Here is a 111,488-nt window from a genome sequence, read left to right as displayed (position 1 = left end):
ATACTGGTGTCGTATGGCCAAGACCGCCTGTCTTATAGAATCAAATGGGTCAGTGAACACAAAACCCCTTGGAAATACGGAAAGAGCAATTCACATGTAAGTCATTATTATTGCTGTCCTCACTACGTCTCCTATTATTTGCAAAGGCAGAGGAGGGAATCGACGCATAGATGACTTCTATTATCTTCAGAGTCATATAGCTGTCTGTGAAAGATAAGCTTTCTCTTACCCTTACCTAGATTTAGGGCTGCACAGTGGCACAGGGCATCAGCTATGGTTATGCAGCTCACTTATAGTCAGATGGCCTTTGGGGGCAATTTGAAGACTTCCTGGATGAGCACATATCTCTTCACTGATTGGTTTTACCACCTGTTTCCATGGCAACTTTAGATCCATTTCACACTCACCCACTTTTGTTCCCATTCACTGTAACATCTCTTTAACAGCAAGAGACAGAAAGTTTAATAAAGTAGAAGCATTTTAATAAATGGAGGTGTAATTTACATAGAAGCTCTTGGCATTTTGGGAGTCTCTAGAGTTCTCTGTATGTTACAGTAGACTCAGAGTTCTTTTGTCTAAGCAGAATGGAAGAAAGCAGATACTTTTTATAAAATTCCTTATAAGAATGTTGAGACAACATAGACTTACAAATCCTCTGCCATATTTTATAAACAGAGATCACTAGCCAGCATTTAGTTCTCCTTATTCTCCCAAAAAAACAAAATGCATGTTCTGAGCGCTGATTTGTCACATGCACATCTTCATGACTATCTCACGCTCTCCCTCCTTCCCAGCTTAGCATCACCTAATACCTGGTCATGAGGGGTGGGAGTCCACAGGTGGGACAGGGTAACAGCCACACCAAGACTGGTCTGTCAGGGTTCTGAGCAAGCTCACAACAATTCTACAAGGTAGTAGTTTTTTTTCCCAGTTTTTCATTTGAGGTTACTGAGGCTCAAAATATCTGATTGACAGTGTTATGAAGTATATAGTGACAGAGCCAGAATCCAAATACACACACACAAGTGTGACTTGAGCACATGGACTTGATCATACTTTGGTTCTATACTCTCCCTATAGCATAATCATCACAATTTTGAACACTGATAAATGACTCTGTTTCTTTGTTTGGGTTCCTTCCAGAAATCAGAACCTGAGACAAAGACTTGGCTGTACATAGTTTATTTAGGAACTGATCCCAGGAAACAGGAGCAAATAAGTGGAGAGAGTGAGACAGGAGATAGAAAAATTATTGTAAGTTGTCTTTTCGAGGTCACAGATGGATTCCTCAAGGACGGATTCTTGTCTCTACCAGGACCTTGGAGAAGCATATAAAATGCCTTGTGGAATTATCCAGCTGTCAATAGGAGGCTGGAGCATTTACGCACTAATCTCCCACCTCCACCCCCATTGTCTAAGAGTTGTCCCTAAGCACATGAACTCTCCTGCAATATCTGGATGCTCTTGTGCACAACATAAGAAGCCCCTAGAGTCAGAGAAGACCCTAGGATAAAGCACAGAAAGACCCATAACTGGGCTCCAGGTGGTGGTTGGCTGGATTGAGGTGAGACTAAGCTACAGCAGACCTGCCCACCACAACTACCACTGAAATGAGAGCTGGGCCCAGAGGCTGTGGTCCAGGCACCAGGGTGTCAGCTATACCAGAAGTCCAGGATATTTCACAACTTGCTGGAATAACTATTGATTTAGCCTTGTGACTTACACACTCATATCTAACACGAACATGACCTTGGTTACAGTTATAGAGCAGCGCTATCACAATACACACAATGGATTCAGCAGTAGCTTCTCTGGAGCAGTGATCCTAGTCCAAGTGTGGATCCTCTGTGTCCCTTACTCTTCTTCTGGTTTCCTCACTAGAAAGTCTGCATGCACAAGTCCCTTAAACTCCGTGTGTTTCAGCTTCCTCACCTATAAAATGGATATAATAAAATTCACCTCATAGTCTGAGGTGGGGTTAAATGAAATAATACATGTTAAGTACTTAGAAGGGTGCCTGGATATAGTAAGTCCTCAAAGGGGTGGATAGAATTTTATCAAATAATTTGCAATTATGAACATAGCCATTTCCTTCTCTCATAGCAGGAGGTGAGTGCTTAAAAGCACTCCACGTCTTCCCACTCATGATTATAATATGCTAACCAAAAGCTTAAAACAAAATAACTACAAGTCCAGAAACCAAACACCATGATGACAGGAAATTTCACCACCCCAAACCCAACATTTTCTTGGCACTTTGTCTCAAAATAATGAAAAGTGATCTGTGGCGTTCCTCTCTCGCTCAAGCTACAGCTAAAGGAAAAGGATTCAAAGGCTCGTATTTCCACTTGGTAAAAACCTTTTACTCTGGTGAAATAACGGCTGGTTGGAAAGGGGGGGTGGGTGGTGAAACAACCCACACAGGAGCTGAGTAGCTTCTGGTCTCCATGGTAACAGTGTGTCATACTCTGACCCCTTTCACCACCTGATTCCCTTAGGACAAAGAAAGAGCAAGGAGACAAAACCCTAGGACCAAAAAAATGCAGTCATTTGTGGAGTAGATCATAAGTCAGCAAACACGGCTAGGAGGTGATTCTAACCACCTACAGTTATGTGAAACATACAGTTATGTTTCCTCAGAATTATTTTTTCAGTAAAGGTGATAGGTTACTATTGATCAAGCAGAGCTTAGTTGAAATTACTGCTTTCCCCTTGTACGCCACAGCACATATGTAAGATGGCACCCTGGGGATTGGGGACAGTTTGCAGACAAGCCACCATTCATAGCAAGATAATTGGTCTCCACAGGTATGAAATTTATGATACTTTTCTTCTTACCATGAACCTTTGCTTGATTTCTAGGAAAGACACTAGACATCTTTTGAATGACCAAAGCTGCATATCTCAAAGGCAAGTCCAGGAGCTCCTACATCAGAATCCCTGGGGGCATTGTGCAGATTCCCAGGGCCGGTTGTCAGAAATTCTAGAAGAGCAAGTCTGGAGTGGAGCCAGGGAAGTCGTATTGAACAACCAGCCCCAGGGGGTTCCTATGCACCCTACAGTTTGAAACCACTCAGACCTGGAGAATTACTCAAAAACCTAACTTTAGCTAACTTTCCTCTACTCTGCTATCTGTGTTGGCATTCAAAAGATCATTTATAAATGTGACAAATTCCACTTTTCTACAGATGACCTACAGAGATAATCCATTTTTGAGCCAAAAAATATAGGGAAGCATTCAAAACCACTGAAGTGACAGGGAACAAAAATCTATTTTGGAAAAAGAGTTATAAATGAACAATGAAAAGTGTAACCTTTGGCTTGACTAATTTTATTTAATTCCCTATATTGGCTAACCAGTTATAATAATGTCTATCTAATCAATGTGAAGAATACCTTTTACTTTTATAAGATAGAATTCCTGTGTTAAAAAACAGAAACCTAATGCTCTACAACACTAACTTAGTTCATACCTGCTGGAAAGTTGTACAGGTCACATTTAGATGACCATCCAGTTTTATTCATACATTCATATATTCAAATATTTACTAAGCACCTATTAAGTGCCAGGCACTGCTCTATGTGCTGGGTTCAAAGAAGTCAAAACCCCTACCATGACAGAGCTTACATTTTAGAAGAGAGACAGGCAACAAACAATTAAGTAAAATAGCTACCAGGTCAGGAGGTTAAAAGTGCCATGGAAAAATATAAAGCAAGGCATAAGATGGTTGCAGTTTTTTTGTTTTTGGGTTGTTTTGTTTTGTTTTGTTTTGTTTTGTTTTGTTTTTAGAGACAGAAAGAACACGAGCACGGGAGAAGGGCAGAGGGAGAGAGAGAGAATCTTAAACAGGCTCCACCTTCAGTGCTGAGCTCAACGCTAGGCTCAATCCCATGACCCTGGGATCATGACCTGAGCCGAAATCAAGAGTTGGGCACTTAACCAACTGAGCCACCCAGGTGCCCCGAGGTGGCAGAAGTTTTAATAACTGATATGAGAAGGCCTTTAAAAATGACATTTAAATAAAAATCTGAACATGATGAGGGAGCAAGCCTTACAAATATTGGGGAAAAGAATGTTCAAAGCAGGGGAAACACCAACTGCAAAAGCCGGAGGCAGAAACATACTTGGCCTGTCAGAGGAACATCTGAGTCTACTGTGCCAGAAGGAAGTGAATGAGGGAGAAAATAGATGAGGTGACACATAATAATTCCAGCATGGGAGGCACATAACATGACCTTTGACTTTTATTCCAAATGAGATGGGAAGAAACTATAAGAAAATCTTGCACAGAGAATTACATGAACTGACTTACATCTAAAAGGACCATTCTGGGCGTGCCTGGATGGCTCAGTCAGTTGAGCCTGCGACTTCAGCTTAGGTCATGATATTGCAGTTCATGAGTTTGAGCCCCGCATCACACTCTCAGCTGTCAGCACGGAGCCCACTTCAAATCCTCTGTCCCCCTGTTTCTCTCTGCCTCTACCCTGCTTGCACACGCTCTCATTTTCTCTCTCAAAAATGAATGGACATTTAATAAAAATTTTTTTGAATAAATAAAAAGATCATTCCAGCATCTGAATTGAGACTACCAGAGACACAAGAACAGAAAAAGGGATACCAGGTAGAAGGTATTCCAGTATTTCATTGTGCAACAATGTTGGATAAGACTAGACTGGCAGTTGTGATGGTCGTGAGAAATGGTAAGATTCTAGAAACAAATTTAAAGGCCGAGCCAAAAGAATTTGTGGAAGAATCAGATGTGGGATCAAGAAAGAGTCATGACTTTTTATCCAAGAAATTGGAAAGATGGATGTGGAAGAGTAGGAGAAGCAGGTTTGGGGACATTAATGTTAAATCATCCGTTAGATACCCAGGTAGCATTGTCCAGTAGAGGCAGTTGGGTCTATGAGTCTGAAATTCAGGAGAGATATCTGGTCTGGAGACAAAAAACTGTGAATCAGCAGTCTCTGTGCTGACAGCTCAGAGCCTGGAGCCTGCTTCAGATTCTGTGTCTCCCTCTTTCTCTGCCCCTCCTCCTCTCACACACTATTTCCCTCTGTCTCTCAAAAATGAATAAATGCTAAAAAAAATTTTTTTAAAGAAAAGAGAAGCTCAATGTCTAAATACTGGAGTACCTCAATATTTAAAGATCAGGGTCTGAGTAGGAATCTTCAAAGAGACTGAGGAGTGGCCAGGGAGGTAATCGGAAAAGACAGATAAGTGGAGTGTCCTTAAAGCCAAGTGATGAGCACATTTCAAAGAGTGGGAATGAACAAGATGACAAATGCTTCGAAGTCAGCAGCATGAGAGTTGGAAATTGACAATTTTATTTAGCAATGTGGAGGTGAATGATGGTCTTCACAAGGGCAGCTACATGTACTGGTGGGATCAAAATCCCGATTTTATTGAATTCCAGACAGAATAGAAAAAGAATTGGAGAGAACCAATATCAAAATTTCATTTCAAAACCTTAGCTCTAAATAGGAGGTGAGAAATGGTATGAAAATGGAAGGAAATGAGAGGTCATCAGAAGTGACTTCATTTTCCTTCCTTTCTTTTTTTTTTTTTCCTTTTTTTTTTTTTTAATATATATGACACTTTAAAGCAAATTTACAGTCGGGGCACCTGGGTGGCTCAGTTGGTTCACTGGTCCACTCTTGGTTTTGGCTCGGGTCATGATCTTGAGGTTTGTGTGTTCAAACCCCACATTGGACTCTGCACTGACAGACTGGGGCCTGTTTGAGATTCTCTCTCTCGCTATCTGTTTCTCTCTCTCTCTCTCTGCCCCTCCCCTGCTTCTGGCCTCTCTCTTTCTCTCAAAATAAATAAACTTTTTTTTAAAGTATATTTACAGTCTTAGAATATTCAGGTAGAAAGGACCAATTTGATTACAAAGAACAGGAGGGAAGAATTGTTGAGCAGTCTGAATAGACAAGGGGAGGCATTAGAATTTTTTTCCTTTGGTAACATCTGTAACATCAGAAGAGAAAGAAGATGCATACAGCTGTGTAGAAGTGGTTCTGGCACCTTAATGGAAGTTCTCTGTTGTTTTTCTCAGGAAAACAGGAAACAAGCTCATCTAGAAAAAGAGAAAGGGTTTTGGAGGTTTCCGGAGAGGCACAGGCTGAGAACTGTGTGTGGTCTAGGAGCCAGGGAGGGAATGGACTTGAGCATGGTGATGTGGCTGCCAGCAGCCCCAGGGGGCATCTTGATGTTGTAAGGTGAGACTAGTCAGCCTTTGTGGCCTAAATACCCAGGGGAAGCAGGAGTTTAAGAGTCAAATCAAGAAGTCTGAATTAGCCATCATGAAAAGCTTTCCAACTCAGTTAAGAAATTTCTCCAGTTAATCTTGACAAAAGTCAGTTTGAGTATTTCTCATTCTTTCTTAGAAGTGCTGAGTCATGATTATTACCCCTGCCTGCTAGATGTGAATTTTGGAGAGTTAATTGCTGAATATATTGGTGTTTCCCTTTATAAGATAGTGAGGTATATATATATTTTTTAAATACCTCACTGTTTCCAACCCCCTCCTTTATTCTACGGTATAAAAGTCTCTATGGTATGATTTAAGCTGACATACTTTCTAAGTTTATTCCTACCATTACTATGCTAAATGCAACTCAAAGGAAAACATTCTCAATCTCGAACTTTTGAGATTGTATGGGCCAAGGGCAGGATGCTCCAAGATGGTCCACTTTGGCATGCTGATTTATTTTATTTTGTTTTATTTTATTTTTGAGAGAGAGAGAGAAAATGAGACAGTGGGGACAGAGGAAGAGGGAACAGGAGAATGTTAAGCAGGCTCCGTGCCCAGGGCAGAACCCAACACAGTGTTCTATCTCACAACCTTGAGATCATGACCTGAGCCAAAATCAAGAGTTAGATGCTTAACTGACTGAGCCCCCCAGGAACCCCCATATTGATTATTTTAAATAAAAGTTACTTAAAAGACAGCCTGTGCAGAAGGACACTCAGATCCTTCTCTGTCCTCTGGAAAGCAGGAAATAAACCCATGTGATAGGTACACTCCCTGTACCAGGAGGAAAAGAGATGTCCCAATCACCAGAGATGGAAAATTTAGAGCCAAGAAGGATATAAGGATATATAAGGATATATAACAAACAACTCTTGTTACTTTTTACTAGTGTAATACCCCAGCCCAAATTTTGTTTATAATTCCTTACTAATTGAAGCTTCCAACGTTAAGTTTCTTTTGCGCTGTCAATTCCTTACAGATTTATTATCGTTGTCTTTGTCTCCTTTGTCTAAAAAGTATTAAAAACTGCCTGCCTTGATCAATTTATTATTCAATTTCATTATTGGGCCTCTGTATGCACTTAATAAAACTCTGAGTTTTTCCTGTTAATCTTTCTTATGTCAATTTAATTCTTAGTCCAGCTGGAAGACCTTGAAGGATAGAGGAAGAATTTTTCACTCAAGGTCTCAGATATTTATACCAAAGAATGATACAAAATTCTTGAAGCTGAATTAATTTTAGTTCCAGACCATATGGCATATTATATATAATTTACTAATGGCAAGAGAAATAAAACTCAAATTAACCAAGAAAGGATTTTATAGCTCAGAAAGTCAGGATGTTTTATATGAATCACAGGAATTCCTACAGTCAGTTCTGCTTCTGATTTCTTCACAAATCATGAGTTTTCATTCATTGCTACTAATTAACACTCTGCTTCACATCTTGCTGCATTTCCCATTCATCCATTGGTTCTGGGCAGTGACTCAAGTAAGCTGTGAGAGAGAGGTATAGCTGGCATTCAGGGAAAAAACCTAGACTTATAGCTGCATTGTAATTTCATAGACACTACGTGTTTTCACCAGGAACGACTGATTCTTCTGCATCTTTTCCATAGTATCCATTATATGCCTGGTACCATCTTTTTGAAATTTAGGGGTGCCTGGGAGGCTCAGTCAGTTAAGCATCCAACTTCAGCTCATGTCATGATCTCACAGTTCATGAGTTTGAGCCCCACAGTGGGCTCTGTAAACATTAAAAGAAATTTAAAAAAAAGAAAGAAAGAAATTTAAAGTTATTAAGAAGGGGAGGAACGACATATCAAAGCCCACTTCATGAGACTTAGACATATATTATTTTTATTTTAAGATATCTTATAAGCATCTGAGCCCCTTGTCCCTAGTTCTTTGGCTCTATACCTAAAAGTTGAATGCTGGATCTTATGGTGAATCTATATGTAACTTGTTGAAGAACAGCAAACTGTTTTCCACAAAGGCTGCAGCATTTTACAATCCCACCAGCAATGTGTGAGTTCCAATTTCTCCACAAGATCACCAAACTTATTTTCCATTTTTAGAGATTATATTCATTCTTGTGAGTGTGAAATGGTATCATGGTGGTTTTGATTTGCATTGCCTTGATGACTAATGGTGTTGACTACCTCTTCATGTCCTATAGTCCATTTGTATGTCTTCATTGGGTTGAATAACATTCAAGTCCTTTGTCCATTTTTTAATTGTTTTTTTTTAATTTTTTTAACATTTATTTATTTTCAAGAGACAGAGAGAGACAGAGTGCAAGTGGGGGAGGGGCAGATAGAGAGGGAGACACAGAATCCAAAGCAAACTCCAGGCTCTGAACTGTCAGCACAGAGCCCCACGCGGGGCTCGAACCCACTAACTGTGAGATCATGACCTGAGCCAAAGTCAGACGCTTAACCAACTGAGCCACCCAGGCCCCCCTAATTGATTTTTTTGTTGTTGTTGAGTTGTAGGTGTTCTTTATATAGTTGCAATATTAATCCATTATCAAATATTTTGTGAATATTTTCTCCCATTCTGTGGGCTCTCTTTTCACTTTTTTTTCCAATTTTTATTTATTTATTTTGTGAGAGAGAAAGAAAGAGTGGGGGAGGGGCAGAGAGAGAGGGAGAGAGAGAATCCCAAGCAGGTTCCATGCTGTCAGCACAGAGCCTGACACAGAGCTTAATCTCATGACCATGAGATCATCCTGAACCGAAATCAAGAGTAGGATGCTTAACTGACTGACCCATCCAGGCACCCCTTTTCGCTTTCTTGATAGTGTAGTTTGCATAAAAGTTTTTAATTCTGATGATGTCCAATTTATGCATTTTTTCTTTTAATGTCTATGTCTTGGGTATTATAATCAATAAACCACAGACAAATCCAAAAAAAGAGGGGGGAGTTAGTTTCAATATATAAAATTGGGGTGAATACAGTTCAGCCCATAACATTATCCTTCATCTCAGATAATCCAACTACCAAACAAACAAACAAACAATGTAAAGTTGTAGGGGTTTAAATGCTCCCATTAGCACAGCCCAAAGAAATAGATAAGTTTGTGTGTGTACAATAACTTTCTATTCCTGCAATAAACTATAATTTTTTTCCCTTCCCCTACTTTATTTCTTAGATCTTGAAATTTTAGGTAGTGATTCTAAAAATACACCTTAATAAAATCCATGTTAAAAAATATCATTACAATAAAACATTATATATTGAGTCATATGTTTTTAAAATATTTGATTTGTTGTCTATAAATAATGAGCTTGATAAGAAAATTAATAATGTGAAAAAGAATTAGAATACTGTGAGTTGAGAAGAATTTTTAGAAGATATAAGAGTCAAAAAAATTTTTTTACCAGAATTGGTAATATTAACTGGCCAAAAACAACTTTGACAAAAACCAGCAACCATTCTACCCAGCAACCATTCACTCTCCTTTGTGCCAATAGGAGCCAAACTGTGTCCATCCTTCTTCAAGAAGCCTTTGGTCAACAAGGGAAGTTGAACTCTCTAGACCTTGGGGGTGAATCATGATTGGCCTAAAAGCCAAACACAGTAATTCCACTCCCCTTTATAGTGATTGGCCTCAGTGTAGGTCAATGAACCTGAAGGGAAGTGTCAAAGAGCTCTGGAGAAAGGAATACAAGAAAGGGCCACATTCCTTCAAATACTGTGATATGAGGTCATGATTCTTAGAGCTTCTGCAGCCATCTTGCCCTCCAGAATTAATTTCCTTTTCCCCCTCTGAGACTGTGCACAACATAAGAGAGCAAAGTCCCCAAAATCAGACTAATTGTTCCCCAAACAGAAATTATTTTTTAAAGAAATTTATTTTAAAGAGCTACTAATTGTTAAATGAATGGGAAGTAAAAAGACATCAGAGCTATATTTATATACTAGCTCCCTGTATCCTCTACCCCACCTTCAATTACTATACTTACTATTTATTATTCTTTACTGTACAACTTGATTTTTGCCTACTCTAAAATGATTCAGAGTGAATAATGACTACTATAAGTTCAATTCAATATCTAGACTTATACTTATAATCACTTTTAATTTACCGGTGTTTCAAAATTCTTCATGTATCTCCTGCAATAGCTTTACATGGCCCTACCTGTCTATCTGTGATCTGGCATCATTTCACAATAGGCCATTTCCCCTGCATCTTGCATTCAGTAAATAAAGCTATGGTTCTTCATAACTCCTAAGAAGGATAAATTTACCCATCATCCTATTTTCAAGGAGCTGGGAACAAAAGATGTGACAAAACAGGTCAGGAGAAAAAAATTGATCATGTTGACTGTGCTCTGTAACCCAGTAATCACACAAACCAAAGTGGCAAGATGATCACAGACCTTTGGTGACAGGACTCATTATCTTAAAGAGCAATTTAGCAGGAAAGAACAGTTCATCTTGTTCAGTGAATGGAAAATGTCGGAGTTTAATAGTTATCATTTTTATAACACTGGTGGCCTAGCATACAGAAAAAAAAAATCATGAAGTTTGAATCCAGGTGATAATTTATGCCTGATAGACACATTATTAAGTAAGCACTTAAGATGTTAATTTGAATAAGTTAACACTCCCCTCCTGGACTAATGCTGTTCCTATTTGCTTTTGAGGGAATGTGGTGAGGAGGCAGGGAATAGTGAGGAAGTGAGAGGAAGTTTCTTGGTCACCAGGCGACAACTACTCCCACTTCTTGCACTGATTCTAAAAAGCTCTTAGAGTCAGATGGTCTCTTGGAGCAAAGGAATTTACCTTTAGAGTATGGAAGATTATTCTTCATCTTGGAAAAAACAAATTTTTCTTGGCTTGGTTGTAGACTTAGAAGCAGCTGGAGCACCCATTGTTTACGGTAGCTAGAGTAATGACTTCTGTCCTCCAAATCTTCATGGAAGCCCTGAGCCAATGGAACAGACAGGTAGATGGAAATGCCCAGAATCAGCAGTAAAGGAACAAGAAACAGTTAAATGTTCCACATGGCAGTTCGGTGGTTTTAGTGTAATTGCACCCAATGTTCTCATCCTCAGTTTTTGTAAAAACAGCACTGATACTTTAGAGCAAGATTAGAAATAGAAATTAGCATGAAGAAAATAAGAGAGTCAGTATGGCATGCGAGACAGTAGTACAAATTCCAGGATCAGACGCCTCTGAGAACAAAACCCAGACCGGTCATTTCCAACTGTGTCAATTGGGGAAGCTACTTAACTTCTCCAAGCCTCAGCATCCCCATGATATTAGAGGATATAAGCATTCCTGTTTCATACCATTGATTTAAAGATTACAAGAGATTATGCATGTGAGGCATTTCTCAGAGTGGCTGCGGTTGCTAAGCACCCAAGAAATAGTACTGATTATTGTGCTACTACTAATAATGATCTATATTCTTATCTCACAAATAAGTGCTATTAATGTTTTGGCATGGAGTGTTTCATTTTGTTTTGCATGTATGCTTCACATATTTTCCATTCAATAATGGGATCATACTATGCATAATGTCCATAGCTTACTTTTTGAAAACAATCTTTCCATGTCAATAAAGTTCCACAATGTAATTTCTAGTGGTTGCCTAATAATCTCTTTTATAGCTGTACAATAATTTATTTCACTGATCCTCTTATTGCTGAGCATTTAAGACGCACCCAAATTTTCGCTATGATAAGCAGTACCATGATGAATAACCTTGCCCATAAATTCTTCAATATAATCCTCATTGGATTAAATCCCTAGAAGTTAAATCACCAGATCAAACAAAGTGAATGTGCACTTTTTTAGGTTTTTTGACACATTTTGACAAATTTTATCCTAGATAAGACTCCCACTGAGGAAATGTGAAATTCTCTTTTTCTGACGATCCACAACACGGGATATTGTAATTTCACCTTCAAAGAGAAAAAGCATTGCCAATATGATAGCGGTGAGAAAGTGTTTCATTGCTGTCACTGTAAAATAAAAGCACTTTAATGGCTAACTGAAATCTCCTGATTGCTATTTTCCAGTCGAAGTTTATTCTCAAGAAGGAATCGACAACCTCGTTGCCTATTTTTGTACATCCACAAGCTAAAAAATGTTTTTACAGATGAACACTTGCAATTGATTTGCTAACTTGATCTCCAATTAAGCAAAATGTTATTTTCAAAAATTCAATTCTTCCCATTAGCCAACCTATATTATAAAAACTTGTGCCCAATAACCATTATTATTATATTTTAAATTTTTCCAAAATATTTTGTGGAAACCCATTTGCTTTCATGTTATATAATTATCTACACAATATTTTTAATGTTACACCCTGGCCCACTAAGCATAAAATCCTTACTATCTGGCTGTTTATCGAAAAAAAATTGCCAACTCCCATTCTAGAGTCCCAATTACAATTATGAAAGTTTAAACGTATTTTTAAGTCTCCCACTTAATATATTAAACTGACAAATTTATCAAGGATATGATGTCAAACCTGGAGCTGTCAGCTTTCCCAGAGATAATCTTGGGAGAAAAAAAATGAGGGCAAGAAGGCAACAAGTCCCCACACTTCAATCAGTCTTATTGTCCCTTCTTTCATATCTCGCTTCCAAATTAGATTTCATGTAAATAATTAGTCCTACTGTAAAAAAAAAAAAAAGTGTCTGAAAACTGCTTCCTAACATGGAATGGGGCTTCCCTTATGCCAGAGGCTTCTTTGTGTATCTTCTTCCAGTGACTACTCACAGTAGGCACTTCCCAAGAGACCCCAGCCAACCTGCTTTCACATCTAACCACTCCACTTTTTAAAAGCTTGTATTTCCGGTTGATGAAAATAGCTAATGACCATTACAAATAAATCCAAACTGGTACTGGTAATTTTTTCTCCTTTCAGGAGGAAACAAACTTGACTCACAAAAGTATTTCACACTTAAAACTCTTCAGCAACTATTCCCACAGTAAGAGAAGCAAAATAAAATTCAAAAGGAAAAATAAGCAATGAACAGAAGATGTAGGCCTAAATTCCTTTCATTTTTCTGGACCATTTATTTAGGTTGTGAGAGTAAACTACACTAAAGCTATTCCTTCACTCTGTGGCAAATGTCATGAAATGGTTAAGAAGGAAAAAATAAACACAGGAATAGGGACCAGGTTGTTTTTACATTAAGTGTGACTTTCTTGATGATTGTGCATTTCCAGAAGGTTTAACATAATTGTCTCTTCTCCCTTCTTGAAGCTGGTTTAGATGCATCCTGACACATTCACACACACATAGTTTTTCTATCCCTGGGTCCAGTTTGGCAGGAAAATTCTTTCAAACAAGCAAGAAGAAAAATTGTTCTTTACTGGGTATAAGAGCTCTCCAAAAAGGGTGGGGGGAGGTGGGAAGGGGGGGAAGGCTATGAAGTTTGATAACATGGGGAGAAGCAGGGTCAAAGAGTTACACTGGTTTCTTTACTGAAAGACTGCCAGGGCCTTTGATAAACTCAAGTGAATCTCCATGAGACGACTGTAATAGGCAGCATTTCCTAAGCCTTTCTGAGTGAAACATTCCTTTTTCTTAGGAAAAGATGTTAACATTTTGTAGATTACCCATTTTCCGTAGAACACAGGATGAATGAATTAACCAGCCTTTATCCTTCCTCTGTGGTGAAAGCTAACAGAGCGCATTATTGGGGGAAGGTTTTGTGCTGTGGGTCTCAGGTACTCACATCCCCGCACACTTACATGTAACGCAGTATCATAAATCAGCAAAACCAGGCTGCCTTAGCAGGTTCCATGCAATGTGAGCCATAAGTGGACTATTAAAACCAGAGGTTTATGAACTACCTGAATCGGGGAGGGGAGATGAAGTACAGACAATCTGTGCGCGTATGTTTATTTCCACTGTCATGTGGAGAGAGACATCTCATGTTCATCAGAAACTCAAATAACTCCAGCATCCAAAAAAGCTTAAGAACCAACTCTATCTTATGCAGGAAAAATAATCTTAAAAAGGTGATATTAACACTGGATTCTAGATTCTGCTTATAATTTCAGACAAATCACTATTTCTTTGGGGTTTAGTTTCCTCATCTGAATATTCTTGGTCTTGTGTACTGTATAGAGTTAATATGATAATGAAATAATATAATAAAGAAAAACTTTGAAGAGCATCAGGTACTATAATATTATTGTAACATAGAATCATATTTCCTCCCTTCAGAGGCTATATAGGAAAGGAAAAAATCTGTAACACTTTGAGTAACATGTGTCTGAAAACCACCACAACCTACAAAGTAATGGAAATCATCAAAGAACCAAAGCAAAGTTCCCTGTCAGGTAAGGTCAAGATGCCAATTAAGTCATTTGCTGAATCCATCTGAATCAAGGCAGGAATTCTATTGATCTTAAGAACCTATTGCAAAACTCCAACATTTTAAGTGAAAATGGCATTTAAGGATTGCTCTTTAAAGTTCCTGCTACCCATATAATACTTTCAAGGAAAGCAAATCTAACATGATGGTAGAACCCTAAAAATACCTTCAATTACAATTTTTTAAATAAATGATAACAGCTCTGTGGCCTTGTTACTGTGAAATAGAAACAATTCACTATACCTAAGTGTTAGAGAATAAAGCAGCTTATAAAATAATGAGTCAAGTGTCCACCACTCACCAGATATATTTCACGGATGGTCCATTCAACCCTGTGAAATAGAAATTATTATCCCTGTTTTACAGATAAGGAAACTGAGGTTCAGAGATGTATGACCAAGTTCACATAACAAATGCATAACAGAGTTAGGACTAAAAGTCTGGCTTCTTTGGTTCCAAAATCCTTTCCCCTTCAGTAAGTCTGCTATTTCTATGTTATTTTTTAAAGAAAGAAAATCATTTTAAAAATTAATAAACCGAAAACAGACGTTTTTGGTGATAGAAGGAAAAAAAATCTAGTGTACAAAAGCAGCTGAAAATAAGTTCATAGTAAATTTTTAATACAAAAAATATTTCTATAGTTATCCCCAAACCTCATTTTTATAATTATATACATAAGAGAAATTTCAAAGGGAAAATTACTTTTAACAGAAGTACTACTTAGTAAGTGGTGTGTGTAAATGATATATGAGAGAAATAGTGTAGCTTGTAATTTAAAATAGCAGAAGCAGTTAATGGCTAATATTTATTGATTGATTGACAATAGATCAGCGCTAAAAAAAAAAATATAAGTGTTGTATTTAATAAAATGTTCTCTGCTCAATATTATCTATTTTTATACTGATCTTGAAATAGCAATAGCAAGTTCTGTATTTTAAAACCAGGTTGAAGGATGATCTAGTTTCTTTGCACCCTCTGAGTCTTTTTTAAGAAAGTTTTTATCTTCACAAGTTCCGTGTGGATACCTCACAAATCACTCATTTCAGCTCCGATAAACAAAGTATTCAGGAAAGACACTTCCCACTGTTTACTTTTCTGCAGGAAAATACCCACCTTCAAAAATACATTTCTCTGCATATCAATCTACCACCATGTTTTCAATGAAGGAGTAAATAAGATGAAAGTCCATACCAACATCCCAGGGTAAAAAATCCAAAGTTTTGTCAGGCTTGCAGGTTAAGATATCATAGTGAGATGTAGGGGGCCACGTCAACTGGTCAGTGCTGGCACTGAGATGCCCCTGGCTCTGCCTGCCCTGGCTCTGTTTGCATGTTACCTGCGCAGGGTGTGGGCATACGTGGGCCACTGTGTTACAGGCCTGACAAAAAAAGAAATGGAGTGGGAGAGAGGACCCGGGCGGGGCAGGGTGTCCATCATCTGATCTCTGGGGCCTGTGAAGATGTCACTTGCATGGGACTTGCCGGTGTGATTGAGTTAAGGATCTGGAGATGGGGAGAATACCTTTGATACAATCACAAAAGTCCTTATGAGGGGACAGGGATGAAAGGAGACTTGACAATGGACACGGATGTCCGGGAGGGTGCCAGGGTCCTGGCCTTTGACGGAGGAAGGGGCCTCCAGCCATGGACTGAGGCAGCCTTTAGAAGCTGGAAAGGAAACGGGATCTCCCCTTGAGCCTCCAGAAGGAACCCAGCCCAGGTGACACCTGGCTTCAGGCCACCAACACTGACTGGTCTTCCCACTTCCAGGACTGTGTGATAATTTGTTTTTTTAAGCCAAGTGGGTGGTGATCTGTTACAGTGGCAAGGAAACAAGGACCCAAAGGGGAAGCTGAGGGGACGGAGGTGGCTAGGCACTGGGGGCCGCAGCCCTGCCCGGGTGGGGCCGGCCCACTCACCTTGATCATCTCAGGTACCATCCAGGAGGGGTGGCCCAACACCATGTATTGCTTTTTGCGGTCTGGCTTCTTGAGGCTTCGCAGGTCTCTGGGCTGTGTCTTCTCTTCTACCATGAGCCGTGCCAGCCCAAAGTCAGCCACCACCACCTTCTTGTTCTGGGGTAACGATGAAGCAGGGCTACACTAAGAGAGGCTCCTGGTACCACCCGCCCACCCCACTCCTACTCTGCACCAAATGGAAGCTGGACAGCTAACAAGGAGTTCCACATGGAAACCAGGGGCTGGATAGCTTATGTGAGTATCTTCTTCCTCAAAACCCATGTCCCATTTCCCTGTGGAGGTGTGAGTCAGCTGAGCAAGTTAAGGACCTGCGGAAGCCATGTGAAGATGAAGAAGTCATAGGAATCCATTCTTGTCAGCAAAAGGCAGAGGGGCTGCTGCACGGTTGTGGTCCTGTGGCCCTTGTACCTGTGCAGAGACCGCTAGCCTTGGCAGCTAACTGGGCTGTACAGGGAGGGGAGTTCCAACTGGCCGGCATTCAGAAGCAACAGCCCATCTCAAAGACTTCTTTGATTTTCTAGGCACTTTCTTCTCTCTTTTCCTCTTGGAGATTATGTCCAACCACGCAGCTTTCCAAAGCTTCTCTCCACCAGAGCAGTGTATAAAAATAGCTACTTTTCTTCAGTCCTAGAGAGTCCGGCCCAAAAGCCAACTCTAAAAACTGAGGAGCTAGAGCATAGGCTTGAAATTGCTTTTCTTTCTACCTTGCAACAATTGGGCACTCCCTAAAGCATTAAGTAAAGAATGTATAACAATGAAAAATTCGAGAGGCAGGTCTGTTTGGGCTCTCCTCATTAAATGCTGCTGTCTAAATGCAGGAGCAGTGATCATGGCTACACTTGACTCCTACTGGTGGGAAGAGAAAGATACCACCCTTCCTTCTGGGTTTTTCAGAAGCAGGGCAATCTCAAGGGGGTGGAAATGATTTATCCCTCTTTCCTCCTGGATTTTTATTTTATTTTCTGGTAAGAACACTAACCATGAGTTCTACCCTCTTAACAAGATTTTAAGTGTGCAATGTAATATTGTTAACTATTGGCACAATGTTTTATCACATATCTCTAGAACTTACTCCTCTCGCTTAACTGAAACTTTGTGCCCATTGGTTACCCACTGCCTATTACCTCCTTCCCCTTGTACCTGACAGCCATGGCTCTACTCTTCAATTCTATGATTCCGACTGTTTTAGATAACTCTAGATAAGATACCTTTAGATAGGTGGAAACAAAATATAAGTGTCGGCAGGGATGTAGAGAAATTGGGGCCTATGTACATTGTTGGTGGGAATGCAAAATGGCGTAGCCACTATGGAAAACAGTATGGAGGTTCCTAAAAAAAAAATTAAAAATAGGGCTAGTATATGATCCAGTGATCCCATTTCTGGGTATTTATTCCAAAGACTTGAAATAAGGATCTTGAAAAGATATTAGCATTCTCATGTACATAGCAGCATGATTTACAGTACCCAAATATGGAAACAACCCAAATGTCCATTGGTGAGTGAATACACAAAGAAAATGTGGTACATAGATACAGTGGAATATTATTCAGCCCTAAAAAATGAATGAAATTCTGCAATATGTGACAACATGAATGAACCTGAAGGACATTATATTAAGTAAAATAATCAAAAGCCACAGAAGGGCAAATATGGCATGATTCCTCCTGAGTCAGGCATATGGAGAGACATCTCGGGGAGCTTGTGGAGAAGGTGGACAGGAGGCAGTGTTGGACATCAAAATTTGGGTTGCAAAAGAGAACACCAGAGAGGGATGAATCAGTTAACTTCCTTTAATTGCTAGTAATTGAAAGCAACTCAGAAGGATTTGCACAACTAGGAAAAGTGATATTGCACACATCAAGAAGTCCCAAGGAAGTGGAACTGCAAGGTGTAGGTTTGTTAATTCAGCTGCCAAGGATAGCACATTGGACGACATTGCACTTTCTACTTCACCTCTACAGCACTCACCTTCACTTTCATGTTATTTCCTCTCAGGGCACCTGCATTAGTTTGCCGAGGCTGCCACAACAGAGTACCACAGACAGGATAGCTTAAATAGCAGAAATGTATTGTCTGACAGTTCTTGAGCTAGGAGTCCAAGATCAAGGTGTGCATAGGTTAGTTCCTTCTCAGGGCTGTAAGGGCAAAATCTGTTCCATGCCCCTCCCCTAGATTCTGGAGGTTTGCTGATGATCTCTGGCATTCCTTGGCTCATAGAAGCGTCACCCCAATCTCTCTGCCTTCATTTTTTCATGGCATTCTTCCTGTGTGTATATCTGTATCCACACTTCCCCTTTTGGTAAGAACATCAGGCATACTAGATTAGGAGCCTACGCTACTCCAATATGTCCTCGCTGTAACTAATTATATCTGCAATTATATATATCTGCAATTTTACCCTATTTCCAAATAGGGTCACATTCTAAAGTGCTGGGGGTTAGGACTCCAACATATCTTTTTGGGGGGGAGTGGAGGCGACAGGGACACAATTCGACCTATAACAGTAGAAAAACAGCTGCTCCAGATATCACATCTAGATACAACGTCCCAAAGAAATAGAGCATATCTCTTCCTCATGCCTTTTAAGAAAGTTCTCAGTACACGTCCTGTCTTATCTCAGTGGTCAGAGCTGTTCCATATGCCTACGCCTAACCAATCTCTGGTGAAGGGGTTGGAATTGCAGAGATGTGAAGGCAAAATGCTCCAGAGAATGAGATTACTGCCTCAACTGATAGACAAGGAGAAAGAGCATAGCAAGATGTTACACATGTAATATGTATGGACCCGTAAATTTTCCCATCATCTAAGTTGGGAGCATTTCTCTTTTTTTGCTAATTGCATTTATTAGCTTTTTTAGACTAAATGTTCACTGGGGAAATTTAAGAAAGTATTAATAAGGACAAATTGTGAATGATTCAAATTTACAACAACTGAGATTTCTTCTTCTAAAACACTGTTATATACATGTTTATTGAAGGAAACTGAAAAAATTTAATATTTTACAAAGAACCCATTTAAAACGATTCATAATCCCACAGAGATACCCCCTGCTGATGCATTAGAAAATATATTTCTTATCTGTGTATATTATACATATATATGTACATAAACAAAAATTGGGATTATAGAGTGTATACTGCTAAGTAGCCTGCTGTTTTTAGTTAATATTAATTTAATGTTTACATTTACTTTTTCATTAAAGTGTTAGTAGTATTCATCTTATCTGGAGCACTTCACCTCAAATGTATTTACAGTCTACAGGGTAAATGATACTAAAAAATATACATTCAGTATCAATGGATACCATCATCTTATCTGGAACACCTTACCTCCAACATATTTACACTCTGCAGTGCAAATATACCAAAACATATGGGCACCTGGGTGGCTCCCTCAGTTAAGTGTTCGACTTCGGCTCAGGTCATGATCTTATGGTTGGTGAGTTCGAGCCCCGCGTCGGGCTCTGTGCTGACAGCTCGGAGCCTGGAGCCTGCTTTGGATTCTGTGTCTCCCTCTCTCTCAGCCCCTCCTCTGCTCATGCTCTATCTCTCTCTGTCCCTCAAAAATAAATAAACGTTAAGAAAAAAAAATTTTTAAGTATCAAAATATATACATTTGGTACCAATGGATATCCATCAGGTAGATACAGGATAAGTGATACAAGTGTCATGATACCAAAAAGTATTACTCTGGTGAAACCAAATGTATCATTTGATATCATTGATTGCAAAAGCCTTCCATCTCAAGTTAAGTCACAGAGTGAAATTCTGGGTTCCAGCCATGGACTGGGAGAGAAAGTCTGTTCAGAAAGGAATTAAGCATTACTCACGAAAGCTGGTCCAATAGTCAAATATTACCTCCTCTGTGAATTATTGCTTATCTGACTCTAAGTCCAGCCTAAGAATTCCCCACTGTGCTTAATTATTATTTGTCTATGTGTCTGCTTATCTGACTGCCCGTGTCTACTATCATAATACCTTGAAAAGTGTTATCATTGTTTGTGTGTGTGTGTGTGTGTGTGTGTTGTTGTTGTTGCTGTTTTATGTGACTGCATCCCCATGATCCTCCTGAGAGCAGGCATGAGCTCTCATCTTTGTATCCTCTGGACCTAGCATCAGTAGACATCAGATATATGTTTTATTAAACAAATGAATGAGTTCATTCATTAACAGGAGAACAAACTCAGATTTTTTTTTCTTATTCCCTGCAATGATTCCCTGCGGTAGTTTACCTTTAAAAAAAAGAGGTAAAGTTTGAATGGTTAGTTTTTAAAGTATCTTTTGGAAGAAAGTGAAATGTAATTATTCCAATATTAACCTGGATATTATGTTTAAGTATTAAAGGGGCATGTGCCTAAAAAAGCCAAGTGTCTATAAAAATCAAGTAAGAACTTGACAACCAGGTGATGGTTGCTAAGAAACTACATTTTTCTGTGAACACATGGTGTATGAAGTATGGCCTAGATTCATATCCTACATAAAACATCTTCCTTGGAGTTACCTAAAAAGTCTGATTTTGCATGGCTTGTCAACACATATGAGTTATTCCCTCTGTTATCCTGCTCCTGGTATTAAAAATCATAGTTCTATACATAGAATATGACTTCAACACCATTATCTCTTCTGAACCTCAGCCTGTTTAGATTACAGACTGAGGGCCCCTGAGTTCCAGGGTTTCGGTGTCATTGAATGCTACCTTCTCCTTGAGTCACTACTGAGGAAAAGTCATCACTTTTGATGCACTAACAGAGCTAACCACAAAAATTAAAATACCCACAATGCTTCTGTGTTCCAAAGTGAACTAAAAAATAAAGTGGATATTATCTGCACGTTTTGAAAGACCTCAGTTTACCGCTGGTGGAACATAATGGAGATTTGCTATACTCTGCCCCAAATAGGAAGTCAACCTCAAACCTTGACAATGGAAGGTCCCAAAAGTACTTAGGGTACGCTAAATGCAAGAGCTAGAAAAGCTAGAAATTGTGCTTGATGTATAAATATTAACTGCTGTATTCTTTTAAAAGTTTTTAAGAAGGTGAGAGAAACTCAAATTACCTAAAGCAAAAGAAAAAAAAAAAGACATATGGAGATATTAGAATAGAGAACATTAGACTCGATAGACATTAGACTTGGATAACTCACAGAATTGAAGGAATTGCAGAAGAATGAGGATGTCAGAGGCTAGAACCACTGAGGAGGGAATAACTCTCCTTCCACCCTAGTCCCCAGCTCTCCTTCTCTCTGGGCATCAGCCTCAGTCTGCCAAGTTTCTCTGCATGCTGGGGATGTAACCACCAGTGGCTCTGGAGTCATGTCAAGGTGAGAGCTCCGAATCTTCACCCCAGCTGTGGGAAGTCGTGTGGAAAGATTACGATTGACCCAGCCGGGGCCACTTGTCTAGCTCCTGACACAGAGGTGGGGTAGGTGCTGTGGGTGAAAGACCCTTCAGAGCCCCTGGGGAGGGAGCAACAATAATTTCTAAGACGAAGAGTGAAGCCGTGACCAGAAGAGCTGACGGCAACATCAATAGAAGTCTATTGCTCTAACTGTGTTGATTTTAATACCACTTTCACTGGTTTTGCCAATACAAGACTTTAGGGCAACTCTACCCCTATCTTATACAATCTTATCCCTAGTATTCACTATTCTAAAATGTTGTTGGGGCGCCTGGGTGGCTCAGTCAGTTTGTTCATGCTCTGTCTCTCTCTCTCTGTCTCAAAAATAAATGTAAACGTTAAAAATAAAATAAAATAAAATAAAATAAAATAAAATAAAATAAAATAAAATAAAATATTGTCAACTTCTTTCACCTTAAAACAGCAAGGGATCACTATGACAATGCAGCTGATTGCTCTCACGTGCATCTATAAAATGCTCACATAGTTTTCTGAAGTTTCTCTTTTTGTACATTAAGACTTTTTTATTGAAAGACAAAAAGCAAAGGTGAAGAAAGATGCATTGGAAGTACTTTCCAGTTTCTAAGATTTCTAAAATCAGTGTTTCCAAGTTCACTGACAATTCCTTTTTTAATGACAAGAATCGCAACATTAGGGGTGCCTGGATGCCTCAGTCCGTTAAGCGTCCCGACTTTGGCTCAGGTCATGATCTCACGGTTTGTGAGTTCAAGCCCCGAGATGGGCTCTGTGCTGACAGCTCAGAGCCTGGAGCCTACTTCGGATTTTGTGTCTCTCTCTCACCCTCTGCCCCTCCTTCACTTGCACTCTGTCTCTCTCTCCTTCAAAAATAAACATAAAAAAAAAAATTGCAACGTTAAAGCTAACAAATATAATGAATCCCATTACGGGTTTCTGTGGAGAATAGGAGGAGCCCCCCATCTGTGGTCATAGGCTGGATTCTCTGGTTTTCTCACTCAGATATGCTTCATAATAATTCACAGTACATTTTCGATGAAGGAATATAATACATCTACATGGGAAAGATTCTCTTAAGGCACAAACTGCTTGTTCAGTAAGTATTTATAGAAATGTATTCATTCACTCTTCCCCACCTAGAAATCTATCTTTATTTAAAAAGAAGTGATGCTTACAGTTAAGAAACACTGTCACACAGGTAGTTGGGATTTTTTTCATCTATTCAAAAGATATTTATCTGCCAGAAGTGTGGTACATCCACTTCATACCGAATCTCTCACAACATCCTGGATATTCTTCTCTGTTTGCATAGTCCAGCATACAAATTAGTCTCACCCAATTCCACTCTGTTAACCTAAGAACATTAATGCATGTCTTCTAATCATCTTTAGCCTGAAACTGAATTTTCAGTTTGCTTCCAAATTGCACTAATTCTACTCCTATTTTACCTACTTCAGTGTCTTACTCTCTCCCCCTAATTCACAGAGTGGCCTCCTCTTGCAGGCTAAGACATTTACTACTGATCATTCATAATCACAAAGGAAACAAATGGCCCACTAAACTCAGGGTAAGGTGAAGTGGGTTCATTTATTTACAAAGAGTCCAGTTGCAAATATGCAAGTGGGACCGAAGGGCAGCCTGCTGTGTGGATCTGGGGCTTACGGCAGCTGAGCTATTACTATCCCCAGACCAAGGGTAGAGGGAGAGTGCTTGCCAGAAGCAAAGGAGAAAGATCCACAGGTTGTTCTGGCCCAGTAGCTGTTAGATGAAGCAGAAATTGAGGGTAAGCATTTACAAATTCCACTGGCAATTTGATAGAATACTTGTATGTCACCAGTATCTAAGAATAAAAATGGTTTGGATTATCTATGTCTCTATTTTAAATTTGATTTCATTTTTTTGGTAATTCTTTTGCATCCGATTTACAGAAGTACCAACCTGTGACAAAATGGAAATAAGAAAAGCAAATTGGCCCTTCACTGTGGATAATGTAAAAAGCCCTGCTGTGGAGAAGACTGTCTAGAGAGGAGCTGCCCCTCGGTTACACACCACGGACAACTCAAGGGAACCCAGTGGGAAGAGAGTCAAGGAAACTGACAGCCTATCCTCATGCCCCTCTCTCCCTCCAATCTCCTGTTGAAGTTCCCCATGGATGAAGCCCTTTGATGGCCATACAACTCAGTCCCCTGGGACAAAGAGCAGGATACAGAGTGTGGAGTGTGGATCTCCTTTCTGTACAGTTTCCATCCCCAACAACAAATGCACAAAGGACCATCATACAGAGTAATGTCATTTTGGTCATACTCCCTCTGCCACTTACCAATTTATTACCCCTCAGCTCCAGATTCACCCTTCAATACATGCGCTGCCCTAGTGGACAGAATTCCTTACACACCTCTCTGTACACTAAGCACCATGCTGAGCTCTCTCAGTAGAAACCCCCGGTGGGCTACTGCGGGGGGAGGGGGCTCTTCTGCTCTTTGCAGCTGCTGCATGGGGTCCGCATTGAATGTGGGAGGACTTCGTTCAGGCTCTGCCCCAACCATGCACCCAGATCATGTCGCCCCTCTGCAAGCTCTCAGCTTCAGCCTGACCTGGTATTAAAAACAGAAATCATTTCAGGGGCACCTGGGTGGCTCAGTCAGTTAAGCATCCAACTCTCAATTTCAGCTCGGGTCATGATCTCGAGGTTTGTGAGTTCAAGCCCCGCATTAGGGGCTGTACTGACAGTGAGGACCCTTTTTGGGATTCTCTCTCTCTCTCCTCTCTCTGTCTCTAAATTAATTAATTAATTAACTAAAAATAATTAAACAAATAAATAAATAAACTAAGAAAAAAAAATAGAATCCATTTCCCAAGGTTGTTGTGAATACTAATTTTTCCAGTGCTTATGTAATCATTATATTGACATGCTATTCTCACAGGGCGAATCAAAAACAACTTTGATTTTATTCCCCACCTGTTGGAACCTGGGGCTTGGGGTCTGGGCAGCCCTTCTACACCTGAGTGAAACCAGGGCTGGCAAAATGACTGTTATGACACAGGACCTGGGGGTGGGGGACATCAAGTCCTACAATCATGCAGTCTCAGGTCAATCATGGAAAGAATCTAGTACAATATACGAGTCAGTACTTCCATCTTTATTCAGATAAGACACGTAGGAAGAAACCATTGTCTTTTACCTCTCTTACTTACTCCCCCTGTCCGCTCACTATGGCTTCTGGCCCCTACCAAGTTAAGTGTTTGGATGGAGAAGAGAAAAAGAGGCATAGAAAGTTCTTATTTGGTGGGTACAAAACGTGTGGCTTCGTGCCATCGAGACTGACAGGTACTTAAGGTTAACCCTTTCTCTTGTTGGTGCTTTTAGGATTCTTCAGAGGGGCTCCTCCCCAAAGACATGTTCTAGTTCTCCAGCTGTCCCACCAAAGTCTCGGTTTTCTGGAAGCCCACCCAGTACTAACCTTCTCTGTTCTCGGGATGCTACCCCTCTTACTCGTGACCTTAAATTGTTCCAAATCAAAAGGATCTCTTACCTACCACGTGGTTCACACTAAGTCAAGGGAATATTCATGTATCTTTTGTCCAAAACCCTGTAGGACTGAAGGTCTAGCTGAATGCAGCAGCAACTCTCCTCACATGGCCTCCAAAGCCACTTGCCAGCAAACTCTCAGCCTCTCTGTTTCCTGGGGGGTGTCACACGCCAGTCCCCCGGGTTCATCCTGACTGCAGCTAGCTCATGCCCAGCATTCTGCAGGGTCCGCTGGTGCAGCTTGCCACAAAATACAGAAAGACACAGGTTTTCTACACGTCCTCAGTGTTTTGAGGGAAGGAGCCATTTCTGACTTGAATTCTTCCTACAGGAGACTTTCCCCTGTAATACATAACTTTACATCTTTATTTTTCTTTTTCATGACCCTGCTCAACATCCCTTTGGTGACCACAAACATGGTCATAAATTACCTACCTGTTGCCTTACTGGAGTTTTACCAGATTGTTCTATACAGTTGGGGGGATAATGTGCACAGTCACTGCAGTAGGAATTAAGCCATCATATGAAGTTTAACACGTGCAAGCCCTACCATTAACACTGTTCTTTGGTAATCTTGCTGTGCACATCCAAGCTAAATGACCTTGAGATTTGAGGTCTCCAGTGGCCCATCTAATTATCTACAAAATCAAGTAACAGATAACATTTTTGTTCCAAATTTGCTTATGTTAAATAGCTGTGAGGACCTGGGTGGAGGAGAGAATACATAAATGATTTTTTTATTTTATTTTTTCCCAAATCTGCTAATAGTATTTAGTTTCATAGTTTTGGATATAAGCATGGTAATCAGGCTTAATCAGTCTGGTAATCAAGGGTTTTAAATATCAAAGTCCGTATTAAAAGAGTTTTGTTTCAGTTTCCTTAGAATTTAGACCATCCTGTAAAAGACCTAGGATGTCTTCAAGGTAAATAAATAGTACTCACAATAGACTGAGACAGAGGAACTATGAAGGGAAGTACAAATGTGTATGAACAATACTGTTTGTAAGGTAAGACCCATCAGGGGCACCTGGGTGGCTCAGTCAGTTGAGCGTCCAACTTTGGCTTAGGTCATGATCTCATGGTTCGTGAATTCGAGCCCCGCATTGGGCTCTGTGCTGACAGCTCAGAGCCTGGAGCCTTCTTCGGATTCTGTGTGTGTGTCTCTCTCTCTGCCCCTCCCCTGCTCATCCTCTGTCTCTCTCTGTTTCAAAATAAATAAAAATATTTTTTAAAACTTTTTAATAAAAAAAAAAGGTAAGACGCATCAGGTGGGCCAGAAAATGGTCAGGGTGACAGGGAATTAATCTGAAAGAAGTCATGAGAATCCCTAAAAGAACGATTTCCCCAAACTGGTTGTGTCAGAACCATCTAGAATATTAAGTTCTCCAAGACACAAACCTGTCTATACCTGAGATGGTCTCTAGTCTACCCAACATCCCTCTTTGCTTCTTCTTGGTAACAGACTCTGATCTTATTGGTTATAGTGTATCCAGCTAAAAGCAATGTTTCCCAGCTTCTCCTGTAAGCTAATGTGGCCAGTGACTAATTCTGACCAGTGAATGTGAGTAGAAATTGTTGTATGTTCTGAGAAAGCTCGTTTAAGGGGAATGAAGAGCTAGGTGTGAATTTTTTGGTTTTCTACCTATTCTTCCTCCTGCTATGTGGACTTTAGAATTTAAGACTGGATTTCTCTAGCAAATATCTTAGAACATGAAGTCATCTTGAAGTCAGAAGCCACAGATGACAGATTGGATTCCCAACGACCAGGGAACTGCCACGTTAGCCCCGCACTGCTTCTTCTGCGTTCTATAGAAAGGAAAGTAAACCTGACATGTGTAAGACACCTATTATTATTACGGTTCTGGCATTTTTGTGGCCTTACCAGATCCCAACAGATGATTTTCATTTTCACTCAACTCTATCTCAACAATGCCACCTGGTTGCCAGCCACAGTGGCATGGCATTTGGAAACATTAAAATATAGAGGGAAATGCCCCTCTTAAGAATTAATGAATGGGGGGCGCCTGGGTGGTTCAGTCGGTTAAGCGTCCGACTTCAGCTCAGGTCATGATCTCACGGTTCGTGAATTCGAGCCCCGCGTCGGGCTCTGTGCTGATGGCTCAGAGCCTGGAGCCTGCTTCCGATTCTGTGTCTCCCTCCTCTCTCTGCCCCTCCCCTGTTCATGCTCTGTCTCTCTCTGTCTCAAAAATAAATAAACGTTAAAAAAAATTAAAATAAAAAAAAGAATTAATGGATGGGTATTTGGGGTTTTTAGTTCATCCTGCTGCCGTAGCTCATCTGAAATTTTACTAGTAAAGTCGCCGATTATGAGATATACAGAGGTGGGGAGCCTCCCATATAGGAAGTGAAATGGCCATGAGAGAATGCCTTGAGTGTGTTCAGCACAGAGAGGCAGCTAAGGGAAATGCAATTTAGCACAGTTATTGCAACACACACACAGCTGGGGAAGGCAGAGCGTCAGTGAGAAAGCAGCTATAGCAACATCAGTGTTAGGGACCTGATTTATTGCAGGGTTAAGAACCTTTTGTCCTGTAATGAACCTTAAATAAACACGGACTCTGGAAATCACGGTAGCCCACTGAAGAAGACCAAAGGGAGACCCAAAGGAAGGCGATGCCAATCAGAGCATGGAGAGCAGACTGGCGATTCTTCCCCTGGCACAGGCCATCAGTAATTAGCTCTGTTAATACACCTACGCTAATTGCCTGGTAAACCCATCGTGTTGTCTTGGTTCTTGTCAATTAATTCATTTTTTAAAAATTTGAGCTCCAGTTGCAGAAACTTTTAGGCGTGGTGGGGTTTACTAAGCATCTCCAGATCATTATAAAATGCCTTTCAGGGACTGTTACATAACTGGACTCTCGTGTCGGCTATGCTAAGCAGCTGCCCATAGAAATGAGCGTGGCAGGATTCGACTCACAAACTGAAGAAAAACAAATTATCTTGACTTGGGGTAAAGCAGTGTTGCATCCACACATTTACACATAATAACACTGAAGGGAAAGAAAATAATATTCTCCTAGAAGGAATAATATTCTCAAAAAAGTAATTCTGGGAGCTTTGGGTGAATTAGTATTGATATAAGCTGTTTTCTACCAGGTAAAATAACAGTCTCTGGAGAGCACTTAAAGCAAATTGAAACCGTTTGTACTTCTCCAGTCTCCTGTACCAGAACGGCACGTCTGTGCCCTCTGCCACATGACTGAAGCACCTCCTGCCACGGGGGCCCAACCTAGACGACCCCCAGTCTGAAGTTGAGCCGTCCAGCAGAGCCCGGGCTGGACCAGCTGAACGTCACCGGCAGACCTGTGAGCATGAGAATAACCTGTTGTGAGACTCGGGTTCTTCGGGTGGGTTGTTTCTCCACATCGGCATCGTAATAGGGGTCTACCGTGTCCCCCAAATATTTATATGTTGAAATCCTAACCCCTAAGGATGAGGGCAGGAGGAGGCAGGGGCTCTGAGAGGTGCTTAGGTCATCAGGGTGGAGCACCTCATGAATGAGATTAGTACTCTAAACAAAAGGCTCCAGAGAGTTCCTTTACCCTTCCACCACGTGAGGACACCAAACCTGAGGGTGCCTTGGACCTGGACTTCCAGGGGCCAGGACGGTGAGAAATACCTTTCTGCTGTTTATAACCCCCTCCCCCCCCAGTCTGGTAGTATGGAAGTACTAAGACAGGGTCTGATTCGGTACTCAGAAAATGCCAGCTATTGGTAGGCATTTTTAAAAGTTCAGTTATGCAAAAGTCAAAGTACATAACCCCAAATATAATGCGTTGAAATCATCTTTGGTGTACCATAGTAGCATCTTTAAGGTTTAAAAATTATAGAATATTCAAGGAGTATAATGAATGCCTCAGTATAAGATATGTTAACTGATTTTTTGAATTGTTCCCTGGGATTTAAATTTACTCACGGCTTTCTATATATCCTACCTTCTACCTGCAACCATAACCTCAAGTAAGTAGCAATTTTCTTTTTGCTTTTTGGGCCTTCCTGCCCTATTGCCTCTGTTCTCCTCATAGTTGAGGAAAACGGCCAAAAGATCAACACACGGAAAGTGTAATATAAAGCACCCGGATAACCCACATGCAACAAATGAGAGTTTGTTAAACTATCTTGTTTTAATTATCGTGTTGTAAATAGCTTCTTAACCCAGACACACAGTCTGTGCTTTAAAAAGTTAACGATTGTTCTTAAGACTTAATGTAAACAGATTAAATGATAAAAACAGATTCTATGTTTACTGATTAATCTTTCCGTATTTATTTGCTGAATATCTTTGCAATAAACACATCACCAATTTCCTATTTTTCTCTCTCCCTGTAACACCAGGTACAGGGAAGTCACTCAAAAAAAGATATATATTAAAATGAATAACAAACAACACAATGCATGGCTTCAAAGGTGTTTACTATTTGGTCAAACAAACATTTTTTTAATTGTCAGTTATAAAGAGAAATCTACATTAACATACATGTTAAATATTCATCTACTCTGCATTATTGCTAGGTGACACCATCGCATGGTCTGTGGGAAAATGTTAATTCCTGAGATCATTGTTGGCTTTTATCAATCACTTTCCTCACTGTCAGTCATCTTTCCTGAAGTGACTTGGGAGTGTGAATTGGGGTTAGGATGTTAAAGTGCAGACCAACTTTCTCCATCTGCTAAATGAGCAAGCAGGCCGTCTCACCTCCAAAAGGCACAAAAATAACCGCGGTGTGTGGAATTTTTTTTCAAGATATGCCATGGAGGAAAAATGTGGACTGAGCACAGAAGAGGAATGTTATGATTGCTTTCAATCGCCCAGAAGGAATGTGTGTTTTCTAGTTAATCAGTCCTTGAAGTACAGCAGTCCAGCTATTATTTTGCATCTATTTAAAATACACTCTGCTAAACAGTTATGTTGAATTTTAAAAGTAAATTGCTTAAACTTACATTCATTTTCTTCCTATAAACCAACATAGTCTTTCCCTTCACGATGCAAATACATGATACGTTGTAGTTGAATAGTCCCCGGCCCCACGCTTTCTGCCCTGGGTTGCGGTGCAATTACACCTGAGCCATAAAAAAAGCAATTCTGCATTTGTGTGGGAGCAGGGAGAGCTTCCACTTGGAGATGAGGTGTCAGATAAAGTCTGAACTTAGTAGGGCTAACAAAACTTTACTGATTGCATAACTCATATTATTTTAGGATAATTTTTTAAAATGAGCCTACAAGTCCCTAACTGAGATATAAAACAGAAAAAAAGCTATGAGCAATCTTTCTTTCCTGGGTTCATTAAGGCCTTGGAATCATTTAGATCCGTGTTGCATGCATTTTGCTTCTCTTCCACATTTTAATGTACTTGCCTGTGAAAGCACTAGGACAAATTAACTGAAAGAAAACCACTCTGAAACCACTTGAGCTTTTGAGCCTGCCACAGAGGTTTAAAGGCTTATACAACCTAGCCTGTGTTTCTCTCTCTGGATCTTCATGTCTAAATGATTGTCGAATGCATAAAACATGAAGAAGTGGGTACTGACCAAAGATCTCGTGTACCTGCCTTTTCAGACTGGAACCGAAAACCCTTTGAAGCATCTTTGACAACAAATAATGGCCTATTTCACAGATCTGAAAACAATAATCAGTTTTCCTGACCTACAGTTGAAAACAAAATTATCTTTTAACTAAATAGGATCAGCTTCAAAATCCCTTTGGAGATGTTTTTATTTATTAAATGCCTTCCTTGACAACAGCATCTTTCATTTCCTATTACTCCAATTCAATTTCTCCTGCATACAAAGTAATGAGAAGAATGGCTGTGAATCCAGTTAACATTCCAGCATTCTGAATCATGAAGTAAGTAAAATCGGTTTTTCTTCCAGTTACCTTTTCTCTCAGCATATCGTTCATCTCTGGAAACTAAGAGAAAGATACATTGTTAGATAACTGTCGCCATCTGGTGGTAAAACGTAAAACAGCCGCCTAGAGATTTCTGCGGGGTTGGGGCAGTGATGACTTAATTCAGATGTTTAAATGTTTTATTTAGCATAGCATATACATATAGCATAGTATAGATAGCATAAAAGGGATATCTAGCCCTATCAGACATCAACAAGAATAAAAGTATAGAAGTAGTGCTCCCCACCTGAGTTAATCAGTGGGACAGGATTTACCTCATTTTATGCCTTGTGTTTCTCTTTGTCCGCCTGTCTCTCTCCCGCCTTACTCTCTATGCTCCATTCACACCATTCTTTCAGGATCTCAAATGCATCCAAACTTTTTCTGTCCTCAAACTCATCACACCCACCCAAACTGCTATCTGACCTCTTCCCCCTCTAACTTCTCAATAAGCTCCATCCTTCAGGTTCCAGCTTCAAATCATCTTTCCAGCAAGGCTTCCCTTAGCCCCTCCTAACTTACACTAGAGTCCCCTAACTTCATCTCTCACCACATGTACTGCTTTTCTCCTTAGCTCACGGATTTTTTTTATTTGTAATTATTTAGTCATGTGTATGATTTTATTCATTGAATTTCTGGTTTCCTGTCTTTAAAGACAGAATGCCCCACAGATGCAGGGAGTGTGCCTCTTTTTGCTCACTCCAGTGTCCCCAGCACCTTGCAAATTCCAGGCCAGGCACAGAAATATCAATCAATAGTGGCTGATTAAATAAATCTTTAGGAATCGCTATACATTTAATTCTGTTCTCTTTAATTTGTGTCTTTCTGCTTGCTCTACCCCTCACAAAATCATAACGTTTTCAAATAAATTATGTACTGTTCCAGGATTGAAGGCTATAACAATCTCATTACAGTGAGTGCAATTAAAACTCCAGCTTCTGTTCTTAAAATCTACCCTTTCTCAGCAGATAAGCTCTACTGAAAAGGCTCCAATAGATCTGTAAATGCCAGCTTTTCAAAATGTATTACAAAATTATATATATATATATATATATACACACACATATATGTGTGTGTGTATATATATATATATATATACACACATACATACACACACACACACGCACACACATGCACACACACACGCACACGCACACACCATGGTGCATTGTACCAAAGCATCCAGGAGGCCTCCAGAACCCAATCAATCCATGTGCCTGATTTAAGAAAGTTGTTTTACCAGGATAAAATGAGTGAAAGCTGTGAAACTATTCTGAAAAAGGCAAACTGTTGTAGGACATACAATGTCACATATGAGTATCCTTTCCTTGAATGGAACAATTCTGATATTCTGTTCTTCTAACAAAGAACAGAAAAGTGATGGCCTGGCACAAATACAGTATGAGACACGAATTGTGTGAAGAACAATATAATGCAGTGATGGTTCTGAGGGATGACGTTCTTGCTCTGATCAGGGCCTGCACAGAACAGTGAGCAGAGCGAGAGGGTTATCATGTGGAGCTGAGAATGCAGATGAAGGAAACTAAATTATTAAATTATGTGTGTGATACATATTCAGTTCCAAACGCAAAGGAAATGCTCCTTGAATTGCATATATGTAGCACATTCTCATTTTCTAGAAAGCTGTCCATGATACATTTGAAAATGCACAGGGCACAGGTTCATTGATATTCTCTCTTTTACACACACCACACACACACACACACACACACACACACACACACATAAATAAAGACACAGACACAGCATAAACACAGATACAAATATATACCAACCCATGTAAATATTGTCCAATTTCAATTTACCACTTTTAGTTTAATCCAAAAGACTCCCACTCTTTAAAACTCTGAAATAACAAAATGCTATTTATTCTAACAAGTTATTCCCTTCCAAATGTGATATCCTGGGGTGCCTGTGTGGCTCAGTCGGTTAAGCATCTAACTTCAGCTCAGGTCATGATCTCACGGTTCATGGGTTTGAGCCTCTCATTGGGCCCTGTGCTGACAGCTCAGAGCCTGGAGCCTGTTTTGGACTCTGTGTCTCCCTCTCTTTCAATGCCTCTCCCCTGCTTGCACTCTGTCTCTCTCTCTCTTTCTCACTCTCTCAAAAATAAACATTAAAAAAATTTTTTAAACAATAAAAAATGTGACATCCTCACAAAAGAGGGAGAGAAGGTCCAATGGGGACATACTATAATAGAGTACAAGGCTTACCTACCACAAGGCAAAAAACCTGGGCCAATACCTCTACTTCAGCAAAAGTAAATCATTTCATCTTTTATCAATTAGATCATAGATCAAACGATCAATAAGAATCACTTTCAAGTTACTATTAGTACAAGAAGAATGATCTGTTGAGCCAGGAATGTTTTAATGACAGAATTTCCACACTGTGGAAAGTAGAAGGTCACCCTTAGTCAACTCACAACCCAGATGCTTATTTCTAAATTTTAAATTAAAACAAGATAAAAAATTTTAATTTCTTACCATATCTGCCAGAGAAATATAGAGGAACATGCCTCCAGCAAGAGCAAATATAATATTTGGAGCAAAATTGTTGCCCACCAAAATGCCAAAAGCCAGCCCAACATAGCAGGAGCATGCAGAAAGGAAATTGAATAACAAGGCTTGCCGAGTGCTCATTCCTGCACTGAGTAGGATCACAAAGTCCCCTAGAAAAAGAAGAAAATACCAAATAGTTTTTGCTATTTTTGGATGAGAGAAGATAAGCATCAGTATCCAACAAGGGCTCCTTCATTTAGATGCATCAGTAGGATTTTTAAGTGTGTCGCCTAAAATGTCTCACTCCAGGGGCGCCTGGGTTGCTTAGTCGGTAAAACGTCCAACTTCAGCTCAGGTCATGATCATGGGTTCGAGCCCTGCCTCGGGCTCTGTGCTAACAGCTCAGAGCCTGGAGCCTGCTTCGGATTCTGTGTCTCCCTCTCTCTCTGCCCCTCCCCAACTCACGCACGTGCACTCTCTCTCTCTCAAAAATAAATAAATGCTAAAAATTTTTTTAAATAAAATAAAATGTCTCACTCCACTGAAATCAAGAAGTAACCAACTTTTACAGTATGATCAGAGCCCCTTACCTAACTCATGAGGAAATTCTTCACACAGAATTGCTATAGAGGTACTGAGTCCCTGAAGAAGAGACAAGGTACAGGAAGCCCCAATCGCCAGGCCATCGATGAAATTGTGGAGGGCGTCACTGAGGGTTACCATCCAGGCAATTGTCCCTATTTTTGACAGTTTGGGTCCCTTCAAACAGGTACATGAACTCGACTCTGTTTTTCCATCCTGTAAAATAACAGAAAATCAACCAACAAATTAAGCTACATTTCTTGAAAGTCTGAGAGTTACACAGAAAGGAGTAGGAGATGTGTTATGTATTGAGAAAGACAAATGGTTCCAACAGAAAGTCTTCATGGTGGCTAAGAACTCCTAATCATTTATAACAACAAAAACTTACCGTAGGGAGAAAGGAAATGAATAGACTGACAGGCCTTGAATGAGCTACCCAAAAGACATTTTACTTTGGTTTCCCCTTAAAAAATCCTTTTGATTTGTACAAACAGTTCTTACTATTGCCTTCCTAAAATGCAACAGATACTAACTGAAGAATTTGATTCATTTGCATACTTTAAAATAAAGGAAGTTTTTCACAGACCAAATGTAAAGTCTTTTTCCACGCTACAATGTAAATGTGAAACCCACATTTAAAGCACAATGACATCAAAGAACATTTATGGTAATCCGTCCTACATTATCTGAGCAGGTTATCTGGGCCTCAGGTTCTTCAACTGTGAAATGAAGATAACATACTACATGATTCATTTACTTTTCAATGACTTATTAAGTTTCTGCTGTGTTCCAGGTAGTGTATGTTGGGTGATTAAACTGTAATAATGCATTCCCTACTATCTCTAAATTTCAACGATTCTTTTAACATCTCAGGAAATGTGATTGGAACAGGCGTGCCTTTGCACTAACACCTCTGTCCGTTTTGAAACAAGAATAAAAACAGAAAAGCCTACAACAAAACCTTTGAAAGAATTTAGACTTCCATAAAATTTACAAAGTTGCATAAAACCAGATGCCAAACACCAACTCGAGCCATTTTCCAGAAACGGTAGAAAAAGAAACTAAAATGCAAATTTACTTTTAAGTAGGGATGCAATTTGCAATTAACTGGAGAGCATTTTATTCCTAATTCTCCTCCCCTCAACTCTACCTCAACAGCTAATCAACACATTTATTGAGCAGTGTCCTGGATGCTATGGAAAGGGCACACAAGTGGAAAATGCAACTTCTATCTTCAAGAAGCGCATTTGTATTAGAGAAACGTGATGTAAAGTATATGATTGACTTTGTAAAAAACATTCATTATACGTCCGGCTGAGAGGAGCTGCCTTCAGAGCCATCATCTGCAAGGTTTTAGATTTGTTTCGATGCCACTTCATTGTTCAAAACACTTTGGGGACTGGCTCTTTCAGAGCTGACTTTAGATCTTGCAATTTACATCCTTTCACCGTGTCGTTAGTGGCAAATTTTCATCTTTGGGGAATGTTTTTGTTTGTACACACAGCCAAAAGTCATTTGGAGCCACTATGTTCTTAAATGAACATGCAAAGGGCAAGGGCGGGGGGGTGGGGGGGTGGCGGGGGTTGTTACTGGTAGCAGCAGTGGTTGTAGTAGTAGCCTGAGCCGTGATCGTAGTAGGAATAGACACAGTAAAGGCATAAAGTATTTATCATGTGCCAGGCCCTGCTCTAAGCACTTGAGATATTTAATTCCTTTGGAACAGCTCTGTGAATTAAGGACTACTATTATCATCATTTTAGAGTTGAAGAAACTAAAAATACAGAAATGTTGCTGAACTTATCCAAGGATGCAAGGGAAATACGTGGACTATTTTAGTAACTGTTTTACTACTTCAAATTTGTGGGAGGGTGGGGAGGGGACCACTTCTTGTCCAAAATAGGTTCTGAAGGCAATTCACAAGAAGAATACCCCCTTCTCTCAAAAAACTCATTTTTCTATTATTTTTTAATGTTTATTTATTTTTGAGAGAGGCAGACAGAGTGCAAGCAGGGGAGGGCAGAGAGAGAAGGAGACACAGAATCTGAAGCAGGCTCCAGGCTGTGAGCAGTCAGCACAGAGCCCAATGCGGGGTTCGAACCCATGGACCTGAGATCATGACCTGAGCCGAAGTCGGACACTTAACTGACAGAGCCACCTCCCAAAAAATTCTTCTAAACACTTACACCTCCCAAAAAACTCTTCTAAACACTTGAGTGTTCAGTCTCCCTTTGTTTTATGCCTCTCTCAGTGGCATAAAAAGAATTCCATCTGGTCTTCAAATGTGGTCTTTTTACTTTACAATGTTAAAAGATAAACTGAGGTAAATTTAAAACTCAAAGAATTTGAGCGAAAATTGATTCAAACTGGGCATTGTCAAGCCAGGTGTGGTTAGGAGTGCTCCATGGACAAGAGCGCAAGGGAGAGACTGTTACAGAGACAAGGCAGAAGCAATGCAAGAAAAGTACTGATTGGCTATAACTTAAAGACCCATTGGCTTTTTGTGACCAATTGTCTTTACGTTTCGATTTCATAACCTTGAGACATTTACAGGCTTAGATTTTGGTTTGATTACATAGGCTGCCAAGGCATTAGAGCCACCTCAGTCTAATGGCCTCCTTGTTTACTTACTTTAATAGTCAATATATCTTAAATGGACAACATACTAAACAATCACAATTTAGTATAGGTCATATGGGTGACTTGGGTAAGAAATGCCCCTGAACAGGAAGCAATAATTGCCAAAGAAACAGAAGTGGTCATGAGAAAAGCCATTGAGGAAGAGACATTGGCTTTACAAAAACTTAGTGCCAAGAGACACTTAATAAGACCACTTGTTTTCATCTTCCAACTTGGTTTACCTAATCAAATATTTATATTTCTTTATTTACTTGTGAGGATTTAAGGAAAAGAATAAAAGACTAAAATTTGACTACCTGATATTATGTACAAAGTCGGTATACAAACTCCTTTAATTCTGAAAAAGAAATTAAATTAATATATCAGGCATGATTCTCTTACCTCTAAGTACAGATATTACTGTGTTTATCATGCTTCCCTTCTAGCTCTATAAACTTAGGTTTCAAATGACACTGTTGGGTAGGCTAACAGCCATACATTTTTAATAATTTTGGAACAAACATAAGTAGGCATACATTCACAAAGAGCTTATTTTTAATTCACCAAGTACTAAGTTACTGAGCAGAGGAAACACTAAATTCAAGTTCTTCTGGTTAAGTTACTGAGTATTCTTCTCTCTCTTTTATTTTTGTTTACTGTTTTCATTGTTTGCTTGCTTGCTTGCTTGCTTCCTTGTGTGACTTAAACAATAAATCTGAGGCTATTTCTAAGTTCACCCATGATGAGGCAACTCAATCTAGTGGAAAGATCTTAGGTCTAAAGCCCAGGAGAACCAAGTCCTAGCTTGGCTTTGACAAGAATTACTGTGGAATCATCAGTAAGGTTCTTAACATCTCTCATCTTAGTTATTAATGGAAATAAAAGTCAAAGCAAAGTGCACACTAATCAGAACTGAGGCAGAAAGAATATCATGGACCAAAGTTATAAAAGCAGAGGAGAGACTACAATCCCAACATAAGTATATTGGGGAAGAAACAAAAAGGGAAAAAAAGTACTAAAAAATCAAAATGAAAAAATCAAGTAGACTTATTGCAGAACCCTTTACATTTAAACAAAGAGAAGGGCCATCAAAAAGAGGAGGAGGGCACAAGGGGGGAGAAAAAGAAGAAGACGCAGAGGTGTGGCATGAGGAGGGAAGAGGAGGAAGACAAATAGAAGGAAGAGGAAGAGATGAAGGATGGAGAAAAAGAATAAAAAGGAGGAAGTAGAGAAGAACAAGGGGGTAAGGAGGAGAAAAATGAGGAAAGAAAAAAGGACTTAGTTATCTTTCAGTAGGATATGAATCATATTAATACATCTTGTGTGTGCAGTGAAGTATTATGCAGAGTAGTGGGGATGATGAATGTCTATTCCACATGTAAAAATGTCCAAAACACAGTGTTGAGGTAAATATATATATCTCAGCATGGCCAATCTTTTATTAAAATAAATAAAAATTTGGGGCGCCTGGGTGGCTCAGTCGGTTGAGCGTCCGACTTCAGCTCAGGTCACGATCTCGCGGTTTGTGAGTTCGAGCCCGCGACAGGCTCTGGGCTGATGGCTCAGAGCCTGGAGCCTGCTTCCGATTCTGTGTCTCCCTCTCTCTCTGCCCCTCCCCCATTCATGCTCTGTCTCTCTGTCTCAAAAATAAATAAACATTAAAAAAAATTTTTTTAATAAATAAAAATTTAAATAAATATAATATTTTTGTTAAATATTTTGTCAAAATAAATTAAATAAATAAGTAAAATACATCTTATTGTAATTCCATGATGGTCTAAGTGCAAACATATTTGGAAGGATATTTACAAAATTGGTAATCACACATATCCTTGGGAGATAGCACCATTATAGATAATCCTTGAGGGTTCTTTTTCTTGTTATCTCTTATGGGTGTCCTGGATTTTTTTTGCACTTATTGTATATCATTTTAATACTTGGAAAACAAAGCATTCAAGCCACAGGATGAGAACTAGCAAGAGGGAAAAGTGAACTTGTCATTATTCAGGAATTATCATCAGCAAACAAGGTAAAGCTGGAAAAACAGGCTGCCTGCCAGATTTTATCTGCATTGAAAAAAAGCATGTGCTATCCCACTAAAATGAAACTTTTTTGTTGGATTAATGGCTGCAAAGTCCAGCATGAGCACAGTCAGACCTCATTCTTCACTGGGAGAGTCAAGATGAACCATGATTAACAAAAACGTTCTTATAGTTTATTGTCTATATGTTTCATTGATAAGAAGGTAAAAGTAAACAACTATTGCAGGTAAAAGTTAAATTCCAAATTCTAAATCCCATGCTGAAAGAATTTTTCAGAGGAAGCACTCTGATAAAAATAAAACCAAACCAAGAGGAAAGGAACAACCTACTAAAAAGCATAATGAAGATGGCAAAAGGAAGTATAAATGACAACAAACAACAGATGAAACTTATATGCAAAGAAATATATAAACTCTGTGCCCATGAAACAAAAGTTAATGTAATATAAATAAAAATGGTACAATATCGTTTTAAGAAGCTGTAAAGAAGGGAGAGCACTGATATTTAAGGAAAGGAGCACTGAATGCAAGCTAGCTTAAAGATTGAAAGATCTGTGTCTTGGCATCAAATGGGCATGGCTACTTCATAGCTTTGTGTCCTGTAGAAAGTTACTTGGGTCTTAGTTAATGCAATAAGACAAGAAAAGGAAATAAAAGGCATACACATACTGGGAAGAAATAAATAAAACTCTCTTGTTGGCAAATGACATGACTGTTTACATGGAAAATCCAAAATAATAGATGAAAAAGGTCCAAGAACTAATAAGCAATTATAGAAAGGTTGTACAACAAGACTAATGTACAAAATCGAGTTATTTCCTACATGCCAGCAATGAGTAAGTGGAGTTTGAATTTAAAATCACAAAACCATTTACTGGCACCACCCCCAAAATGAAATAGGTATAAGTCTAACAAAATATGTACACAGTCTATATGAAGAAAAGCACAAAACTATGATAAAAGATATCAAAGAAAAACTAAATGGAGAGATATTCTATGTTTGTGGATTGGAAGATTCATTATTATCAAGATGTCAGTTCTTCCCAATGTGACCTAAAGATTCAATGCCACCCCAATCAAAATCCAAGCAAGTTATTTTGTGGGTATTTTGTGATTCTAAAGTTTATACGGAAAGGCCAAAGACCTGGAATAGCCAATACAACTTTGAAGGAATGGAACAAAGTTGGAGGAATCACATTGCATGACTTCAAGACTTACTAATATAGCTACAGTAATCAAAACAGTGTGATAATGGTGAAAGAACAGACAAACAGATCAAGAAAATAGAAGTATTAAGCTGTGAAAAGACATGAGGAATCTTAAATGCATATTACTAAGTGAAAGAAGCCAATCTGAAAAAGCTACTTGTTGTATGATTACAACAATATGACAGTGTGGAAAAGGCAAAACTATGTAGACAGTAAAAAGATCAGTGGTTGCCAGGGCAGTGAAAATACTCTACATGATACCACATTGATGGATATATGTCATCACACATTTGTCCAAACTCACAGAATGTACAACACCAAGAGTGAACTGCATACTATGGACTTTGGATGATCATGATGTGTCAGTGTAGGTCCATAAGTTGTAATAAATGTACTGACATGGTGGGGGATGTTGATAATATGGGAGGCTATGCATGTGTGGAGGCAGAGGGTACATGAAAAATCTCTATACTTTCTTCTCAATTTTGCTATGAACCTAAAACAGTTTACAAAGCACCCATATGTTAATATCTTTGTTTTTTTGACCTTTACAACATCCTCATGAGGGAAACAGAACAGACACTGGTACTCTTAAAGATAATGAAAATGACGATCAAGAATACAAATGATTTAGTCAAAGCCACACAACACAGGAGCTGTTGGGATTAGGCTACTTAATTATTTACTGAGCACCTATTTTATATCAGGCAAGAACTGTGCTGAGAACTGTGCAAAGAACTGTGGACAGAAATATAAATCAGAGAATCTCTGTCTTGTTGGAATCCATAATCCAGAAAGGAACAACCAAGATTCAAACTCCAGGCCTGTAATAAATAGCTCTTATCTGCCCTTCCAGAATAACTCTCTACCCTCTCACCCTGCTCTGTCCTGAATGAGCCATCTCTACAGGCTCTTCGTCCTCCGGTTTTCATTTGAGATTGACCATTGGGTAGCTCTAGAGAGAGTTCAGTGGGAGAAAGGAGGGAGAACTTACGGTATTTATTTTTCTGATACCCATTTGTTTGGTCATCTAAGGCTGTCCATGATCCTCAAATGAAGGTCACAACTCTCTTTGCAGATTTTAGTAACTGCTCTCTGAACTGGGTGTTATCTGGGCCAGTAAGTCATAAAATCAGCTGTTCACATCAGCATTCCATTATTAAATTGTATATATAAGAACAGCCCCACACCAGTCTTGAAGATACAAACAAATTGCAATGGCAGGTGACTTAGAACTCCGTGGTATCTGAACCTTATGCTTCATTTCTTTTCCTTCAACAACAATAGGCTTCATGGGGAGTTCCCTAAAGCCAGTTAACTATGGAGAGATCTGTAAGTGCTGCAGCACCAGCCAGCTATACAATTTTACTCACAATAAACTTAAAATACAGTGATAAAGGAGAATTCTTCACATGGGCAGAACTTTTGAGTGTAGTGTTAAACTTCACATAGAAGAAATGACTGAGATATAGATCTATACTAACTAGTGAGTTGGGGCTAAAAAGTTGGCTAGGTGGCCAGAAACTTCCAAAAACCAAAATTGGAAATTGGTAGACAGGAGATCTGGACAGAAACATACAGATGGACCTCTTGTAAAAGGCGCAGAGTGTGAAGATAATTCTATTCCGTTAAATCTCATAAGGGGCTATCATAAGGGTAGTCTCGATAACAAAGTGAATAAGAAGATCTGACTGTAGGGGCTCCTGGGTGGCTCAGTCGTTTAAGCATCTGACTCTTGGTTTCGGTTTAGGTTACGATCTCATGGTTCATGAGGTTGAGCCCCACATTGGGCTTAGCCCTGACAGTGTGGAGCCTGCTTGGAATTCTCTCTCTCTCCCTCTCTCTCTACCCTTCCCCTCCCCACACTCTCTCTTTCTCTCTCAAAATAAATCAGTAAACTCTAAAAAAAAAATAATCTAACTGTAAACTTCACTTGGTATCTTTCATCAGCCATCTCAATATTTGTTTAATGGGCCCATAAACAAAAGGGTCAGAATAGTGGGGATGGAGACTATTCACAGCTCAGCATTCTCTTCCTCTAGCCAAAGTGATTTGGCTTGCCAACACTGAAGAATGTCCAACCTGTCAAAAACCAGGATTAATGCTGACCCCCTCAAAAAAGGCATCATTGCCCAATGGGGCAGGAAAGCCCAGCTGGCTATACACAGAGGCAGGATGATTGCATCGATGATTCCTCATCATACAGGGGTACTCTTTGGACTCACAAATATAGGCATATATAATACGCCTTCCTTGCTTTCAGTGTTTCTGCTAGCACCATCATTCATGGACTTATGGTACACCTGATAAATAGCCAAGATAACCTTTATAAATGGTCTCCAAACCATTTTATAGCAAAAGAAATGAGACAATGGGCTCAATCCTTAGAATTCACAAGTCATATCACTTGTCTCTTCATCGAAGACACCAGCTGGATAGAAATACGGAATGACCTGCTGAGGGCTCAGCTAGAGTGTAAGCTAAGAGAAAAACCCTGAGAGATTGGAGTTCTGCCCATAGGCTGTAGATACATGGCTGACACTAGCAGCCGAATATATGGGGCTATCACTGCTATAGAGGATGCACAGATCCAGAAAACTTAAGGTGGCCCACTGCATGTTTACACCTAATAACCCACCTGAAGAATTGCTTCCTGTCCCCAACACCTTAGACTTGGTGAGTTTGAAGGTCCTCATGTCCAAGGGAATAATAATTCTTCCACCAGGAAACATGGTCATCATTTTCTGATTCATTGGAAGTAGAGATTAACTCCAGGAAATTTAAAGTTCTTTGTATCCCTAAACCAATAGGTAGATGAGGAAGTCACTATGTTGCCTAAGATGATGACACACCGTGATCAGGAAAACCTGAGTTTCTGCTACAAAATAAAGATAAGAAAAATGTTTGGAACTCAGGAAATTCAGTGGGGCACTTCTTAATATTCCTTTTCCAGGGATCCTGGTCGAGGAAGAACAGCAACAACCCAGTAAGGACAAGACCACCCAGGATTCAGATCTTGCAGGAATGAAGATCTGAGTCACTTCAGTTGGAAAAGGACCTCATCAGTCAAGGTGATGCCAGACAGTGAGGTAAATACAGAAGGTTTAGTGGAAGGAGGCAGCTATAATTACCGATGTAGGCCTTATAACCATCTACAGAAGTGAGAATCAGCTGTAACTTAAATTCATATTCCTTAATTGCATCTCTCCCCCCATCTTCCTCCCCTGGTATTTTATATGAAGAATACTGGTGGTGGCCAACATTTTAGTTCTAGATTGCATATAGAATTGTTATCACAGAAGGATGATACAGCACACAGTAGTTGATGGGGATTTATGCAGTTTCTGTGCTGGGTACATGCATTTTTCACCCAGATGAAGGGCAAGAGTGGAGGCTGAGAGAAAAAAAGGGGTGGAGTATACCAGATATCTTTCAATTCCCACTCCAGACCCACTTTCTACCCTTCTTTTTCTAGTTCTTTGTTCTATGAGACCAGTACCAACTGCATCAAAGGGCTCCCATGTGCCTGGCTTCTAGCTGGTTCCAAACAGAGAGCTCTAATACAAAATGGGAGGGAAAGAGGAGAGGGAGACCAAGGTACTTATTCCATGGGCTCCTTCCTTGAGGGGTAACTTGAGCTGGTTACGTACCTCAGTAAAGATCACTGTTCCACACACAGTGTTTTTCTGTACAAGACTACCTCTTAGATTCTACCAACTTCTTCCTTCCCTTTTCCCTTTCATTATTCATAGTTGGTAAGATTACTCATAACTCCATGATTTCAAGTCCCACTTTTACTGCACTGTCCTTTGTGGTTCACCTATACCTTGCTCAGAGTTTTCTAAAGTGTCCCTTTCATACTTATTATTTATCCTTATTTGAATGTGCCACCTCTTTCTGGAAAGAACATGACTGCTACAAAAAGTCTAATGCTCTTTCTACACTGACTTCTCACAGACTCTACATAAACCACGAAGTATATTTTAATGGGAAAATTTACAAAAAGGATTAAATAGATATAAATATATCATAAAGAGTTAGTGCCATACAATATCACACTTTAGTGGGCTTTACTTTAAGACTGTATTTTCTAGTAGTCTTAATGTATTTTATAGTTGGTGGTTCCTTTGTCCTTCCTCCATCCCAGAAAAGTCAGTCTCAGATCACTATAACCAAAATGAAACTTCATATTGGAAAGAAGAAATCAATTTTATCTTTAATGTGTTTCACAAAATATAATTCAAATGTGCTCAGTCTTTAGTCATTTGGTTTTAGGAAAATCTCATAACTATTTCCAAAACTCTCCTTGCTAATGAAAATAGCCATTAACAGGAAAATAACAATTTTCAGAAACCTTGAAAATTGTTTCCCTTCCCTCCATCCCTTCAGGGGAATGTGAGTAAAGTTGTTTTGGTCTTTAGGAGTTGAAATAATTGCCTTTCATGTTCAGTTTGGGACCATATCATTTTACTGTCTTAGACAAAAATAACTTAGGAGAAATCTGACAGGTTTTCAAGAAATATGTTACTATTTTGCCAATGGAATTGAAAGTATACACTAATTAAGTATTTGCAGTTATCCTAATGGACTATTTACACCACTCTAAAAGGCTGCCTACTGCTACTACAGATAGAGATAGCATTAATGCTCTGGTACATTCGGGAAGCAGGATATCATTTCTTATAAAAAGCCTGCATAATGTGTGCCCGGGCCAGCACAACTCTCACTGTTACTGAGAAGTCTTAAAGGGAGTCAGGAGGCACCAGGAAACTGGTTAAGTTTTAATGTAAGCTGGAGAATGTTGCTAGGCTCTTGAAAAGTAGTGTTCCCAAAATACATGAATATCTACATTGCTCAGCATCAAAGCTTCCAGAATAGTTCAAACAAGGACAGAGGGTTAGGATGGGGTGTGGTAGAGGAACCAGCCCCATGTGGCAACTGTCTGTTGTGTAACTACCATTTGACATGAGTTATGTCAAAAGAACTGAAATGTTGGGGCGCCTGGGTGGCTTAGTCGGTTGAGCGACCGACTTCACCTCAGGTCATGATCTCACAGTTTGTGGGTTTGAGCCCTGCGTCAGGCTCTGTGCTGACAGCTCAGAGCCTGGAGCCTGTTTCGGATTCTGTGTCTCCCTCTCTCTCTGCCCCTCCCCCACTCATGCTCTGTCTCTGTCTCAGAAATAAATAAACATTAAAAAAAAAAAAAGAACTGAAATGTAGAAGATCCCACCCAATGTACTACAAATTATTGATTAACCAACCTTCGACAGCTGAAGGAGTGCTCTCTGATTGGCAGAGGAGATTTAGAAATGCAAGCCCCTTAGAGCAAGAAGCTTGGGAAACATGAAAAGAGGCAAGAAAGGAGAGATGACAGAAGGGACAAGAGCAAGGACTAACTGCAGTCACTGTGATCAAGCAGGTAACTAGGACACTAGGGGAGGTGTTAAGAAATAAACAATCTGGGGCGCCTGGGTGGCTCAGTCGGTTAAGTGTCCGACTTCAGCTCGGGTCACGATCTCGCGGAGCGTGAGTTCGAGCCCCGCGTCAGGCTCTGGGCTGATGGCTCAGAGCCTGGAGCCTGCTTCCGATTCTGTGTCTCCCTCTCTCTCTGCCCCTTCCCCGTTCATGCTCTGTCTCTCTCTGTCCCAAAAATAAATAAACGTTAAAAAAATTAAAAAAAAAAAAAGAAAGAAAGAAACAATCTGCTGAGAGAGATCAAAATGAGCAACAGAGAGTTAGAAATAAAAACCCTGAGACACCAGGGTGGCTCAGTCGGTTGAGCGTCCAACTTCGGCTCAGGTCATCAGCTCGTGGGTTCGAGCCCCACGTCGGGCTCTGTGCTAACAGCTCAGAGCCTGGAGCCTGCTTTGGATTCTGTGTCTCCCTCTCTTTGCCCCTAACCCACTCTCATTCTGTCTCTGTCTCTCTCAAAAACAAACATTAAAAAAATTTTTTAAGAAATAAAAAGCTGTTCTCCGTGAGGGGGCAGCCAGCAGGCTGGTCTATATTTCAGTGTAGACATCAGAGCCCATCTCTACTTCATATTTGGAAAGTGAGGAGTAGAAATGTACAGGAGATAAGGGCACCAGGACCTCGTTCCTCTTAACGATGTCACTACGACACTCTGAAGATTTGTTCCCCAGTTCAGGAAGTTTTATAGTGGAGAACTGAGCATGGAAGGCACAGGACATACTCATTAGCACAGAACAGTAAGAATGATAACATCAATAGTATAAGTTATTTAATCTTCCCCACAGCCCTATGTGGTTCCTGTTCCCATTTTACAGGTGAGAAAACTAAGGTATAAAGAGGTTAAATAACTATGCTCAGTCCTACCTCTAGAGAGGAGCAGAGACAGGATTTAAATGCCTATGCCAAACAAGCACACCATGATCTCTAGGAGAAGTGGAATTTTGTTCTCTTTCTTGTTCGCCCCTATTCATCCAACATTTAGTACTGCAGGCACTCTGAATGTTTGTTGTCTGAAGAAATGAAGGCATAATAATAGTAAAGTACATTTTCTCTCATGACAGGCTCACAAATCACTGTCACATGAAGCATCTATTCCAATCTCTCCAAAGAGCAAACATACGGGCACTTACGTACAACGTGAGAAGGGTGTGCATAGAAGAATGTTCGTTAATCAATTCCAAATTGGTTCATCTATATTAAAAAACTCTAAAAGTGCAGAAGTTTTTTTGTTGTCCTTTGTTGTTTTTTTTTTTTTCCTTGCCATTTCTTTGTGAATGAAAGTTGTGGAGCCAGACCAAAAGCTCCTGGAAGACAAGGATTTGTTTTCATTTCAGCCCAGAGTTTAACATTAGTAGGTGCTTAATAAATGTTTTCTTTAAAAAAAAAAAAAAAGGATGGGGAAATGGGCCTTGTTTTTGCTAAAGCGAGTAGAGGAGTGGAATGTGGAAATTACATTGTAGTGGACAGATCTCAGAGTCCTCCCACCCCCATCCCAGTGACCATTAAAGGGCAGAAGACTTTTATCAGCAGCCACCCTGCATCTAACTTTAGGAGACAACACACTTTGAGAAGATTGTTGGAGAAAGGGGCATAAAAATAAGAATAGTGGCAACAAACACAACTAACACTTGTTGAGTGCTTACTGTTTTCAAGGCATTCTCCTGAATGCCATGGGATGAGTACTTCTAATACCCTAATTACAGATGAAGTAATAAGGATACTAGAGATAAGGCCCTGACCAAAACCACACAGCTAAAAATGGGAAAGCCAGGACTTGAACCCACAGGATTTGCCTCCTAGGCCCATGCAATAAAAGCCAGAGACTGCTCAAAAGAACTGAGTTTTTCAAACAAGAAATTCTGAGTTCAGTAGTTTCTTATTACAAGAATGGATTAGTTTATTGCTGCCACCAGCCTCTATCCTGTTAGGTACCGTGATTCAAGAATCTCTGGTTTTGAGTAAAATACACCAAGCTGATGTTCTGAGGTTTACCAACACTTGATACACACTGAAAATACTTCCAATCATAGAGGGGAAAAGACACCATCCTTGGACTTTCAAATCCATATAATCTGTTGTCTACAGACCACATTATGGATGGAAAAATACAGTTGCTTTCTTGACTGCCCCTTCCTGAGTTTGTTACATTTCACAAAATGTAATTTTAGGACCAGAAGCTCATTTGAGGTTATGGATGTATTTAAATATTAGAACACAGTAACACTTTGTAGAAAGATTTACATCTCGATTTTTCTCCAATATCATTTTATACCAGCATCTGCTGTGCCCCAGCTACTCTGACCTTCTTTCTATTCCTAAAACCCACCAAACTCTTTCCCACCCTGCAGACCTAGGACTGGCGGTTTCCTCAGCCATGACCTTCTTCTCCCTCATCTTTGCATGGATAGTTGCTTCTTATCATTCAAATTTTAGCTTAAATATGTCCCTCACCACACAAACTAAAGTAGCCACTCAGACATCATCACATCACCAACTTTTAATTTCCTCAATATCATATGCAACCCTAGGACACTGAGCTGTGAGTCCCATTGGAACAAAAAGAGTACCAGAAAGCAGGAACATATTCTAATTTGCCACAATGTATTTCCAAAAACAGAACAGAGCCTGGCACCGGGCAGGTGATCACAGGATACATGACAAGTGAGTGAATGACAGAATGAATAAATGAATGTCAGCCTCTTGCCTTTTAATGTAGCTTCACTGATTTGACTTATAGACTAGAACGTCAATCAGAACATGAAATGTTATCACAAAAGAAGTCCCAATTTAAGATTGCCATTATTGTTTTAATATATAAGTTACATGACTCTGAAATTTTTGTCAAAGTCACCAAAACTACAAAGAATCCAGAGAAGATGTGGACTGTTTCTTCCCGGTAATGGATTTTTGCCATTTTACTTCCCAAAAGTAAAACAATCTCTGGGTCTCTGGGGCACCTGAGTGGCTCAGTTGGTTAAGCATCTGACTCTTGGTTCTGGCTCAGGTCATGACCTCATGGTTCAGGAGATTGAGCCTGGCATTAGGCTCCACATGGACAACATGGAGCCTGCTGGGGATTCTCTCTCTCTCTCTCTCTCTCTCTCAAAATAAATAAGTACGCATTTTTAAAGGAAAAAAAAAGGCAAAACAATCTCTAGATTTAGGTGTTTGTTTTGCAGCCTAGAAAACTATTAATGATGATCCCTCACTTCAGTTTTTCTGATATGCACCTTATTACCTACTAATTAAAGCAGATGAACTAGAAAGTATCAGACCAGAGACCTGCAAGGTTTACTGAACCTACAAAGATAATCTTTATTGGTGCTTTCTCAGCTATGGAACTTTTTTTGACTATAATCTACTTTCACTAAGTTGTTCTAAAGGTTAAAAAAAAGTCATTTTCTTTTTTTTATAATTTATTTATTTTTTAATTGACATCCATGTCAATTATTTTTTAATTGACATCCAAGTTAGTTAGCCTACAGTGTAACAATGATTTCAGGGGTAGATTCGTTAATGCCCCTTACCCATTTAGCCCATCCTCCCTCCCACAACCCCTCCAGCAACCCTCTGTTTGTTCTCCATATTTAAGAGACTCATGTTTTGTCCCCCTCCCAATAAGGTTTTTTTCATTAAGCAATTCAATATTCCTAAGTAGAAGATTCAATGAAATAAAGTTTGTTCTTTTTTTACTGTTAATACTCTGATGCCTGGTAACAAAAATAAAAAGCAATAATTTCCCAACCATTTTAAAAATAACTGGGCTCACACATTGGGCTCTCTCTTTTCTGCTGATAAGAACTCAAAATTTATCTGAATAGATTGGTCCACTGACTAATATGGCAAGCAAAGGTAAAAACAGGAGAAAGTCACTACTTAACGAAAATAAATGAAGTTATTAACTTAATTGGAATGAGAGCCTCAGAAAAGGTCTGAAATTCCCTACCTAAAAAAGAGGCATATTGTAAAATCAAATTTCACCACCCAGTCAATGCTCTGACTCTAATTTGTTGGTACATTTGTTACAGGGTGCCTGGGTGGCTCAGTCGGTTAAGCATCCGACTCAGTTTTGGCTCAGGTCATGATCTCACGGCTTTTGTGGGCCAGCACATAAGGCTCCAGCATGGAGGCTGCTTGGGATCCTCTCTCTCCCTCTCTAGCTGCCCTTCCCCCACTCATGCTGTCTCTGTCTCTCTCAAAATAAATAAACTTAAAAAAAATTTTTTTAAAAGTGAGCATCTAATTTGGTCTTCAGACACCCTCAATTATTTTTTTTATTGACTAAGATTATCAGTGAAGTATTAATAGTTTTAAAAGTGGTATTCTTGATCTGGACACGTGCCTGAGACATAAAAATGAATATATATGAATAGAGAGACAGATAAATATCTACAGAAGAGTGTGTGTGTGTGTGTGTGTGTGTGTGTGTGTATGACAATCTGCTAATACTCTACTATATAGTATAGTACTACCAAACTCAAAAAACATCTTGGCAAGTCCACACGTCATTTGCAAGATGCTTTCACTTTGTGATCTTTCTAATTTAGGATCTTTATTTTAAAATATATGGAGTAAATATAACCCGGAATAACCGAATATAGAATAAATTCTATCTCCCCAAGCACTTCTCCCTGGGACATAAATTCCATTTATTACAATAAAACAACTCAAGCTTTGACATATTTTCCATCATGCAATCTACTGAGTAAAAATTACTTACCAGGTCTTGATCCATTATTCCCAAACTGCAAGATGGAGCATGTAAAGAATATAGCACTTTATAAGTATTTTCAAATGATAGCAGAAGTCAAAGAAAAGACAGAGGCCTATTTTGGCAAGTCCAGTATTTATGACATTGAACATCCTTTATAATGCAATCTTTAAAAATTTTGAAAAAAACTGATGTTAAAGACACACCAGGAATAGAACATGTATTTAAATTCTTCCATTGCTTATGCTGGTTTGCAACTGGGCTTTCTTTACAATAGAATTAAGCAACTTTCTGATGTCCAGAATAATTTACTTGAATCTCTTAAATTTCTTCCTCCTTCATCAAATGAAAAATGTGTTGACATCCATTCTCATTTTTTTTTTTACCAATCAGCATGCATGACAGAGCAACACAGAAATTTTTCATTATACTAATAGGGGGAAAATTAACTTGACATCAAGCTTAATTGAGTAAAACCTCACTAATTCTTCTAAATAGGGATAAGTCCTGCTTGATTAGTGAAAGCAATTTAGTACAGAACATGTTTAGATAAATACACTTTTATTGCTTTCTACAACTCACACCAGCAAATGGCTCCCACAGCAAGCGTGGTGGGGGGTGGGTAGAGGTCCTGAAGAAAACCTGCCACATTGTAGGGATAAAACTAATGTAGCATATTAATTACCTAATCACAACTCAGTTATTATTTCTTTAGGTCACTTAAAAACCTTAGGAGCACCTTGCCTTATGAGAATTATTCAAAACAATTTTTACAGACACTACCAAGATAGTCTACAGCCCAGCATGTAGCCCAGCATATAAACAAAATATAACAAGTCATAATTTCATCAGCTACGACAGATTGGTAGAGTCAAAATTAAGGAGGTTTCACTGTGCAGGCAATCCTCAACTCACTACAAGTTGTATTTCAGAAATTCACTTGTAAATTCATTGTTAGGAATCGGAACTGATTATAGCAATGTTCCCCCAGCCCTTAGGAAGTTAGTGTCATGTGTACCGAAAGGAATATGGAATTGGGAATCAAGACCCCAGAAGGGGATTTCATCATAGCTTCGCCATTTATCATCTCGGTGAACTTGAGTGAGTGACTTAAGCGTCTTTAGTTACTCATCTGTAAATAAATTTAATACCTATTTCACAGGCCTGTTGTAAGAATCCAACATAATAAGAGCTGTAAAGTACCTACTATTCAGTGCTGCCTACTTTCACCCCTAGGCATTTCTTTTCTTCTTTCAAGTATCCCTCTACATCAGAGGGATTATCTAGGAGGTTCTAGAAGCACTTCAATGGGTTCATGAACCCCTTTATATTGTACATAATAATTGGTGGGCATGTATATTCTTCTGTTGCAAAAGTTAATGTGCTTCATCAAAAAGCTTCCTGAGGGGAATGATTAAGAATACTCTATAGGCACATTTCCCTAAATTTTTCAAAATTTTAAATGGCCAAATGTTTAAAAATAACAATTGGAAGTATCCTCTGCATCTCGGTTACCATTTCACCAAGTCCTATTTACCTAGCAGCCTCCCACCCACCCTTTGAGTTGGATACAAGCATCGGGGCGCCTGGGTGGCTCAGTCAATTAAGCATCTGACCCTTGATTTCAGCTCAGGTCATGATCCCATGGTTCATGAGATTGACCCCTGCGTCAGGCTCTACACTGACCAGCACGGAGCCTGCTTGTGATTCTCTCTCCCTCTCTCTCTCTGCCCCTCCTTCGTGCATGCTCTCTCTCTCATTTTGTCCCTCAAAATAAAATAAACTCTTAAAAAAAAGATGGGTACAAGCATCACCTTCTCAGGAGAGTACCCATGCCGACTTCACTTGGATTGCCACCCACCTTAATGTGTGCCACATCTTTCTTGGCAACTGTGCGTACCTCTACTACAGTACTCATCACACTACAGTACAATTTTTTTTAATGTTTATTTATTTTTGAGAGACAGCATGAGCTGGGGAGGAACAGAGAGCGAGGGAGACATAAAACATGAAGCAGGCTCCAGGCTCTGAGCTGTCAACACACAGCCCGACGCGGGGCTTGAACTCATGAGCCGTGAGATCATGACCTGAGCCGCTTAACCAACTGAGCCACCCAGGCGCCCCTACAATTTTTTTTTTACATGTCTATAAGTACCTTTAAGGAGTACCAAGTACATGATAGATGCTTGCTTGTCAAGTAGGCAAGAATTTTTTTCTCACATTTTTGTGATTTCGATTTCTCACATTTTTGTGATGTTTGGATTTCATTAAAAGTATTCATTTTATGGGCAGAAAACATGAATAGACACTTCTCTGAAGAAGACATCCGGATGGCCAACAGGCACATGAAAAGATGCTCAACGTCGCTCCTCATCAGGGAAATACAAATCAAAACCACACTCAGATATCACCTCACGCCAGTCAGAGTGGCCAAAATGAACAAATCAGGAGACTATAGATGCTGACGAGGATGTGGAAAAACGGGAACCCTCTTGCACTGTTGGTGGGAATGCAAATTGGTGCAGCTTCTCTGGAAAGCAGTGTGGAGGTTCCTCAGAAAATTAAAAATAGACTTACCCTATGACCCAGCAATAGCACTGCTAGGAATTTACCCAAAGGATACAGGAGTACTGATGCATAGGGGCACTTGTACCCCAATGTTTATAGCAGCACTCTCAACAATAGCCAAATTATGGAAAGAGCCTAAATGTCCATCAACTGATGAATGGATAAAGAAATTGTGGTTTATATACACAATGGAGTACTACAGGGCAATGAGAAAGAATGAAATATGGCCCTTTGTAGCAATGTGGATGGAACTGGAGAGTGTGATGCTAAGTGAAATAAGCCATACAGAGAAAGACAGATACCATATGGTTTCACTCTTATGTGGATCCTGAGAAACTTAACAGAAACCCATGGGGGAGGGGAAGGAAAAAAAAAAAGGAGGTTAGAGTGGGAGAGAGCCAAAGCATAAGAGACTCTTAAAGAACAAACTGAGGGTTGATGGGGCGTGGGAGGGAAGGGAGGGTGGGTGATGGGTATTGAGGAGGGCACCTTTTGGGATGAGCACTGGGTGTTGTATGGAAACCAATTTGACAATAAATTTCATATATTGGAAAAAAAAGTATTCATTTTAGCTGATGAGAAGCATGCAAATCGGGAAGTAACTTAGCTGTGTTAAAAGCACTCTGCATATGACTGCTCTAAGTTCAAATTAATCCTGACCTCTCTGAAACTCAGTTTCCTCATCTGTGAAATGGACATAATCCTGCCTACCAGTCAAGGTTGTGCATGAATAGTGTTTGTTAAGTACTGAGTATATTCCCTGCACGTGCTGGGTACCACCGTCGTCACACACCAACTACAACCATCACCATCACTGCTGTCAATTTTTCAGGAGTGACAAGTAATAGAAATCTGACATGTACTTGACACTGACTATGTTTTAGAGACTAGAGAAAAGAAACTGTGCAGAAACAGCTTTCCAGGAAGGAGAATGCAAAATCATGTTTCTGGAACTTCAGCATAGGAGCAAGCTACTTCCATATGTGACGGCCTGGTTCCTTGCACTTTCCATCCTCTAAAGGTAGCAGGCATGCCATTCTCTCTGTCTGCAACAGTCTGGAACTCTACCCAGATGGACTATTGCTCTCTCTGTCTCACATCTGTGCAGAGCGGTGCCCACGTCTGTGGGCCCTGGGCTATAAAGTTCAACATGTTCAACCCTGAAAGTAAAGACACAAGCTCAGGGCTGAGAATTCTGTCTTTCTGCCCAGCAATCTGTTATGATCTCTAGTCCCCCCATATCAACAGAGTCCAATCCAAACCCTTTCCATTGTTCCCCAACCCCACGCTCGTTCACTGCTACTTCCCCTTTGCCTGAGATGGAAGCCATCTGACACATACTCCTTCTCCTCTAACCACAGACATGTTCTCCACCTTCTACTCCATCTTGGAATAGAATTCTAATAGAATACAAATCGCTCCAGCATTGAATTCCATCTTAGAACTCTCCTTTTCATGATTAACAGCTCCATCTGTTTACGAAGTCCCTCTTTGTTTCTTTTCTAGGAATTTGCTCCAACAGACATTCTTACCGTGACTTCCACTCTATTCTGTATCTTCAAGCTTTACCTGTCCACTCTAATTTCCTCCTTGTATGAAATCTCCCTTGGATTTCCCAAATCTTGTTTTTCCCTTCATTGAAATAGCTCATTCTCCTAGTCTTTTTCTGTACTTATCAAGTCTAGCTTTTCCTCTCCTTATATCCTCTCCTTACATGTATTGCAGGATAATACCTCCAACAGTAGCTATATCTGGCTTCAGAAGCATTGAAAATGTATGTATTATTTACCAAAGCCTTTTCTGAAACACTGAGGGAAGAGTTATCTAGCACACACTTTTAATATCCCTTTGTCTTTTCTCCTCACAGTTTTGGCCATCAGGCCAGATCCTCCCAATCTCCTCTTTCTTAAAAACTCTTCCAAAATTTTCTCTCCCACCCCACACCAGTTTTCCATCTTCAAATAAACTCATTATTGTGTAAGCTGATCTATTATTTTCATTCATTACCCTGTGCTTGGGCAATGTAAACAAAGACACATCATATCAAGTAGAATCTACTATATACCGGGGACCCACAGGGTTTCCTCTATTCACAGTTGGAAACACAGCACCACCCTATCCGCCACCCCCCCCAGACCCTGGCCATTTTCTCCCACTTTTTCTCTTTATTGTTCCTGTAGATAGCATTGCCTCGTGTACAGGACTCTGTCCACCAAAGCGCACCTAACAGACCACCAAAGTGGTCCACTTAATGAACCTTGACATTAGGATATTTCTTTTGAAAAGTAAGCAAATCAACATTACAATTCAATTCAACTGCCATCAGATCCTTTATTCAAACTTGCTATTTGGTTTTGTTCTCTGCAAACTGCCATGAAAGCTCTGTTCTCCTCTATTATTCTAGAAACCTTCATTAATACAGCTCTTAGCTGTAAATTGATCCCCGCGTTGAAATACGTCATCCATTTTTAAACCTTTAAAATGTTTTCCACCATATCTTCACAAGAGATAATGTGCATAAAATGCTCTCCTCTTTTCAGTTGACATGTGCTTATAAACCTGACATGTGATGCCACAACTGTCTACCAAATCTCCTGTCAAGAGTGGCTCGATTCTGCCATTGAAAGAGTGGACTTTGTGGCTTTGAGTCCATACACAATCCTGTCCACTGTTATCCTCACTTAACCCGCCATTGCTTCTCAGGAATATGGTGATGTTTGACAGCATGGTGGTAGTAGTAATACGATTTAATATTTACTGCATACCTATGCTTATTTATTACTTCTAAAATATTTCATTTAATCCTACTAATAATCATGACTGGTAGAGATTTTTTCAATTTACAGAGGAAGTAAGTTTTAGAAAAGTAAAGGAACCTGATTAGTTGTCAGAATCCAAATTTAAACTCAAATCCATCTGACTCAAGTTCTTTGATGAAGCAGTTTTTAAAGTTACTAATCAATTACCTCTAATGAACAACACTGTAGTCTAGAAATGACACAATCTTTGTGAGCAAAAATAACTTATTTATTCATTTAGTCTTTCACCCTGATTGAACAGTCCTCAATTCTGAAAGCAAAAAAAAATTCACTATTATAGATAATCCATATTTGGTTATAGTATAGAAAAAGAAAAAAAATCCAATAAAATCTAACACTGAGAACAACATTTAGTAAATTATGAATATGAAGGAACTTTCTTAATCTAATTTAAAATATCTATTAAAAAAATAAACTAAAGCAAGCAACCTACTGAATTTAAAAGCATTCCCATCAAACTCAAAAACAAGACATAAGGGGCGCCTGGGTGGCTCAGTTGGTTAAGCGTCCAACTTCGGCTCAGGTCATGATCTCACGGTCCGTGAGTTCAAGGCCCGCGTTGGGGTCTGTGCTGACTGCTCAGAGCCTGGAGCCTGTTTCAGATTCTGTGTCTCCCTCTCTCTCTGACCCTCCCCCATTCATGCTCTGTCTTTCTCTGTCTCAAAAATAAATAAACATTAAAAAGAAAAAAATTATAAAAAAAAAAGACATCATTGCCAAAAAATTTAAAAAAAAAAAGATATAATACTAACCATCAAAATTTCTACTCAGCATTATCTCATGAATCCTTACCAATGTAATGAGGCAAGAAAAATAAGAGTTTTTTGGACAATTAGAAAAGAAGGAAAAAATGTGCTTATTTGCTCCTCAATGTTTACATACAGAACCAAAAAAAGTAAGCAAATAAAACTCAAAAAATAGTAACAGAATTCAGCAATGCTACAGGATACAGTTACTTTTCAAAATCTGTCACTTCTGCATACAAGCAATAGCCAATTAGAAAGTATAGTAGAGGAACACCTGGCTGGATCAGTCGGTAGAACATGAGACTTTTGATTTCGGGGTTGTTAAGTTTGAGCCCCACGTTGGGTGTGGAGATTACTTAAAAATAAAAATATCTAGGGGCTGCTGGGTGGCTCAGTCAGTTAATTGTCCAACTCCTGATTTCAGCTCAGGTCATGATCTCATGGTTCATGGAATTGAGCCCCACTTCAGGCTCTGCACGGGCAGCACAGAGCCTGTTTGGGATTCTCTCTCTCCTTCTCTTTCTGACCCTCCCCCACTTGCGCTCTCTCGCTCTCTCAAAATAAATAAACATTAAAAAATAACAATAAAATAAAAACCTTTAAAAAATAAAAAGAAAATACAGTAGGAAGAAGATACCACTTAGAATACCTGCAAAGCTACAAAATAATTAGGAATAAATATATCTGAAAATCACAAAACAAGAAAAATCTGAAATATTATAAAGATGTCAGCTGTCCCTCAATTGATCTCTCAGTTCAATGCAATGTCAATAAAAATCCAAAAAAATCATATTGATATGGAAGAACAAAGATAAGTTTCAATGAAAAAAAACAGGGTGCAGAGTCTTATTTTCGAAAATTCAACGCTTACTAAAAACTATAACAATTAAGGTAATGTGGTATTGGGCCAGGAACTTTTTTAATATACAGATAAACAAAAAAGAATAGAAAACCCACATACAGACATGTTGATAAATAGAAACATCATATATAGCAGAGATAAAAATGATCTATTCAATAAAAGAAGCTAAGATAAATGCCTATCTATACAGAAAAAAAAAGTAGATTTTTTTCTTATATCATATAGGAAAATGAATTCCACATGACAAATTAAACTTAAAACTTTTAGTAAATAGTATGGAAAGGGACACCTGGGTGGCTCAGTTGGTTAAGCATCCATCTCTGGATTTCTGTTCAGATCATGATCTCACAGTTCCTGAGATCCAGCCCCATGTCAAATTCTGTGCAAACAGCATGGATCTTATTTAGGATTCTCTCTCTCTCTCTCTCTCTCTCTCTCTCTCTCTCTCTCTTTCTCTCTCTGCCCCTCCCTTGCATGCTCTCTCACAGTCTCTCTCTCAAAATAAATAGATAAACATTTTTTTAAAGTATGGAAACATATCTTCTTTACTTTGACAAAGGGAAAGTTTCTTAAACAAAACTCAGTGTAAAAAGCCTGAAGAAAGTATTAATATATTGGCATTAAAATTAAAACTTTCTGAAAACAAAATATAAACTAAGTGAAAAAAGAAATCACAGACTTCAAGAATATATTTGTAGCCCATTTACTCAAAGAAGATTAGGATCTGGAATATATGTAAAACTCCTACAAATGACAAAGACTCTCTGATCAAGCTTTGGTCAGGCTCCTCTGAGCCCTCTTCTCAACGAGGCCTCAATCTTAGGCTTTTGTATGTGTTCTTGCAGGGTCCAGTTGTAACAGGAATCCTGTTAAGTCAGTTTTATAAGGACTCCCCTACCCGTGATGTCTCTTCTTAACAATTTCCTATCCACTGACCCTTTCACTCTGCTTGTTGGTTACAAATCCTCAGCTGCCTTTGCTGTATTCCAGGTTGAGTCCAATCCCTATCCTCTGCAGAGTCGACCCTAGTCTGGACTAAAGTTCTTTCACCATTTTAACAAGCATCAGAATAATTTTTTCTTTAATATAAATCAATAAAAAAAAAACTCAACTAAAAGTATGGGAAATAGATGAACAGGAACACAAAAGTAAGCTTATGATCAATTAACAGATAAAGAGACTCCACTTCACCAGTAATCAGAAATATACAAAGGCAAATCACAAAATCACAAAAAGATGTCATTTTAATCACAAAAAACTCATTAAAATTGGCAATAAATTTTTTTACTTAGTTAATTTTTAGAAGGGGGGGCGCATGAGTAGGGAAGAAGAGCAGAGTGAGACAAAGAGAGAGGTAGAAAGGGAAAATCTCAAACAGGCTCCACAATCAGCACAGACCCCATTGTGGGGCTCAATCCCACGACCCTGGGATCATGACCTGAGCTGAAATCAAGAGTCAGATGCTCAACCTACTGAGCCACCCAGGTGCTCCAGCAATAAATTTTTTTAAGTATTGCTAAAGAAAATGTGAACTCTCTTCTGCTGTTGACAAGAATGTAAAAAGCATAATAGTTTGGAGAGCAATTTATTGCTATTCAGTAAAATTATCTGTGAGCATACCCTATGACCCATTTCTTCTGAGTTTAGCTATACACCCCAATCTCTCTCACAGAGGTTCTGCAAGACAATCAAGTCTTAATGCCTTAAGGTATCCATCATGTCTAATAAATTATTTTCTCTTCTGTGTATGTAGAATGATACTCTGTACCATCCTCAAAAGATGAGAGAAAACAGTCATTTTTAAATCATTTTCTTGTCTCACAAAGTTGCAGTTGAAGAAAGCTCTAGGTCAATGACTCTGAATCAGAATGTCATCCAAGGGCATTTAGAAGTGTGAAGGTAATGGGGACTATTTTTCCATTGTCATTAAGGACTGGAGTGCTATGTCTGACAAATAGCACCCCGAGAGCCTTAAATGTTTAATATCCTTCAATGCACAGGGTGCTTTAACACAAAGAATTGTTCTACACGAAATGCCACTAGCATGCACCTCAGCCCTAGACAAACTCTACACCCAGACACAATGAGACATGGATAAGAATGCACATTGCAGCGTTGTTGTTATAGCAAAAAGCTAAAAGAGAAAAACGCAACGTTAGAGGAAATGGATCAACAAGGAGCGGTAACATCACGCAGTTAAAATGAATGAAGTAGAAATAGAAGTACTAAAATCTGGGCAAAAAAAAGGAAGTTGCACAATGAAATGTCCAAAATACTATTTTTCTCAGTTTTAAAAATGAGAAATACATTACTTGTGGATATATAGATACATAATAAAAATATAAGAGCATGAATAGATATGGTAAGGTTAAATTCATGATGATACTGATACAATTCATGTATGTATATGATAGAATACTATAAAGCAGTGAAAATGAATGAACCACTATTCAAGCAACAATATAAATGAACTTCACAAAAATGCTATTGAGCAAAAGAAGCCAGATACAAAAGATTACATACTCTATGAAAAACTCCTATATGACATTAGAGCTCATAGGGGCAGTTTCCTTCGGATGGAAAGGTATAACCACAAGAGAAGGGAAAAAAAGGGTTCTGAATTGCCAGTGATATCCTGTTTCATGGTATAGGTAGTGGTTCCAGGAACAAATTTACTTTGTAAAACTTTGCAGAGGGGCGCCTGGGTGGCTCAGTCGGTTGAGCTTCCGACTTCAGCTCAGCTCATGACCTTGCAGTCTGTGAGTTCGAGCCCCGCATTAGGCTCTGTGCTGACAGCTCAGAGCCTGGAGCCCGCTTCAGATTCTGTGTCTCCCCTCTCTCTGCCCCTCCCCTGTTCATGTTCTGTCTCTCTCTGTCTCAAAAATAAATAAACATTAAAAAATTTTTTTAAAAACTTCATAGAACTGTACAATGATAACCTATCTACTTTTCTGTATGTTTTGTCTCAATAAAACTGTTTATTTAGAGAAAATTTAATCGTCTTTCCTCCTTTCTGCTGTCCCACCCCCACCCAGCTCTCTTCCAAGCATCTCTTCCTAACTGCCTAATTTGGGTCAATCACACAATAATTTTTTCTATAACCCAGGCTCATATGCTCATTTTTGGTCTTTCAAGCCTAGAAGACCCAATTCTTGCCAAGACTGACCAATACTCCTGGAACTTTTATCATATTTGTCTTTCCCTCTTTCCCACCAACATCAAACAGAATTGTTTTTTATCTTACTCTGCATTTTATAAATCAAGTTCAAAACCAAAACATTTTTGGCATCTTATCCTGATAACTCATAAAAGGCTTCTGTCTACTCTGAGTAGGATCCTTTGAGGATATTTTAAAAGATTCTTTGGATAGGAATAATAGGATAGGAATTAGTCAACATATCTATGTCAATTTCTAGGGAGACTGAAAAAATTTTTCGTGGGAAGTCTTGTCTTTGAATATCTTTTCTCTTTTCTTTTTTATTCTCAGATATTTATTCATTCAACAGAAATTAAATAGAATGTGTATGTACATATATACGGAGGGAAAAGAATGCCCTAAAAGTCTACAAGTTATACACAAGAGTCAAATTCCATAACACTTTAATTGTGTTTGCATGGACCTGATAGTATATATCAACTGATTAAAATTTTAAACTCCACAAAAATAGTAACCATATAATGTTTATCAGGAGATTAGCTAATATCTTCCCCTTTCATTTGGTTATCGTAGCAGTCCCTGACTAAAACCCTTAAGCAACTGTCTGTCCTTAAGCAAATAGACAGAGTAGTACAGATTTGACTACCTTGAAAAGCACTTTCATATACATTAACTATTGGATTCTCCCAGCTGTCTAGTAGTTGGTAGTACCAAAGTTCTTTCGTTAAGATATAATGCGTCAGTGGTAACACCAGTCTCCCTGCGTGAAGTCAGGGATGTCCTAGTTGCCCAAATGATTGGTTAATTTAAGGAGTCATAGCAGATAACCCTAAGTCCCTCCTTAGGGATTTCCCTTGGGAACATCTTTAGGAATGTCCTTTCAACTGAATTGAATGTGTCAGAGTGTGACAGAAACGCACTTAGAAGTGCATAGCTGAACAACTCTGATAGAGAATCTGGGGCACAAAAACTGATAATATCATTCAAATGGAAAATTAAATTAGACTTTAAAGTTTTGTTTCATTAAGTAAGAGTAAATGTTTCAAATTCTTTTAGTCTATTTAACAGAAAGTCAATGTCAGACTCGCAAGCATTTACATTCGGAAGGTTGTCTTTATTACCAGATGGCCTTCAAGTTTTAAAAATCAAACTTTAGTTTTTAGGAAAAGTACTCAAATTGTAAAAAAGGTAAATAAAGGAGATAAGAAACCGTGAAATTTTGTATTTTATCCTCTCAATGTGTTACTCTCTGTTTCACTGCATTTCCCAGTGGAAAAATACAAAGAGATTCAAAAGCCTTTGTGGCTTAGTACAAAAAGCCCTCTCATAAAGGATGTTGTGTAAATAATTAAGCATATAGATTTAGAAGTTATTCCCGGAGGAATGAAGATTCAGTTGATAGGATTTGATGAGATCACTATGATTAAAAACTAAAGAAAGATAAAAACTGGCAAATGGAAGAAGAGAAATATGTATTTATCATATGCATACAATGTATCAGACACACAATTACATAAGTAACCCACAACAAATTATTTAATTTTCCAAAAAAAAAAAAAAATCATTAGCTTAAGGATTTTTGCTCATCATTTAACAGAAGAGCAAACAAAGGCTCAGAGACATTAATTGATTTTCCCCAAATCATACAACTAACATTTTACTGCTGAGACGTGAACATAGGCCCTGTGTAACGCCACAGCCCTTGCTTCCTCCTCCACATCCAGTTGCCCTGCAAGGGAAAGGAGATTCAGAGACAACACCAGGGAAGTAGTAGTTAACGTGACAGGTGAAGGTTATTACAGTATCACAGAAGCCACCTAAGAAGCAATTCCAAGAGGGAAGGAATGGCTTTCAGTGAAGAACCTGCCTTTATATTCCTAGCATCCAGCCAATAAGAAGTACTCAAGTGTGTGCTAAACTACAGGTATGTCTCAAAAAGAATGAGAATGCATGTTAAGAATACGGCGTGTGGGGTCCCCCGAGTGGCTTAGTCGGTTAAGCGTTTAACTCTGGATTTCGGCTCAGGTCATGATCTCACAGTTCATGAGTTCGAGCCCTGCATCAAGCTCTGCGCTGACAGAGCAGAGCCTGCTTGGAATTCTCTTTCTCTCTCCCTCTCTCTGCACCACCCCTGCTCTCGCTCTCTCTCTCCCTAAAAATAAACAAACATTTATAAAAAAAGAATATAGTGTGCCACTTAGAAAAATCACTTGTATCACCCAATAAGAAATTTCAGAGAACAGGTAGTAATTTTTTTTTAAATCAGACATGATTAAACATTTGAGGAAATGATTAAAAAGAGGAAGGCACACATAAAGACTAGTTAGCAAGTGAAAATAATGGGCAGGGTAGCACAGGGTAAGGGTTAACAGATGGGCCTATGATCAGGGTGTCTGGGTTTAATCCTAACCTAACACCTGTGTGACTTACGTTAAGTTACTTAACGTCTCTGTACATCAGTTCCCACATTGTTAACATGGAGATAATAACTGTACGGACCTCATAGGGTTGTTTCTATGAGGAATAAATGAATTAATATACATAAAGTACTTAAGAAAGTATCTGACACAGAGTCTTCGGTATTAGTTTTTCAAGAAGCTGGACAGTGTAGGGAGAGGGAGGGTTGAAAAATCTTGGGGAGTAGCAGAGTCAGGAAGAAAGAATAAGGTAAAAAGACCTGAACCCATGTTTGTAGACATGGGGAGAAGGAGAGATTCAGGAAAGATAAATGGAAACAGGAAAAAGCCATGGGAAAGATGATCACATTTGGAGGAACTTGCTTTAAAAAGAGAAAGGAGGGATGTCTGGGTGGGTGGCCTGGTCGGTTAAGCGTCCACATCTGACTCTTGATTTCGGCTCAGGTCATGATCTCATGGTTCATGAGACTGAGCCCCATGTCAGGCTCTGTGCTGACAGCCCAGAGCCTGCTTGGAATTCTCTCTCTCCCTCTCTCTCTCTCTCAAAATAAACTTAAAAAAAAAAAAAAAAAATCAAAGAAAAAAAAAAAAAAGACAGAGAGAGAAAGGATACAAGTCCTGACACAAATATGAAGGTGGAGAGCAGATAAGGAGACAGAGAAGTTTTCAGGACATAAGAGATGACATGAGACAGCCAAGTTCACAGATTCCAAATAACGATCTCCATCTCACTAAAGAAGCAAAGGTAGGAGTGGGTATTTTGCAGAGTAATGAGAAGATTTTAGAACAGATATTCTTAAAAATTTGAAAAGGTTCACTAGAAATGAATAAAAATGTAGTTAGTATTAGAGAAGTGGGCTAAATTCAGAGAGGAATCAGGTATCAAGTTTTGTGACTTTCTAGCACAAAGACTAGAGCCAGATAAAATGGCCTGCAGGGCAAGGAAGTGTTGAGATCCAGTGAGAGCAAATTTTCCTGATGTTGGATCTCTACCCAGAACTCCTCTTCACTACTGTCCAGGGACATCATCTGCTTTTTCATAAATACCAGTCAATCAAGAAATATGAAAATAACTTCTTACATGATCTTATTACTTACACAGTTTTCAGTTTTAACTAGTGCCTGATATAACCACATATAGGAAAGAAACCGTTTTCTGTTTTCCAAATATTATGATTTTATTTTTTTAATATGAAATTTATTGTCAAATTGGTTTCCATACAACACCCAGTGCTCATCCCAACAGGTGCCCTCCTCAATGCCCATCACACCCTCCCCTCCCTCCCACCCCCCCATCAACCCTCAGTTTGTTCTCAGTTTTTAAGAGTCTCTTATGATTTGGCTCCCTCTCTCTCTAACTTTTTTTTTAATTCCTTCCCCTCCCCCATGGTCTTCTGTTAAGTTTCTGAGGATCCACATAAGAGTGAAAACATATGGTACCTATATTTCTCTGTATGACTTCAAATATTGTGATTTTAAACAATCAGTAGGCTTTGAGTGAAATATAGCAGAATGGATATATATATATATATATTTATTTATCTGTAGTCCCTCCTGAAACTCCTTAAAATAAAGAAATAAAAGGGTCATAATGTCACAGGACAGAAAGCATGGCAGATGATATGACAACATTGAGATATTTATTTTGGAAGATGAAAAGTGGAGGATCATTCTAACTGACTTCACACAAGAAAAAAGTCAACAAGAAACAAGGTGATGTGGGGCCAAGAATCTCAGAGAACTTTAGGAAATGGAGGCACCAAGTACTTCTCAAGGTGATGGAAGAAGAGTGGAACTAAAAATAAGAGAATTCAGGATCACCTGGGTGGCTCAGTTGGTTAAGCGCCCAGCTCTGAATTTCAGCTCAGGTCATGATCTCACGGTTCATGGGATAGAGCCCTGAGCCAGGCCCTGCGCTGACAGCATAGAACCTGCTTGGGATTCTCTCTCTTTCTGTCTCTCAAATAAATAAACATTAAAAGGAAAAAGAAGAGAATTCACTGCAAGTTTATTAAGGGAGCAACCAGAACCCCAGATCTTTGCTCCCAAGACCATGCATCAAGGCAACCACCCCAAATGATGACTACAGACTCACACTTTGAGAAAATTGAAGCAGAGAGACCTTTCCTTTAAGGACCCAAAGAAAACTGAAAGCTGAAATGAAGTGTGGTGTTGAAGACAGGGGTATGAAGTCAGATAGGCCCAGTGCCCAGTCCCCTTCTCTTCCCACACGACTCCCAACATGGACAGCCAGGAATGCACACCTGCCTTCCCACCTCTGGGCAGGAATGGGGAAAAACCAAGCACCCAAGGGAAAAGACCTATATAAGCCCCACACATATAGACAGGGCTTCTCATCAGTTTTTTGTTTTTTTTTTTTTCTATCTCATACTTTAAAAAAAAGAATGTAGGGGTGCTGGCTGGCTCAGTCAGTAGAGCACACAATTCTTGATCTTGGGGTTGTGAGTTCGAGCCCCACATGTAATGTGGAGTTTACTTTTTTTTTTAGTGTTTATTTATTTTCGAGACAGAGAGAGACAGAGCATGAATGGGGGAGGGGCAGAGAGAGAGGGAGACACAGAATTGGAAGCAGGCTCCAGGCTCTGAGCCGTCAGCCCAGAGCCTGACGCGGGGCTCGAACTCACGAACCGTGAGATCGTGACCTGAGCTGAAGTTGGACGCTCAACTGACTGAGCCACCCAGGCGCCCCTGGAGTTTACTTTTAAAAAGAAGAATGCTTTCCACATTCTGGTATATTTCAGTTAGGTTATGAAAGGGCAGAAAGTTTATTCTATCCTATTGATGTATACTCAGTACTTAGAATAGTGCCAAGCACATATTAGGCACTCAGTAAATACTTGATGAATGAATTAAGTGTATTTAACATCTACTGGACTCACATGAAGACCCAAGCACCTCAAAAATGTAATCTCTCAATTTGGAGATTATCGCTTCATGTCGGTTATTGACAAAGTAAGTGCCTCTAACATCACCACATTTTGCAGCTAAATTCTACTTCATTGCACCTCAGTTTTTTAAAGTATTTATTTATTTATTTACTTATTTACAGACAGAGAGTGACAGAGACAGCACAAGTGGGGAGGAGCAGAGAGAGGGAGAGAGAATCCCAAGCAGGCTCTGCACTACCAGCACAGAGCCCAATGTGGGGCTCACACTCACAAATCATGACCTGAGCTGAAATCAAGAGTCAGATGCTTAACCGACTGAGCCACCCAGGCACCCCTTTTGCACCTCAATTTTAAACATAAAATTCACTATAGTTAACTTCTAAAAATGGCTGATAATAATTGTTCTTTTATTAGGGGAAAAAAAAGGTGACTCATCCCTTTGTCTTTATTGGCATCAATTCCCCAATGAAAGCACAAAAGGTTTCCTTTAGAAAAAAGACTGATTACAGACTACAGGAGAAATAAGTCACATGGTCCCTCTAGTGGCCCAGAAAAAGCTAACACTCTCCAGAGTACCTGACATTTCTAGGAAGTCAACACCTAACAAATACAGTCCTTCTAAAGCTATAGATTCCCAGGGAAAAGACTCATCTGGCTGTACAGATACTTACATGATTTCACAGGGTTATATAATAGAAAGAGAAAAGAAGAAAACAGCAAGTGTCACTGGGAGAGCTGTGAAACATCACCTAGTGGCAATAACTGAATAAGGCACACACACATACACCTGTGCATTACATGGATTATGGTGCCTAACATTTACAGGATCTGGAGCAAGGGTACTAAGGAAGTCTTACTAATTTGTCTAAATATTTAAAATATTTAGCCGGGTGGCTCAGTCGCTTAAGCGTCCAACTTCAGTTCAGGTCATGATCTCGCGGTTCCTGAGGTCAAGCCCCGCGTCGGACTCTGTGCTGACAGCTCAGAGACTGAAGCCTGCCTCAGATTCTGTGTCTCCCTCTCTCTCTCTGCCCCTCCCCCACTCACACTCTGTCTCTCTCTGCCTCTCAAAAATGAATAAATGTTAAAAAATGTTAAAGATAAAGTTATAATCAAGCTAATAAACTGTTAAATAAAATATCTTCTATCCTCTTACTGTAATAAATATACTTTCATGCCAATACATTTTTTTTAATGGGTAGAGCTCTGGTATTTATATGACTGAACACAGACAAAATACCAAAGGCAACTAAATTGCATAGGTGAGTATTCTATGATGGACCAGAATTGTTTGGATGAATATTTACAAAGACATCCCTAAGACATGCATTTTAATTATTCTGTAACAATGCTTTTGTTCTTCCTATATTCTAGCAAAATCTAGAATCACACTATTATCTAGATTGTCATATAATTTACATTCTATTGATAGAATGTCAAATTAGACTACCTTTCTTAACTCACTCTTAGCTTCTTATTATTTCCAATTTGGAAAAAAAAAACTTCATTGAAGCAATAGCAACAAGAATCATCAGCAAAATTCTTAAGGCAATAAATACTTGGACTCAGAAATGAACCATGAATTTTCCATGTCCTGTTCTTCCAATGGGGTCATATAGGTTAAATCCTTTTTATCATATAAAAATTAGAGGAGCACCTGGGTGGTTCAGTTGGTTAAGCATCCAACTCTTGATATCAGCTCAGGTCCTGATCTCACCATCGTAGGATCCAGCCCTGCATCAGACTCTGTGCTGAGAGCCTGCTTGGGATTTTCTCTGTCTCTGCCCCTTCCCCACTTCCTCTCTCTCAAAAATAAATAAACATTTTAAAAAGTTAGAAAATGTTTAAAAAATGGTTTTAACGTTTGTTTATTTTTAAGAGAGAGACAGAAACAAAGGGTGAGTGTGGGAGGGACAGAGAGAGAGGGAGACACAGGATCCAAAGCAGGCTTCAGGCTCTGAGGTGTCAGCACAGAACTTGACATGAGGCTCAAACCCATGAACCGTGACTCAAACCCATGAACCGTGACATCATGACCTGAGCTGAAGTCGGCTGCTTAACTGATTGAGCCACCCAGGTGCCCCAAATTAGAAAATATTTTAATTTTATTATTAAAATCACTATCATATATATTACTCTATTATCTCTTAAAGCAATATCTTAGCTCTTAGGGTATTTCTAAAATTCTACTGCTTTCAATTTTGTGTGTGTGTGTTTTATTTATTTTATTTTTTTAATGTTTTTATTTATTTTAGAAGGAGAGAGAGAGAGAGCACCAGCCAGGGAGGGGCAGAGAGAGAAGGAGACACAGAATCCAAAGCAGGTTCCAGGCTCTGAACTGTCAGCACAGAGCTCGATGCGGGGCTCGAATTCGTGAACCACGAGACCATGACCTGAGTCAAAGTCAGACGCTTAACCGACTGAACCACCCAGGTGCCTGTTGTGTGTGTGTTTTAAAAGCAATTTTACTTTATTTTATTTTTATTTATTTAAATCCAAGTTACTTAGCATATAGTGTAGTATTGGTTTCAAGAACAGAATTTAGTGATTCCTCACTTACATATGACACCCAGTGGTCATCACAAGTGCCCTCCTGAATGCCCATCACCCATCTAGCCCATCCCCCCACTCACCTCCCCTCCAGCAACCCTCAGTTTGTTCTCTATGTAAAAGAGTCTCTTATGATTTGCCTACTTCTTTGTCTTTATCTTATTTTTCCTTCTCTTTCCCTATGTTCATCTGTTCTGTTTCTTAAATTCCACATATGAATGAAATCATAAGATATTTGTCTTTCTCTGACTGGCCTATTTCGCTAGCATAATACACTCTAGTTCTATCCACGTTGTTGCAAATGGCAAGATTGCATTCTTTTTGATCACCAAGTAATATTCCATTTACATACATACATACACACACACACACACACACACACACACACACACACCACTTCGTCTTTATCCATTCATCAGTTGATGGGCATTTAGGGTCTTTCTATAATTTGGCTATTGTTGATAGTGCTGCCAAAGACACTGGAGTACATGTGCCCCTTCAAATCACCATTTTTGTATCCTTTGGATAAATACCTAGTAGTGCAATTGCTGGTTCTATTTTTAATTTTTTGAGGAACCTCCAGACTGTTTTCCAGAGTGGCTGCACTAGTTTGCATTCCCACCAACAATGTAAAAATATTGCCCTTTCTCCACATCTTTGCCAGCATCTGTTGTTTCCTGACTTGTTAGTTTTAGCCATTCTGACAGGTGTGAGGTGGTATCTCATTGTGGTTTGATTTATATTTCCCTGATGCTGAGTGATGCTGAATATCTTTTCATGTGTATGTTAGCCATCTCTATGACTTCTTTGGAAAAGTGTCTGTTCATGTGTTCTGCCCATTTCTTCACTGGATTATTTGTTTTTTGAGTGTTGAGTTTGATAAGTTCTCCATAGATTTTGGATAGTAACACTTTATCCAACATGTCATTTGCAAATACCTTCTCCCATTCTGTCAGTTGCCTTTTAGTTTTGTTGATTGTTTCCTTCCTTGTGCAGAAGATTTTAATCTTGATAAAGTCCCAATAGCTCATTTTTGCTTTTGTTCCCTTTCCTCCAGAGACATGTCTAGTAAGAATGTGCTGTGGCTGAGGTCAAAGCGGTTGCTGCTGGTTTTCCCCTATAGGATTTTTTTAATGCAATATAAAAAGAAAACTGAAAATAATGGGTCTCCTAGGTGGCTCAAGCGGTTAAGCGACTGACTCTTGATTTCAGCTCAGGTCAGGATCTCATGGTTCATGGAATTGAGCTGTCAGTGCAGAGTCTGCCTGGGATTCTCTCTCTCCTCCCCCACCTCTCTCTGCCTCTACCCATGCTGGCACTCTCCCTCTCTCAAAATAAATAAATAAACATTTTTAAAAAAGAAAATTGAAAATAATAGACATTACTCAGTACTTAAGTCTATCTTCATTTAAGACTATACCTTCAACCAGATGGCCAGAAAATAGTCCCCATAAGAAGTCAGTGTCAGGACTATTTGTATGGCTCATCTCAAAGCCTGGTGCACGGCTGTCATCCCGGAACACATCTTCTCTGACTGGAGTTGGACTTCTAATTCCTGGAAGTATATTTCCAGAATCCCAGCTTCATTGCACCCTCTCACTAGATTGGTAGTTTACCTTGGTTTACAATTCCACAGTTGTTTCTATTCAGAATACCAAAGGAATAGTGTCACTGGTCTCCAGAATTGGTATCAGAAGTCCAATACCATTTCAATTCCAGTTCCCTTGTATATAAGCCATTTGATCACTCTCAAAGATTTTAGAACAGTTTTTCTCAGATATTTGCATAGCTGGTTCTTCTTTCTCATTATCCAGTTCTCTGCTGATCTGTGGAGGGATCTTTGTTGATCAAAGAAGCCCCCACGTGTCACCCCACATCACCATATTGTATTTTCACCAAAGTATTGCTACATGAAATTTTCTTGTTCTACTCTTTTCTATATTGTCTGCTGAATAAACTATGGCTTCACAAGAATTCATTTGCTTCTGAATCCCCAGGGCCCAGGACAGTGAGCAGGTACTCAATAAATGTTTATTGAGTAAATGAATGAAATCCTATGTACTAGCACTACCAGAAATAGAGTAAGAATAACTTTTCAACTGATATTTCTAAATTATGTGAAACAGGATCATGTGTAGGATCCCATTTTTGTCAGGGTGCTAATATTTATACAAACATGTCTTCTGGCCATAGTAAATCATAAATCAGGATCCCAAAAACTTTAAAACTAAAATCAAACTTTTGATCAGTTAAATTTATTTGCCCTCAGAAAGCAACAGCTTAGGGTCAAATTATCTTCTTCCTCTAAGAAAATTAATATTTATCAAGTCAAGAGTTAATGTCATCATCTTGATTCTAGTAGATAATTTGTGACCTGAGGAAGGCAATCCAGCAAGAGTGCAGGCTTCAACATCAGATGGCCTCAATCCTGATCCAGGCTTTGCCACGCAGGAGCTGTGTGTCCTTGGGGTGGTTAACCTTTCTAAGCTACAATCTCTGAATTATGACACTTCCTATCTCCTAGACTATGATGAGGGTCCAAGGAGGCCATTCACTTAAAATTCTAGGCAGAGTCCCTGAGCATTAATAAATGTTAGCTATAATTATTGTGAGAAACTATCTACTTGAACATTTCATATTCTTTGCAAAATCTTGGCTGAAAACATCATTCATTACATTGCATGAAATAATTTCCTCTCTTAGTTTAGTGCTAACACAAAACTGCCTCTTCAAACACACTTGAGATTTTCCTTAATCAGGTGGGGCAAAGTATATGATGGATCATGTTTTCTTTCCAGAAGGAAACTCAGGTCATTTGCCATAACAACCTCTTCCAGATATCTTTTTTCTACTTAATTGTTTTTTCCTAGCAGACTTTCCTTGATTCAATGTTTCTTTTCTATATTATGTTTAACCTTGTAGCTTCTGGATCTACTATTTACTAGCTGAGTGACCCTGCAGAAGTTATTCAATATCTAAAGTCCCATTTTCTTCATCTGTCAAATGAGAATTATTATGAACACAAATGACACTGTTACCCGAGCACCCCTTTTTCCTAAACACTCCTCTACTCCATCCATACGCCCTGGCAGTCATACAAGGGGCCCAACTCTCTCTATTAGTCTAGAAGTGGACATCTAATGCAAGCCGGACCAAGGAGACACTTGCCAGGAATTTTGTATTTAGAACTGAAAGAGTCAGGTTAAATTTCCTTCTAGTGGCTGAAATTATAAGACATAAATCTCAGGAGTTGCTGGTGGCCTTGTTTCCCACCTATGGAAGGAGTCACTGCACAGTGAAAGAATGGCTCTAAGATACAGGAAGGAGGAGAGGGCAAAGGAGTTCTAGCAGTCCTAATGGTTCCTAGGTTCTCACTCTTCCTATAGCCTGGCTGTTCCATTAGACAGCCCACTGTCTTTCCAATAAACTCTCCTTTCTGCATGCATAATTTGTGTTTGATTCCCATCATTTGAAACTGAAACAGTTCTAATACGTAGAAAATAAACCCTACTTTGAGTAATTGCTATAAAAAGTAAATGAGACAAAACAATTAAGTGCCTAGCATATTACCTGGCACATAATACTCACTCAAGAAATGATTCCTATTAACATTATTTAGAAGATGGAGATACAAATCCTAAATCAATTAATTAATGAACATGACTTTAATAGCTTACAAATTTTGTTTCTTGCAGTTTCAAAATTACTCAAAAGGATTCTTTGGTTTTGGATCTTGAAAGAATTGCAAAATAAGAGAAATGCTGTCATTAAGTTTGCTACATAGCACTAAATCTAAGTTACTCATACATACAGTTAAATGATTTTAGGGAACAGTGAAGTCTCAGATCCAGTAACCTACAATTTCTTGCTTAACTCACTTGTTTAGAGTAAATATAGGGAGGAAAATTGGAAAAAGAATACAGACTCACATTCCACTTACTTCCACATATACAAGAATAAGTGAGATGCACTTCAGTGTATAAATATTGACTTGGCTGCATTCACAGAAGTCTTCACATTGTATAAAGGATGCAATATAGTAAAGTGAAAATGCCATACCTGGAGAGATACCACACTGACATTATCAAAATGGATGTGTCCGTTAGGTTCTGTGACAGCTGGATTTGCATAACATGTGACACCATTGATTGCAGGTAACGTTTTAGGTTGATGAGTTTTCTCACGAGAAGGACCAAAATCATCATTTGAAAAGTGGGTATGATCATTCTACATGAAACAATGTTTAAAGGAAGAAGAGGTTATAAGAAGGAAACATGGTACCTCACACATCCAAGAAAGCAGGGAGTCTAGTGCTTTTTATTTGTAAGAGAAAATCTGTATGACTATTCAATATGTAATCTTTTTAGATTTATAAACGTATCTTCATTTATTAGATTTTGTTTTTTCTGTTTGTTCACATTAGGGTACATATGCCTCCTTATTTTGATGAACATGAATGAATACAAATTGTGCACATTTTTTGACATTTAATTGTTGGTACTCATTCCAAATTCCACAGTATGAATCAAGTGTTTCTCTTACCCTTATTAATATATGGACTCTTTTCTTTCTCCTCACATTCACCAGCCTAATAACTGAGTAGTTCATAGAATTATAAGGATAAAATTCCTGCCTTTATATGCCTATACAGCTAATAAGTAGATGTAGGGGGTCAAACATCATATATTTTAAATAAAGTCCACTTACCTGACCATACGCCTTTAATAACATCTTAAGCACTCTTTCAAAAAAGAAAAGTATGTAAAAGCCACCAAACACAGCAACCGCCTTCTCAACATAGTTGTCACTTTTGGGATTGAATCCAAAAGCCTAAAAGAGAAAAAAGTTCAGGTAAAACTAAGTACTTTAACTTGGTTTTTAGAAAATAATACCAAAATTTTTCAGTATACAATTTTTACCAAAGTTCTAAGTCCATCTTCAGATGAGGTAATATTGGGAAATACCCACAAAAATTACAAAACAAAAACTCTGAAATTTAAGTAGCCAAACTGTAAGAGATCACACAGTGGTCTTATAACCAAAGTTCTGTTAATTAAAGACCCAGAATATCTTCTAGTTTCTTGGCTATATCCTTCAGAAATATTTGCCTTGAGAGAGGAATTTTTAGTAGTAAAGAAGAAGCACTGATTCTCATCTTTATAGATAATATTAGATCTGGGTAATAAAAAAGTGAGACATTGATAATCCATTTTCTCTTAAAAGTAATGTATTTGTCCATCATATCCAGAGTCAAATTGTTAAAGCAAACATGGCAAATCCACTTGGATTACGGTTTTCCCAAGAGAGACCTTCTTAAACCTAGAGGGTCCTGGTAGGTCCTAAAGAGATAAAGAATTCAAGGGCTGAGCCCAAGAAAGATTTTCACACACACACACACACACACACACACACACACACGAGAATGAAATAATCCACTGTCTAAAGGACCCAGGGCAAGAGCTGGAGTTTCAAACTATAAAGAATCGAGGTGTTCCTAACAGACAAGAAACACAAACTTAAGTAAAAGCTATAGTAAATATATAAGGACATTTTGTGGTATATCTTCAGTAAGTTTGACATTGCATGCTCTTTAGAAAAATCAATAAATAATAAAAGTATGTGGAAAAATTAAAGCTGCCAAATGCAAGACAAAAAAAGTTTTAAGGCCCTCAGAGGTGTCCCAATGCTGTCTGGGCACGTCCTGGTGGCTAGCCTCCTAGAATATTAATTTTATCTCCAACACTGACATCTCCTGTAGCTTGAGACAAGCTTTTTCTTCTGCTGTGATTCAGCTTTGTCTCATCCAACACTATCAACCAGACCATAAAATGCTGTGAGAATTATGGAGCCTTAAAATGTACAAAGTGCTGAAACATTTAAAAGAAACAATTATTCACAAAGAAGCCAACATCCTTACCTCTGGAATAAGCTGGAAAATGGCATTTGAAAATAGAGTCCCAATAGCCAGACCCACAAAAAATGTCAAAATCTTAGGGAAATAAGATTTCTTTATCAATGGAGTCAAAACCAATCCAAGGAGAGATGCCAGATTAATAATGGTCACTGACAGGAATCCATATCCCCAAACTGTAGATGAGAGGAAAAGAGTAGCAATTAATCAAAGCAAAGGGGCCAAATGAAGTCTTACTGTACATTAAGTTTGAAACAACTTGTTTCTTCAAAAGCTCGAATCAGATATCTTCTTTAAAACAAAATCTTCTCAATGAAAATTATACAGAAAGCTGTCAACATTACTATAGAATAATAAATATTCATAGTTACAGTGCTTAAGCCTTCATCAGCCCTAAAGCACCCTTATGGGCTCAAAGAACGTTATAGCTTGCGGGGCGGCGGCGGGGGGATCTGGACAAGGACAACATCTAGAATAACGACAAACCATGTGAGGCCCACAGGCTCCAAGTCACCTACTTTCATCTGTAGCTTGAAGCCTGGTTTAAAATTCACCCTTTCAGAGCACCTGGGTGGCTCAGTCAGTTAAGCATCTGACTTCAGCTCAAGTCATGATCTCACAGTTCCTGAGTTCAAGCCCTGCTTTAGGTGAGCACGAGCCCCGCATTGGGTGAGCACCCCATAGATGAGCCCTGCCTCTCTCTCTCTCTCTCTCTCCCTCTCCTTTTCTCTCTCTGCCCCTCATGGGATTCTCCCTCCCTCCCTCTCTCTCTCTCTCTGCCCCTCACTCACTTGCACCCTCTCTCTCTCAATAAATAAATAAATAAAACTATTGAATCTTTAAAAAAATAAAATAAAATAAAATAAAATGGAGTCTTTCAGAGGAATATAGAGGCAGTGTGACTTTCAGGGAAAAGGTTCAAGGTGATAGGTGGAGGGTAGGGGTGGAAATGGGTGGGTACGGGTTAGCTTCAAAGTGACCATAGTTGCTGACACTGAGCTTGTCATAATCACTTGTCTGCAGGTGCCTGTGGAGAGCACCTCCTTGGAAAGACAGCACCTGGGCTCTCCAGCTGGGGCCTCCAGGACCCGGACTCAGCCAAGTGCAGTGAGCACTCAGGAGGGCAGCACATGGGAGCCAGAGAGAAGCTGCATTGCACAACTGGCCCTGCCAACCTCAGAGTAAGGTGAAAATATCTTATAAAGTGAAGACTCTGGTGACAGAAGGAGATGATGCGTCTTTGACCTCTATCTCTAAGGCCTGGTACCCAACAGGTGCTTAATAAATGTCGCTTACGATGAAATGAACGAATGTGATCAGCTAATGGCATATGTGACCTCAATTTCCTCCGGATTATCCTAGAGGGGTTGGTTTCAGGACACACTCAGAGTGCAGGTGAAGAGCGCTGTGTGACCCCAGGACAGTCACGGATGGCAGTGCAGGCTGACATACAAATGGGTCCCTGGAACTGTGCGACACGTGGCTTTGCCTATGCCTCACACGCTGTGCACAAAGGACAACATGAAAGGTTAGAAAGCTGCCTCTGCATTGCCACTTCTTCAAAATGCCCAGAAAGCATTTTTAAATGTTAGACCCCTTTTCTCACCGACACCCTCAGTAGAGTACCATAGTAACACCTAATGCTTATGAGTGTTCACCATTGCCAGGTACTAAGCCAAGAAACTGACATGTATTAATTAATTTAATCCTCACAAAACCCTGTGAGGTAAGTACTCCTATTACCTCCTTCAAACAGATGAGGAAACCAAACCATATGGAGTTCAAATGAGCTGCCTGAGTCATGCAGATGGCAAGCCGAATTTTGAGCCCAGGGAGTCTGGCTCCAGGACCAACATATTTTAGCAATATGCTTCCTTACTCCTGTGAAGGTATTCTAATTTTTAAAAGACCAAGGAACTGAACAAAACTGTAAAAATTTTACACTGTGCTTCATAAATACAAGATTGCTCACCATTATTCTAGTTCAAGCGATTCTATCTACAAACAATCTTCGCAAATGTTTATGGAGTCTAGGATATAGACCAAACCATGGTTCCTGCCAACGAGGAACATGGATCTTCTGCTTATGGAACTGGGAAATGGTGTAGGCACAGACACACACAAAGCAATACAAGTTAGTTTGTTCGGCATACCAAATGAAATGAACAGAAAATAAATGTTACTGTTACCACAAGACTCATCACAGCACTGACCATGACTTTATCTTCTCCAGATGTTTTCCTATCGGTTCCAGACCCCTGACCAGGCCCTGCAAAGTCATCTCATCGGAACTACAAAGGCCCACCTCATTCCCATTTACTACTTTATCACCTAACACAAGCTACCTACTCTCCTTAGACTTTCCACGTGGAGAAAGCTCTCCGTCCCATATCTCCCGCCGTGGTATATTGATGTGTGGTTCCCCTTAATACAAATAGCCTTCTACCCTTCACAAGCCTGTATGCATGCATTCATTCAACAAACATTTATAATCTCCTTGGGTAAACAGGAAAGACACATGCTGAAACTAAAATAAAAATGCACAGTTTTTGAGTACCAAACTAAGGCAAAAACCACATACACATACTAAACACATCACCTTCCCCTGAGAAATTTGTGATTTCCATAGATAGCACAAATGTTAGCATCAATTTCAATTTCTCACCCCAACCAGTCCATTTCATAGATGATTGGCGACCAAACTCTATCAATTTTTCTTGAGGCCTCTCTCAGTCCAGCTTCTCCATCCTCATTGCCAGTGCCTTGAGTTGAGGCCCTCAGCCTCTCTTACTTCCTCTTCTGATGCATTATGAGTCTTCTGTCTGGTCTTCCTCCCCCTACTTGACATGGCCTCCAGACTTACATCCTAAAACACAACTGGTCATCTCATGCCCCTATTCAAAACTGCTGTTCATAAACTGACTCCCCCACAACTTCTCCAGTGTTATTTACATGCTTCTCAACATGGCCTTTATGCTAACACAATGCTTTCCAAGTAAGGAATTACCTTTACTTGTGGTTGTTTACCTGAAAACATCCTTCTGTCTTTCATTGCCTAAGAAACTCACACAAGTTTCTCTAAGCCAACTCCAAAACCTCTTCTATTAAACTTTCCTAGCTCCTCCAGGCAGCTGTCCCCATGGCTCTTTGATTAAAGATAATTGGGCCATATACCATATCTTGTGTGCTAAAGTAGTTTTATCACTTTTATATTTGTCTACACGATACAAATTAAGACATTTTCAAGGAGATAAGCTATGTTTTTTCATCCTTAGTGCCTAAAGTATTGCCCAGAAAATAGCACACATTCTTTAATGAATGAACTAGTGGCATATTTCATGACATACATATTTCATGACATTCATTCACATACAGCCCAGAACTCTTGCCAAAAAAAAAAAATGCCTATTTAATCTTTCCAACCTTAGTTACTATTGTATATATTTATCAGAATTACTTGGGGAAGTTGGGGAGTATGAATCATCATCTTCTAAGCATACTACATAACTTCCTCTTCTTGTATTGTCAGGACATTACTGAAGAAAAAAATTCCATTCATCCACTCAACTGGGGCACCAAAGAATAAATTACTATAAGAAAATTACTTGGACCTCTCCGTATATACAAAGGACTCCCTCTAATGATCTGATTCAAAGAGGATCCTTTCTCTCTCTTCTTAGCGAACTCTGAAAGATTTTGATAGATTTCCAAGGAAAATTAGTAACAATAGCTAACATTTATTGAAAGACCACTATTTGTTAAGATTCTTCTAAAAATTGCATCTACTCTAACTCATTTAATTCTCCTATTTCATAGAATTTTTACAAAAGTAAAATAAGCCAGTTAATGTTGTCCCTAGTATATATAGTAAGCCTCCAGTACATGCCTTTATAATTTAAAAATGATAAATTAGTTAGTAGACCACCATATAAATTTCAGTTCATTTAGCTCATTGTTATATAAAGAACTAGGAGTGAGGAGCCCTGTGTTCTCATCCTTCCTCAGATACATACCTGGAGGAAGCCATTCAACATCTCTGGAGCTTAACTTATGTTACCGATTCTACTACAGAATTGGACAATGTGATCTCCAGGGATGTGCAAGTAAAATTCTATTGTTCTTACTTATTATTTGCATTAAACAGCATCCTGTGACCCCATCAAAAAAAATGCACCAATTTTGGATCATTAAATTATTGTTAAAACAATTAATCTATCTCCTCAAGAATTTGAATTACTATCAGTTTATAGTATTCATCAATAAGAGCTTAGAAAAGCACCTGAAAGGCAATTTCAAAATCACAAAATATGAGGTCTCTGATAAATGAGAATATTTTATCTGCCTACTGAAACATCAGTGTAAGCATGTGTATAAAATCCTTATATCACGACTCCTTTGGATTAGTTTTATTTTGGTTTTTCATTTTTTGAATGAGCTCAGAATTGACTCTACATTAGGTAAACAGTTACATCAAGAATCAAGTGCATTTCATTACTTAAAAGAACAGGCTTACACAAGGAGCACAGAATGGAGTGAGCCTATGAACAAATTTATATGAGGAATGAATACAGACTTCCTTCTCTGTGCCAGGCACTGTTCTAGGCACTTGCATATATTAACTCATTTGATACCCCCAACAATTCTAGAAGGAAGGTAGTATAATTATTTCCATTTTGTACATGAGATGTCTGAGGCACAGAGATATTAAATAAACTGCTCAACACAGAAGCACACACAGTTGCACTAAAATAAAACAAGACAGTGCACCAAATAAAGGCAATATAGTGTCAAATTAAACATCTTAGAGTACTCTACCAGTTACCCTAATTCTCCAGAAATTTTTCTCTATCTTCTCCCACCCCATCCCACCCACTCCAGCCCCATTTCAATTCCTAATATTATGTATCCCCTAAGAGCCAGTTCTGTCTTTCTTGGGCCTCTGTCCAAATATTTGGTGCCTGCCTAATCTTGTAACTTAGAACTATTGATTTTCCATTTTATGACTTTGTAGTGTTGACCCTGGAATCCCCTCACTTCCTGCTTCCCAATTCCCTGTTCCTACCTCCTGGTTCCTGAGATAGAGGAAACTTGGGAATTAGGGTTAAAAACACTTTTGAATGCAGTCACTAACATGCAGAGTAGAGGACTTGCTTTTTCTGAAGTTTCATCTCCTATACCCAGAATTATGTACATGGTGGATATATTTTATTTAACAGACATATATATATAGTGCCTAAGCAAATGCTATACTATATTCTACATGCTTTACAAATATTATTTAATCTTTATAGCAACACTATAAGAAAGGTACTGTTTTAGATAAGAAAACTGAGGCAGAAAGGCATAGTCATGTGCCCAAAATAGCTGGAAAGTTACAGAGCTGGGATTTGAGTCCAGGTGGACTGGCTTCAGAATCTATGTTTTTATTATGTTACGCTATTATTAAAAGTTAATATATAAAGCATTCCTGAATTTGCTTTTGAATACAAAATGCAAATTATATTAGACAAACTTGTAGAAATACAAACATATTCCTATTTAGTATATAATCTAGAAAAAATATTTGCTTAAACAATTCGCTGTGAAATTATTGTTATTCACAAAATTGCTAATTATATTGATAAAGTATATTTGGGGTCTTTACATGAATGTAAATACAGAATATAAAAGAGAACATGGATCATGAAGCTGAGACAGCTGGGTTTGAAAAAGGCTCTACCACGTGCAAGTTGTGTACTCTTGAGCGAATGACTTTATACTCTCCACACATACGTTTCCTTGGCTGTAAAATGGGAGCAATAGTTCCCACATCGTATAGTTGAATGAAGATTAAATGAGTTAACATAGGTCAAGTATTTGGAACAGTACTCACCCACATAGTAAATACTGCGTAACAGTCGACTATTATCATTACTTTTGCCATTGTTACCACTCTTGTTACTAAGATAGAGAGAGATCAAAGTACATACATATTCACAAAGGAATAAATCAGTAGAATCAGCACTTCCTTTGTTGAGGTGTCCCTTTTCTTCTCTATCTTCTCTCTCTTTATATTCTTTTATACTCAAGTTAGATGTTCTCTCTCAGACCAGTGGCTTCAAATGCCACCTCTAAGGTGACAAATTTCTGGCCTTGACCTGTTGTCTGAACACCAAGTGTGTGCATGTCACTGACTACTGTACAACTTTCCTTGGTGGTCTACATCAGTGTCTCACACTGATCATGTGAAAAATTATACCCAATCCTCACCACTTGCTTCCTCCATAAGAAACTAGGAAATGGCACAAACATCTCTCCAGCTTCTGTGGTTCAAATCTTGACTCATCTTTCCCAACCCCCACATCTAATCCAGAAGCAAATCCATTTTAGCACAGTTTCCAAAATCCATCGTGGATCCGATCACTGCTCCCTTCTACCTCTCCCATCTCAGCCCAAGTCCCCTTCATCCTTAGCACCAACCCTGGGAAACTGCCTCCTGACTAATTCCCTTGCATCCACTCATACTACATTACAATTTATTCTTCAAACCGCAGGTAGAATAATCTTGTACAAATCCAAACAAAATCATGTCACTCCCCCATTTATAACCCTACAGCGTCTTCATACCACATTCAGAGCAAAACCCAGTCAATTTACTGCATTCTACACGGCCCAGGGCATCATTTCCTTCCAGTCTCCCTCTTGCTTCCTATGCTCCAGACACACAGGCTTTCTTGCAGTTCCTTACATACGCCAAGCTCATTGTCAAGCTTATGGTGACTGTTCCCTTGACCAAGAATGTTCTTTTCCCAGAGAACATCTTGCCGTGGTCCTCTCCTTACCTTCAGTCAGGACCCTGCTCAAATGTAATCTCATCAGAAAGGCCTTCTCTGATGTATTGAAAATCACACTCACTCACTATCTCCTTCTATCCCTTACCTACTACTTAATTTCTTCATGGCATTTAGCACTCTGAAATTACATTACTTGCTTGTTTGTATAAATGTTTATTATTTCTCTTCTCCATTATACTGTAAGCCCTGAAAGGGCAGGAAATTTTTCTTCTTTGCTACTGAATCCTCAATGCCCAGAACAGCATTTGGCATGTCATTCAAAAAACATTTATTGGGGCACCTGGGTGGCTCAGTCAGTTAAGTGTCCGACTTCAGCTCAGGCCATGATCTCACGGTTTGTGGGTTTGGGCCCCATATCGGGCTTTGTGCTGACAGCTCGGAGCCTGGAGCCTGCTTTGGATTCTGTGTCTCCCTCTCTCTCTGCCCCTACCCCACTCGCACCCTCTGTCTCTCAAAAATAAATAAACATTAAAAAAATTAAAATAAAAACATTTATTGAATGTTAAAAAAAAATGAGAATTAAAATATCCATGTGGGTCAGGTTAAGGATTTGAGGGTACCAAGAAATCGCACATAGCTGGAAAACAGACCCGTGGAAGAAATAGTTTATTTTATTTGGAAAAGAATTCTTCTACATGGTTAAGTAGGTGAACTATACAGTAAGCATGCACTTGTTTTCTCGGATTTTAGAATTTCTTTGCAGCGGGTTGTTCCTTTGAAATGTGGTACGTATGGCAATACTATTACAGGCACTTAAAGAAGAGTCGCTGGCATTTTCTTTTGTTAATGAAAATTAAAACAGTCATAACTCGTAACCTTAATATTTAATCTAAATGGGATATTCCTTTATCCCTTTACTGAAAATTACAGATAAATTGATAAGCTCTTAAATAATAAGATAAGCACAAGGTAAGGGAAATCACCTTATCAGTTATGAGCCAAATAGTTAACATACAATCCAACAAGTACAGTATAAGGCATCTATTGTTTAAAATCAAGAATTGAGTTTTACAAAGTTTTGTTTCTTTTTTTTTTAACATTTATTTATTTTTGAGACAGAGACAGAGCATGAACGGGGGAGGGTCAGAGAGAGGGAGACACAGAATCCGAAACAGGCTCCAGGCTCTGAGCTGTCAGCACAGAGCCCGATGCGGGGCTCGAACTCACAGACTGCGAGATCGTGACCTGAGCCAAAGTCGGCCGCCCAACCGACTGAGCCACCCAGGTGCCCCGAGTTTTACAAAGTTTTTAAGTGGTACCAAGTATAACTCTGACTCCACAAATGTCTTATAAAGGTTTTAAATTGGTACCAAATATAACTTTGACTCCACAAATAGGAGAGCACAACTTATGAAGCTTAAATGAGTTCTAATTATTCTTATTCTAAACACTTTCAGAATATAAGCATTTTGCCAACAGCTTCTAGGTAGATTAAATAAAAGCAATAAAGCAGAGAAAGAAGCATGTTGATTTAATTTCAAACTAGCCTATAGGCTTTTCAAACAAGCAGGAGAAGAAAAAAAAAAACTTCCAACGTACCTTCCGAAATATTTGGTTTTGTTTTGTGTTTGGGCCGATCCTCACAAGGATGAAAGTTCAGTTGTTGTAAGACTGCTGGACAGATGACAGAGAAGTTGGAGCTGCTTATCTGGGTAGTATTTGAAAAGCCATGAAGGGAAAAGATCTCTTCAGCTGATAGACACTGAAACAGGAGAAACAAAGTAAACATATGTGTTAGCATAGTAAAAGCATGCAAGCAAAGATACTCTAAGGAGACCCAGGATATTTAATCTAGATACACAGCCCAAACTTTACACAGAAGCCCTATATTTTTAAAACAGCCCACAACTCTTTAAACCTAGAAACAAGAAAAAGGTAGCAAAACAAGGGGGAAAATAGCTCTTCTTGTCTACCTATAGCAGCCAAAAAGGTAAGAACTAGTTTGGGGATTTCCAAGGACTTTAAAAATATTAAAAGTGGACCAACAGGTTTCAAATGAAAAGCTTTAAAACTATTCTATACTCTCAATCTCCCCTCTCTGTTTTTCTTTAGATAGAATGGATATTTCATGTAGGCGATTGGGGTAGCTCTCTGCAACATTTCTTGTAGACAAACACCTGGCTCCTTTACAGTTTTTTAGTTAAGAAACTCATCCATGCTCCTAGACAGCAATAATAATTCCAATACACAAAAGTTGTTTTAAAGCATATCTTTAGTACATATGGTAGTTTGCTAAAATATGTATTGTTCTCACTGATAGTGGGTAGCTGTTCTATACTATATAAAGTTTTAAAAACAGTGCTAGGCTGCATAGAAATTCATTAACTATCGATGAGGAATAAAATCTGCATTAGGAAAAAAATTCTTTATGAAAATAACTTTTTAAAGGTATCATTTTACTTACTCTTTACTCTTGGGCATATTTTAACTGTAAACTATAGTCCACATACTTGCATTACCAGGAATATAAAAGAAAGTAAATGTGTTACTATTGTTAATAATTGTTGTAAGAATTATAGAGTGTGAAAAATATCCATTCACTCAAACAGAAGAGTCTATCTTTAATAAGTACAATTGAGAAAAGTTCTTTACATGCTTCAGCCAATATTCAAACTAAGATCTTAGCTTTGTACTATAGTCTAGACTCTGTTCTCCCAAAATTCACATATTGAAGCCCTAACTCTTAATATAATATTTAAAGTTGGGGCTTTTGAGCCACACGTTGGGCTCTGTGCTGACAGCTCAGAGCCTGGAGCCTGCTTTGGATTCTCTCTCTCTCTCTCTCTCTCTGCCCCTTCCCTGCTCATAATGTGTCTCTCTCTGTCTCTCAAAAATAAATAAACTTGAAAGAAAGAAAGAAAGAAAGAAAGAAAGAAAGAAAGAAAGAAAGAAAAAAGAAAGGAATAAAAAAAGGAAGAAAGAAAGAAAGAAAGAGAAAGAAAGAAAAAGAAAAGAAAAAAGGAAGAAAGAAAGAAAGAAAGAAAGAGAGAGAGAAAGAAAGAAAAGAAAGAAAGAAAGAAAGAAAGAGAAAGAAAGAGAAAGAAAAAGAAAAGAAAAAAGGAAGAAAGAAAGAAAGAAAGAAAGAGAAAGAAAGAAAAGAAAGAAAGAAAGAAAGAGAGAGAAAGAGAGAGAAAGAAAAAGAAAAGAAAAAAGGAAGAAAGAAAGAAAGAAAGAAAGAGAGAGAGAAAGAAAGAAAAGAAAGAAAGAAAGAAAGAAAGAGAGAGAGAAAGAAAGAGAGAGAAAGAAAAAGAAAAGAAAAAAGGAAGAAAGAAAGAAAGAAAGAAAGAAAGAAAGAAAGAAAAAGAAAGAAAGAGAGAGAAAGAAAGAAAGAAAGAAAGAAAGAAAGAAAGAAAGAAAGAAAAAGAAAGTTGGGGCCTTTGGGAGATAATTAAGGTTAGATGAGGTCATGAGCGTGGTGTCTTAGTCCAGCTAGATTAGTTGTCTTAAAGACACCAGAGAACTTGCTTGCCCTCTCTCCACCATGTGAGTAGACAGCCAGAAGGCAGCCATTTGCAATCCAAAGACAGAGCCCTTACCAGACAGAGGCCCTTCTGACACCTCAGTTTTGGACTTGCCGTCTCCAGAACTGTAAGAAAACTAATTTCTTTTTTTCTTTAATTTTTTTAATGTTTATTTGTTTTTGAGAGAAAGACACACAGAGTGCGAGTGGGGGAGGGTCAGAGAGAGAAAGAGACACAGAATCCAAAGCAGGCTCCAGGCTCTGAGCTGTCAGCACAGAACCCAATGTGGGGCTCAAACCCACGAACAGTGAGATCATGACCTGAGCCAAAGTTGGACACTTAACCAACTGAGCCACCCAGCGCCCCAGAAAACTAACTTCTATTGTTCAAGCTATCCAGTTTATGGTAGTCTGTTATGGCAGCCCAAACTGATCAACACTCTATGAATGGTATTTGAGAACTCAAAAGTTGATGTGAATTGTTTGACCATGAAGCCTTTTCCTTCACAATAGAAATAATGCCACTAAAAATGTAAGATGTGAGTATGAGGATATCACTACTAAGTATTAAGAAATGATGAAAAAACATCAAATATACCAAGATGTATGCAGCTGTCAAAACTAAAACTGCAATTGCCTTAAAGAAAATGCACATTTGGACTTCTGTTTTGTTTTTTTACTGCCTAAGTATGTGCCTAAGTCTGTTCCTTGTTCAACCCATGACAATGGGTTTGGCTTCATGACAATGATAGCTGTGTGCCATCCCTAGAACAGGGGGTACCAATGCAACGTTCTGTTAGCAGTCTTCCCTTAGGCAGAGATTAGGGGGGTAATAAACGAGTGGAGGGAGAAAATAGCTCCATAGGAGGAAGGAAAGTGGGAATACTTTGTTCGTTACCATGAAACCACCCAGGAGCAAAATTCCTAGCCTCAAAAATTAGATTTCATGTGGTTAAACTGCATGATTCCAGAACTAAATGTGGGTAATAGCATAAATAGCAGCTAAGACAGCGCTGTTTCCCCACAAGAAGTCTTCACCTACTTGGACTTCAAGTTCCTCTAAGTATGAAATAGGATGAAAAGGGAAGCCGCCCATAGATAATTTCCAAAGTCTTCTCAGAATTAGCATCCTAGACTTCCTAAAACTTGATGACTGTTAGGCAGTTCTTTTCAGGCTCAAATTGTGACTCATTAGTGGGTCAGAAAATCCACTTACAAGGTCACAGTCAGCATTTTGTAAGCAGGCAAAAACTATAATAGAAACTATGGACTGTATCACTCATAACAAGATATTATTTAGTGACACTTTTGCTTCAGTTACACATTATACAAACCATGTATATATACACTGGATCACAATGTCACATTCACTTTTTTACAGTAAATGACAGTTAACAGTTTGAAAATCACTACCCTCAAAAATGCGTTAATTGCCCACCGTGCATCATTAAAGACACTCTCCTACATACAGTTAGAAAAAAATAGCGCAGCCGAAGGACTACAATAGTGTAAGACAGCTTCAAGTCTTGCTGGTCTGTGCAGTGTCTGTGTAGAAGTTGGGGGGGGGGGCAGGTGGTCATGGATAATCACACTTTGACAGTAGCAACTACTCAATGCCCGAAAGAACGAGGAGGTGGAGAGATAACAAAACTCTAGGCCCTGCCTAACCAAGAAACACTCTTCACTATAGACAACACACTGATAGTTACCACAGGGGTGCGGGGGGGGGGGGGTGAAATGGGCGATGGGGATTAAGGAGTGGACCTGTTGTGATGAGTACTGAGTGTTGCATGGAAGGGTTGAATCACTAAATTTAAACCTGAAACTAATATCACACTGTATGTTAACTGACGGAAATTTAAAGAAAAACTTAAATTAAAAAAAAAAACAAAAAAAACACAACTCTAGGCCTTGCCTTATAATGAGAATGAGGACAGAGTACTAGCAGAACCCTAGCAGTGTGGCAAAACTGAATTAATGGCAGGCCTGATTTATTTAAAATAGCTATCTACCGGCAAGTAGGATGCAAATAACTTTACACAACCGCCTATTTGGCTTTACAATCTAGATTTCCATAATGCTTTGATTTAACAAAGTTGAACCTGAAACAAAGAAAGCAGTTGTCTAAGAAAGGGCGGTGTTTCCCAGAGCAGGGATAAACAGGATGAGAGCCCAATGCCAGAGCAGTGAGGTGACAACAGAACTGGTTGAACCGTTAAGGAAGGTCAAACATCCTCTCAAACACACCCCTTCACCTCCAAAACAAACAATGAATAAATTATGAAAGCAGCGGGAGGCACCAGGGCTCTTCATAGAACAATCCAGGATGATGAGCCTGAATCCTACGCGTCTTGATAAAACTTCCTGAGCTTTTTTGCCATCTTGCTTTACATTCATGCACTGAGCTTTCCTCCTTGGCATCTATTTGTTTTTACAACACCGCTATTGTCAAGGGTAGCACCGGAAGCTCGCCGGCCCTTTGAGCTTTGTGCTATCAGAGGCAAACTCCAACCACCTGCCACCCTAATGTTCAGTGGGTTGACTTGTTTTCTCAAAGCATTTTCTCCAATTTTTTTTTTTTTAACTCCTTTGGTCTCTTGGCCACGTGAAGGCGATCTCAAACGGGTCTTATTCAGATGAAGCACCCAAGTAAGGAAGATGTAGAGGTAAAGGGGTTTAGATGCATATCATAAACGAGATCTCAAATTATATCCAGAATCATTTAACCAAATAGTTCCATGCATTTCTTCTTCTATTTCCCCTACTCCTTCTTCCTCACCAATTCTGGCTAGACAGAAATTTTGGGGTTTGGTTTCTTTTTGTTGGTGTGTTTTTTTGTGGGTTTTTTTTTTTTTTTTGGCGGGTGGGGGGGTTGTTCGTTTCTTTGTTTTGTTTTGTTTTGTTTTTGCATCTTTTTCAGGACACATCTTTGTGGAAATGCTGATGCAGGGAGGGACAAGGACAGGGTTGAATGATTAGGGCACTTCCTCCCCAACATTTTGTACAGTTAAAACTTGCTAATAATAAATGCCAACGAGTTAGGCAAGATTTGAAATCACACAGCATAGATAATGACACAGGCCCTGTACTTGGCTAAACTTTGGTCAGGTTCCTCTAATCCTTTGAGGCCTCTGCCTTGCATCCATTCTCACAGGGTCTGCATTGTCCCATTTTAGCAAGAATCCTGCTAAAATCCATGGGATCTGATCACTCCTGCCTGCCTTCAGTAAGGATCCTATTAAGTAGGATCCTCCTCCTCCCCAAATCCCTAATGTTTCCTCTTAGTAATTTTCCATTCCTTGACCCCACCTTGCTCCTTGGTTATAAATCACCACTTGTCCATGATGTATTTGGAAATGAGCCCAGTTCTACACTGAGGTCCCTTCTCCCCTATTGCAACAGTTCTTGAATACAATCTGTTTTTATAGCTTCAACTACTGTTGTACTATATTACAAGTATAATAACCATGTAATTGTACTACATGTTGCATAAATTATTTTCTTCATTTAACAAAATTTCTAGAATCATAGAAGTCTGGGTATAATACCGATGGGAGAAGAGGAAGGTGGGGGAAGTTGAAGTTTGACAACCAAGAAAGAAATAACACAAAGGTAAGTCCTAACACCCTCCATTAAGAAATCTAATAATTGTGGCAGAAATAAATCACACACCAATGTTTATAAAACCTGAGAAAAAGTAATAAATTCATGAGACAGAATGATAAAGAGCTAGGAATGTTCCCGTAAGGGAGAAATGATATGCAGAGGAAACAGTCAAAAACAACTCTGAGGTTAGGCCTTTGAGAAAGTAGACAGCGGCTGTTGCCACAGATGTGACTGGGGGACGTAGGAAAAGAAATACATTTGGGAGAGTGGTGGCCAGTTTGGTTTGAGACATTTTAAGTTATAAGGGCTGTGAAATACCAGATGGAAATGATGAGTGAGCTTTTTCCAAGAAAGGTAGAGGCCAGAGATAAGGACGTGACTGTCTTCCGAGAGGAGATAAGAGCATGGGGGGGGGGGGGGGGACCGACAGAGTTCAGAAAGAAGAGAAAAGCTTTGGAGTTTAGGAACACATATATAATTTGTGCAAAAGCAGCAGGAGAAACCAGAGAACAAGAAAGAGCGAGAAAAGCCCAAAACATAAGAAGTCCTCTAGGCCAGGAAAATGTAGTGAATGCCTGTTGTTTTTGCCTGCCTGAGATCCACATCATCCAGTAACTCCTGCCATGGCAGTAATTCCTGCCATGGGAGCCTCCTTCTATGTGATGTAGTTGGGGCTGATCAGAGAACACGTGACCCAGACCAGTCCACTGTCTCGTAGAGCTATTGAAAAAAATCTTTTTTGACTAGGATTGCTATGAGCCTGGGGTTCCCTTAGGCCATGTTTCCAGCATGTGAAAGAAGGTGAACTAATGCGTAGAGATGACAGGTTTCCAACACAGTTGCTAATCCCCTGGTTAGAGCTGTGCCTAAAGCTGGTTCTGCCCCTTGACTCTTCAGTGACCTGAGACAATGAATTCCCTTTGTGACTTAAGCTAATTAAAATTAAGTTTTTTTCACTTACAAATGAAAGACTACTGATTGATCTATAAATTAATCATTCTAAAAGACATTTTTAAAGCTAGGAAACGAAGGGGCACCTGGGTGGCTCAGTCGGTTAAGCGTCCGACTTCGGCTCAGGTCATGATCTCGCGCTCCGTGAGTTCAAGCCCCGTGTCGGGCTCTGTGCTGACAGCTCGGAGCCTGGAGCCTGTTTCAGATTCTGTGTCTCCCTCTCTCTCTGGCCCTCCCCCGTTCATGCTCTGTCTCTCTCTGTCTCAAAAATAAAATAAATGTTAAAAAAAAAGAAAAAAAAAGGAAAGAAATAAAAATAAAATTAAAAAAAAGCTAGGAAATGAAGCTATGTCCAGAACCTATGGGAAAACAAAACGATAAGCTTTTCCACTCCTTAAACCTTCTCCATTCTTCCTTTTCTCAACACATAGGCAGCTCTCTCTACTTGGCTGTCTCGTCAAATGGCACAGATTAAACAATAAAGAACAATAGGAACATCTGATCCTGTGCCCACTATGCCAAGGCTTTCACACCACACTGAAAGTGAAATATCATTCTATTCAAAAGTCACCCCAAAGATTATTTCAGATTCTGCTTTTCCATGAACTGTGCTTCTGTGGAAGCTGAACGGTTCACGAACCCAATCAGGACACTGCTAGTTGTGCCATGTTTTCTCTTATGAAGGTAAACGTAGGAAGAGGGAGCACTTTGTGATTCATTTAGACTCAATGACAGTCAAAGTTAGAATGAAACATCTAGTCCAGTCAGTTTTTTAGGATGTCAAGTAACAGAGCCACACAAACTTTAAATTTCATTACCAAGCCCCAAGGGAGCCCGAGGTAGAACTGGGATTAGAATCCAAGTCTGAGGAGCCTGTGTGGCTCAGTCAGTTGAGCGTCCAACTATTGATTTTGGCTCAGGTCTTGACCCAGAGTTGTGGGATCAAGCCCCTGCATCAGGCTCTGCATTGAACACAAAGCCTGCTTGGGATTCTCTCTCTCCTTCTCGCCCTCTGCCCCTCTTCCCAACTCACATGCATGCACACTCACTCTCTCTCCCTCTCTAAAATAAAATTAAAAAAAAAAAAAAAAAAAAGAATCCAAGTCTGAAAAAGAACCCTGTCTACCTCTTTTTCTTTTAGTGACTTCTCTACCCTGCCCTGCACTGCCACACCTGTTGTTTTACAGCAGGAACTACGGCTACCTTCTGGAATTTGCCGTGTATGTAGCTGAGATGAAAACCAAACAACTCCTCCTTCCCTTTACCCCAAGTGAATGACTCATCTCCCATTCTTTGAAGAAATGTGACAGGTAAGAGTCTGAATAAGAATCCATCCAAAATCTTCATCACTTCTACTCTCATCAAAGCCAATCCTACTTTTCCCTCACTGCCACTGGTAAATATTCATTCACCAAATACAGGTCGATAACATTTTCTCTGGGCCAGGTGTTCTGATGGATGCTGAGAAAAAGACATGGTTCCATCTTCAATAAGCTCATCATTCAGTAAATAAAACATATATATACAAATGATATAGCTATAGTACAACGTGGGAAGGGGAATAGTAAAGATATATGCAAGGTATTATGAGGAAAGAGGTCTGGGAAGGCTTCTTGGAAGACTAGATACATGTGCTGAGTCTGAAATGCTAAGTCAGTGCGTTTGTTGGCTGGAGAGATAAGATATGAGCCACAAAAACTTCCGTTGGCAGAAATCAGTAACACAAGTAAGTATGTGATTAGTTGGCAAATGAATTTTATAAGCAATAGTTATTATAGGAGTACTGAGAAGCACATAAAAGATATATGCTCAATCTATACCATTTCTTTTAATTCCCAGATCAATTACTAAAGTAGGCTATAGGAGAAATCTGGGATAAAGAAATGATATCTTAGAAAAGTAAGCTGTCCAAGATGAAACAACTCATAAATGTTAAAGACAGAATTCAAACCAATGTCTTCTTGCATTTTCTGACTTCTAAGCCAATACTCTTGCTGAAATACCCCTATGTTTTTTTGGCTGAACACTGAGAATGAGAAGAACACAAATAATGAAAGAGAGAACCATTTAGACCCTGGCAAGGAGTATATTTGTTGCCCCTAAAGTGACATGAGTCATAGAGTTAAATTACTCTTAGATCATATTTAGCGTTATACCCAAGGAGAAACCTGGCGAACAATTACACATCAACCAGGTTTTCTCACCACGGTGAGAATTAAGGAGGAAATGCAAGATGGCTGTGATTCTTTGCCCCTCAAATAGCCCTCCTACCGGTCACCCAAACAACAATGTTGGGCACACTCACACAGCAGACAGCCCAGAACCTGGTACAATACCCTCAGCCACACATCCATGGTTGCTACATTGCCATGAGCTACTCTTGTAACAGGATCATCAAATCTGGAATACCTGGATGTGTGCCATTTTGAATGCTTTGCATCCGTGTTACTATTTTCAATTCCATGTTTTTGCAGCTCAAGCAGAGGAGTCACCAGGTTGGTTCATCCACCTGAGCTACCATCACATAACCATATGACTGTGAGACCAGCACGACTGGCCATAGATTGTTAGGAATGTATTGAGAGGAGGAAAAGGTGAAGATCCAAAATAATTATTTAATGAGAACAAAACCTCTGGAATCCTTGAGATCACATTTACCGCGGTATTTACGAATGCTAATACTAACAATTTTGCTATTATATATATATATAGAAATATAATTTTGCTATGTTATATATATATATATATATATATATATATATATATATATATATAACATTGTGCGCCTGGCACACAGTAGGGCTCAGTAAATACTTGTGGAATGAATGGATGAGTAAATGAATACACGAACCCCTCACTTGTCTTCACAGTATTTTTAAAAGACAACTGCAAAACATTTTAAGTTCACAGTAGTAACCTAAAGAAAATTATGAAAAAACAAACAAGCCCAGAAAGTGCGGTATACATTAGAGTGGTTCCAAGTGGCGACTAGCCAAAGCTCCCAAAAGAACAACTTAAATACTGAAATGTTGAAAAGGTGGTTTGAGTTTAACAACTGGGAGGCCCTTTCTGACCATGAAACAAGTGGACAGTACCTGTTCATCCTTTCAGGGGTAACTGCACAATGTCATGGAACCAGGGATTTCGATGCTCCACCCTGGCAGCAGGCGTGTTCAAAGTCAGAATGACTGAAAACACCACTTCCAGAGTTGCTGCTGATGCAATAATGGAACTACCAAGCCTTAGTCACAAGGAGCGTTGAGTACCTCTTCCAAACCCCCTTGGTATTGCTCAATATATATATGGCACTGAGTCACACTAAGCAACATTCTCTTGAACTTTTTCCCTCTTCATTTCCTCTTCAACGTCTTCTCAATACAATTTTACCAAGATAAAAGGGACTTTTTTCTAAGGTTTGTGCAAAGAACATTCTAGACACGTGATCTCTAGGTTCAAGAGGTGGCTAATTGAGCGATCCCAGCTCTGTTTTCCCAATTCATTTTTCCATCGTTCCCTCAACTCTTCTCACACCTCTTACTGAAGCCACTAGAGTGCTGATGCATTTCCACGCAGAATACACACATACACACACACACAAACACATGTGCGCACACGCATTCACATTCACTCTCAAAACTGCTCCTAAAGAAGAGACATAAAGGGCCTTAGGTATATTATTTAAAGAAAATAGCTTGCTTTATGATACATTGTTCGGGGAAATAATATTACCGTGAAACAGTATGTATCAAATGGCATCATTCTACAAATAAGGTTCAATCCAATCTGGAAATGTATGCTTCAAAATATTAACAGTGTTTCTCTCTCGGTGATGAAATTATGGGTGATTTTTATTTTTTCCTCTCTGCTTCTCTATATTTGCCAAGTTTTAGACAATGTATGTGTATTCCTGTTCCAATTAGAAAAATAAAGTTAAATCATGGGGAGTTTCTTCAATCTCTTTTTCTAGGTTCCTCCAAACACAATTAAGACAAGCTGGAGTTTTTTTTATTTTACTAGAGAAAAAGAAACTTTAAAAGCTACTATACACTTTTTAAAAGAGGTTTAAAGACTTTTCTGATTTTACCATAGCTGTTGACACATGTCTCAGACCTGTCCCATCCACATTCAGTTTCTCAAGGCGTCCTTGCCCCTGAAAGCTGGCATGGTATCAGAGCACAGACATTCAGTGTGGATTCTTGACTTTCTGACCCTGACCTGCCTCCAGCTAGCAGGAACCCCCTTACTTTCCATCACCTGTGAGGACAGCCTTCTCCCATTTGCTGCCAGGATCAAAAGGTCTTTGGGTCTTGCTGCTCACCAAGGGCCTTCCACTCGGCCCCTTCAGAGATAAGGTGTAGAAGATATGACTGCTCTCCAGTCAGGACTGGGGCAAATGTCACAAGGGTGAGCTCATCCTTCAAAGTCCTCTCACCTCTGCATACAAAGAATGACTTCATCCACCCCAGCCCCAATATTATGAAAAATCCTTTAGGACAGTAGGTCTCAAGATGTCATCCAGGCACCCCTACAGATTACCAAAACCCTTTCAGAGAATGTGTAAGGTAAAACTTATTTTTATAATAATATCAAGACTGCATTTTCATTTTCTTATGAGTGAACAATGGGTATTCCAGAAGCTATGTGACATATGTCACAACAAATTGAATACAGGAGCATATATCAGAATATACCTGTCTTCTAAGCCACATGTTAAAGAGATTTACAAAAATGTAAAACAATGCCATTCTTCTCACTAATTTTTTGTTATGAAAAATACAATTATGTTTTCATTAAAAACTGCTAATATAGTATGGGCTTATTAATGTTATTTTTAATATATTAAATATTTAAAATTCTTCTCAACATTAATTTCTATAATGGTATATATCAATAGATATAAACCACATATACTGAAGGTCTTTGGTGTTCTCAATAATTTTTAAGAGTACAAAAGAGTGCAAACTTGAGTCTGGCACATAAGACTGACACATAGGCCTCCAGATACCACTTAATTGACAAGTTGGGAGCTTCTAACTGATCTTACCTAATATACCTCTCACCCTATTTATCCTACATCCCCATAAGATTGCTTCTATTGAAACACTGCCACTGTCACTCTTCTACTCAAACAGCTCCCCACACAAAAATAAAAAACTTTCCTTCTGCCAAGCATCTAAAGTCCTAACATGGAAGAACTTCAATTACCTGTCTCCAATCTTCCTGCTGCCTTTACCATCCTCCAAAAGCATACTGGAACTCTCTATTCTGATTTATTTTATTTTATTTTTATTATTTTTTAACGTTTTTATTTATTTCTTGAGAAAGGGAAAGAGAGAGAGAGAGAGAGAGAGAGAGCACATGAGCAGGGGAGGGGCAGAGAGAGAGGGAGACAGAGGATCCCAAGGGGCTCCGAGCTGTCAGCACAGAGTCTGATGCAGGGTTTGAACCCACAAACCGTGAGATCATGACCTGAGCCAGAGGCAGACACTTAACTGACCGAGCCACTCAGGTGCCCCAAACTCTTTATTCTAAATAAAACGTTTTAACAAGTCTTGCATTGGGACTTTGCATGCCCCATGATCCCTACCTAGAGTTCTGATACATATCCTTTCAAAGTATCCAACTCCTATCTGTCCTGACCTTTGGCCCCCACCTCCGCTGATTAATACTGCATGCTCACCAGACTCTTAACGCTGGTGGTATTTTTTGGTTAGCACTTATAGTGTGCTTCTTTGTATTATCATCTGTTCATGAAAATGGATATCTCTTTAGTAAGATCACATGAAGATCTCGAAAGGACAGATGTAGTCCTTTTACATCTTCTTCAACCCCTAATAAGGCTTTGGACCATGTAAGACACTCAATTTATAACAATCACATATTTGACAGATTAAAGAAAGGGAGGATGGATGAAAAAAATTGGAAACTACTCGTACATAGTATCTGAGTATAATTCTGAGAAATACAACTCAATAACCTGAAAGTCATTTACCAGTTATTCACCTCTGAAGAGCCAAGTTTTCCAATCACAAGTTTCTCTGCTATGCCATGAAACTTTTCCACAATCAGTTTAGGGTGGCCCTGATACCACAAATAAGCTATACTAACACCAACTTTTCCAACTTGCCCTAAGAACTATAACTATAAGCCATGGAGAAAATCCAAGTCTAAATGAGAAAAAAAAATTTTTTTGACAAAATTCAGAAATTAGAAGAAATAAAAGCTTTATTATTTCCTTCTCTGATGATATACAGGTTACACTTTAACATACTATTTCTTTTATACTATTTTAAAAATTTGTCTGCACCAAATAAAGGAATTGCTAGTTTGCCTCGAATCAAATGAGACATTTAGGTTGATTTAAGAAGTTATTTTAAGGGCGCCTGGGTGGCTCAGTTGGTTGGGCATCAGACTTCAGCTCAGGTCATGATCTCACGGTCTGTGAGTTCGAGCCCCGCGTCAGGCTCTGTGCTGACAGCTCAGAGCCTGGAGCCTGCAGCATATTCTGTGTCCCTCTCTTGCTCTGCTGCTCCCCCACTCATAGTCAGTCTCTCTCTCTCTCTCTCTCTCTCTCTCTCTCTCTCTCTGTCTCTGTCTCAAGAATAAATAAAACATAACAATTTTTTTAAAAAGTTATTTTAGTATGTTAGTATAAAATTTGGTGTTAAAATGTTGGAGCTATTCATTCACTCAACAAATATTTTCTGAATACCTACTAAATGCCGGATACTATGCTAGTTACAGAAAAAGAGAAAGTGATTGAAATGAACCCGATCCCTAAACTCCGAGGTCTTACAGACTATTGCAGGGCTTAGATATAAATATAAATAACTATAGTATGGCCTGGTAAGTGTTAGGGTGTGGAGAAAGGATAATTAACCCACCTGAAAGTATTGGGATTGTCAGAGGCTTCCAAGAGAAAGCAATTATCTAAGTTGAGATGTGAAGGAAAAAGGAGAAATAAGGTTGGAGAAATACAGGGGTAGGAATATATACTGCAGGGTCTTGAATATCAGGTGAATTAGATTTTATTCTAACAGTAATGAGAAGCCATTTAAGGAGGGTGCGATGATCAAATTTGCATATTAGAGATGAAATCTGGCAGGAATGTGGAGCATAGGAAGGGACACGGGGCAAGACTGGATGCAGTGGCAGCAAGAGAAACAGGGCAGACATGTATTGAGCACTTGCAGCATGCCAGGCACATGACAGAATGGCAAGATACAATAACTCATTTAATCTCCACAACAATCCCATAAAATAGGTAAAATTATCCCTATCAGACTAAAGAGAACCCTGGAGTTTAGAAAGATTGAGTCAGAACCGTGTTGACCTTACTGTGACAGGACTTATGTGCATTTGCAATAAGGGGGTAGGGGTTTCAAGAATAACATCCAGTTTTTCAACTTAGTCAACCAACCAAGCAGACGGCGATGCTGATCACTGAGACTGGCAGAATGGAATTACCAGGAGGCTGTGATGGAGAAAGGATAGAGTTGATGAGCTCCATCTGGATTAGGTTTAGACCTGCTGAGCTGGGGACTGGAGAGGACTGCACATCAATCGGCAACAGGATGTGCCAGGCTAAACCTCAAGAGAGAAATCTGGACCCAGCCAACCCCCTTAGGGAGCATCTACGAACAGGTGAAAACTTCAGTCGGAGGACAGATGGACATTATGTGGAGGGAGTGTGTAAAATCAAAAGGAAGAGGACTTGAGGTAGAACCCTGAGGAACATCAATACTTAAAAGACAAGCAAAGAACACTGAAATTGAAAAGCAGAAAGAGAGGTAAGAAAATCAAAGCACACATAGTCACAGGCAAGGAAAGGGTGTGTTTCACCTGGGAAGCGCCCATTGTATTTAGCAGTAAGAAGGTTCTGGGTGATGTCCTGTAGGGTAATTTCATGAAAGCATTAGGTACAGAGCCCACAGTGTGCTGTGGAGTGACTGGAAGGTGAGAAAACGGAATGGCAATTCAAATATTTCCACTGGCCCATTATATACAGAAAGCAGTGCATAAACACCGTGAGATATTCAGGGAATTCACAGCACAGGGGCCCCAGTAACATAGCATCTGCCCAAAACCAGCACAGTGGAGAAGAAACAGGCATTCAGACTTGGAATGTCTGTTCTCCAAGACAAATCTGGATACTTGGTGACTTTTGCCAAATGACTTATTTGTGTCTCAGTTTCTGGGCAAACTGGTATGTCTTAATTCTCCCCCAATACTGTTTTGAGTGTCAAATGCCAATAATCAGAAAATAACATTGCAAGGTTGAAAAATAGCTGTGAAGGAATTAACATCAGGTTTTAGAGCTAGCCCTGACTGTTGCAGAGACAACTTCAGCGGGGAAAAATAATAATAATAATAACTTTTTTCTTGTTTTCTGAACAAGAGTAATATCAGCAGAGAACACCTTCCTGCTTCAAACGATTGTACAGTTCCCAGTGACTTCAAGAAGCTTGCATCAATTCTACCTTGACATCCAGGCACATAGATGAAAGTAAGGGACACTTGACATTTCGGAAAATCAAGCAGCTCGCCCGTGGGATGATATTCTTTGGCACGAGGAACAAAATGGAAAGAGCATAGGTTTTGAAGTCCAGTGCCTCTGGAAAAGAATCCTCATTCTGCCACTTCTGAGCTCTGAATCTGAGTGACGTATTTATCCTAGCTAAGACTGGCTTTCCTCATGGGAATACCTAGAACTCTTATCCTGTGAGATTAGGAGGGTTAATGGGATGACGTATAAGGAAGTACCGAGCACAGTGTCTGGCACATGATAAGTACTCCATAAATGTTAACCTCATTCCTATTAGAACACAACCTACTTCCTCTCCTAGAGTGAAGGTCCTACCCAGAATATTTCTTTAACTGGCATTCATCCCACGATTAATAGAGCCGGGGCGCCTGGGTGGCTCAGTCGGTTGGGCGTCCTACTTCAGCTCAGGTCATGATGTCGCAGTTTGTGACTTCAAGCCCCGCGTCGGGCTCTGTGCTGACAGCTCAGAGTCTGGAGCCTGTTTCAGATTCTGTGTCTCCTCCTCTCTCTGCCCCTCCCATGCTTGTGCTCTGTCTCTGTCTCTCAATAACAAATAAACGTTAAAAAAAAATTTTTTTTTAAATAGAGCCAATGTGTAGCTTTTCTTATTAAGGTGTGTAGGTGAAGTAAGCAAAGACTATCCCTAAATTCTGAGATCTCTGCTCCTAAAGAAAATGGTAGAGCATCATGATTTGATATATAAATTCAATTGCCTGGTATCATCAATAGCATGCATTTTTTAACAAAAGAGGCTGTGTGTTTTCTAGCACACGTGTTCAACATTCGCACGAAGCAGGATCTGTGACCCAACTCAGAATCAGCCTACTGATTTTATCATTCCCTTTCATACGCAGTTTGAGCTAACTCTCATGCCAAACTTATCCCAGGGAGACCAAAGTAGCCCCTGTTCTCTTACCTGCTTTCCAACTAACAAGGCCAGCTAGACGTGAAGGACCCTGGATTCTGTCCGCTTATAAAACCCATACAGAGATCCTGAAGTAAATCTACACTTAAAACCACAATTAGATCAATTTCTAGAAATACACCATGCACTCCCAACCGTTCACATTTCAGTATGATGTAAATGCTGGATAAAAACAATACAACACAGCCTCAGCAGAACTCTGGAGGAGAAGAAATACTCATAACTTCAACGCACATTGAAACACTCAATATTATTTCTTTAGCCTATACACCAAAGGCTTACATTTTTTGGAATTTATCCCCAGTGTTTGATAAAAGGGAAGCAGAAGCAAACAGTCAAAGACTCTCTCAAGGTAAGAGCTGTCATGGAAACTAACACTGAAACCAAAGTCAATGGACTGACATACTTCCTACTGAGTTTTAGGACTGGCATATTTCTCATTGAACTTTTCATTTCGTTAATGCTTACTGTCTTTTTATAGCAGTGCTTTCCTCTGTAGGTTGACCGACACTAGGGTGCTCAGGCCTCCAGCGAAAGACAATTTTGTTAAGAACAGTTATCACTATATCAAGTAACACAGTATTATAAAGTATGCATTGAGCATATGTTCGAGCCAGGCATGACGCTAAATGTTCTACATGTATTTCTTTATTTGTTATTCATTATTTGGAGTAACATAGGTAATGGGAAAAAATTTTTATTTGAGTTACTACATATAATGCGCTGAAGATAGAAGTGCCTGAAATATAGTAATTGCTCAGTAAATGTTATTATTGTTTTTATATTTTAGTTCAAACAACCATCCTAAGAGTACAGTTCATTTTTTTTTTTTCAGTTCACAGATGTAAAAACTAAGGATTAAGGAGGTTAAGGACTTTCCTGTGATTCCCCAGGTAATAAGTGACAAATTAGAATTTCAGCCCAGGTCTGTTTGATTCCAGAGGCCAAATTGTTAACCATTATGTTGTATTCTCTACTATAGTCAGAGATCTAAGAAGCTCACCAAATAAATCGATGACAACTCTGGATTATTTTTGAGCTATGTTCATAGAACTAAAGCCTTAGAGGCCTTATCAAGGCACACCTGTTTTTTGTTTTCTAGCCCTTCAGTTAGTCATAAAAAAAGTCAAGGTATTAAATACTTGGACTTCCAAGGCATAATACTACTTTTCAGGTTAACACCTTTGATCTAGATTCACAGATTTTTGTTTTTGTTCTCCTTAAACTCCAGGCCAAGAAAAACAACAGAGGATCTTTGGAAGGAGACAGAAACCAACTGAAACAAGGCTCCATTCTGGAGATTTTCTATGCTCCCAAATCCCTCCATCACAAAGGTAATTCAATGATAGTTTCATTTCTTTATAAATCTCAAGACTCGGCAAACTCATTTGCCCCTGAAATAGACAACTGGGAATAGTTTGAGAATAAATGAATTAGCTTCAATTACAAGCAGGAACCTACTGTTATCTAGAGTTGGGAATGGGAAAACTTTCTGAAAACTATAGTTTCTTCGGTGGTCTACAGTTTAGTAACATTCTTTTTTTAAATAAATTGCATTGTAAATGACCCCAATATTAACTGTTTGCCCTTAGCAATATGGATAGTCCCTTGAGGAAATGCCACTCTGAATATAAGTGACTTACAAACTCTTATTACCAACCTCAATAGGCTGCCTTTATATAGGGCTGCTTCTCTTTTCCCTGAGGAATATCAATCCCTCTCAACCTCAGGCCTTATTTCCCATTCCTATTTATATTCCTATTTTTCTCCCCCAATCTCTACTACTATAACCAAAAGAAACTGATCACATAGAGGACTCAAATGTACATGAAATTTAGTGTACATTAAATTTAAAACCCTTAAGTTTAGAAAACTTAAAACAGTCATAGTTGAAAAACAATGGTTTTTTTTTTAATGTTTATTTATTTTTGAGAGAGAGAGAGAGTACACGAGCGAGGGAGGGGCAGAGACAGAGGGAGACACAGAATCTGAAGCAGGCTACAGACTCTGAGCTGTCAGCACAGAGCCAGATGCAGGGTTTGAACCCAGGAACTGTGAGATCATGACCTGAGCTGAAGTCAGATGCTTAACTGACTGAGCCACTCAGGCGCCCCAGCAATGGGTTTTTATGACAGGGAAATGAAGTCCCTGCACCTCAGCATATCCCAAGATAGGTATGATCAGGAAGCAGGATATGGCATGAATCCTGGGAAGCATAAAAACTGCAAATCTCTCCACCCAGCTACTCTACTGTGAGCAAGGAATAAAGATCTATCCCCAGTAAGGAGAAAAGTTTACCTCTGCCCTCTCCTGCTAACTGCAGCATTGACCTGCCTACAGCCAGAGTTAATCATTCTGCTCACCTACTCTTCCCTCATTGCTTCAACTCCTTCCTAGCACCTTGGCACAAACCACTTTCTGCAGCGCTGTGCAGCCAGCAAGGCAGTTGCTTCACAGGCACCTAAAGGAGGATCTACCCTCTCAACTGCCAGAAGAGAGAGTAAATTCATTGCCAGAATCCTTCTAGAGTAAAAGTGAAAACAGCACTGAAAGTTTTAACAGGAGGCATAGGTGTTTCTCTCCTACTCGGAGTCTATCCCTACAGGAAAACACAAGTTGATTAATATGCCTTTCAGAGGGAAGACTTAAAACTCAGAATTAGGAAAACTATTGCTGCCAAAATATTTTCTCTGAGAAAAATTCATCATATAAGAAAGAATCAAGGACAATTTCATTCTATAAAAGAATTCATGTTGTCCACAGGAAAGTCCATCCTGTGGTTAATAGTACGAGACACATTTGATACAAGCAGATGTTCAATCAACAAATATTTTAGAAACTGAACCAGATACGCAAACTTATCCAAAAGGAGTTACTGATTTGTAACTCCTCCCTGAAATGTTTCCCAAAATGATCCTTCACCCTTTTTTTTTAAATTTTTGTTATTGTTTATTTATTCTTTGAGAGACAGACAGACAGTGCGTGAGCAGGGGAGGGGCAGATAGGGAGGGAGACACAGAATCCGAAGCAGGCTCCAGGCTCTGAGCTGTCAGCACAGAGCCCGATGCAGGGCTTGAATTCACGAACGGTGAGATCATGACCTGAGCCGAAGTCGGTCACTCAACCAACTGAGCCACCCAGGCACCCCCTTCACCTTTGAAACTAGTAGCACATGCTGGGGCGCCTGGGTAGCTCAGTCACCTAAGCACCCAGCTCTTGATTTCAGTTTAAGTCGTGATCTCACATAGTGGGATTGAGCCCTGCATCAGGCTTCACATGGGGCACGGGGCCTGCTTAAGATTCCCTCTCACCTCTCTCTCTGCCCCTCCCCCGCCCATTCTCACTCTCTCTCTCTCTCTCAAAAATTAAAAATAAGAAAAATAAACTAGTAGCACATGCTATCACCAGTCTTCATATGACAGTTAACCACAGACAGCCTAGTGATATCTCTCACCATATTTGCCTTAGCGATTACTTAACTACGCAGTTTGCCTTGTATACCTTTCACATCTTATTTATTTAGATTATAAGCTCTCTGAGGAAAAGGACTCATTATCACCACTGTAGTTTCTATACTCTTGGCACAGTTCCCTTCAAGTGACTAAGCAATGGATAAGCTGATAAGTGATCAATGATGAGTAACTTCTACTCACAATTCAAAATCTGAGGTAATACTGGCCCAGGGTAGAGAGAGTATGATTTCCAAGACCATAATTCAAAAAATCCACTATCCCATAGTGTTGAGGATTGACTGAGGTTCTACCACTTCCCATGTGACACCAGGTGAGTTACTTAATCTTTCTGTACCACGTTTTTCTCATGTGGAAAATGAAGATAATAATGGTGCCATTATCGTAGGGTTGGGAGTATGAAATGTGAAAATACAAATAAACTGGCTAAGAGTTATGGCACATAGTACAAGACAAATAAATTCTTAGACACAATTATTTATGTTTTGTACAAAAGGGTCCATGTGACTCTTAGAGTAGTTAAATATGGAAAGAATGAAGGGCATTTTCCTGGACAGATTCCAATCATACCTGGCAAAGAAGCAAACTAAATTCTTGACATCACAGTCAAATGAATTACGAGTGTCCTTCGTTTTCCCAAAACCTCCCAAATCAGGAAACAATGATTTAACTGTACTCTGTCAACTTAAATGAGAGTGATGTAATAGATCAGAATAGGTACATTGTCTTAAAGGAAAAGCAACCAGAAACCTAAATGCAACCTCGCCCTCTGTCCCGCCCTTCATTTCTCACCTGAACGAGCAGGCTGGAAGGCATTCCTAGAAGACTTACCCCAGCCATTTCTCAGAACACAAAAGCCAAAAGAACAGATGCTCTTTCTCTCCTCCATTCATGTCAGCGGTTCCCACAACCTCCCTCTAACCTCCATCTAACCTACCATGACCCCCACCCCAGGAAAAAGTACAATAGAACAAACTATGCATACAATACATATGTCATGAACACACACACACACACACACACACACACACACACACACCACACACACCACTAGCCAGGCCATCCACTGAAATAAAAGGCCTACAGTTACCTCACTGCTTCTCCCTCTGGCATCATTAGGCCAGAAACTAATGAAGGAAAAGATTTAACAATAGTTAAATGACACAACAGGCAAAAGATTGAAGTAGAAGATATTTATTTGGGGGCACTTTTATTGCCTGCTTTTCTGCAAGAGGTAGGGTCTTTATGCTACCTCCCGACTATCTCCAGGCCCACACAGTCATTACATCTCTTGCAAACCACCACAGACTCCTCCTTCATTCTGTCTTGGCCCGACCCAACACATTCCACACTCTCATGCGGAAGGATTTTCTGAAAACACAAGGCTGATCCTGTTACACTTTTGTTTGCAATTCTTAATTACACATGTCATGCTGCGGTGCATTGTGGTTATGTATGCATATGTCATACCTCCCTCAATATACTATAACGTCATGGGAAAGCCCAAACTATTTTACCTATATTAAACAATCTTCACTCATTCACTCAAAAAATAGGTAATACGTATGTGTTACGTACCAAGCACTACACTAGCCCCTAGAGATGAGTCAGATCCTTCCCTTCAATTTGTTTACAATCATGTGTGTATTGTAACTCATGATGTTATTTACATATTATAATATAATTGCAACATAGAATATATTATGATTGCATAGGCACCGATTAACATAGGATCATAGAAAGGTTCCTACTAAATGCTTGAGCAGATCAAGAAAGGCTTCTCAGAAGCAGTAACGTCTACACCGATACCTGAAGCATCAGCAGATATATAGGGAGAGCGAGGAACTAAGGGAGATCCATTAAAATGAGAATAGCGGCAAAGGACAAGCCTTGAGAAATACACAGGAACCAGATCATAAAACGGGTTAAGTCACATTAAAGTGTTTGAAGTTTATCTTGAAGGAATTTAATTGTTTTAGTAAGATGAGTGATATGATCAGATTTCTACTTTAAACATGACCACCCTAGAGTATAGTAGTCATTCAAGACCTCTGTTAAACACATGAAGAGTTAAATGTAATTAGCATAAAAAAAAAACTATTTCAGGAATTCAAAAAAGAGAGAAATCAGTGAGTCAGTGCTGGCTGTGATGCCCCAAAGAGGTTTTATGGAGGAGTTCAGCTAGGCTTTTAAGAACATATGATTTTGATAGGGTAATTCAAGGAAAAGAAGGACTTCCTAGTTGGAAACAGGAAGGGTACAAGGAAGATAATTAGCTAGGAAGTGGCTGTGCAAAAGTTTCAAGTGAATTCACAGAAGAGTGACTAGTTTAGTTAAGTGAGTGCCAGGTCTGGAGAGGTAGGATGACATCTCAGGGTCAACCTAGAGGCACAGGGCCTTGAATGCCAGACTCAGGATTTAAACTTCACCAGCAAAGAGAAGGCTCATGGCTGAGTTTTGAAAGGAGAGATGCATACTCCAAGTGTTGCATTAGGAAGATTGTATACTAATTGGAAGAGGTTTAAAAACAAAGTTCAGGGGGGCATCTGGGTGGTTCAGTGGGTTAAGCATCTGACTCTTGATTTCATCTCAGGTCATGATCTCGAAATTTGCAGAATCTAACCACTGCTAGGAATGGAGCCTGCTTGGGATTCTCTCCCCCTCACTCTCTGTCCCCCCCACCCCCGCTTGCACGCTGGAGCTCGCTCTCTCTCTCTCTCTCAAAATAAATAAATAAAAATCTAAAATAAAAAACAAGGGGCTTCTGAATGGCTCAGTCTGTTAAGCATCTGATTTCCAGTCTGGTTATGATCTCGTAGTTCATGAATTCAAGCCCCACATGGGGCTCTGTGCTAACAGCTCAGAGCCTGCAGCCTGCTTCAGATTCTGTGTCTCCCTCTCTCTCTGCCCCTCCCCTGCTCGTACTCTGTCTCTCTCTCTTCCTCAAAAATAAATAAAACATTAAAAAATATTTTTTTTAAATACAAAAACAAACAAGGTTCAGGCAACTAGGTGTAGGAATGTGAAAGGAAAAATAAAAGTGGGAGTTTTCTGTGAGAAAAAAACAAAAAGTTAAGAGAGAGAAGTAAAACATAAGGTTGAGTGATGGATGAAACAAGTTCACCTCACGTGCCAAAGTCCCACACCCACTCCCTCGTTTCCAACACTCCTACTATCCCTCCCTGGGTGACTGATTTATCTGAAAAGAGTCATTTCCTGAAGCTTAGTGTTATCATTTGGAGGATGAGAGTCTTCCTTTTTATCATGCTGTTTAGGTAGTATCTACAGCTAAGAACTAGGAGGTGAGGTTTTTTTGAAGAGAAAATTAAAAGAAAAGAACACCTGGAGAATGAGAGTGAACACTGGAACAAAGAAAAGGTCCCACTAAGGCCATTCTTAAATCCCCTAAATCAAATCACCCAGGATATTCATTCAGTTGGGGTGCCCCTGCTTTTTTTGGGGGGGATAGTTTTGTGTATTTTTTTTTTTTGAGAGAGAAAGTGAGAGAGAGTGGAGGAGGGGTAGAAGGGAGAGGAAGAGAGAGAGAGAGAGGAGAGAAAATCCCAAGCAGGCTCCACACCCCGCATGGAGCCAGATATGGGGCTGGATCTCACCAACTGTGAGATCATGACCTGAGCCGAAATCAAGAGTCGGACACTTAACCGACTAAACCACCCAGGCGCCCCTTGGGGTGCCCTTGTTTATTGTAGGAACTCCCCGAGATAGATCAGACTTACACCCAGTCATGGAGCCCCAGAGACTCATTTATGTCCCAGGTCCCTCCCCTCACTGTCTGGGTGGCCTATTCCACCTGCTCTTTATACCCCCAGTAACCATAAGCAGCAGAAGGAGAAACTCAATTGTTCCATTGTCTCCAGTTTAAACTCAGATCACTTTGGTCTCCCAAAGCAACAACTTAACTTAATAGTACTTAAGGATGTGGGAAAAAATATTAGAAAACCTTCCAAAATTGTCTAACCAACCTCCAGCATACAGTAGTCTATGACTTGAGAAAAGCCTACCTAAGAAACATCACAGCCCCCATCCAAAGAGCAATGCCATTTGTAAATAAATCTCTTAGAAGACTGAATAAATCCCTGGCTCATCAAAATAAATTCTATTTTCTCAGCCTTTTTCAAAGTCAGAAAGTCAAGCTTCTCACAACAAGCTCATGTATTATTTATTCTACTTCATTGTAGGTGAGGAAACTGAAGATGCATTCTTTTTTTTTTCTTAATTTTTTTTAACGTTTATTTATTTTTGAGACAGAGAGAGACAGAGCACGAACGGGGGAGGGTCAGAGACAGGGAGACACAGAATCTGAAACAGGCTCCAGGCTCTGAGCTGTCAGCACAGGGCCCGACGCGGGGCTCGAACTCACAGATCGTGAGATCATGACCTGAGCCGAAGTCGGCCGAAGTTGGCCGCTTAACCAACTGAGCCACCCAGGCACCCCTGAAGATGCATTCTTTAAGACAGAGATAGTAATGGCTCTAACTTTTGTTCCAGACTGGATAGTGTCCTGCCAGAATGGATATGAATGCCAGCAGATTAACAGATTCTCAGGAATGGCATTTCATCTGTCACCATTTAACGGATGACTATTGTTTTCTTTAGGACTTTTTAGAACATCAAGTTGATGTGTGTTAGGCCTGACTACATGATAAACCTTCTGCAGCTTCCCTTTGTTTCCAAAGTAATTACGGGCTTCTTCATGTCTGTTTTTGATGCCCACGAAGGCCATAATGAAGGTAGTTAAATATGCAAACATGGAAACAAGAAACAAGGTGTCAATGTGCATATAATTTACTTATTGAGGCATCCGACTTATAAACTGGGATCATACTGCTAATAAAGTTAACTGATTTTCCTAAATAATCTAGGCATATTTTCCAGTGTCTTTGCCAACAGATGGCTCAGGGGTCTTTTGTCACTTTATAATTCATCTACACCTCCAGACACTACAAGATAAGGAGATAATTTAAATCAAAACAATGTGTGGGTCACAGATATGCAGCTGCAAGTGAAATCCTGAAGCTTCTTTCTAAGCATATGACCCACCACTCCTACTCCTACCTAGAAATACTTTAGTCAGCTGTTTCCCCTAATTGAAAAGAAGAGACTACAACTAGACAAAAAGTACTGAGGAAGGTGTTTGCTTTATTTTCTGAAATATCTATATACTATGGAGGCATTTCAGTTTTCCAACATGTAAGTTCTCAGACACTAAACCAAATGTAATGTCATGCCAGAAATGGAACTACATATAGTTTACTAAAGAACATAGGTAAACGGACCACAAAACGCTTCATGGTCAAAGGCAGGCCGCCCTCTGATACCCCATGGCACCAGAAAGTTCTACTTATTGAATATTGTATATTTTAATTGAGGTAAGATATATCTAATAAAAAAGAATGCAAACCTACCTATAGTGGTATTAGCAAGGATTTTACTTGATTAAAGTTTCCGTGTCTGACATCCAAGATTAGATACATTGGAAAATGCTAAATTCCCAAGAGTGGAGAATACATAGTATGCAGTATTTCCTAAACATCTCAGAACACAAAAACTTTTTGTAACACAAACTAACACTGCCCATAAGTGACAAACACTGGGCAAAATACTGCACACTGCTATTCATCCTCAGTTGTTAGTGGAACAAGAGCAGAAGGGGAAAAAATCAAGGCACTGAGTTAACTGAATTTTTGGAAGTGGGGAGGAGTTTGGGGAGGATGCTGAAAGCACCCTTTGCCTACCTCATGGTTTTAAGAAATAATCATAGAATATTTATCATGGAAGCGACTAGGAATCTACAACAGCATCCTTTTTGAAATTTACTAATAGGTATGATCTTAAAATTCTCCTAGGTAGCTCATAGCTGTCCTTAAATCGAAGACATTACCAAATGCCTAGCTAATACTGTATATGTACTAAGAAATATATATATTTTTTATTTCGAACGAATATTAGAATCAAACGCTTGACCTGACAAATGACTGAAAACTAAGACTCAATCCAGTTCCGGCACCAACTGGGTATCCGATCTTGGTCAAGCCCTCATTGGTTTCCCTTTCTCTGTACAACAGACCCTTCAGCTCTGGAGGCCTCATGAAACCTACATAGGAAAGACAACTACAAAGTATCTCGTCAGCAGTTCTTAGCTGTTAGATGAGGGTGCACCAAGCAACTGTTAATGAGGGTGCCAGGTGAGCCACTATCTTTGCTGGGAAGACTTAAGTACGCCGTTCCAATCTAAAAAGCATCTCATAAAGGTGCTTCCCCCCTCGACTACTTCATAAACTTTTCTATAAAATGTTATGACCACAAGCCTCTGACCTCGCAGCTCCTCAGGCGTAAAACTGCAATTTCTGGCTCCCTCAACAACACCAGCCCTTTAACCCTGGTTCGAGAAGCCCAGTGGGGTGAAAATTAAGTGCCGCCAATCAGATACCGCCCCGCGCTTGAAAAATGCCCCGAAAGTCTTCCTCCCTCGCTCTTCCCAAATAAATAGCGTTCCTACACAAATGGAAGTCCATGGGTGTCCGCGGACACTGGAAGGGCCGTACCTGATTGAAGTGCAGCTGCCCGGGCTCCGCGACACCTTCCGCGGGGGCGGCTCCCAGCTGCTCCAGCAGGCGCGCGAGCTGCGCCGCCGACAGGCTGCGATTCGCGCCGAACAGGCTCAGTACATCCTCGCTGAAGGCGAGCCCGGGCCCCGCCGTCGTCCCTCCGATGCCCGCGGCCGCCAGCAGCAGGAGCCCAGCCACAGCCCGGCCCGGGGCCATCCTGGCCGGGGCTGCCTTTCGAGGGCCTGAAACGGGCTGGAGCGCACGGGGACGCGCTGGGCGCACCTGCGCGGGTGCCCAAGAGCCCGCCCGCGGTTCAGTTGTCGGCGCGGGTCCGAGTCAGCCGTGACGCGGGCGCCCCTGGTCCTCCGCCGCCTTGGGAAGAGCCGCAGCCCGCGACCTGCGGGGCATTGAAGTGGCGGTGCAGCCGGGGGGCGGGGAGCGATAGGCACAGCGGGCCCCCGGGCCTCCTGGAGAGCCTAAGATAAAGAGGACAAAGGGGGACAGAGATAAAGGCCAGCGGGCCACCGCCGGCCAGCCCCGGGAGCACTGCGTGGCCCGAGCCCTCGAAGGCCCGGCCGGGCGTGGGGCCAACTGCCCCGGAGCCGGGTTTGCAAATGTCCCAGGATTTGCATAGTGTGGTGACACGCTCCTCCCGGATATAAAGCCCCAAACCAAGCAATTGCTTAGGAAGAACTAAAACCACTCGAACGGTAGAACCCCACCTCCTCTTCCTGTCTTGCTGCTAAATTCCCGTAGAGGAAACTTGGAAGGGGTGAGACGGGCAGTCCCCAAGGAGCTGCAGGAAACAGCCCCTTCGAAGTCCTGGGCTTTGCGTCTAAACGGGACCCTCCCTCTCCCAGATCTCTTCTCTGGGCTTGGCAAACTAGCCTGCTAACCTCTCACCTCGCCTGTCTGTTTCTGTATCTGCGTCTCTGTGTGTGTCCACGTGAGTCTCAGTCTCTTTCTTTCTCTCTTTCTCTCTCAACACTGTCTCTGGCTAGTCAGCTCTGAAACTCCGAGATCGGCCCTGCGCCCTTTACAGACAGATAAGAGGCGGGCCCTGTCCCCTCCTCTCTAGCACGTGGTGACACACACACACCCTCCCCTAGCCTGAACTCCCGCGCTCGTCCACGCCGGGGCGCAGGGCCGCTGGCCTTTCCTCTTCGTGTGCACTGCGCATTCCTCGTCCGACCCGGCTCCCCACCCGCACCCTGGGGGGTTACCTGAATGCCACGTCCCTGTCGGCGTCCCCAGCCTCCTTTCTGGTCTCGGTGATCTGTTACCTTGATGAAACCGACTTCCTGGAATAGAGTCAAGAGCCCCATGCATTGTCTAAGAGGTTAGCAGGAATTGCTTTTTTGTCTCACTTCGTAAACTCCGGAGGAAAAAAGGAAACCAAATCTCCAGCGTGGTGGCAGGCTAACTGAGCTTGCACTGCCCAAGCCGGCCCTTCCTGACGCCGCACAGGATATCCGCAGATCAGAATGAATGTTTGTTTGTTCAAATGAGGGTTCAAGAAAAGCTGACTTAGGTGTGAGGTCAACAAGTTTGTGCAAAGTGAAGGCGGTGTTTGGGGACAAAGGTTGTGTCTGGTGGATATAACTGTCCAGAAATAAAGTAAACCTTGATTCCCTGCTACATGGCTAAGTACAATAGGAAGAATTCATAGTGTTCTTGCCTTTCACCGGGGGAGTGCACAGCCTCTTAAATCAGATCTTAGGAGACCCTAAGGGCAGAAAAAGGCAAGGAGATGAGGAATGGGACAAAATCTCTTCTCCCATGAGAAACTTAGATGTGAATGAGAAAAACAGAGACACAGAGAGAAAATTCCAGAAGGATGAGGATTTGGGTGGACATAACTGAAGAGCTATCATATGGAAAATGTTTAACTGTATTCTAACTACAGAGAGCAGAAGGCAGCAGTAACAGGGCAAAATTACCAGGAGGACGGTTTCTGTGAAATATAAAGCACAAATGCTTGGGGGGTAGTGATTGCTCCACAACTGAAGGTGTTTCAAACGCACAGGTAAGTGGTAGACAGATTCCTGCCTCAGAGGAATATCAGCAAAATGATCCTGATGCTGTGTCCCTTTCCATTATAAAAATCTATACATTTGTTAGTAATAATTTGTGAAATTACAGAAGGGCAAATATTTCACCCAAGGGCCAGAAGTAAATTCGTGTCATAGTTAAACTCTTAAATTACACAGATGATGGGATTCTTCAAGATTTTTATCAGATTCTTAAAAAAAAAAAAAAAAGTTTATTTATTCAGAGAGAGAGTGGGGAGGGGCAGAGAGAGAGAAAGAGAGAATCTCAAGGAGGGTCCTCACTCTCAGCATGAAGCTTTATGTGGGGCTCAAACTCACAAGCCCACGACCTAAGCCACAATCAAGGGTCAGAGGCTTAACCGACTGAGCCACTCAGGTGCTCAATTTTTATTGGGTTCTTAAGTGTAGTTTGCTGCCTATTTTTCCCTTTGGCCTCAATGACTCAAGGTGATTCTTAGAAATTAATGAATGCTCTAGACCGTTTATCCACACCCAAGTTGTTCATTCCCAGCTTGAACTGCAACATTGATAAGATGTTGGATTTTCCATAAATATAAATGGGCTTTAAGTAACATAAAATTTAGGGGTGC

At 39.7% G+C, this 111,488-nt stretch overlaps 1 protein-coding gene and 1 long non-coding RNA gene across 3 annotated transcripts; one reads left to right on the top strand and one right to left on the bottom strand.

Moving 5' to 3' along the window:
• Positions 1-29,062: 29,062 nt before the first annotated feature.
• On the top strand, positions 29,063-46,962 carry LOC122237984. The gene is made up of 4 exons (XR_006216841.1): positions 29,063-29,118; positions 43,320-43,455; positions 45,637-45,785; positions 46,900-46,962. It is a non-coding gene; the product is annotated as an uncharacterized LOC122237984 (long non-coding RNA).
• SLC39A8 (solute carrier family 39 member 8) lies at positions 29,905-110,259 on the bottom strand. 2 transcript variants are annotated; one of them, XM_042984122.1, is made up of 9 exons: positions 110,071-110,259; positions 108,845-109,323; positions 82,861-83,023; positions 74,495-74,664; positions 73,285-73,407; positions 72,637-72,804; positions 34,510-34,717; positions 33,905-34,089; positions 29,905-31,418 (listed from the first exon to the last, which is right to left on the bottom strand). In XM_042984122.1, exons 2-9 carry the CDS (start codon positions 109,061-109,063, stop codon positions 31,269-31,271), a joined length of 1,386 nt encoding a protein of 461 aa, XP_042840056.1. In that variant the 5' UTR covers positions 109,064-109,323; positions 110,071-110,259; the 3' UTR covers positions 29,905-31,268. The 2 variants fall into 2 exon arrangements, with proteins under 2 accessions (XP_042840056.1, XP_042840055.1); XM_042984121.1 differs by lacking the exon at positions 110,071-110,259 and adding an exon at positions 109,751-109,883.
• Positions 110,260-111,488: the final 1,229 nt, after the last annotated feature.

Source organism: Panthera tigris, chromosome B1 (assembly GCF_018350195.1).
Source record: "Panthera tigris isolate Pti1 chromosome B1, P.tigris_Pti1_mat1.1, whole genome shotgun sequence".
NCBI lineage: Eukaryota > Metazoa > Chordata > Mammalia > Carnivora > Felidae > Panthera > Panthera tigris.
The sequence above is the reverse complement of the archived record's forward strand: the minus strand, read 5'-3'. Positions and strand labels throughout refer to the sequence as shown.

Excerpts from the sequence above, each read along its gene's own strand:
- SLC39A8 (XM_042984122.1), bottom strand. The coding sequence starts at position 109,063 with ATGGCCCCGGGCCGGGCTGTGGCTGGGCTCCTGCTGCTGGCGGCCGCG. Across the intron at positions 74,665-82,860 it reads AAAACCAAATATTTCGGAAG|TTTGGGGATATGGATTCCTG; the intron begins GTACGTTGGAAG and ends TCTCATCTACAG. Across the intron at positions 34,090-34,509 it reads AGAATTTCCTCATGAGTTAG|GGGACTTTGTGATCCTACTC; the intron begins GTAAGGGGCTCT and ends TTCTTTTTCTAG.